The sequence below is a fragment of the Streptopelia decaocto genome (genome assembly GCF_964273445.1).
Source record: "Streptopelia decaocto genome assembly, chromosome: 1".
NCBI lineage: Eukaryota > Metazoa > Chordata > Aves > Columbiformes > Columbidae > Streptopelia > Streptopelia decaocto.
Genome location: NC_138663.1, coordinates 63,952,005 through 64,088,496, shown reverse-complemented (window position 1 = coordinate 64,088,496; position 136,492 = coordinate 63,952,005). Strand labels below are relative to the sequence as shown.

Here is a 136,492-nt window from a genome sequence, read left to right as displayed (position 1 = left end):
CGGGACGCACGGCGCCCCCTGCCGCCGCGGCGCGGGAGCTGCGCGGGGCGAGCTGGGGTGGGGGAGGCCCCAGTTACGGGAACCTGTCTGTGCGCCAGGTGTTGAGGGCCGGAGATGGTCCAAGCGTTGTCCTCGTTTCCCAAGCCTTGGCTCTCTGTTCCCCTCTAGCACGTCTCCCTCTCTGAGGGAGACTGTCCGGCCTCAGCAGAGCCGCCCTGCGGCTTCTTCTGTGGGGACTGTCAGTGTTGCTGGAGGATAAAGCACACAGAGTCCTTAGCACCGCGTCATCCTCGCGGTTGCCTTCAGAGGGCCGATTATTTATACAGTTCTAACATTACATTTGGCCTTCTGAAGGCAACCGTGAGACTGATGTGGCGCCCAGTGAAAATGAGTTTGATGCCCCTGCCTTGGCAGGTCTCCGTGTTTTCCTGTTTTCCAGTGCTCATCAGGGCGAACATGCTCCAGAGAGCTTATTAGCACTCTTTAGCTTGCCCCTGGGCCCGATGTTTATCTGCTACGGGTCCTTCCTTCCCCCTCGTGGAGTGGGGACTCCAGCAGCTGCCTCTGTGCACCCCTGTGTGGGGACCCGAGAGCACGCATGCAAACCGCTCCTCCAGTGCCCCTGTCAGGGAAGCTCAGTGTAGAAAGGAACTAGTACTTGTGGAACACTAAAAGATAGGCTGGATGCTCAGGAGATGGGATGTCTGCATTTTTTTTTCAGTGCCCCATTCAGGGATTTCAGGTTGTGAAAAGAAGCACACAGCGTGCAAATTCTGCAGTGCATCACCGTTAACAGCTTAAGGTTTTTAAGCTGTAAAATCTGGCAAGTAATTAAATATAATATACTTATTTTGTATGTTAATATTTGTTAATAAACTGCTTGAAATGTCTATGCCCCTCCTTGCTTTCCTGAAAAAATCTGCCCTGGCTTTCGTGTGCCAGTCACCTGTTTTGTCTTACACATGTTCAACATCAGATTGAGAAAAAAAAACCTGGCAAGCAATGATTTAATGAACTGTTCTTTGAGAGGAATGTAGTTGAAAGATATTGATCTGAGATGTTAAATATAAAAGATTGAAAAAAAAATCCTCACTGTGTTTACGATTTCACAAGCACTGAAGTTAGTCTATCAGTAACTAAAATTTTGTCTTGGCAAAAACAAGCTTATCATCTTTAGTTATACAGTGGGCCAGAAAGATAGAATTATTGTTATTGTTATTATTGCTATTGTTGTTGTTGTTGTTAATAATAATAATAATACTTTTTTTTTTTTTTGTCTAAAATCTCAGTGTTGTACCTTTCTGTCCTACTGGTGATTAAAGTTTATAGAACTGGAAAGCAGCTTCTGTATTACAGTAAATAAAGGTTGTCTTTGGGTTCTTCTTAATGAAGCCAAGATTTGATCATGACCTATTTTAAAATAAACATGAAGCTTTCCTGTATGATTTGCGGTTTTCATAGTTGTTCTTTAGAAGTTGCTGCTTCATTGATCACAAATTACAAGAGTAGAGAAGTTTTGTCTTTTGCTAAAACTCACCTACAAGCGGTTTCAGGATTTAATTTCCTAATTATGTCTATATGATTCCCAGAGTGAGATATATTGCCCTACGACAGTGAATAAGCATTTGAGGGACTTAGAGATTTACAGAGTAAATTTATTTCTCTCTTGTAGAACTCTTGCATTAACAAGTTTTTATGGCAGTTCTGGTTTAGCAATAATTTTTCAGGCAGTGGGAAAATCTAATGTTTTGTGACCATCTTTTTGAACTTGCGTAACAGGAATAGTAGGAATGCAAACCAGTTCTGTTATTGACTCTGCTAAACCAACAGAGATTTTAAATTAAGTTGTGTGGAATCCAAATTTTATTGGTTACTTTTATGATTATACAAAGTAAAATGTTGAATGTTGAGATATGAAACTTGATAAATCTGTGTTTTGTGCTTTGAATTTAGAGGTCAGATGAGTAAAAGGCATAATGTGGTTAACAGTATTGTTTGCTTTATGTAGATTATACTGTTTGCTGACATGAAAGCCCAGGTGGATTGTCCAGGACAAAATGACAGGCAAGAGTGAGCAGCTGAGTACTTACACTCTCACAAAGAAAGTTTAATCTCTTTACAGAGAGGCTGGCAATTGAAGAAAATATCTTATTTGAATATTTAACTTCTAGAAATGCTTTCTTTTATCTGTTTGAAAACTAAGAACACATTATCAAATGTTGCTGTTGATGTTTTAAGCAAATCTGAGCAGAATTTCCATTTACAGTTTCTTTAATTTCAGCTTAATTTCTACTTAAAAAACCCTAATCTTAGTTGTATTGACTACTGCTACCATTCAAAATAAGTTCTAAATATCACCTTCCAGGATTTCATACCAAAGGAAAGGTGTAACTGTAAAGAGGTAATAGTTCTTCAGCATGGGGATTTGGCTACATTAAAAGCATCTGTAAAGCAGTTAGATATACTTTGATGATTGTGAGCATAATAACTAAAATATTGTATTTAGGTGCTGTATTTGCTCTTTTAACTAAAAACACGGAGGCACGTGATGATAAGACAAATGCAATACAGGTAGCGCCTTTTTCTATGCAAACAGTGGAGCAAGCCCCTCTCCAGTCCTCTGAATACAACTTTCATCAGCTCATCCACGTGTCTGTGGGGAAGTTGGCTCACTGAAACATGCCACGTGATTCCAACTGTAAGTTGTAACTAACAAGAAGTATTACCTTGCCAGAAATAGCTGTAGCGATAAACTGAGGGGAGTTCATATGACCTGACTGTGAGTATTGGATTTAACCAGCTAAATTAGCGAGCTTATCTGCCTGGGCTCCTCCTGGAATATAGGCACAGTCCTCCTGTCACTGTACCAGCTTTGGCAGATGTCAGGCTCTTTCTTGAGCTGCTTTAACTCTCTAGCCCAGCAAAATACTCTGTAGTCAAATCAGCTCATGTCAGGTCCAGGATGGACCAGACTAGAGCACGGTAAAGAGCAGGAGTTTATGGCCAGGAGATGGTGGTCTCCTGGTTTTGATGATGGTGGGCTGAGCCTGGAGTATAAACTACATAGGGCAAACACATTGTACACAGGTGCAAATGTAAGGAATCCATAAAACTAAACAAATTTGCATTGTCAGAATATTGCCTCTTTTAATGAACAGTTAAATTGAAATCTGTAACTAATGCAAGTTCCATTTTTGTTCATGGATAATAAAAACACTTTAACTTGTGTCTCTGCTAACTAGCCATTTACTCTCATGCTGGTTTTGATAAAGAGGTGTAAGTGATTTTATTTGTGAATAATTAATGCAGTCTGAAGTTTCTACCACCACATTGACTCCTGTCTTTTTTATGTAATAATATATTGGAAATATGAAGAACTGATCTGTATTCTCTGTAATTTGAGCTTCATTTCTATCTTTATAAAACAATACATTGAGAGTTAATGTTCCCTTCCTCTGCAATGTCTGCTTTAGGGACTAAATATGTATACAAGGCAAACTGAAGACATATCCACTTATTTAAGATGTTCTACAATATTTGGGGATGAATATGAAAATAATACCAAAAAAAAAGGTGCCATTAGCTAGCTTTTCAAGCAGATTATCCAAGTAGTAGAAAATTGTAACAGTAACTGCATACAAGCAAGGTTAAAATACTGTTGTTTGTAAACAATGACAGCTTTACTAAATGCCCATGCTATGAGTTATTTTTACCTGCTCTCTTTTTATCAAGAACTTCTCTTGACCAAAATACCATGATTTTACTTCAACTTTTTTTCCAGTTAGGAGGAATACATCCAGTATTTACAAGCTACTTACTTAGTCTTGTGACTATTGATCTCCACTGAAGAGGGATCTCAGCCATACTCTGTTTTTAAGAGTTGAGAGTCCTAATGAAAAGGGTGGCTTTTTCCTTCCTGTACTGGGAAAGGCCATGCAGCCAAGTATTCTACAGCTTCATGTATAAACATCTTTGGGCTTGTTTCTTTGAATCTTTTATTCTTTGCAAAGAAACTGTAATATGGTTTGTTTTACGAAAAACAGGGTTTTTTTTGTTTGTTTGGTTTGGTTGGTTGGTTGGTTTTGCTGTTGTTGATGTTTGGGTTTTTTTGTTTTGTTTTGGTTTTTTTTTCCCAGTTATAATTAATGTAACTTGCTAGGTATACGTACATTCAGTGTTTCCAGGACTCAGCAGAATGCTGTATGAGAAAGGTGGCCAAAGTGGAATTTAAGACTTGAGGCACTTTGAATTTCACATGTATGAAAGAAAACAGTAACACCAGAGTGTTTGTGTCTGACTGATGCTCAGATAGAAGATGATTTCTATCTTTCTTCTTTCGTTGTTTTTCTTTTTTTTCCCCACAAATGCTGCTCATCAGCTTCCCTGATGCAGGTGCTTAGTAGATTTCTATTAACAACCATAGTTTTACCTCCTGCTTTTGCTCATGTTTTCCTGGATTTCTGGATTTCAGCAGTGTGTGCAGCTGAATGTCAGTGAATCTGCTGAGGATTCATAAACCTGATCTTACTATCTCAGTATAGTATGTACTATTGTATCAGTAGTATGGACAATGCTAGATGTCCAGGGTCAGATGCATAATTTTTTGATCTAGGGATGTTAGCAAATGTATAAACCATCTTTCTAGAGAGCAATATACATCAGAGGATAGTATGAAACATATTTGGTTGTGCACCCACAGACCATGAGCTGTAGTGAGCACCTGCCTTACCCTGTGAAGCCATCACTGCGTGTATCTGTGACCCCATCACAGGCAACAGGAACAGTTTTGAGGAAGCAACATCTTCCTTGAACTCTGGCAATGGAGGATAACAGCGGGCTGAAGAGCTGAAGTCTTAAGTCTGAAGAGCTGCTTGCTGGGCTGCACTGGGGTGTAGGAGTCCTGCATCCAGTTAGGCATCACCCCTTTCTCCAACTCCCCCTCCTCCAAATTCCTCCTGGATTTTTTGACCTCAGCTGAAACAGGCAACAGGTATGACAGATGCCTTTGAAGACAGCACAGTCACATGTGAAGCGGAAGGAAAGATTTGACGAGCTACAAAAGGACTGACTACGAGGTAGGAGGGACTGTGAAAGTATCTCCTTGCACAGGAACAGGTGCTTCCTGCTGAGCTGGATTCCTTACTGTATTGATTTTTAGATCAAAGATTGGAGCAGTGGACAAGTTTATTCTGTTGCTATCTGGAGATCATGGTAGTGGGAATTCACCTCTGATCACCAGCTGTGAGAAATCCTTTAGGCAGAAGCAACCGTTCATTGGAGCAACTGTAACAATTATGATACAGTGTTGGTAATCCTGGAGAAGAGAAGGCTGAGAGGGGATCTCATCAATGTTTATAAATATCTCAAGGGCGGGTGTCAAGAGGATGAGACCAGACTTCTTTCAGTGGTGCCCAATGATAGAATGCGGGGCAATGGGCACAGCCTGAAATGTAGGAGGTTCCATCTGAATATGAGGAGAAACTTCTTTACTTTGAGGGTGCCAGAGCCCTGGAACAGGCTGCCTAGAGAGGCTGTAGAGTCTCCTACTCTGGAGACATTCAAAACGTGCCTGGACACATTCCTGTGTGATCTGCTCTGGGTGAACCTGCTTTAGCAGGTGGGTTGGACTAGATGATCTCCAGAGGTCCCTTCCAACCCCAGTCATTCTGTGATTCTGTAATGCGACATTTTATTTTATGTCATATATATACACACCGACCATACTTGGGTAACCTCTGAGTATGACAAAGTACAGGATGTTTCAAAAGATGGACCCAATTTCAAAGCAGTATATTTCAGGATGGCAATATGTTACAACTACACAAAATTTACAAACAGCATAATGAAGCATCTAGCGTTTGAAACTCCATGCCCTGCCCTTTCAAGTGGTAAGAGTTTAATTCATGGGTGGTTTGTGGTTGCAGAGATATACTGCTTTGAAACTGGGTCTATCTTTTGAAACACCCTGTATTCCTCAACCAGCAAAACTTGATTATCAATGCACAGGTCAGTCTTAACAATGACACTAAATTGGAATGTTGCTTTTTAATTGTTAGGGTAGTATCAGTGCTTTCACTTCATCCATTTTACTTCTAGTGTCTGGAGAAACAAGAGTAAGAAAAAATAACAAAGTATATACAGCATTGGTATCCAGCATAAGCCAGATCCTGAGGAGTTCTGGTATGACACAACATCCTTAATTTTATTTAAGGACTTAAGAAACCCTTTGGATTTTTTTTTTTTTTTTAAATCTCAATACTAATATTGAGACAAGTCCTCTTTGTTTACTTATGAAAAAGCCAATTAAGTCAGTAGATTAATAGTGAGCTTAGTAACATGAGCAGCAACAGTCTGGGCTTTTATTGATTTGTTCTCCTCTTGTCCTCTGCTCTTGCCAGGGCATCCACAGTTGGCTACTGCTGCAGACAAGATACTGGGCTAAACTGAGATGGCCATTCTTAAGAACTACATGTATTTTATATGAGGTTACTCACCTTGAGTAATTTGAATGCCTAGGGGCCTGAATGCAGTGGGTTGTAGAACACAGTCAGAACCAGATCCACAGGGAGCCTTGGCCAATATAATGTTCAGTCAAATCAGTCAATCAGTCCTTTGTTATTCATCACAAAAGGTGGAACAACTGCAATGGAACATACTTCAAGTTATCTATATGTTTTCAACCTTTTCTTCCTTTTCCCCATTTTTAGATCACCATTTGGAGTGGTGGGAGATATGAAGGCGAATACCCTAAAGCAGAGAACAAATGGAAGTTTCTCTCAGCTTAGATTAATATTTTAATCACTGAGTCACTGGATAAAAACAGGGTATATGCTATGAATACCATATGGTTTTTGAAGGAAGGCTACCTTTTTTTGACAGCTGATCTGCTAAGTATGCTCTGGGCTTCCTTTCTGGACTAAAATCACTCTGGCATGGAAGATGGAGGGAAGTTTGCTTTGTGAAGGTCAGGAATGAGCTAGGTTCATCACTACTTGAAACAATAAACGTTTGCAGTACCAGAAAAAAGACTTTCAGTGATTGGGGAACTTCGGAATGAAAACTGGGATGCTGACAGCTTAGGTGGTTTCAGGGCTAGTTAACTGCTGGAAAAGCGTTTTGGAGACAGAGATTTGGGACCCGGATCTCTGAAGAGGGAACTAGAAGTGAGTTATAATTTCCTGTAAATTTAAGGTTCAGGAATTTCCAGGAGATCCAAAGCATCTTGTAGGAACTTGGTCTGAAATGTCTAACTTTTCAGGCACTACACTTGCAGGAGATGTAGTACTCATACTAATGTGCAAGTCCTAGGAGTCTGATGAAAGATTCACTGATGCTGGGCACAGTACAGACATGGACAGAGCTGGTGTTTAAACATCTAAAGGGCTGGGGTCCAAGTTGTTCCTTCAGCAAGCACTTTTGGTATAAATGTTTCTCTCAACATTAAGACTGTTCTTCACAACACCATCAAAATCGCATTGGGAAAAAACCCTTCATCTGTATCTTTTGCCATTTTATATTTGTAATAACCTTTTCAAAAATGATAAATACAGACTTAAACATCGGTGTCATACTTGCAGTATTTTAAATTTTTATTTATGCTCTGCTCTAAGTCTGGAAGAAAGTGTTTATTCTTCAGGTATTATCTGGCCTTCAGTCAGCTTTATCCCATTCCTTCTGAGACTGATGATTGTACTGCAGCTGGCACTGCTAGTGAAAAGTCAGTAATCTGTGGGCTTTCCCCTCAGTCAAGTATTTTTGAAGTCTACAAGGTGTCCCTTGGAGTTTAATGCTCTGTATTCACATAATAGAAGATTGACAGAAGGGAATGTGGTTTAAGTAGCCTAGCATAAAGGGCAAAATCTGTTAAGGTGAAGAATTGTAACTAGGAAAATATTTGTACAGATAAAATAACCTTGTTTTGATAATTATAAAAACCTCCCTGACTCATCAAATACTATGACCTCTGTAAGTTTCAGTATCACTGGAGATCTGCACCTGCAGCAACAGAACTTATTTTGGTGACTGAGAATAAAAAACGTACCACAGGGAATATCACACTTCTCAAAATAGTTAAGCCTTATTCTGATATGTAGTTACTGTTCTCCAGAGCTGGAGAAGTCTTAGCGTGAAATGGCTGGAAACAGCGAGTGCAAAAGCGTTGGCATCTGCCATGAGCTCCCTGTGGTTCCACAGCAGCTTCTACCTTGGGGTGCATGATTGGATTTAAGGGGTCAACTCCGGCAGAGCACAGGTTTCGATTGAAAATCAAGGAAACTATTCACATCTTTGAAGCTAAGCACATGCTGCCACGCCGTGCTGGGCTGAGGCGTTAGTAAAGGGAAGGAGAAAACAGCTAAGACAAGACGGTCAAATACTCTGATGGTGGAAGGGGACACATCTCTGTTAAGTGAAGAGAAGCCTGTCGACACCTGTGGAGAACTGGGCCCAGCAAACCTGTAGCGTAAAGAGCGTCACTTCTGCACCCACCCTGTGGATGGTGTTCCCTGACAGCGGAAGTGCTGTCGATTAGGAGGCGTCAGACCTTCAGCTGGTTCAGGTCACCAGGGCTCAGTTGCACCTGGGAAGCACAGAGCAGCTGAGGAGCTGTCACTGTTTGCATTGTGTCACTGTGATGCGTGGGTGCCACTTCCTGCTGGGTCCTGCGAGCTCTACCAGCTTCTTAGTGCTCAAGTGCACGGTAGAAGTTTTCGGAGCAGAGCCTGTGTCCACAAAGTTGACTGTCCAGTTATCCTTGGGAAATGCCATTTCTGTGCATTGTCTCTCATGTTTTGCTCGAGAGCCGAGGCGGGAAGCTACAAAAAGCTTCGAAGAGAAGGTATTAAACTAAAATAAAGCGCTTTTTTCTCCCTTTCCATGCCTGAAAGCAGGGGAGGACCCGAAGTGGCAGAGCTGCAGGGCTGGGGCTGGTTTTGCTGTGCGAGAGCTCGCCCTGGTGGCCCGCAGAGAGCTTGTCCTGTCAAGGGATCACCCCTGCCAGGTCTTCATGCGCAAACACCATCGGCTGGGTGGCATTTGTTGTCTCTACTACTTTTAAGAAATAATTTATCATCGTATTCTCCTTTTTGCATTGGCTTTGTGTGTTCATTCCCATAAACAGACATTAAGACTAGAAAAAGCCATTTTTCAAATGTATTTTTTCAAATAGCCTTTGCACATAAATGCATATGCATGTTTTTAAAATAAGCATTTCTCTAACTTTTTATTAGGGATTTTTTTTTTTTCCCCCCAGTTATACAGCTTGTCACCCCCGTGCAAATGTGTCATGAATTGTTTATTCTTGTGCCCAGCAAAGGTTAATAGACAACTTTTCAGCAACATTGGTTTGTGTCAGGAGAAACAGTCCTTATTCCTCTATTCAGGGACATAATAGGTAAACTGCAGTAATGTGTGAACTCTAGACTTGTTGACTGTACAGAAACAAGTTCCAGGATCTCAGTGAACAGCTGGAAGTATAATTTATTTGTTACCTCTGGCTCTTGCTTGTTATATGTTAGGTCAAACCTAACATACCTGGAAAACAGATAGCAAAAGAACATTAACTAGAAAAACATATTGGAGCTTTCTCAGGGCAACACAAAATATTATCTTTTGTAATTAATTTTGTGAAATCCAGGTTTACATAAATGTAAAATCTGTGTACTGATTGTATGTCTAAATATAGTTTAAAAAAAGGGAAGATACTTATATTTGGGATATTAAATGTATTTTAAAGATGCGACTAGAGTTTTTTTCCTTACTAGACTTCAAATGATGATAGTCCATAAGGACTAGGTGGATCTGAGTCTACCTAGGAAGTCACCTTAGTCAAGCCAGGTATACCTGCAGCACTGGTTGTATGAGGAATAAGGTTCAAAGCCTGAGCTTAAATGCAGCTCAGGAGCCAAAGGGTGGGAAGTGTGTGGGTGGGGACACAGATAAGACTCAGCACAGCTGGTCCAGATTATACAGCTGTGCTGTATCAGAGCATAGCTTGAGTACTGGTAGCTGAAGTCTTGAGGGTAGATGGACAGACTATGATTGCAATGAGGATTTTGTAGAGAAGAAAGGCTGCAGGCTGATTAGGGTTGTTAGAACATCTTTGTGTACCTGGGGTTTTGACTCTGAAATTGTGTTTCCTGCTTTGAGTTAGGGGGTAGTGAGACACCCTGGCTTTTATGTGTTTTAGCTACGTAGACAAGTGTCAAATATCTTTCTTCTTACTGCTATTACGGTGTGAATTCAGGAAACTCCAACAGCCCCTTGTACTTGCATCACTGTAATAGTGCCAGATGACATGAGCAGCTTGGTAAGTGAGCTCTAGAGTAATATAATAAAAAATAAATGAAGTATTAATCAAGACAAAGCTCTTTTTCTCTAGGGTGGGGTACTTTTCTAAGCTGCACTTGGTTTCTTGGTTCTGGAGTGCATTAGGCACAAAACTCATTTTCAGGTCTTTTCTATGATGTTAGACCATCCTTTCTGCTTTTGGGCCAAATGATTTAATTATTGCATGTAAAGTGGAACAGCTTTACACAAGGATGAGTGAGAATATCTATTATTTGAATACTCAAGATTACACATGCCCAGCTACATTTCTGATGTGCTTTTAGCTTGGCATTTCTCAATCATTATATGTGCTAAGTCATTTGGCTTTCTGTTCCATCTCTTGATGTACGAGTGTTTCATCCATAGCTGCCTCGTTATCTTTAGGAGCTTTTCTTCAGCCTTTGGGAAAAAGTGTGTGTTTCATTTAATGGCAAGAGTATTGAAAATTGTTTCCTTGGCAGCATATGAATCCTTCTGCAGTTCTAATCTGGAATATTTTTTGAATATTTTGTGTGAAGTTGGATGGGGTATTTAATAGGAGAAATGGTGCATCTCCCAAGATAAATGGTGTTGGTAGGAGGAGTGTATCCTCTCTTATAGGATGTAGCTATAGGATACAATGCTGCTTAGGCTATAGCTGTGTATTCAATAAAAATTGGAAAAAAGGTCTACTGAGGTACCAAGGTGTGTGTTGGTTTGTTTGTTTGTCATTTTGTTTGTTTTTGTAAGCTATCATTTATTTATTTGTATCTGAAAGGCAGCAAGTCAGCATGAGGCTGTAACTCTCAATACCTCTGAAAGCAAAGCTGTGTTTAGAGTGGATGGAACCATTATGATATGGAAAAACTATGCAGTTTTACTTTGAGTCACAGGTGATTCTCAGCAATCTGATTCTGATGGATGCTACTATAAAGCCATTGTATGTTATTCATCCAGAGCTATGACATGGATTTGGAGGGCTGAATATAAAGAATTAGTTTTGAGAATTTTATATACCGATTTTTTTCCCCCTATTCATTTTGCTTTCATCCAACAGGTAAGAGTTGTGAAAATACCTGTAATAAAACACATTATGCAATGAAAGCATTCCGTAATAAAATCTAGGGTAGGAAAAATAGACTTTGGATCTGACAAGATGCTGTGTAAGACAAAATGCTGTGATCCCTGAGTTAGGCTCATTAAAGCTACAGGGGAGAAGTGGTGGAGAGAATCTCCTGCTTTCTCCCAGACGACAGGAACAGTCAAAAGAGAACACGCTGAAATCTGTTGTAATAGTTTTGTACCAAATGATTCAGAAGTTCTCCAGCTACAAGACCTAGGCACTTTTAAAGAAGTAAATGCTTCTTGCTGCGAGTTTTTATTAATAGCAATGCTAAATATACCATGGTTTTAAAGAAGTAACGAAATGCAGTGATGTGCTGAAATTATCAATCTTATGAAACTAATGAACTCTTTAAAAGGACTGGCAGTAGATTTTTAGAAATAAATGTGTCTGTCTATGGCTTTAGTTTTGTTTTTTTTGTTTTTTTTTTTTCTGAGTGTTAATAGGCTGTAATAGGTTTTAGTGTACATCTTGGAGTAGAGTTTCAAAGGGACACTTTATCTGAACTTAGATCTATCAATAGGCATCCAGACTTCCAAAAGATATTGGTTCTTAACAGGACATGAGAGGCAAATCTTAAGCCAGACTTCAAATTCAGTCTGCATCCAGCAATTCCTTATTATTGTTGTTATTAATTGAGACCTGCTAAGCACTTAACAGTTCTGGAAACATTGCCTATATTAGTTAATTCTTGGCTCATTCCCACTGAAATAGAGGCAAAACTCCTGTTTATTTCAGATGTGCATGATCAAGCCTTTAAGGTCTTAGTTTGAAATTTTGTCACTCAAAGATGTATGTTACACTGCAATGACAGAGATTTGTCACAGTTTAACGTGCTATTCTCTAAGTGTTCTCACGTTGATGCCGAATTTTGCTGAACTCGGAAATGCACAAGAAGTTTTGTATATTTTCCAATTGCTGTAAGGTTGACGTAGAGAATACATGAAGATACCTTTACTTATTTGCCCAAATTGGATTTCTATGAGAAATTCCTGAATTGTACCTACTAGAAACTAAATGTAGACTAGAAAGTGAGGTCCTTCAGATGAGGTGAATTATAATTGATTTAAAGAGTGATGGTGTTTCCTGGCAGGCTCATTAAAAAAATGTTTGTAAGTCTTTAATTCATACAAGGTGTAAAGCGTGAGCTTGCCAGATGGCACAGTGATACACTGGATGGCTGTAATGCTGTATTTCTTCTGTGTACAGTTCTTATCAGTAAGAAGTTCTCAGAATAAACAGGCTGATTGGCTTCATGGTGTTCTTGCTTTATGCTGCTTGCAGCATATAACTCACCTTGCAGTGTTTGGTCAGCAGATGTATTTGGACATCGTATTCTTTGCCAGGTGCACATTCTCCCTGGCTATGGAATGACCTGCCTGTGATTGCCATGACTGATGGTATTTCTACTGTGCTTCTGTGAGACTCTTGCTGTTAACACAGCAATCGTGCATTAAGTTCTACAAAATACAGTTCAGTTCTTTAGGATATTGAGATCTCTTGGCTGGGGACCTGCTACTTAATATATTAGAAAACAGAGGACAAAGGCAAACACATATTTAATTTCATATTAGAAAATGCAGAAACTAAAACAAAACAAAAAAATAATAAACTATTTACTCTCACTGAAATGAAACAGCCTGAGCATTTCTTCCAACAGTACTGATTATAGGGTTCAGAAATTACTTGGATTGCAGATTGAAGCTGTACCAATTTTATCTGAGAGATCACTGTAATTGCAGCAATAAAGTGCCTGCAAATTCATGTTGCTTAGTAACATTATGGACAAAGTCATGAGGAAGGAGTCATACTTTTTAACATGCATACTTTCACTGACTACTCTGTTTGAATATCATTCGCTACTTGCAGATCACTATTTTAGCTTTATGCCCTGGCATCATGCAGGTCTTGCATCCTGTGTTCCCTGAACTACTTTCTGCCTGTGAAGAATTAAGTAACTTCTTGCAAGAAGTAGTTAAAACTCCAAGGAGATTGTTAAGAAAAGGTCATCCATAAATCTTTGCAGGTTTCAGACATGGTGTAGTTATACTACACTTGTAATTAACTTTAGCATAACTGCAGTGCAATGTAACATAATGGATTTTGTGGAGAGGATGCACAGGCTTGTCCCAGATAATAATCATGTTTAAGGAACATCAAGAATATGATGCATCTGTCTTCACCTTCACCTCATTTAATATTTGTGCTCATGTATTCTTACGATTCCAGGTGGTAACATTATCAGAGGTATCTGTTTATCAAGAAAAAATACAATAGAAATTAATTTAAAAGCTTAATTCCATGTACATAGTCTCAAATTGAGGCTCAAAAGAGGGAAAAAATGGCTTTCAAGCAGTGAATACTAGCACCCTGTCTTAGTGCTATAAAATGTTGTGAGGAGGGAATCCTGGAAAAGACTACAGGAGACAGAATCTCCAGAAAGAAAAGCAAGTAGTTTGCTGAAGGGAGGTGATTCTGAGTTTTGGGAGGAAGATGAAATATTCATATATACCTGATTGCTCTCTGGAAAATATAGGGTAAATGAAAGATTTATGTGCTACATTTCAGAAAAAATATGATTAACTGATTGGCTAACAGGAACTAATCTCATGTAGATGTGGAGGGTCAGATCTGTTTGATTAAATTCTTTGAAGATCTTCACGGGATGTGGAACAGACGTGGCTGCTCCTCTGTTGTCTTCAGTGAGCGTGCATCATACTTACAGTTAAAATATCTATGGAGCTGAACATGTATCCTAAGACTTGAATATTTTAATAGTGGGGTCATAATTGTAATACAACCTGTGTTTTCCTCCCCTAAAATCGGTAGAGGCATATTGTTCATATGTAGTAACAGAAGAATTTATGCCAAAATACATGGGGTTTTAAATTAGTTTAATTAAAATGGTGACTTCTGTATTAGACCATATTTTAAAACTAATACATGCTAGCACAACTGTCGTTATTTGCACAGCTGTCATTATTTGTTAATTATTTGATTTTGAGCAAAAGTAGTAGACCATGTTTAAAAAACTCCCTTACAGTCCTGTAACTAGCCCAAACTTAAAGCAATTATATATATATATATACATATATATATATATGCAGCCATACTATCAAGTATGAAGCACTGTGTTGTGTTTTTGTTTGTTTGTTTTTAAAGGGCACTTTTCCCTAACTCTGTGGAAAGTTACTTGTTTCAGACACAGCTAAATTGGAATAAAGTTAAGGCAAAAGTTTTCTATGCAGAACATATTACTAACAGTTAATTTGATTTGGATAGAACAAAATCTAGTTATTGTAATCAAATGAGGTGTGTGATATAAGGATCAGAGAAGAGCCAGCAGCATGTTGAGTGCTTTCTCATTTGCATTTGTGCTAAGGCTATGAAAAGGTTATGCAAGTGTAATTTAGCAGTGTGGACACTTGATATGAGTTCATGTTTTGCTTTAGGACACAAAAGATATCCTCTTGATGTGGGGTAAATTGCAATAAAGCATTTTTAAACCAGTGTAATAGTTTTATACAGCTTTAATTACAGCATCTGAAAACTGAAGATAAACCAGTGCCATTTTTCCAAGTAAATGAGGCCTGAGATCACCTGTATGTTTCTTTAACCGGGTGTCAGTTGAAATGTGTAAAGCACAATTGGCACTTGCTTTGAAGCCCATTTATTCTAATCCAATGGTATAAGACATCATTGGTTTTCCTTGCAGAATTTTTCCTCTTTGCTTTTTGTGATTTCTATTTTGTTTATGCTCATGATATTAAAACATACTTTCCTTTCTGACTAGTTAGCGTTACAGTGTGACTGTAGTCATGCTTTTCAGGCAAATGGTTGTGTAGCTGGGTGATAACTTGCAGATTTTCCAAAGCAAGAGCAATGGGTGCTGGAGGAGACTGCCAGAAATTGGAACAACAGAAAATAGTTACTGACCTGTGTTGTAGTTTTCCAAAGCCTCTAGAAGCAAGAAGAGAATACTTCTATATATACTGCTGCGATATGTATGTACTGTATCTATTTCTCTTACAGCACATATATCTTCAAACCAGACATAGACCTATCAGCGTGCTGTTGTTGAACTCAGATTTACTGAGAAGGAGTATATATTAACCCAGAGATGGATACAGGTCAGGAGTATTTATTTCTGCTATAAACCTGACAGTTAGATGATGATGTGGGTGTCTGGGCCTAACATAGGCCTGTGCTTGGTGAACAGGCTCCTTTACCAGCATAAAGCACAAATTGTGTTAGTTGGAGCTTCATTAGGAGAGAATGATTCACCATTTGGTCTGGTTGCAGGACTGAAGCTTCCAGCCTAATTTGTGGTACAACATGTTAAAAGGTGCTTAGGTCTGTTTGTTCTACTTTCTTCCTTTCATTCTTGAAAGGGCAATGGAGGTGGAAACATTGACCAGTCTCTTCTGATGTGCGTCTCCAAAGTTTTGATTCATAAGACCAGACAAAGTAATAGGACTGCATGGTAGGAGACAAATCTGATAGGTCTGGCATTAGAGAGTAAATTTTACTATTTATTTTCTCTGAATAAAGTATCTGTTTTAAAGAAAACTTCTATAAAGAGAGGTTGCATTCTTATGTGTTATATGCTCAGTTTGCAGCAATACTGTATACCCTTACATTGTCTGTTGGCTTTGAGATGTCGATATTGTTTAAAAGAAGGTAAAACCACCTCTTTTTAAAGGCTTTTTTGGAATTACAGATCCTGCCTCTTGCTACAGGAAATGTCACACAGTCTTAAGACTGTTTTCAGTTGGTTTTGACTTTGGAAAAGTTTCAGTATGTGGACTTGAAGGCTGTTACAACAGGCTTTTTCTTTGTTTTGAAATTTCAAGCAGAGATTATTTAGGGAGAAATATAAATTCTTAATTAGACTGTTCTGGTTTAGAACAGAGACTTGAAATGGGAGGTTGTGTCCCATATGCTACAAACGTTCCTCTGAAAATTGCTTGACTGAAAATTGTGGGATTTGGCTAAGCTTCCCTGAGGGTGCCACTGTGCAAAGCCACATCGAGCCCAGTGGCCTGTGGTATGACATTCATACAGAGCTTGTATTTGTATCATGTTTCAATGTAACTTTATTTGATCAGTTAAGTTTATTCAGGCAAACAAACTGTCCATCAAAAATAATATATATATATATATATATATATTTTTTTTTTTTTTTAGAGCCAAAATTTCCTCTTGCTTGCGTTCAGGAAAAAAATTTTAGTAATTCAGTTCATGTGGTGTGTGGGGTTTCTTTATTACTTTTTTTTCTTGAAACATTTTGAGGGTAAAGGCTATTTCCTCTTTTGCTTCTGTGCAATTTACACTTTGCATAGCAAGATTAATCTTTTAGTTGGAGGTCAAGGACATCTGGCAGAGTTTTCAATCATCTCGAGAACGGTAAAAAGTCAGGGCTATATATAAAGTGCTGAGCAATAAGTGGCATAATTATATGATCACCTTACCTAAATTTGACTGTAAAGGAAACAATGTTTTATGAAATATGAAGCACTTGAAACCTTATTGAAGTTTCACTAGTCTCTTTAAAGATTGACAACTGTTCACCATTTTCTACAAGATCTTCAGATTTATTGTCAGTTTTATCTTTGGGTGAGTGAAACAACCCAGTTTCCCAGGTATGGGGGGGAATCCTGCCAGCTGATGGCTTATAGCCTCTTGTTTCTTGCATGCTCATAAACTCATTGCAAATAAGATTGTAGGATGTGTGTTTACCCAGCTCTGGTTAGGTACAGTGAGGGAAAACCAAACCAAAACAACAAAAACAAACAACAAACCAGCAGTCCTGCTTGGTGTCATGCCATGATGTGACGTTATGCCAGTAATCAAGTCAGTCATGAAGAGGCAGGTGGCCTTTCCAGTATTTCTGCCAGGACCAGAAGCAGTTTGGTGCGACAGCATCAGGTTCTGTATAGGCTAATTTACTCTTCCCAGAGGCAGATATTTTGAATTATTAGCTAGGAGCAGAATAAATTAGTCCATGGGAACTTTGGTCTGCTGCCCAGAGTTTTCAGATGACTTGGAAGCAATCCATGCACTGGAGACCAGGGCAACCAAATTTTTGCTAGATATATGTGGGCCATGCTTCTTGTGGAATGTCATTTGACCAGAGCTTGCTCCCTGGCATTATTATGTGACAGACAGAAAGATATCCCTCCAGCAACTCCTGCTAGAGAGGGAAAAAAATGCCCACATAAAATTGTGACCTGGTGCAAGTGCTGAATTGATTTCCCCACCCCTGCCCCGCTTCTGCCATGTTGGGGATCAATTGTCAGGCACATACTGAAAGTGGAGATGTAATGGCTGAAATAATGTACCAGAATTCACATGGCAAGGTGCCTGGATGGTAAAATTGTGCCACTTGGGTTACCAGGAACTCTCATAACTTGTTTAGATTAAACATTTTCTTTTGGGAGGAGGGGTGGCTGACAAACGCTCACCTGGCAGAACTCAGGAGTCAGAATCTTTTCTACCAAGCTTCACTATGGAAATATAACATTTAAAGTATTCAGCTTTGGTTTATGTTGGAGTTTGAGCAACAGTACAGAGACAAATGTTTCTGATTTCAATTGCTTTCTTTTTCTACTCTCTTTTTAACCATATATTAATATGCATAGTTAGTGTGTGCTTATATTCTTGCTTTTCCGCATTCGATGTGGCAAATTAATTTAAAATTGTGTTAGTATTACTGCAAGAGAAGTGAAGGAAGCAAATAAGTAGCCTCAAATAAAAGATTTTTCTCCAAATAGTTTAAGATGCTTTTCCCAAATAGTTGCACATAAGCACGATTCCACTCACTTTTAAACACCAAAACCAAAATGAAAAACACATAAGAGTTTAATGTATGCAAGAATTTTCCATATGGAAATGTTTGTTGGTGGCAGAGGTACTGGCTGGCTAAAGGGACCATAATGGTCTATGGTTTCAAAGAGGCCTCAGATCAATAATGGCTGAAAACTGTTATCAGCATCTGATGGGTCTGTGGTCTTTAAAGCAAAATAATTTTTACAATCACATTTAGGAAAATTTATGTAAGCAGAAAATATATTAAATATGAAGAAAATAACATTCCTCAGAATCTTTTAAGGCAGTAAGAAAGACTTCTGACTCTTTGACAAGAAACTATTTGTGTTGGTTTTGCCCATCTGCTGTCAGTCCAAGGCCATTTGCCTCTGCAGTAAACAACTGTCTGATACAATCAGTCAAATGGTTTTATTGCTTACCAAGCTGTTCTCTTTGGAACACTGTACTGCAGAAGCTGCAGTAAGACATTGTCAGCTTTCCTAGCATTGCATTTTAATTTCATTCAGTGGGACTTTAATGAATTGTACTATCTGTTACCCCAATCTCGAGCTTTACTTGAAGGCTGTACTAGCTGATTTGATATCCACCCTGCAGTCACTGAAGTGCAGGAGCGTCTTTATCAGCCAAGTGGTTTCTGAGGTGTTGAGTGCTCTCGGTAATCACAGATGTGAGGAGGAGCTGACAGGGCTGAGCAGGCTGCAGGGAGATTTGTGTGTTTTCCCTGTGTGAACAAGGAATTCACATGAAGAAATTAGAGTGGTGTAATTAGACGTCTAATTTGTCATGCATACTATATGTGAAAAACTTAACAGTTTCTCAAAAAAACACCAGTTTCTCAAAACTTAACAGTTTCTCAAAGATGTTTTATGTACACACATATGGAGATCACAGGGCACCTATGTCCTGAACCTTCAACAGTATCAATAGAGCTGGAGTCCGTGAATGGAGGGTAGTATGTAGCCTTTCTCTGCATGACTCCTGGTCACAAAATTGAGCCAGAAGTAAAACATTTAGTTTGTAAGCATTCTGTTTATCTTGAAAGGAATTGTTTATGTTACCCTCACTCAGGCCCTAGTTAATCCCACAGGCCCTGAAGAGTAGTAGGATGCCAGATATAAATCACGGTACATGGTATGTACTTGACACAACTGCTTGCCTTCTTGGTTTTAGGTCCATGCTATCTCTTGCTCCACCCATGCAATAAGAGAGCGCTCTGAGCTGCTTCTTTGAAGAATAATTCTTCTGTGAAGCTCTTTATGTTTGGTGTGAGTTTTCTTTTTTATTTTATTTTTTTCCTCTTTAAATTGCGAGCCATACTAAACAACTTTCAGTTTCAGTTTGTATGAAATAAGTGTCATAGGTATGGTCAATATGACAATAACATGAGGAAAAGTCTGGTCTCTTTTGTGCATTTTGTGAAGTATTGGATACATCTTTTTTCAGTTAACTTGCAGCTAGGAGATCACTTGGGCTGATCTGATTAAGAAAGGACATTTAAAGTTACATTAGCTTGTAGGATTATATTTCATTTTAAGCACAATTTTAGAAAAAAATGTTGTAGGTTGGCTTTCTCTATTTCTATATATCCCATTGTTTACATAAAAACTGATATCACTTTTGGAAGAAGGAATGTATCTTCACCTATAGTATCTTCTATGGACCCCAGATAAAGACAAATGAATTTCCATGTGTGCTTCTTCATGCCAGTTTACATTACCATGAATTTTCCAGTATTTGAGTCACTACTCAGAGACCAGCAGACATGGCAAAGGACAGAGTTATCTGAAGTTGAGTTGTTTAATAACTTATTTTTTAAACACCACTACCTCGTGTTCTAGTTCTGTCTCTGGTCTCATTGTTAAAACTTAGGGATTACTTTGATTTGTGTAAACAATCCATTTGCCTAACAGGTCTCCATACAGAAGCAAACACCCCATGAAAGTTGCTTTAGTGAACAGAATTACATAAAGGAAGCAAATTATCTTTTTATGTGTATCACATACATCAAGCATATGTTAGCGTTACAAAAGCAAGTCTGAAATGCAGGGAAATGATATTTGAAAGCACTGGGATCAGACACTCAAGCACACATCGCTTTACAGGTCAGTCCTGGCTGTTTGGGGAGCTAACCACAGACTGTCTGCAGCAAAAATGGGAGTTTCAACCCACAACAGTGGTTTTCACATTCAAGGCCCTGTCTTGCACGTGCTTGCAGAAGAAATAGAGGTACTATCATTCTAGTTTGATAGTATAAGAAAAATGAATGTGAAAGTTCAAAGCCTTCAGGTTTTAAGGGGTGAGTGATAGTGCTACAGAGCACTGGATTGTCTTTTTCCAGGCTGCTATTAGAGATAACTCTTCTAACTTTAATGCTGGTGTCACAGAAAGGGAACATCAGTCCCTGGCTCCGCAGTATTCTCTTACTGCTTGAGCCAGAACTGCAACTGCTTCACTGACTGCTAGAAACTGCTGTTACTGCTCCTTCTTGTATTATTCAGAGCAGTTCTTACAACTGTCTCTTGAGAATGCCTCACCTACCAATGAAGTTATTGTTCACAATATTTATATTCTGGGACTTGGAGAGCAGGCTGGACTGTGTTCAGGAGAACAAGTGTGCCTTTTTCTATGAATTTTGATTGAATTGCATGTGGGGTTAATTAGCCCATAGGCTGGAGTGAAAAAACTGTCCAGTTCTAATGCATTTTTGCTTTGAAGGTAATTGGGAATTATAGTGACAAGAAAACCTACAATACCCAAGAAATATGCCATGAATTGAGAATGACTTTCACTGAATCTCCTAATTTCATAGATGACTTGGTTTTTTTTTGTTTTGTTTTGTTTTTTTTTTTTAAGTTGTGCATGGAAAGTTGGATGCTGAAGCTAAATGGGAGTTTTCTTTTTCTCTACCCCAGGATGTTATAGGAAGAGACTTCTGTAAAAACCTTCTCTGAACAGAAAGATCAGAGAAAGCAAGTACCAGATTAGAAATTATCTATGAAGTTGTCTTTTCTCTTGCCTTATCTGTTTTCTAAATATTTGCCATCTTGTTCTCCCCTTGTTCCCAGGATTTATCATGATGGATTTGTAGTAACATGTACCAGAAGCAAAAACTACAGTAATGAAATGACTATGTAATGTAAATGATAATTAAGAACACTGATGAAAGCTGTATCTGGTCTCCACAAGTAACCAAGTCTGGGAAGTCCATAGGGTATCAGACTTTTGGCAATCACAATGGTAATGTAAATCAAGAACTCAGCCTTGTTGGGAAGGATAGAGCAGGCAGCTACCCACTGACAGACACTTAGAAATCCAAGGTTGATTGTTTTTTCTTTCATTTTGTTGTGGTTTTGCCTGTAAAAATAAGGCAGGTGTCATTATTTGTAAAACAGAGAAACATTGCCCAGAGAAACATTGTCTGAAATCCTCACATTTGTATTGGGTTGCTGCTTTAGATATGTATGGGGAGGAATGGCTGTGTAGCTTCTAGACATAAGTGACAATGGGTTTTGTGGATGTCCTTGGTAGACAAACAAGCTATGTTTGGTTACTATATAGGGAGAAAAAAAAAATTGCCTTTTATTGTAAAGAAAGTTTCTGAGCACATTGGGAATTCTGCATATGGAAGCTGTAACCTTCTTGCTGTGGAAGTGGTTTGGTCTTTTTGTTCCTCATCCATGCTTCCCATGGCTCTAGTTCTCCGACTGCCAGAGTCTACAGGTATCACCGGCAAATGTTTCTCTAGGTAATGAGGGCCTCAAAACACCCTAGGACTTCTGGGGATTTCATGGTATTCATTGTATTACACATTATATACCCAGTTTGTTTTGAGCTTGTTTTGTTTAGGGATGTAAGCAGGTGTATATAGCACTTCACAGAATGTTAGGGACTGGAAGGGACCTCAAAAGATCATCTAGTCCAATCCCCCTGCTGGAGCAGGAACACCTAGATGAGGTTATGCAGGAATGTGTCCAGGCAGGTTTTGAATGTCTCCAGAGAAGGAGACTCCACAACCTCCCTGGGCAGCCTGTTCCAGTGCTCTGTTACCCTCACTGAGAAGGAGTTTCTTCTCAAATTTAAGTGGAACCTCCTGTGTTCCAGTTCATATCCATTGCCCCTTGTCCTACCATTGGTTGTCACCTAGAAGAGCCTGGCTCCATCCTCGTGATGCTCACCCTTTACATATTTATATTAATAGCATACATACATATTAATGAGGTCACCCCTCAGTCTCCTCCAAGCTAAAGAGACCCAGCTCCCTCAGCCTTTCCTCCCTTTCCAAATGAACACCTCACTTTTGGCGAGTGTTTGTTGTGGAAGAATCTCAGGCAGTTCCCAGTACAGCAGGAGACCTGAGGTATGGTGAAGACGTGAACCTGGAGGATGTTCCTCAGGCAGCTCCACTTGACCTTGAACCGAGGGATAAACCTTCAGCAGTTGCTGATAAAATGCTGCCGGCGGTTACGGACGGGGGGGACGCTCGCTCTCCCTGGTCGGGACCCTGTGTTAGCTCCGCCCGGGGACATGCCTACCGGGCTCAGCCCTTCAGAAAGCCAAAGCCTCTGCGCTGTGGAGACGAGCCGAGAGAGCGACGGGGCGTACTGGCGGCCAGCGCTCCGCACCAACTGGCGGCGCCGGGCCAGCCGCTCCGCCCGCAGGCGGGACGCCGTTACCTGCCACCGGCGGCCCGAGTGCCGCCCCCCGCCTCGGCGCGGCCCCGGGGCGGAGCTCGAGGAAGTGACTTCAGCCGGCAGCGGAGCGGCGCGGCTGAGCGGCGGAGCAGAGCATGGCAGCGGCGGCGCGGTCCCTGCTGGCGGCGGGGCGGGCGGCCGGGCGGCGGTGCCGGGCCCTACCCGCCGCCGGGGCCGCTCCCTACTGCACTGTGGCCCCGCAGCAGCGGCGGCAGCCGCCGCCCGACATGAAGAGCTACCTGTGGTCGCGCTACAAGGAGGCCAAGAGAGTCACCAAGGGTGAGCGGTGCCCCGGGGCCCGCAGGCGGCAGCGGCACCGGCACGGCTCCGCCGCCGTGCCCGCCCTGCTCCCGCCGCAGGTCGCGGTGCGCCGGGCTGACAGCGGAGGAGCGCCCGTTGGCGGCTGGCAGAGGAGGGAGCGGTTGGCGAAGCGAGCGGGAGCCGCTGCGGCAGCCAGAGGGGTTGGGGGTGGGAGAGACGCGGGTGGAGGGGCCGTGCGGGTCCCTCCGCGCCTCCACCCGGGAGGTTTCCCCGCGTGGGTCCGTCCCGCAGCGCCCGGTGTGTGCTCCTGGAGTCAGCGCGGCTGTGGTGTCAAAGCGCCCTCCCGTCTGGTGGGCTCCAGTGCTAAACTGGGAGCGCGAGTAAGACCCTGGGTAGGTCCTGAGAGCCGGACACCCGGTGGACACGAAGGGGCGGGTGCCCCTTTTCCTTCCCCTGCTCTAGAGAGGGGGTGAGCGCTTGAGGTCACTACCCACCCGACCCACCGGGGAGGTGCCTCTGGGAAGAAGCCGGTCCCACCACCCAGCTTGGGACCAGGCAGCGGCTGGTGTTGGAGATCTGTGGAGAAAAGCAGATGTAAAAAGAGAATCAGGAAGCTGGATATCTGTTTGAAGAGCTTTCTGCAATAGGCTCCTTTTCCAAAAACTTAAAATACTGAGGAGTTTTAGATAACTTCATTTTGCATAAGGCTCCATAAAAATCCTGTGAAGCTTTGAAGCCAGGGTGAAGCACTAAGGATATGTGCATAACTCTGGGAAACCCTGTTCTTCAGCAAGGCAAAAAGATTAGGGCCAAATGCTTGAAGCTTGCTTACTTCTGCCCTTGGTCTGATGGGAAGAGTACTACCAAGGTGCTTGAATATGTGATCTTTTTAGAGGGCCGAAAGAGGCAGCCTGTGTTCCGCAACATCAAGTGGGAAAGCTTGTCCTGTAGTGGTAATGGATAATGCTTTAGTCTTGCATGTTTTGCCCTTTAAAGAAAAAAAAAACCAACCATGGTCTTATCCTGCACTGAAAAGTCTGGAGTGCAAACTGGCGCTTCACTGTGCTGGTTGCAAACATAGCATTTGCAAACATCGAATAGTGGCGGTATTTCATAAGTGAAATAGGAAGCTGTGTTAGAAGTCTCGGAAGAATGCTGTGGACTTTGGAGGGTGGGTAAGGGATAGGAAGAAGAAAGTAAATGCATTTTATCTTGAATCTTTTTTCTTTTCCTGTTTTTGGAATTAACTTTTTTCTTATTCTAAACCACACCCAAATAATACATGAGAGCTGAGGTTAGAGTAGGGTAACGTTGAGAGAAAATAAGTCAGTTAGTGGGTGTGGGTTGGCAAAAGATGAGGCAAGTGCTTTTAGAATAATTCAGAATATTTTATTACAGCCTAAGTCACCCAATGGCTTCAAGTGTGTGCATTTCACTTGGTTACAGTGTTGAGATGACAAAGCAGTCCTGATTTTCGACCTAAGGTTTTATAGCACTTAGGATGCTGTCTGCCAGCCAGAATGTCTAATGGCTATGAAATGTTTATACTGTCTGTTTTCAGGCAGGCGCTAGTCAAGCTTTTTAAAAATCTGAAATATCTTTATCTCTGTATCTATAAATAGTTATATAAATATCTTTATTTTTAAAACAAATGGTGACTCACCAGGCTGCACAATTGATGTTTGAAAAAATATTTTAAATATAATACAAAAATGGGTGTTGTAACATGATTTTGGGAGTTCACTCACAACTATGGTTACCACTTCAGTTAATGAAAGGATTCATGTCCTTTTTCATAGAATAAAAGTATTTACCCTCCTATAAACAGTGACTGGAGACAGGAGGAGCTAATGTTTTGGTTGTGGGTTACTTTGCTAAATCCCCTGAAATGAAGGATATAGCTTTTGATGTCAGCTTAAGTGTGGGGAACTCCTAGGATCTTTTTCTGGTGAAAGAGATGCTGGACTTCATTTGAAGCTTGTAATTAAACTCGGTGAAACTGCTCCTCTGGGTATCTGCATCTGATAAAGTTGAATGTCTCCAGATTACCATCTGTTATTTGGCATCTCTGTAAGTTTCTTATTGTATCTGCCTGTCAACTGTGCAGCAACTGCTTTTACAAAAGAAATGTTATTTCCCTTTCTATGAGTTGGTAATATTTTTCAAAATGGAACACTATCTTGCTAACAGATCTGGAGTCCCCAATGCCTACCTTCCTTGTTGAGGTGGTTTCCTCCCGTGGCGGAGCACACAGTGTATCTGCCCTCAGAGCTGAATATGTTGAGATAAGCTTGACCAATTCCTTCTCGACTTATATGTAGAAACTAACCAAACAAAGCACATTCTCTTTAAACTCACCTTTCCAAGCACAAATTTAAGATGAAAGCTGCACCTTTTTTCCACTAGTAAGGAAGGCTGGGTTATAAAGACAGGTATATGGGAAGAAAAGGACGGAAAACATGCTAATGTTTTATGCTTCCAGGAGGGTAGCATTTAGCCTCCCAATGTTGCTCTTCCATGTTTTCTAAACAACAAATACAAACATCCTTTATACTGATGATGTTGTTAGTCCTAAAATTGCTTAATGTTAATATGTTATGGCTCAGTGTAAGTGGTCTTAACTTCTCAGTATACTTTTCAAACAAATATCAAGAGACATATTCTCTTAAAAATGGAGGTGATTTACACACACTAGGTACATGCGTGTAGAGAATAAGCAGGATATTTTTGGTTCCCTGATTTGTTAGAAGGTTAATAGGCATAGTGATGTGTACGCAACTGTTGTTTGGAAAGTATGACAATCACATAAAGTTAACTTATTTAAGTTGAAATTGAGTAATGTCATAACCATGAAATGGTGAAGAAAAAGAAATTAAAGCCATGTCAAATTCAAACAATGTAAGTTCTGCTTCTGGAGCAGAAGCTGGACCAAATAATGGGAGAAGACAAAGTGATGATAGTAATAATAATAATAATAATATCCCCCCCAACTCCAAACTTCATTTTCAAAAGCAATAACAAAATGTGTTAACAGAGTTAGCAAAAAATAATATAGAATCTGGGGTTCTCTGAGCAAGATGCCACAATGCATCTTCTCTCTTACTCAAACTGTACAGAGAAAAGTGTGCTTTGATTTAAAACTGCGAGTCACCAAGACAAGTTAGGAACAACATTTTCAATAGCAGAATTTTAAGGATAGCTTCCATCGTGGTTTATCTATATTTAGAAATTGCTAATAGATTTTTATGTATTTATTTAAGTAACACTACAAGACTGGTATAACTTTCTTTTGTTTTCTCCCCTATTCCCAGAGTTGGTTCCTTCAATTATGAGTAACATGCTGAATCCGGATGCTATTTTTTCAAACAATGAAATGAGCCTGTCAGACATTGAAATCTATGGTTTTGATTACGACTACACGCTGGTCTTTTATTCTAAACATCTGCACACGCTGATCTTCAATGCTGCTCGAGATCTTCTTATTAATGAGCATCGGGTAAGTAAAATTAATGGAATAACAATAATAAATAATTCCTAACCGAGAAAGGGTATGGCTCATCTTTTCACGCCTCAGTCCTAGCTTGGCTCCCTGGTAGCACATTTTGTACAACAGCTGCATATGAACAACAGAAGTCCTGGTTTATTCTCAGCTGCAGTTTTGAGCAGAGCACAATCCGACAATTGTTAAACCAAATAAAACACTATTCCTTATTTGGTGGCGGTGGTGGTGGCTTGTTTTGGTCCCCCCCCTCCGCAACCTGATTGTCAATTATTGGAGTCACCTTAATAGATGATAAGCTTAAAAGTTACCATTGCTCTGTCGAATGCGTTGCTGTGAGTGCAGTGCTTCATTGCCATATGAAGTATTTTTAACCTGAGTCCTCAGGAGGTCTCTGACCGCGCTGTGTGCTTGTGAGGATCTCTGTGTGCCCCTGGTGTTTCGGCTGAGTTGGCTAAAGGGGCGGTGTGCGCAGCTGTAATCGAAGGCTGGATGCAACAGAAACCCAAGTCAGTGCTCAGCTCAGCAGAGCCCTGTTGCCTCACCGAGCAGCCTGTTTGTGTCAGTGACCAGGGACATCTGAGCAGCTTGGGGCTGGTTGCTGTGTAGTTTGGGGATGGGTGAAGTGAGTGTGTGTCAGGGAGCAGGGGACGCACGAGTGGCTTGGGAAACCGAAGGTGTTGCAGGGAGAAAGGGTGAAGAAAATGCAGACTGAAAGAGTCAAAGTTAATGAACTGTAGGACTTACAGGAAAATAAAAGGCAAAAAGTCCACAGAGTAACTTGATTAATAAAACTCCTTGCGTATTTTATACAACCTAAGTCTGAATTGGTTGTGTGACTCTACTTTCATGTTTGAATCTAAAGGTTAGGAGTTATATATAAACATCTATAAATATCCCTGGAGGAACAAACAAAACTTCATGGGCGCTACAAGCGTACACAACTTGATCTCCCTGAGATTTTGGCATGTCTTGGTAGCAATTTCTGTAGGATGTGTAAATACACTTTATTAAGGCTATGCGGTTCTTGCAAAAACCGATGTTACTGTAGGAGTCAGGATTAATTCTTGTAGAAAAAATTCAAATGCTGGTCTGTCTTTAATATTTGAATTAATTCAGGTAGTAATAACTTTCCAGTTTGTCTTGATTAAAAGCTCTCGAGTTCTATAAATGAAGCTGTAATTACTTTTTGACACAGCTTATTGAAATATATTATCTCCTGTTGGAATTTATTGAGGGACAAGAGCTTTTATTAGTGCTATCTCTATAGCTACTTATGCTGTTAATGTTTTTCTTGCCTTTAACATTAGAAAAAAAGTTCTAGATATTATTGCCCATTATGACTGTCACAGTCAACCTAAAAGATGGCCAATTTTGGTCATGACAGTGTAAGGTAATTCATCAGAAATTGCAAAATGTGGTGTAGGAAGCGAGGAATTTTGAAGTGTGTCCAAGAGAATAAACATCAATTTAATGCTAATCTTGGAGGTGACAGTAGGTCTAGAATGTAAACTCTTGCTTTTAGGTTTATTTCTTTCCTAATACATGGCTCTCGTACCACGTTATCTGGACTACTCTTTCAGTCCACCTGTATGTATCCCTACCAAGAGTGGGGTAAGCAAACTGTGCAATTTTTATCTTATTTTTCTTTTTTTTAGCTTGTAAGGAAGCTTTGATTTGTGTGCCAAGGTAGGGTTAATCTTTTTATTGTACGTACTGGCATGCAATCAAAAAGACAACCTTCTAGTAGAATAAATTAAAGTAGGAAGGTCAAGTATGCGGAGATTTGAAAAAGAAATAAATTTCCTGGTTCAGGCTTGATATGGGTGCTTTGGGGCATGTGCAGTACATTGTAGGTTTTAATTGATCACATTCTGTATCCTCCCCTGATGTTTTCCTGTGTCTCCTTTTCTCCTTTTTGTTCTTTGGCCAAATCTATACATCTTCCCAACCTGTCTGTAGGCTTTTGATGCCATTCTTCATTCAGATCAGAAGCCTCCCCCATGTTTTCTGGAAGTGGTAGTAGGGATGTTAGTTCAGAAGTTAGGAGAAAGGACTGTTTTATTTAACTGTAGATGCCTGTGCTCAATACAAGCACAATCTATAGCAGTTGCAGAGCAAGTCGTCTTCAGCATAGATAAAAACTCTGTGGAGAAATTGTGACTTATTTATTTTTTGTAAAAGTAGCTAAAGCCTCTGTTGAAGCTGTATATTTTTTTTTAATTTTTTTTTCCCCAAAGGCTTGTAAATTAGCCATATATGTATGGACACTGTTGTAGAGAAGCTGGAGAATGTGCCTGGGATGCATTTGTCAGGTTTTAAGACCGCTGTAGTCTGTAGGAGGGAAATGTAGGATTGCCTTTCAGTTGTTTAATCAAAGACGTGATAGTTTTCTCAAGCCTTGTCAGGAATGACTGAAGCATTTTACCTTTTAAAAACAAATGAACAAACCTCTTAGCCCAAGGCACACAGCTTACATATTTTTTCATGGCTAACCTATGTTTGAAGCAGGATTAAATTACAGTTGACTGAATATGGGCCTGTACTGAAAAATGTTGGAAAACCCTGATAGGTGGTGTGAGCTACCTATGCTATCTATAAAGAAGCCGAGGAAAGAATGACACAGACATTCAATTCCTGTGCATCTCTAATCAACGAGGTGTTACAGATGCTGTTTACATGTCAAACATGACAATCTGGGATCAGGAGTATGTGCTGCACAGAGGGAGTAAAAAGAGATGGCTGTGCTTTTTTCATTTCTTGAAAATAGCAAAAAAATTTGAATTGTGCTTCTGTTAATATTGATGATGTTGTATTGCTTTTTGCTTCAATAAAAGTGAGCAGTAAGGCTCAGGTATTTCTGTAAATCAGTCCATGTTCTTGGGTTTCTAGCTGGAAGCTTGAGTTGGAAACTGTATTCATGTAGTTTGTTTCATGGAGAAACTTCACAATGCAAGGTAACTCAGGTATTAAATTTTAGGAAGGTAATAAAATTTAGTTTGTTTTCAATGGTGCATATATTAAAATAACTTTTTGAGTAAGATCAAAGGTGATCACTACAGAGTACCTGGCTGTCCAACTTAGATTTAAAACATTGACCTTGGATTTAGGAAAAATATTTGACTTGTCTTGCACTGTACCTGTGTTCCAGTAAATCTCACCAACCTATCAAAAAGCCTCCTAATGACTGGTAAAAATGAGAAGCATAGAAAACATAGGCTTTTAAAATTATGCAGAAACATTTTTATTTGTTTTTGTTATGGATTTAAAATAAAATCATTGCTGTCTTTTCTTAGTACCCTGCAGAAATAAGAAAATATGATTATGATCCCAATTTTGCAATCAGAGGACTTCATTATGATGTGCACCGGGTATGTATAAATAACTTTGTAATGCGTTATGTAGTGCTGAGAACATTGGCGAAAGAGAATGAATAGGGCTTTTAGGTCTTCTGACTTTTCACTGTTTTGATGTGGAAGGGTGTTGTCACATATTTTTCTCTTTTGTAGCAATCTTTTTTTTTTTTTTTTTTTTATTTGTAATAGCTCCTAAGTATACAATTGTTTGGGTGTTTTGTTCTCATGGTGGATGGGGAGAGGAAGACAGAATAAACCTAAGCAGGAATCTGCTAGTAGGAAAAGATCTTTTTTCATGAGTTAGCTCAGATCACTGGATAATATTTCCATGATGATTTGGCAAACCCTCGGTAAAAGCCATTGATAAAAGTATTTTGGAAGCTATGAAGGAAGTTGAATTGAAGGTACTCAGGCATTCTTGAGACAGAAACGTCATAGACAAAATTTCTTCGATTTTTATACTTTCACATCGAATAGTCAACATGATGAAAACAGCTATTTCTTTTTCCCCTTGCAGGCATTATTAATGAAGATCGACGCTTTTCATTATATTCAGCTGGGAACAGTTTACAGGTGGGTAAAATTATTTCCTATTTATAATACAAACGTGTACTCTCTGAGTTGCATTTATTAGCCTACATCTTGGGTTCATATCAGGAACAGTGCCCTGAAAAGCACAGATGTGAATGAACGTTGTAGTCTAACTGGAAAGGAGTTTCTTTGCACCTCTGTGTGTACCACGTTTACTGGCTGATACAGTCCAGCTGATTGCCCGGTTCAGAGCTGGGGGAGCTGGCAGGCTGGTTGGTCACATAGTGCTGACTCACATTGTTTCCGGCTGTTAAATTGTGCTGAAAGACATCTAAAAATACGCTGATGACTTCTCCGCTGTTGCTTTCTATGTAAGTAATTGTCGGAGTGCCTGTTAGCATGACTTTGGTGAGGTTGTAGAGACACTTGAGAGGTCTTGCTGTGTTTGCACAGGGCTTTTAAGTTTGGATGCATCAGCCACATCATACTTGCAGAATGGAGCACAGCTGCGTTCTGTCCACACCGCCTGGCGCTTTTTGAGTTTACTGTTTCGATGTAGAATTAGCCATCTCGGTGCTGTGCTTCATTACATGATATACACATACGGTATGTGATCTTTGACAGCAGAATTTCTAGTATGGCTCGGTTTGCTGTAATGGAGCAGGACACTTTTGACTGACATGAACACCACACTTGGTAACCAGATGTTAAATTAAAGAACAAGCCTGAGCACCTTTCTTAACTGCATTGGACAAAAAGTTTTCTTTTGGGGCCAAAAGATAACGCAACCTTGATGTGATTTACTATGGGGGACTGGTAGTATGAAATGATTATAATGTGCTCATTACTTCTTTTTGTTTGCCCGTCAGGCCGATGGGTAGATGATTCAGCCATAGCTGTTGATTTGTTCATTTATTACTTAGTGTGAGATGCCCTCTGGGAGAGAGGAGAGAAAGTCACACTGATCCAGCATTAGGCTCAGACTGTCAACATAGTAGCTGCCTAAAGCTGCCAAAACAATGTGTTTTGTATGTATCTTCAGAGTCTGAGTGAAACTTTATACCATTTATTTGTGTTTTACACATGTGGATGTAAAATAATTATTGTATGTTTCAACTGACAAAACCTGATCCTGTGGTTTCAAAGGAATCATTGATGCAGGTCTAGGAGGGAACTGGAGAACTCTTTATGAAGGTTGCTAGTTTTAAGGTTAATTTAAAAATGCTGTCACATTTTCACATTGTTCACTGTGAAAAGTGCTAGTTTGCTAGACTAGAGACTGAGTGAAGTAATAAAAAGTACATTTACCTGTAGACCTATGTAGTAGAAGTGTTAAGATTGGTATGAATGAGGTATGAAAGGAATTGTGTGAGAGCACTGGAAGAAATGTTGATAGAAGGGACAAAAGGCTGGTATGTGCTGGTCGTGCCTGGATCAGTTGGTCCCCAAGATATCAGCACATCTACATGCTGTTTCTCCAGACACCTGTATGGGGGTGGAGGTTGCAGAAAAGGACCTAAAGGATTTGAGAGAAGATGTCAGGAAGAACAGTGGCATGACAACTGTATAGTGACTTAGATGAGAGCGCAAATGGGCGGTGATTTCCTCAGCAGTGTTGTGTTATGATTTGGAGTGGGACAAAATAAAGAGGCAGAAGATCACAGCTGCTGTCAACTCCTAATACAAAAGGCACATTCAAATCTAGCACATGATGACTGGTCAAGAAAACTAGAGAGGCATTGAGATTTGTTGAAGAGCTGTTGTCCCTTGTTCTTTGCGTCACCCAAAGTGATAATGGACAGACTGTTAGGCCACACATCATGGTACTTGTGAGCATGTGTAAGGGAGAGAGTGAAAGGTACCATTTCACTCAATACTTTCTCTTAATTTTGTTTAAAATAAGATTACCTTTCTCTTATGTAGCAACACTGAGCTTTGCTGTCAGTTGCTGCATATCTATAGTTCTTAGTTTTAACCTTCTATGTGTTCTATACGTGTGTAGGTCAATTATACCACTGAAAGCAGCAGGATTTCCCCAAGTGTACAGCCTCATTTTCAGGGACGTGTAAGCAATCCTGGTATCCCTCTAACTTTGCATGTCTCCAAGAGCAGCAGTGGGAGCCATACTGTAGGTGAAGTGTGATGCTTTTAGTACTGACTGTGCTGTCAGTGGAATAAAGTAAACTTTGTAGTTGCACAGCTGGGCTGTGAACTGTGTTAAGACTGGGTTTTCTGGTAAAACCAATCTACGGCTTTGCCTACACAGGTGTGTCTGTTCTGTGGATTTCATGTGTGTCTATTGTCCTCTATTGATTTGTGCATAGGTAGCTCCTGATCCACAAGTGTTTTCTTTAACAGTATTCAAGTACCACTTGGCATAGCTATCTGCAGACTGGAAGAGTAGTCAGTGCTTCTCAATTTTGATCATATTACTTGGTATATACTTAACAGCTTGGTTGTTTTTCTTGTGTTTTGTGCTGTGGGGTGGGTGACACTGAACTCTGTTACAAAACCAAATTATTATCTCCCTTGTAAGTGCACAATACTGATATCAATGCTGGAGTCCTACCAGCAGTAGCACACAGCTATGCACGAGTCAATGTACCATTGAGAAATGCAATAAAAGAGCGAGTTAACTTGGGACTCTGCTACCATAGCAGCCCTGGGGAAGTTTGTGTATTGTGCCCTTCTACTGCAGAGCTGGTGTGGATGCTAAACACTGAAAGTTCTACACTCACTAGTTAATTTATATTTAATGCCTCGCAACACTTTGGATAAGGCCAAGAAAGGGAGGCTCTGAAGTCAACTATTTGTCTTACAAGGTTGCAAAAGAACATGAGTGGACTTGGAAAAAAGGGACTAGATGATCTGTTTTTCATTTGTGTTCTTTAATCTTAAGCAAAACCTCAGTGCTTCTGTGTCCTCTGGTGAGGATGTTTCCATGCCTGCAGTGTATTGGATACCTTGGTGCAGCATGCTTGATGCTGTAAACACTCAAAACCAAAACAAACCAAAGCCTTTAATATTTTAAGAGTTGATAAAGAAACTTCGGGGAGAGATGTCTCCTTCTTCCCTTTTGTTTAATGACTTGTCAACAATCCTTCAAATAATCTTAGATTTTGGGAAACAGTTGTTGATACTATTTAAAATAAATTCTTATTTAGTTAAAGTTGAGTGTGTTTTTCTTTCCCTTGAATCTTCAAGGTCACACTGCAGAATAATCTAGTTTAAACACTATCACATCATCAGTGCTGTATGAAACAAAGGCAGAATGAAGAACTACTTTGTGTTAAGGAAACTAGAAACTCTACTTCTTACAAACCCTTGAGGCATAGTTTCAATGGAGACTAATTAGCTCTTTTCCCGTAAGAAGGTAAAAAGGACTTAAAATTGGAATGTGTTCTGTGTGTGTCAACCTGTTAAAATGTTACTTGTTCTGTAAGGAAAGATGCTTTTTAAACGAACAGATGAAAGTGTTCCTATGGTATTGTTAGTATTTTAATAAGCTACAGATCTAAGTGTTAGTCTGTGAGACTTTCATTTGGTAATTACTTGAAAATTTTAATCTGATTTCTGAACTAAAGCTTATGTTGTTTTCCAGAGGCCTCAGTGTTGTCCCAGATGAAGAAGTCATTGCAATGTATGATGGTTCTCATGTCCCTTTAGAACAAATGAGTGACTTTTATGGAAAGGTAAAACCACAAACTACTGTGTAGGAGGGGTGTTGGGTTTGCAATGTTTGCATTTTATTCTTTCTAGGCGTTATATTTTCTTGATACATGACTGACTTGCAGTGCTAGATATGAAGTTTGCCTTCTAAAGTGATAAAAATCTTTTCTCTCACTCGCTGTAGTTTCTTCTTTCAGTGTTCCCTTGCCCAGTCATACAGATAGAGGAGCAGAACATACAAAAATCAAGTGACTTGCTCAGTGTTGCACAGCAAATCTGATAAAGGCTGAGAAGTGAACCATATCTGGTGCTTTACCCCAGCTGTGTACTTCTTCCCGGTGGTCTAATGGCTTAGCAGATGTACCAGCAAGTTAATGTATGGAGGCTTTTCTTGCATACGAGCTGGCAGAGTGCTGGCAAGAGGATTTGACAAAAGACTAATGATAAAAGATAAAGCTTTTAAGTTTAGAATTTGACTTTGTGGGGGAAATCGATCTTCTGGCTGGTAGGTTCCTTCTTCTTTCCCAAATGTGGAACAGTGCTGTCTTTTTAGTACAAACCAAGTTTATTTTACCTTTTTTACTTATGGGTGTTAATTCTGTGTTGACATGAAAGGCCCTGTGGAACATTTTGTTGTTCTCAAACTTGTTCTTATTTTAAGGAACTGAACTTAGAATTCCCAAATCTAGTCTCTGCAGTGGTTCTGGATATCGGCCTGGCATTCCCTGTGGGATGCCCTGGTCTCTGCAGGTCTATGCTTGCCTTAATCTTGGAAAGGACAGTGACAGGACAAGAGGCCATGGGCACAATCAGAAACACAGGAGGTTTCCTCTGAACATCAGGAAACACTTTCCTTACTGTGAGGGAGAGTAAGCACTAGCACAGCTTGATTGCCTAAGGAGATTGTGCAGTCTCCATCCTTGGAGATGTTCAGAAGCCATCTGGACATGGTCCTGGGCAGCCGGCTCGAGGTGACCCTGCTTGAGCAGGAGGGTTGGACAAGATGACCTCTGGAGGTCCCTTCCAACCTCAATCATTCTGTGTTTCTGTGATCTTGACCAGTGTTCTGGCTTGAGCAAAGATGTCTGGTTGCTTTACCCCTCTTTTTCATGAGAAGTATTTGGTTTGTATTTGATCTTGTATAATGAGATTCTCTGTTTATGTGGAACTTAACTGAAGTTACAGCTTTTGCAGAGTAGAAATCTTTTCTGCTGTTTCTGTATGAGTTGTTGTAGATTTTTACAACTTTTTATCATCTCTTTTCAAGGAGGTAAATTGTTTTGTAGTTATAATCAGCATGCCACTTATTAAAAACAAACAAACAAACAAACAAACAAACCAAAACTAAACCAAAACCTCTACCCCCTATCACAATACCCACTACTTCTTATTTATAGAAGTGCAGGCTTCCAGTGAAGGCCTCTAGGTCCTCCTCTTGACTTTTAGCTGAGCACTGTGTTTATTAATTAAAATACTGCTCTTAAGAGTAACGACTCAATATTAATTCATAAAATAAAGCAAATACCTTTGTTGGAGTTATTTTATTGAAAGTTTGTTAGTTCAAAAAGAATCTAATGCAATGTGAACAGTGATGGCAAAAGCTGATTATTGGCAGCGAAGCTGAAGTGTTTATGCTGAATGAATGAAAGTATTCTAATCTGAGAAATGCCTGACCCTTTTTTCCCGTCTTTTTTCTTCCCGCCCCTATAGAGCTCACAAGGAAATACAATGAAGCAATTCATGGATATATTTTCCTTGCCAGAAATGACACTCCTTTCTTGTGTGAATGAATATTTTCTGAAAAACAACATTGACTATGAGCCTGTTCATCTGTACAAAGATGTCAAGGTACTAGCTTTGAAGATTTAGGTAAATGTCCATATCTGCGCATCTTGTCTGTGGGCACTTCAGGAAGCTTCAACCTGTTGTATCAGCTCCAGTCAAATACCTCAACTTAAGGTTTTGTATAGACTAATTATTACTATACAACCATAAAACTGTAAGTAAAATGAAGGTAGACCTTGGAAAAGAAACACAGAGTAATGTGAAAATTGTTTTAAATCTGATGTTCTAGGGCTGCTACTCTTTTGTAGGTTTGAGGGCTGGATAACAGGGAAGTGAAGCAGCTCCTGTACATTGATAAAGCTTACATTCTTATTTTGATTGTTATCAGAGGTATTATTTTCTCACTAGCAGGAATTGTAAGAGGCTATAGGGAATTCCAATTTGGAGCTTTCGGTTGTACTGCCTCTGTGTCTTCACTAGTATATGACCATTTGCTGTCTCTTGCTTTTGGCATATCTATTTTGCCTGTTATCCCCTCTTCCGTCTCCAAAAAATCTAGTAATAATGGCTAGAGTAATTTGACCCTCTTGATTCCTCATGGTGTATCCTGCAGAGGAGATAATTATGTCATTGTTATTTAAGAACAGAAGAGGTCATGCTTAAGATGATGGTATTTCTCTGCGCAAGCTTTCCATCTAAAGCATCCATCCTGGCCTCTTGTTGACAAGTATTTAAACTCGTGTAGTTGTTCAGCATGTTAAGCACCTAAATGTTGACTTTCTCATTTTCCCAAGTAGATCAGACAGGTTTTAAGAAACTTTTGACCTACAGAGTAATTTTCCCTTCTGCCTGTGGTTACATAGAGTCAGAAGGCTCGTTTTTGTGATTTCTTTTGAAGCGTTTGTAGAAACTTATGTACTGCTCAACCTTACCAACATTTTGGAAGCCCTGTAGTGCCATTTTTTGCCCTGTAGTGCCATTGAGGCTGTTTAGGACATACCCCATGTAAGTACCAAAATGGCAGTACCACTATCCTAAACAAAGCGATCTGGTGCAGAGCTGGCTCAGGAGAGCTGTCAAATGCCTTCAGAACTCCTTAAGGGTACTTTTCTTAAGCATTTAGCTTCTTTCATCTGTTCATAAATTTCAGGGGATTTGGGGGTGATCATAATCTAAAGTCTATGTGACGTCAAACTTTTTTTTTATGAGAGGAGAGGAATGTGTTCTGCTCCACAGGTCATTGGAAATCTGTGATGACTTTGCTGCTACATATGGCTTTCACCCCACATCACCCTTCTGAGCAGCCTTTCACAATTGTTTTGTCAAACAGCCCCTATGCTATACAGTTTTGTGCTTCCCAAATACATGAATTTTCTTGGAGGACAAGCTTACCCTTTGTCTAGTGGAGACATACATAATGAATGTCACATGGCATTTCTGTAAAGTTCAAAGTGTAATTTGGAGAAAGGAATTGTTCTAAAAACAAATTACTACTGCTATGTGGTGAGCATGCGTTTTATACTTAAAACATTTTTAAGTTCTTTAGTTCTCTGTTGCTTTCCTGACAGGATTCTATCAGGGATGTCCACATCAAAGGAATAATGTACAGAGCAATCGAAGCAGATATTGGTAAGTACTAATGAGATAACCTGTCAAAGATTTTTTTCATTGCTAGTATAATGATCTTTCTGGCTTTTGTATTTAAGATTAGAAATTCTAAATTTTAAAGCTTGAAGGAGTTATTTCAATTTGTCTAAGGTTCCTTTCTTAAGTATAACCACATGTTCTGAACCTTAGGTTGAATACAGAGAAAATTCTTGTGAAAGCTTTTTCAGTTAATATTGTATATTCCCCAATCCTCACAGAAAAATACATCTGCTATGCCGAACAAACTCGTGCTGTGTTAGCAAAGCTGGCTGATCATGGCAAGAAGATGTTTCTCATCACAAACAGTCCCAGCAGCTTTGTGTAAGTGAACAATTGTTTGCTGTTCAACTACACATTTTTAAAGGATGGAGAGGATGAGGTTGTTGAGTGTAATTCATTATATTGCACAGATTACTTCACTTCTGTTACACTTCACTGTTAATATTCCTCTGCCCTTTTTAGGGACAAGGGGATGAAGTTCATAGTCGGCAAGGACTGGAGGGATCTCTTTGATGTGGTCATTGTACAGGCTGAGAAACCAAACTTTTTCAATGATAAGCGAAGGTGGGTATTTAGTCAGTAAAGAATGATTTAAGCAGCTTATTCCATATAAGGCTATAGAGCATGTTATGAAATGTTTTAAGTTGGATGCAATGTAAAATGAAAGAATATTTGGTGAAATCCTGTTTAAGATCATTGCAGAATGTGGCAACACCCATTACGAAGTCCAAATATTTACCATTTCTTACCTAAGAAAGTTCCAGTAGCTATTATAGGTCTACTGGACTGAATTAGGGTCACAGAAGCTATTTTTAACATCTGAACTTGTAAGCTGGTGAAGTGTATTTCTTAATAAACCTGAGAAATTTTGGTGCCTTTCAGGATCAGCCCCTTATCTGGAAATGTCTTTCATTGCTTCTGTTTTTCTCTTTAGTCACACATGATATTTAAAGGGCAGACTGGCTGACAGGCTGGACTATTTGGACTAGTTGTTCAATTAGGTAAACACATTTGTAATGCGTATGCACTACTCTTACACTTGAAAAAGACCTATTCCTTTATGTGTCCTTTGGATTTGAAAGTGAGATAGAGGGAAGTGGGATTTTTTTTCTCTTTTTTTCCATTTAATTTAAAAAAGAGCTTTGCTGTTTGTCTTGCCTCCAGTCCTCTACCTCCTTCTTCAGTTGTTCGGTTTTACAAAATCATGGAATCATTTAGATTGGAAAAGACCTTTAAGATCATTGAGTTGAACCGTTAACGTAACACTGCCAAGTTCGCTGCTAAATGTCTCTCTAAGAACCTCCTCTACGTGTCTTTTGAACACCCCTGGGCATGGTGACTCAAACATTCCCTGGGCAGCCTGTTCCAGTGAGGTATTGGGCAAGTGTTTTCACACATCTTCACTTCTTTTGTGTTCTCTTCTTCTTAATGGCAGACAATTCACACTGTTACTTCTCTTCTGCCTGGGATCCCTGCCTGAGTTCTCAACAGTTATTATCAAATTATATTATAAACATCATAGATGTACTGGATATATACATTGCATTTCACTGGCTAAAGCTGAAGTTTTGGTGCTTTGCTTTTTCTGTCTGCTACAAAATGTTCAGATGCTAGAGATCATGTTTTCCTTTTGAAAGAGAAATATTTTTAATATTAAAATCTTAATTTGCTCCTAAAAAGTGACAGAATCTCTACAGCAATGTAACAATTATGTATAATTCTATTCTAGACCGTTTAGAAAGGTGAATGAAAGGGGAGTGTTGCTTTGGGACAAAATTCACAAGCTGCAGAAAGGTCAGATTTACAAACAGGTATGCTTTCAATAAAGTCTTTCAGTTCAAATTTAATTCCTATTTGCTAGAATCTCAAGCTTCTTTAGATATCATAAAGGCTTCTGAAAAGTAGGTATGTTTTTAAGAGAGTTATTTTAATGACTGAGGTGGTACAAATTGAATGTTTATATTGTAGGTCTGCAGTTCACTTGGCTCTTGAAGTGATAGCGTTACTGAAATTGCCTGTAAAATTTGGGATTCATAATATATAAGCTGAGGACAAGGTTCTAGGTCTGAAAATATTTTTAGGGGTGTACTAGATTTCTTTTTTATGCCTGTGAAGGTGCAAGTTGTGTGCCACTACAATGTACATGTCATTGTTTCTGCAGGGTAATTTGTATGAATTTCTGAAGCTTACTGGCTGGAGGGGCTCTAAGGTTCTCTACTTTGGTGATCACATTTACAGTGACTTGGCAGTAAGTAGTTTACTTTCACAAAATAGGATAAAAGATAAGGCTCTCCTCTCTTCCTCCCCAATTATTCAATATAACGCACTTTCTTTTGAGATTTTTAAATAAAACAAGATTTCTGGAGGAGTTTGAATAGCTGGGGATCCTAATAGGACCCTTCTGTCAGCTAGATGTATGAGTAAATATTAATACCACAAACCCAACATACAGTTTCTTCCAGATACTTCTGACAGCAGCAAAGGTCTCATCTACAAGAGGGTTTTCCTACCTTTTGTTTTAAACCTAAGGAATTACTGCTTATTTGCAAGTGCTTATGCAAGTGCTTATGTGTTCTTTCTGTCTCTTTAAAAACGTAGGATTTGAAGCTTACTCTGAAACTAAAATCCATTGCCTGTTGGCACAGTTAAGTCCCACGGTTTTATATTTCTGCTTGTACATAAGAAGCAATTAAATTAGTGCCCCTTTGGGATAAACAATGGTCAAATTCTTCAGTTCTTTTAAGTAGTTCTTTTTAAGACTAATACTTGTATTTAGTAATTCTTCTTGATAAATAGGATTTGACCCTGAAGCATGGCTGGCGCACTGGTGCAATTATTCCAGAGTTACGATCAGAGATTAAAATAATGAACACAGAGAAGTACATTCGAACCATGACCTGGCTGCAAACCTTGACGGGATTACTGGAACACATGCAGGTTTGTTCTATGTGTGTGTGTAATCGGCTCTGTATAGCAGAAGGGATCCAGCCAAGTTTCTAAATGCTGGCTACTGACGTTGCAAGTGCATCCTGTCTCATTGCAGTTCATTATTTTGACTGCAGATAAATGCAATTATTTGTGTGGCTAGTTAATAAGAGTTGTCTTAATCTTGTCCCCTTCCTCCACTGATCAGCCTGGATGGCTTCCTGCCATATATATTGATCTCCAAAGAATTGCCCTTGTCCTGTTAGCTGATACGGGTTTATTAATGGAAAGGCTCATTTATGAGGGCATCCTTAGTTACCTGTCATCCATACTTTACATTCCAGGTTCACCGTGATCCTGATTCACAAATGATTTTAGAAGAATGGAAGAAGGAAAGAAAGGAATTGAGGTAAGACACTGGTGATGAAGAATTTGCAATATGCCTTATGGTAGCCGAGTGTTCTATGTGATGCCTTCCACAGATTTCTTCAGAATTTCTCTCCATTATATTCCCTGGTAGTTACAGACCTCCTAAAATTATCTGTATAAAGCAATATTCTACCTGTTTCTAGTGCAGCTCTTCTCCCTTTTGACGTTTTGTGCATATGAACCCTTTCTGTTTCCCTTCTTTGGAACAGATACTGGTTTCTGCATGAAAAGGTAACATCCAGTTATCAAATACTTTTCCTTCTCATCTTGTTCTCCTGTCCCTCTATGTTCAGCTGTCACCATTGCTATTGATCACACGGCCTTATTTCTGCATGATTTAAAAATGTGTTTCTGTATCAAGACTTAGGTCACTTTTTTTTTTAGATGATTTATTCAGATTACGTACAATACATTTTAGAATATGTGGAAACTGGGCTGTGCACTAGGCTGGATTTAGAAGTGGACTCATCGCAGATAATAGGGCTAAAACTCCTAAAAATCTACTGTCAGTAAGGAGCAGTCTATAACTGGAGGGTGTGTGAAGTGTGAAGTTGGCAAGGCCAGCAGCTGTATCTCCAGCAGCCTTCCCCAGAAATGTGGAAATGAATGAAGGGGGAATGATACTTGGCAGTGACTAAAAACATAAGTTGATTCCAAGATGCATTTAAGCTTTCTGGTACATTAAGGCAATTTTTTTTTTATTTAAAGTTTTTTATTTTTTGGGACAAGTGTGTATCATTAGGATTTAGATGAAGGTAAAAGTCTTTCGCAGTCTCTAGAGAGGAAAACTTGAGATCTCATGTTTCTGAAGTCAGAAGCAACTTGCCACTGGCTTTAATGGGAGAAGTGCAAAGCTCTTCTGTTTACTACTGTGATTGCTAGATCTGGGCTACATGTGTGCAAGAGGTGCAAAGATTTCTTGTGTGGTGCATTTAAGTGTTTTGAAGTACAATGGGAAGAGAGTAATGAATAAGACAGATTATAGGAACTGCTTGCTTCAGGTTCTGGATGCTGGCAGGTAAAAGGATATGCGCGGGTACATTTACTTCATTCTCTTTGTTTTCTTTTATTTGGGGGACAGGGAGATGAACAGGAATTTCTTCAACGCACAGTTTGGAAGCTTATTCAGAACTGATGAGAATCCAACCTACTTCCTAAGACGTCTCTCTAGATTTGCGGATATCTACATGGCATCCTTGAGTTGTCTCTTGAACTATGAGCCTGATTACACATTTTATCCAAGAAGGACTCCTTTGCAGCACGAACTTCCTGGTTGGTCAGACCAGCTGTGCACTGGTACATTCAGAATACCTTTCCTACAAGAGACAGTTCAGATCAAATAAACACTTGGTGGCTTCTCTAAAATGGTCAAATATATCTATATATATTTTTTTTTTTTTTTTGAATGTACATGCATTTTATTTAAGTCATTTAAATCTGTTATCTTGATTTAGATGTAATTCTTACTTGTTCTCATAAGTGTTGTACCTATTTTCTACTCTCCAGCTTGGAGATGTGAAAGCTCCTCTCACGCACAGAAGAGATGATGGACTGCCAAAACAGGAGTGGGCTGGGAGGGAGGGCAGATTTGAGGGGAAAGACTGGTGGTGTTCTGGGGTGGTTGGTTTTGTTTGTTTATTCATTGGACATTTCAATCTGCAGCCTCGTGCTTTACAAAGAAATGACTGTACTCTCTGTTCTGACCGTGCCCAGAATTCCAGCTGGAGCCTCTAATGGATCTTGGCACCGAAAAGCTTAAACCCAGTATTAGTAATTCAGTGATAGGCAGCAGCCAGGTTACGGTGAGAGTGAGAGGGATGGTGTGATGCATTTGAACTCTCCTTGCTGCCGGAGCCTTACCTGTACCTGACCTGCCCACCGAGGGGCTGGTGTGGCTCTGCTGCACTGCAGTGGTTCCAGCACCTGTGGGCTCAGACCGAGGGGATTTTTCTTCCTTCTGTGCCGTTTCTGTGTTCGTAACATCTGTGCTTTGCTGCAGGTGGACCTGAGCCTAAAACTGAAAGTGACAGTAACCTGGGCTGCTTCGGATTTCCTTTTTTTTTTTTTTTGACTTTTAGGCACCTTTCTTTATAAATTCCAAAACACTTTAACTATCGAGACTCTGATATTAAAGCCATTTCAAAAGGTCTTGCATTTTGCATTTCAAAGTGGAGCCAGATCTCTTTCAGGCTTTAGATTGATCCTAAATGCTGCTTTTTAAAATTTTAAGTGTCTTACAGTGGCATGCAGCGTGGTTTTGCTGTCCCCTGGGAACACAGCCTTTGGTAATGGACTTTTACAGTCAAAAGTAAACACGCACAATAAGCAAATGAGTTGAAAGAAAACTTAAGAAATGAGAAAATGAAAACCAGAGTCTTCTGATGACTTTTTTTTTTTTAGCTCAAGCCCTCAAAGCTGAATTGGGGGTGTTGGACAGTTTGCATCAAGCAAAATAATTTTGATGGTGCAGATTTGAAGTTTTATTGAGTAAGTGAAATTGGAGGTAATGCATGAACACAAACTCTGGGTAGGATATATGTTCCAAAGATCTGAGCAGAAAAAAGTTGTTTGGTTTTTTTTTTTTTTGCACAAGGAAAATATCTGTTAATGTGTTTTCTCGAACAGGCACTTTATAGAACTGCTATATAGTTGTTTTTAAATAAGGATGCTTTCCTTTCTCTGCATCCAAAGGAAACCTTTTTTTAACTGGTGCTTCCCACCGCAGCCATTTTAGAAGGCATAATATGATTAATGCTTTTCAAATTTTAGTTATTAAAGGCTCTGTTTTTAAAAGCATATAATTAACAAAATATATAGCATTTGGTATTCTTCACTTTGTTTTGGGATACCAGTTGCTTCCTACTTGTTTGTCAGGTAAACAAACTTTTGGTGACCAAAAGTTTTCTCTCTCTTTTTTTTCTTAACCTGTCTATATTATATGCAAGTACCTATATGGAATTTCATATGCAGAATATTTCATATTTTTAAGAGAATGTTTGCAAAGTAAAGAATGTATTTTAATCTAGCCTGCACAATTTCTTAAGCAGTTTTCCTGTATGCTTGAAATGAGTCTGAAGTCCTCAGAGGGGGGTATAGATTTTATGTTTATGGTTTTCTTATGCTCCTGTTTCAAACGACGTGCAGCACTCCTGAGGTGTGTGCGTGTATTTAAATGGATGCATATACTTGAAACCAGTTCATCTGACAGTCCTGCTGTTTTGCTGGAAGAAAAAGATGAAGTTTTGCAGAAGTTAATTTGGCTTTATCAGGAGACTTAGTGGTGGGGCTGTGCGAGAAATGCTTAGCATAACTTGATAATGAAACGTGGGGATGGAAATAACCCCGAGTTGCCTTCAGTTCTTTATCCTAATGCTCAGTGAGACCCGGGCTTGGTGTTACACATGTGTAGCACCTCTTATGCTCCAGAGATTTCAATACACTGTTTAAGACAATAAACCCAAACCACTGTACATTCTTCATCTTACCAGCAAATAATAGAATTGTGTTATTCAGTTTTGCATTATTGAATTTGATAATGTTTTGTTGGTTATACCTCTGTGATGTTTCTTCTTTTAAAGCTGGTTAGGAGTCAGTTTGTTTGCTCAGTTTTCCTGTGTTAATTGGGTTGGATGTTATCCCCATGATCTACATTTCGTTTCAAGATGATTTCCTCCTCTCCTCTTTCTCTTAACTTACAAATCCAACTTCTGTATAAAGCTATGTTACAACAGCCAGCGGAAGTAAAATCTTGTTTATATTGCATGGCTTATTGAAATAAACAACATTGCATGAAAAAAAATCATTACGGGAGGATTATGTTCCTTTAAAACAACCCAGCTATATATATTTTAGTGAGCATTTTAAAGTGTATTATTTATTTTTCAGTGGTAGAATGTTGTTTGTTAACTTTTAAAAACATCTTGCATTTTTGTAATTATTTCAGAGAACTTGTGCTGTACACCTCAGTGCTCTCTGCAGTACTTATTTTAAATTGCTTTGTTACTAACTTCAAAGAGATTTATGAGCATGTTGAAAGGGCAGTGTCTCTTTATATTCATTTTGGGAGTATAGTTCATTTGAACACCAGAAAAGAAACGTTCTTTCTGTTCTATCAAAGACTCTGAAGAGTCTGTCAGTAAAAGAAGACTTTAATGAACTGTGGAAACGTTTTTTTGTGATAAAAATATTTAAAGATGATTACAAAAATAAATGCTTGGAATTTATATTTTGGTCCCTACAACACTTAGTATTTTGGGTTACTGGGGAAAAGGACAGAATGTGAGTTGTATTAACTGCAAAACTCTGTGGGGAAAACTCCCCTAAATATGTGTGTTTAGGCACGTTTGTGTTCTAACTTTTAAAATATAAGTAAAAGCAAGCCAAACCTTGACAACATCACAGGGAAATGTTACTGCTGCAAATGAGAAAATCTTCCTTTTATTGCTGTTTTTGTGGTTTCTATAGTGTTCTCACAGTTTGTTATGGTGTTAATGTTTTGAGGGGGGTGGGAAATGAAAGCAATCGAACTCAAGTTTGATTTGCTTCTAATAGTATGGTGTTATTTCTGTGCATCAGTTGAAAGGCAATGCTGATGTGCTTGGTAAAAGTAACAGATGTGAACAGGTGTGTAGCTTCTTCTCTCAGACCTTAAAAATGGAATGTGGACATGACGTGGCAAGGGTATGTTCATTATCCACTTTTCACAAAAACGGCTCAAGAAAAATTTGGTTACTATTTAGATACCCTCATATATCACCTATATGTCTTGTTAAACCTGCTACAATTACTATTTCCATTTGTACAATGAGGTGAGATGTAAACAAACCACGGTCAAGTTGGAGGAAAGACAGAAAAGCTAAAGGAGCTGAGCAGGGTGGACAGGCTGGATGCGTTTCCTGCTGCTGGAATTCTTACAAGAAAGTATACTAGCAAAAATTCCTTTAAGTTTAAAAAATACCAGTTTACCACGCGTTCTGTTTCACACTTGCCAGTTCTAGATGTAACTGAGCAAAAATGAAAGTGTAGAGCTGGAGTAGTAGCAAATTGGGAATATTTGCCAAGTTGGCTGTGTGTTTGAATCCATTTCAAAGTCTCTGCAGAAGAATAAAAGCAGTTAAATAGCAGGCTAGTGAAAGTCATACTTTTCAGAGAGAAGTGTTCTTTTGCTTCTATGTAGGTTACTTGAGGCTCAGTTTTGCATTTGGCACTCTCAATTGATATTGCTCATATACAGCCACTGCTTCTGAGGTGGGTGACTCTGTGGACTGTACAGACTGCATCTTAAACAAAGCTCTTTTAAAATTTGTAACAAGATTTTATTCCCTGAAACATGTAGGTGCTGTTTATTTTCACAATAAGTGTAAATAGAAATGTGCTTTATAATTGATTGATGCCAAATTCAGTCTTTAATTCTGATCATGAGGACCACTTATGACAAGCTGCTGGTCATCTGAATCCTATAAAATAGGAAAAAAAAAAAAAAGAATTGAATGTTGTGTTAGGAAATGAAAGTCACTTTTTGGGAAATTTGTCCATACAGAAGGCAGAGTTTGCACTTGACATTTTTGTACCTAACAAGTCTTTTTATTGGATGCAAAAAGATTTATTTGATTTTAGACCCTGCATGTCCATGAGGGTCTTGCTGAATTAGACCAGTGAGGCTAATCATATGTGCTGGCTTTACTCGATCTTTCCTTCCTGTGTTTCCCAGCCCCCTTCCCATTCCATTTCAGATTCTTTGCAGAGTGCTGGCACGGCACTTGGCTGCATTCACAGCAAAGAGAAGACAAAATTGGGTGGCCTTTTAAGTTTCTATAGACACGTCACTGGTATCTATCAGCATTTGAAGTCCAATTTAATTCAGCTCTCTTTGAAGGTAGTCTTGAGACAACAGCTGTAGGCCACAGACACTGTTTCTAGCAGTGGTAAGACAGGAAAGCCAGGAACTTGAATATTGTTTCACCAGATTGATTTTTCTTTTTTTCCCAACTAGACATTTTCTTTTCATAAAGCTGTTCCCTCTTACCATGATTTTAACTGGGTCTTAATTTCAAACAAAAATGAACACTTACTGAGAAAAGATCATAAGTAGGTTCTGGTGGAGTCAGTGCAGAAGAACTTTCATAAGAGGGGTTGGTGATATTCGAAGGCTGTGACTTGTCCAGTGGTGTTACATCAGTGTCGTCCTTTGACTACACAAAATCACACAAACATGCTTAAAATTAATCTCCTACTGGTGCATTAAGCGAGGAGGCACTTAAGCTTCTCTACCAACTGATGCAGTGTTGTGACTGAACTGGCTTTATCGTCTACATCAGTGTCTCTGGGTATGAATGGTGTTCTGGGTTGTTGCATTATCTCAGGTCACTTAACACTGGTACCTTTTTTTCTCTCTGTTATTATTTTTAAGCCTCAGCAAAGATGAAGAGAGGAATCATGGCCTTGGCCTTGTGCCTGGGCTAAGAGGTACCTGGTTGCTCCTGAGGGCTCTCTTTGTAACTTGTAAAAATACAAGTGTTTGCCCTGGCTCATGGCTCCTGTTTTTTGATTCTAGAAGATGTACCACATTAGGCAAGGTCTAGAATAGGAAGGGATTTCTGGTTACTTCTAGGTAGACTTGCTTTTTGATCGATTCTTTTGTATTTTGTAACACTTTTTTGGTGATCCCTCATCTGTGAGTAGTTTGGGGGTTGCTGGCTGGTTTCACATTCTCATGGTACTATGTAGGGCTAGAAGAGTGAGTTAACAGAAAGCAAGCATGGCAGTGCAATCAGTATAAGAAATATACATGTTTCAATACTGACAATCATTTCAATTTGCTTGACTTTTGAACCCGGCCTTTTTCCTATCAAACATTTCAACCTCCAGAACAGCAAAACTATTAGCAGCGAGGGGGAAGAGAACAGCAGGTGCCCTTTCACTGGTTGTAATGACCTGCTTCCCTAAGGGTAGGTGGTCTGGTGAGGCAAAGATTTCTGAATGGGTGCTGAGCAGTTAAATAAGCTTTTGGCCAGTCCTCGGTGTTGGAAGCCTCTGTGAGAGCAGGACTCTGTTGGGCACCTTAGAGGGAGAGGTCTGGGGGAGCAAGTGTAAGCTCATGCCCAAGACAAAGTGTGTGAGCCCTCCCCACTTTCTTCATGTCTTAGTCTGAGTGGTTCCAGTGGGAAGTGATCGGGAATGTTTCTAGCTTAATAAAATGCAAAGAGAATTTGGAGGTGGGTCTGGGGTAGTGCTGCCTCCCTGCTTTGCCTTCCTGTCTGTCATCTTACCTTGAAGTGCTGGAAGCCCATGTTTCTCTTCCTGAACCTGAGGTAAAAATATCCGATAAAAGCCACAATTCCAGCAACCAGGCAGATGCCAAAGAATATTCCTGTCCCGGTACTGGCATGGAGGGGAGCCTGGAAGCAAGAGAGAATGTGAGCGAGTTACAGATGGGCACTGGTCACTTTCCAGCACCTGAGCACACACAGTGTCCCTTTGAGATGTGCCCTAGTCCTGAACTGCTTTTGTGCTTGTGTTTCCTGATACACGTTCCCTGAAGACAGTTAAATATGGCCTTTTGATAGTAATTACCAGCTAGATTTTTTGGGGGGTACTGGACATCAGCTCTAGTACAGCTTCACGTCATTCACAGTTTTGAAGTTACAGAGCATGCGTAAGCAATCTTTTCTAGTCAGAGTAGCTACAGAGGCTATGATGAGGCTGAAAGCTCACTGGCTTGAGGAGGAGAAATGGGTACCAAATTCCCTTAAGCAGCTTTGGAAACCTGTGCTACAGTCCTAGAGAGTTCTGTTTGAGTTCAAGCCTATTCACAGAATCATACAGAATCACTGCTTTTTGTGCTCTGGGGAGGTGTTGGTTATTGCCAGCTATGGGCAGCCATGTACTCCATCCTCTGAGCCCCTCTTACCAGGCCTAAAACCAAACTGCATCTGAGATGAGGCTCCTCTCCTTGCTGGTCAGAGGGACTGCCAGCCTGTGTGGACGGTGCGCAAGGCTGGGATCTGCCAATGGCCCAACACCTGCCTTCTGTAGGTAATTTTGCCCCAAAACATGCAATGCTCTTAACCTGAAATCATTATTCAGTCAAGCAGGCAAAGTGCCAATCCAAGTAACTGTATATTTTATAAATATTTTAATAGATATGGAGGTGAAGGAATAAAATTCACACGTGATCTGGATTTAATCTAAATGTGAGAAATGCCACTACACTTTGCCTTCTGCAGCTCTGTAGCCTGCTAGACTGATAACCACGAATGTGGCCAGCAGTTTAGGGGGCACAATAAGTTTGAAGGATCCCAAAGCACGTAGGCACTCAGGCTGCAATCTCCACAAAGCAGGGTGGTCTTGCTGGCAATCGAGCAGGTGAGGACGGATCTGGAATTGGGTAAAATATTCGTATGCTGTAAAGGTTGCTTTTCCATGTGATGTCTTAGCTCTGTGGTCTCCTAACTAGAAACCTAATGATTAAACTTAAACTGGCAAAACCAATCACATTGTTGTCTTAACAGATATGCTCACTTCACTTACTTTTTTTAGAAAACAAAGGCATTTACATGGTGCAGCTGGACAGCTAAACATTAGAAGACATTTGGTTGCCCTCTAGGATGTGAAAGGTATTATAAAGACTGTAATATCATGCTGCTGTAGACTGACAGAAACTGCCTATTATTTTGAATCATTTTCAAGCAGTAATTTATGCTTGTACCCAAGCGTGTCATTTCCTACTTGTGAGGATTGTAGGCTGCAATGGATTTTTGTGAACTGTGATTGTGCAGGCATATTACTGAGCTTCTAGGAACATGAGGGAGGATTTGTGAAGGAGAAATGGTTGCTCAGAACAAAATGAAGGTGAGAAATAGGATATCAATAGGATTAACTTTGTGGATCGAGGAGGCAGCTGGTTAGCCACTTCCCGAATGGATGGGCTGTAAATGTGAGGCCCCTTCAGTGCAGGGAGAAAAGGATCGGAGTTACCCTGACAGAAGAGTTCTTCAGATTAGATAAGTGGTGGGTCTTGCAAGGTCATCTTGAGCCTGTGTTGGGCTGTCACAGGGTAAGTACCCTGCGTGGAACAGAGCTGCAGAGCGCTAACACTGCACATCTGAACACTTTGTTACGGAAAACATTTTGTACTGGAAAGAGAGGTGTTCCCTGTGCACCTCCCCCAGGGGCAGCAGGGATCACTTTTGTGAAACTTCCCAGTTGCATTGCAGGTGAACAAAATGTTTTTCCTCCCTTTCATACAAAGCACTAACTTTGCTGGTGGGAAATAAACAGAACAATGTTCCTGCCTCCCTGCTGCTGGGCCCTGTCCCATTTTTGTTCTAGCGTGAAGCAGTGCAACTGCTTCCATGGAACGGATGGCACCCTTTTCTAACTGTGCTATTTTGCCATGCACTGTTTGCTTTCATCTTTCTAATGGGATAGATGATTGGATAACTAGGACTATTGCCTGGATTTGTGCAGACAAAATATCTGTCTCCAAGACACCTTGATTTGGATAGGAATGAATGCAAAGCCAAGATTAAAAATTTTCCTTAGAAGTTTAAAATACCTTTCTGAAAGAACTGGAATTGAGTTTTATTAAACCTCCATTATAAAAATGAGCTCCATTATAAAATAGAGCTTTTATTTTATTTATAGAAAATAAATGTGGAAAGAACTTGTTCAGACAGAAACATGTTGAACAATCTTCACTGGTACCTTGTTCTCAACTTCTAATTTTCTTTCAAACTAACCTTTTAAATAGGAACTGCATATATGGGAGGGAAACTGGGAATATATGAATGTGAACAATGGTTGATCTAAGCCACCGCCACCTCTCACCACCCAAAAAAAAAAATCACTTGGTACTTACAGGTGCTGGTGGAGCCTTTAAAGGCTCTGAAATGACATGGATTATGCCGTTGGAAGCAATTATATCCCACTCAACAATAGCACTTCTGTCCACATATCTGATCTCACTCTGCCAGGAGAAAGAGCAATCAGAGCTGAGCTTTGACCCTTCTCGCTTCGGGACTGAAACCTCAAGATTATTTCCCTGCCTCGGTTACTGACACACAGAGAAAAATGTTTACACTGCTGCCTCCCTGGCCATCAGCCTGGGATGTCTGTGGCTGGTCATGGCAATCCTGTGCATGAAGTAGCCATCATCATTACCTGCATATTGTCCTCAGGAATTTCTTTGTCTTGTTGGTTTTTTTTTTTTTTTTTTAATAAAGGTGGTTGTGATGTTTGTGCCCAGGAGTGCTGTTACTCCTGAGTGCCAGGCAGCCTGCAGCCTGCCTCCCTTACAGCTGCTTCCCCTGCTGAGGATGCCGCTTGCTCCGAGCTTACTGGTTTGAGAGAGCTGGGTCAGCACTGATGGGGAGTCATTGACCCCAGTTTATTTGGTGGCCTAGCATCTGTGAGCAGGAAGGTGGCCCCACATGGCAACATATCAGGACCGGAGAGGGACAGGATCAGTTGTTGCCACCTCAACACTTTTGTAAATTCTGCTGAAAATGGGAGTCCTTGACTGCTTTGGGCTCATCCTGAGTCTCTCCAGCCTGTGTCTGTGTTTTGGGAAGGAGGGTTCATAGATGTCTGCGCTATTGCAAACTGCTTTGAATTTCATCTTAGCAAAATGGCTTCTCCTTGGTGAGCAGAGCTGGGAACTGCTCTTGCCCTGGCACAAAGTGGTACGCTGCTGCTGCGAGAGCACATGGTGACTTTCTGTGCCCAGGGAGGAAGAGGCTCAGCTCTAGTGGCACCGCAGAGTGGTGTAGGAGTCACACCATGTCCTCCTCCCTCTCCTTCAACCCTGCACTGCCCTGCCAGGGTCCCGGGGAAAGCTCCTGGGCTCTGCCCCTGTGTGCTGGGACAGGTGGGTGCTCGGTCACCTGGAACATGTACAGAAAGCAGCCGCTACCTCTCCTTCCCACCGTGGCACACCACAGAGCATCACTGTGGCCAAGGGAACCAGGGGCCTGATCTGGTCCTCCGGGGAGTAAGAAAAGCTACAGATTTCCAACCAGCTTCTGAAGTACAGGAGTAAGATATGTGTTAATGGGCTCTGAGCCTCCCCTTGGCAGCTTTTGAAGAAAGGAGGATAATTTTTTTTAAGGCGAATCTGTTGTAATTCAAATAGCAGATGAAAGTGAGCCAAAAGAGCTCCTGCATGCTAATGAGTGATACAGGAAAGCCTTGTGCTGCTGCACGCAATCTCTCATGAAGGTATACTTTATTAATGTGATTACTGAGTTTGCAGTATAGAGCGGTTTTGAAAATACAAATCACATGCGTGATAATTCTCATGCTTGGTCTCAAGGGGCTGCTGTCACTGATGTTATTTGAAATGCTTGGGCAGCAAGTATTTTCTTAAGATAAAATGAGTAGTTGAGTGTGTTTTCAAAAGATGCAATCCCCTAAAATGTCAGAGGATACTTTCCATTTCAAAAGGGATATAAAGTTTTGCATTTAAAAGAACTCCACCAAAAGAGCAATTCAAAATGTCAACTCATGTTGTTTCCACTTTTGCTCTGAGCCAAAGCTGTGCTGGGGTCTCCTCTCTCCCAGAAAGTTACCTTTGAAGTTAACTTTGCAAATGCCAACACCTTTCTCTGATGATAAGCTGCTGCTCTCATCTCTGCTCTTATCACACTGCCATCTCTCATAATCCCACCAGGCTAAGAGAAGGATTGAACCAAGACCCTATCCCCATCCTGCCGTTCCTGCAGGCCATCTGAACAGCCTGGCCACTTGCAAACTTGTAGATTTGCAGTTTGCCAGCTGCTATCCTGCAGTCTGTGGGCAGGAAAGAGCCTTCTGAAGGCAGCTTCTCATTGCTGCCCACTATAACCTTACTGAATTGCTTTCTGGATCAGTGTGTCACCTGATTACAGGGTATAGCATAAGGAAGGGAAAAAGCACAAAGATGGGAGATTTATTTAAAAGGTACCTGTTCAGTGGTGGGGGCTTGATGTTCCTGGCCCCTGGTATTTGTAATGAGGAGTTTTTCCCCAAGGCGAGTTAGAAGGGTGGTGCCGTTGGTCAAGTCCTCATAAAACATTATACTGGCATTAGATAAATGATACTCAATGTCTCGCCCGGAAAGTGTCTGCAAACAATAGCAAAATACAAGGAACATTAACTGATCTCATTAATCCTCTAGATTTACCAGCAGGCTAAGTGCCTCTGACCTTTTTCCCCTCTTTGCTGTTAATGCTGCAGCAAGTGCAACGTCGGGTAGAGCTGTTGGGAAATCTGGATGCGAACAGTGGGATCGTCTGTCCCTGCTGGCCTCTGATGGCTGCCTGCAGCAGGCAGTGCCTTGATTCTGGCAAGACAAAGGATTTTACTCTTTTGTATGAAGACCTGTAATGATGAGCCTCAGAGAGATTCCCAACAGCTTGAAGATGCAAGACAGGGCAGAAACCCATGTGAATTGTTTGAGACAATGTTCGACTGAAGAAAGGAAAGTAAAAAGGGATAAGCATGGAAATGAAGCTAGGAACAGATGCCTTTAATGTATTTGTAGGAAATATCAAAGCTGTGCATTGCTTTCTTCAAATAACTGTGTTCAATGTTAATAAGCCAGAACAGACTTCATCTTAGGCAGACTCCTGTAACTAAAATCCCTGATGGAAAAGTCTCTGTATTGACTTGAATGCTCGATGGCCTTGCACTCTTAACTGTGGAAGAAAAATGGAAAGGATGAACTCATCTCTTTCAGAAGCGCAGTTTAAAGTATGTGGGGTTACACAGAAATGTCATACTGAGATTATTGTTTTTTAAGCTTACATTTCACAGGGATACAGCTATAATGGCTGTTTAAAAATGTTATTGAAATGAGGAAGGAAAAGAGGAAAAGCGCTGACCTCATTTTCCCTTAACCCGCTATCATTTGGAGCAAAGAGAGTGGCGTGCACTGACAGGTCCGTGAGGTACCGCAGGAACTCTCTCCCCTTCCTAGAGTTGTTGGAGTAAGCCATGATGTCCTAGGCAGAAACAAAATCCAGCTTTACTAAAGACCAATTGTGCGCTCCTGTGCGGGGAGCTGAAAAGATGAGACCATGTAAATAACGACATAGAAGCTTTCTGTTACTAGCTATGAAGCAGCTCTAGAGTGATATTACAAAAAAAAGTTTGTATTCAAAACGAAGTTTTAGCTGCTGATTTGATGAGCATGTCTTAAAGTGACTTGCAGGAGTTGGGCCCTTGGTGTCTATGGGGCATAGACACATAATGCTTTTCTGAGGAGCAGCAAGAAAAGGACCCTTTTTATGTTTGGCCTTTCCCCAGTAGGAATTCAATAAAATTACAAAGCACAGTTACTTGTGATGCTTAGAAAGCCAGAGGCAGTTGTGCAGAGAATCCTCTTTAAGCTAAAGCTGCAGTAACATTTAATTACCAAGTGAGTTTTAGAAACCCAAAACCTCATTGAAACAAGTAATTAAAAAAATCCCAAAACCCAAGTTCTGATTTTGATAGTGCAGATTTAGACTGCTCCACCTTGCTTTTGCTGGTGTGGTGTTGTTACCTGCTAGGAAAGCAAACACCAAGGTACAAGCTGCTGGCAGACCCTGTCTCTCTCCCCTCACCCCACCGAGCAGCGTTTTGGCTGTGGGCCCTACCGACAAGAAGTTGGTCAGCGTTGGGAAGGACGTCAGCACTTGCAGCAAGTTCCCGCTGCAGGAGAAGCCATCCCCCACATAGCCAGGCTTGCAGGTGCAGTTCACCTCTGGAAGGTACAAACACAGATAGCAGCGTGGGCAAACAGTCTTTGCTAGAAGATTTTAGGCTGCCCTGTGCCTGAAAAACAACTTTCAAGCAACAGATTTTATTTTTTTTTTAAGTTAAAAAGAAGCAGAATCTCTTGCAATGTTATCTGGTGACCTGCTGCTGACCAAAGGAACTGAAAACCGGGTTCCGTCTCTGCGCAGAGGGATGCAACAAAGGACCCTCTTACCTTTCTCTCTGTAGCAGAAGACATCCCAGGTTTCACTCAGGTTGACTCTTTTCCCATAGTCCACAATGCCGACGTGCCCAGCGCCACAATTTGGGGAGGAGAAGGCAGTTGGGTAGCCCACTCTTTCGCCATCCAGCCAGCCAGCAGCGCACAGGTGGTACCTCGCCTGCAGCCGGCACAGCCATAAGGGAAAACACACTGGGGGGAGAGCTGGGTGATGGGGCTGGGGTGCTGGGGACGAAAGGGATTGTCCCCCCCTGGACACCCAGGCAGCACCCCATCCACTATCTGTCTTTCTGAGGGGGCTCTGTCTGTCCATCTGTCTGACACCCTGCAATGAGCTGAGCTCTGGGCCAAGGGACTGCAGAGATGGGGCCTCTCTGAGACTGAGTGCCTCCCCATACAGGCCAAGGGAGCCTTTCCTGGGAAAACCTGCCCCAAGCCCAAAGCTGGGCAGGATCAGAGGTGGGTGTGAAAGCCACAGGGGGGACATGCAATCCCTTTGTGTACCAGACCACCTTTTGTAAGTGTGGGAAAGGCTCACAAACCAGCTTAACACAGAAAATAACTCCCCAGAAGTTCTGGAGCCAGCCCCACTGCTGACTTTGCTGCTTCGAGAGAAATATTTAGACTATAGGGTGCAGGGGATGTGCAGCTCAGGCTGTAACCTGAATGTCCTCAGGAAGCAGAAGGAGGTTTACTTGCTGGCTGTGGTCCAGCCTCACATTTTGCTAAAGGTGTCTCTAAACGGTGACTGTCTGTCTTCCTTTCGCAGATGGGAAGGACACAGAAAGGCAGAGGCAGTCTTGCCCACCCTTCTAAAACAAGTTTTATGAGCCCAAGGTGTGATGCTTATCCCACTGATGTCAGCCATGTGTTGTCTATAACACACTCAAGGAAAAGAAAATGGAATTGGCTCTGCTAAGTTTACAGTGTTTGGGGAAAGGATTCCTGGAGCCTTATATTAAAAAAAATAATCTAAGCATAATTCTGAAGGGTATATTTCTTTAAGGAGTGCTATTAATTAAACCCCCCATGAAAACACTGTAAATTTGACTTCACCATCCCACCCCAGTATAACTGAAAACAAAAAACTTGGCAACTGGTCACAGTGCTGTATGAGCAGGTGTGAAACCAATAAACAGTCTGGAAACTGCTCCCAGCCAAATGTACCTTAGGGCATGGGGGAAGGAAAGGAGGGAAAATGAAGCTTATCAGCATGGAGCCATCCCCTTGTTCCTCCCTGTCCATTTGTGCTGTGGCTAGGTCCGCTCTGAGGATCTCCTCCAGCAGTGATGCTACCTCACCTTCTGTGCGTACAGCAGCTGGTTATACGTCGCGACGGTGGCTGACTCATTGGCACAGGCCTCCTTTGCCTTCTCATAAGTCATTTTGTACTGCCCTTGTGGGGACCGTAAGTGGAAAACCCCAACTGTGGTATCTGCAAAAAGAGAGAAGGACCAGCTCTTTCTGAGGGGGTTTCCATGTCTGGCCACAGAGTCAACTGTGCTGCACAAATACCTGTGGATTTTGTGAAATGCAATTAGGACAGATGGTTCCCTTAGGGGTAACGTTCCTACCTGGATGCCCTCACCTATTCCTTCAGAAATCCAGTATTGCAAAGTATTTAAGCAACATGTTCTAACTTTCATCATCTCATTGTTTCAAGGGGACACAAGGATCCTGGTCACTGGCTTCAGTGCAGTAGCACAGGAACAGCCATGTCCCAGTCCCGTGGCGTTCACGGTGTGCCCTCCTCACCTTGGAAGTGGAGATCGGCGCAGTCAGCGTCAGGGTGGCACTGCCCGTTGTCCTGCAAGCAGCGGTTGAGAGGAAGCTGCATCACTGAGCAGTTCAGCCCATCACCGATGTAGTTATTTTTACATTCGCACTTGCGTTTGTCCTGGCGAAAAAAGGCGAAAACAAGTACTTAGCTGACTGCTGGAAAAATTTTACTTGATATAGACAGGAATGGACAAACAGGAAAGTTGCTACCAACAACTGTGATTCAACTGACCACAAACTCTGAGGCTGATGTTTATTCTTCTAAGCAAAACGTTTACACAGGCTTGGGTTCTTCGCTGAATCAATACTAAAACATAATTCCATTCACAAAACTAATAACATGCATTGGAGAATTATATGACACATAATTAACAAATATGAATGGCAAGCCTATCAAAATGATATTTAAATGATAGGGCATGGAAGCATGAAAGGAATTTAGTATCCCACTGATAATAATACATTAAGAACTATAAAACAAGCAGTAGTTGGCGACATCCAGGAATTGCGATGGCTGGCAGCTGGAATGGATTTGCAGCAAGGCTCTTCTAGATAGCTTCTGGAAGATATATCAGACAAGCCACCAATATGCGATGGACAGTGACACTGACAGCACCAGGACAAGTGCTGGATCAAGTCACTGCACATGTTTTCCTCAACAACTTTGACCGTGTGGGCCAAGGAATTTGTACAATGTGGCTGCAGAGCTTTTAAAGCTGGGTCCAGCCAACCAACAAATGACACTGTTCTCCCAACTGTCCCTAGGTTTAGCTACCAAAATACATTCAGTTTCAATCCAACAAATTCCTATTGCAAATAGGGATATCCAGTTAGGGAGAGCTGAGAAGGGGACAGAAAAATTACACATGCAAGATACCCCATCTGTTGTAGTACCCCTTTCCCCGCAGGAAAGATTTCAAACTGTTCCTCAGCCCTCAGCTGACAGGATACCAAACTGATGGGGAAAGCAAGCTGGAGCTATGTAAAGGTTGTTTTGGAAAACAGGGACTGTGAGAGGTAGAGAGTGGGATCCAGCCAGAGGAAGGATTTCTGCGGCACCAGGCAGAAATTCCTCAGAATTCCCTGCTGGTGATGGAAATCATTCAACTTACAGGTCCTATGACAGTGCAAATGGCATGCTCGTGGCAGCCTCCATTGAAGCCGTCGGCGCAAGGATTTATTGGAAGGCACATAAAGCCATCGCCTTTGTATCCTTTCTGGCAACTGCAGAAGACTTTCACTCCCAGCTGTGTGCAGTCTGCTGCCTTGTGGCACCCGCCATTGCTTTGTTTGCAGAGGTCTGCAGCTGCATGGGAGAAAACAGGTGAGTAAAGGATGTTCTTCACAAAGATAGACCATCTCCAGATTTTTAAGGTACACTAAAAATACTAGAACACTTTGTTTGGGGAAAAAAAATCCTGATGAGTTTTCTGAGGCATTCCTGAACTTGTGCAAAGGCTATCCTTTAGGGCTCTGAAGCTCTTGACAGGGTGTCCTTGATTTAAGAGACACAGCATCAGCCTGCAGACTTCTGGCCAAGGTGACTTTGGAGGACACAAGACACCTGGCTGAGTAAGAATGACTATTTCTGCAGTGATGTTACTGGGGAACTGCCTTACCTGAGGTCATCAAAGAAAATCCTGTAAGGGAAACCCTGTTGAAAACTCTTTTGTCTCTAAAACCTGACTGAAGCACACTTCTTGTTCATAGTTCTGCTCAGTAAAGCCTGTTGAAGCCAACCACCTGCTTCGGAAAACACTGATCTGTATATATTCTACATTTGTTTCACTTGCTGCAGTGTGGCAGTTTTTATGTTTGGTAGCCAACATCTCATACTAGATAGCAACCGCATGCAAGCGTATGTGCAAGAGGGGACAACATGCTTTCTTGTAGCAGGCCGTGCCAGAGGGAGCTCACCTGTGCAGGTGATCCCATCCCCGTTGTAGAAGGGCTTGCACTGACAGGTGTTGTTCTCTGTGCAGACGGCGTTGGGGGAGCAGCTTGGGGAGCATACTGGCTGCAGAGCTGTGGGGAAGGCAGAACGGCTGGGGTGAAGATGGTATTTATCTTACGATGCCTTTGTTTCATGCAGATAGAAAAGCCCTCATACTAGTCTTGGTAACTGGAAAACCCGTAAGAATTGATTTTTGACTACTTAGCTCTAGGGTGATATCTTTCCTCACGGAGCCCGAAGTCCCTCCAGAGGGGAGATAAACACTTATATTCCCGGTTCACAAAGGAGACAGGGAGGTGAAGGGAGAAGTTTAAAGTTCAGAGCAGAGTCCCTTAGCCTCCAGTGAGGGCTTCTGGCATTATTAACCCTTTCTTTCTCTTCTCTATGCAAACCCTCTATTGATTGTAAGTGCCATCAGCCCATGGCTCCACCCAATGGAGCCTGCTGGGAGGAGGCAGAGACCTAGCTTGGTTTCACACAGCCGGCCAGTCCATCCCGTTTCACAGAAACATCGTCCTGTTCCTGAATATCCTTCATCACACTGCCCGTTGGTCTTGCATTCACAGGCTGCAAAAAGAATGGAGAGGGATCACTTACAGAGCTGCCTTTGGGAAAAGGGAAAATCTTTCCCTAGAGAAACATTACCTAGACTGTCAGTTTAGATACAGTATTATTTAGCAATTATTTAGATAAATTTAACCTCATGGTTTTTCACCACAAGGCTAGTCAAGCAGTGGGCCACACTGCTCAGAGTGGATGGGCAGTTTCGACCCTTGGAGGCTTGCAAGCCCAACAGGAGACATCCTGAATGTCTTGGTTTGATCTCAAAGCTGACCCTGCTTTGAGCAGGGGGTTGGAGTACAGACCTCCTGAGGTCCCGTCCAACCTGAATTATCCTGTGAACCTATGGTTTAATAACTGGCATTCATTCACTGTTCCTCTGAAAATGAAAATGTATATTGATCTGCATTGTGGTATAGTGGTAAACTTCACAAAGAACTGTGGTGGGAAGAAGTTAATGGTTGAGCTGAAGATCCAGCCCCATCCTGTTCTAATGTGTGGCAGCTCTAGTTGTGGGGAAGCTTTTTAGCCAGAGAGAAGTGAGGTGCATGGAGAGAGAATGTGCTTGGTTGCTGCTTGGGGAAAAAGTCTGAGTAAGGAAGCCAAATATGAGATTAGTGACCTTTGCTGTAAAATGTGGGCAGATTAGTTTTTTTTTTTTTAATTTGGTATTTTTATGACTAAAAGCTTCTGAATTCCTTTTGTTCCTTTTATACATGGGATGTTACTGCTTCTGCCCTGCAAACTGAAGCATGATGGAGTGATTTGATCTATAGGTGATTTTTTTTTTCCCACTCTTTGGACCCTGCAATAACTTACATGCAGAGTCCTTCTTACAGAATTATTGGTGGCTCTCTGTTGTATAATGTAATGAAATAGCATCCTGTCTTGTTTTTCCCCTCTTCCTGAAATATTGCTGTTTAAAGAGGAAAATTATGCAGGACTTGGGAAACTAATTCTGTGAAGACCTGGTCATACTGAAAAGCAGTTTCATTGTCTGGTTATCTATTTTTTGGCTGACATAAATATATATTAAAGAGGCTATAAAACATTCTTTCTGTTAGCACAATCTGGTCAGACTACCAGCTCACACAGTTTATGCCGTGTTGTGCTATAAACTGATAAATTGCAGGTAAGCATACTCTTGAGCATTGGTATCCAGAGCTAGTGTCTTGCCTCCACCCCAAAGATACCTAGCTTATAAACCCCTCTGTATGTGCCTCATGAGCACTACAGGTGGACACAGTTAGGATGGAAGGGTTAATGTTGTAGCCTCCCATCTGAAGGCTTTATGTTGGGAAAGTATTTTAAGTTTCAAGGGTGATATTGATCCTGGTTCCACCTAGTTTACATTTAAAGCCACAATGAAATGGATTATGTGAGAAGTTTCTTGGCTGCTGACCCTCTTCACAAACTATCTTCATCTTGGTGTCCTTTTTTTTAATTTTCTGCAAAAGTAGTGTGTGGCCTTGGTCTCCTGCCATCCTTTAGGAATCACATTGCTAAAGTGCTGTCTTTCCCTTGATGGGGATGAGGTAGGAGGCTGTGCTGTAGTTGAAAACACTTGTTGATGGAAGTTCTGTCTCCGTCCTCTGTTACCTGTGTGCCATATGAGAACAGGAGGAGCCTTGCAGAGAAAGCTAAGGAAGCATCTGCTCCCTTGCCTTCTCCTCTTCCCTTTTGAGACCTTGTGCTACCCCTCTGTGTGAGGAGGTGTTTGGAGAAAAATGTTGGTATTGAAAAGGGGAAGCCTTTCTTGGTTTACTTAACCTATCACTGACAAAATAGTTTAGGCGTGATGTGGGCAACAGCAAGGAAAGGAAACTTCAACTTACGCCTGCAGCTGGAGCCATATCTGCCTGGCAAGCAGAGCTCGCACGAAGTCCCATTGAAGCCGCTGTTGCAGCGGCACTCCCCTGTCCCGCTGTACCCATCGTCACAGGAGCCGTGGTTGTTGCATGGGGTCTCTGGGCCCCCAGGGCAAGCTGAAAGGTTTAAGAAAAAAAAGAAAAAGTGGCTGTTTAGCTCCAGTGTGTGTTTATTCATTGTCACTGTTATTTATTGTTTTGTAAAAGTCCTTGAACTGGGAAAGGCTTGTAAATGCATCTTTGTTGGGGCGTGTAAAAGTACCTGTGACACTTGCAAGCTTCATGCTCCAAATTCCTTGAAGCACTTCTACAACTCCTGTCAGAAAGGTGTTGTGGACTCTCCCAGCCCTGGGTCTGGGTGCTGTTGCCTGGGTGCTTGCTCATTCAGATCCATCAGTGAATGGCACTGCCCTCCCCTGCCCAAATCCAGCCTTGCTTGTGCACATCCATGTGGTCTCTGTGCTGCTGGGGTGAGCACAAAAGGCAGCTGGGCTGGACAAAATTTCTTGGGATCCTCATGTGTCTCTGAAATCCAGCCAGTGTGCTGGCAGGGCTATGTGTCCCTGGACCTGTCTGCCGGCAGAGATCCTAACCCAGATCCTGACCCCCTGTGCCCTTGTGAGAGCGTTGGTACTGTTCCCCATGGGGCTGGCAGGTGAAGGAGCACACCTTTCCTTAGTGCCTGCTAACAAGCAGCTGCAGACAAAGCTTCCCAAACTGCCTCACACCTGTTCAAAGCTACAATATCTGAGCTTACTCCACTGATGTGTGCACTTGCACATGGCTGAGGAATTGTATACTGTGTCTCTGGTGTGTCCTGGTATCACTGTCATGAACCTGATGTCCTTTTTTGTGTTGAAAGCACTTTCAGCTGGTGACCAATTAAGACTCGCTGGGCTTGGTTATAGCAGGGCAGTCTTTACTTTCTGTAGCAGAGGTGTCAAACTCATTTTCACCAGGGGCCACATCAGCCTTGAGGCTGCCTTCAAAGGACCAAATGTAATTTTAGGACTGTATAAATGTAGGATTCATTACATTAATACAATCCTAAAATTACATTCAACCCTTTGAAGGCAACTGCCAGGCTGATGTGGCTCCCAGTGAAAATGAATTTGACACCCCTGCTCTATAGCATTCATTTAGTTTGCCACTAGCATGGTGTTTCAAACTTGCTGTAAACGTGAAAAAGAGATTATTTGGAGTGGAAAAGCAGTAATACTTTCTGCGTACTTTAGCTATTGCAACAGAGTTTCCCCATCTTGCAGCTGGTCTCTCCTCACGCCCCCTATCCCAGCTCTTGCAGTTCAGCCAGCTGGGTGCTGCACAGCTGTGTTTGGGGAGGCCACAGACCAGCAGAGGTGTGTGTCCTACCTTGGCAGTCTGGTCCAAAGTAGCCCTTGCAGCACTTGGCCATGTGGATGACCATGGAGCAGTTCCTTTGGCAACCGTCCCTCCGTAGCCCATAGTACCTGTACGTGCACAACTGGATTTCTTCCTGGGCATCACATGTGCCAGTGCAGAGAGGGGGAAAAACACAGTAAGATGAGTGCAATGTGGTGGTTTGGTTTATTTCCTCTTTAAATAGCAGTTTCTGATGCACATTGCATCAAAATGCAATGTGTGAAGTGTGATGCACCTGCCTTCTCTTTGATTCCCCACTTGCTGAGCACCATTGATGAGGATGGAGGGGCTGCTCCAAAGTCAACCAAAGCACTTGCTACAGTTGATACTGTGTGAGACTGACAAACGTCCCCCACCACAAGTGTCTGGGTGTTTGCCCAGTGACAGCTTTGTCCCTGATGCTTTATGGCATCACTGGACAGCGTGGTTTCACTGCTGAGGGTTCTCTTTTTATTTTTTCAAAGCAACTTATTCTAGTTTCCTTGCGTGAAGCACATAGAAGAGCAGGTTAATACTGCTTAAATGCAAAATTTTAACACATTACCTTTGGTTTTGTCCCTGGAGGGCATTTAGAATTACTGAAACAGCTAACACAATGTCCCTGTTGTAAAAAATAGAAAAGAAAAAAATGTATTAAAATAATGGCAACAGAAGGCTGTTTGACACGGACAAAAAGTCTTTTATGAGAACAGCAAATATGAGTAGAGTCTAGGCTTATTACACTTGAAACAGATTATTAAAAACTCTGGAAAAAGAAGAGGAGAATGACAACAAAATAGTTGCATTAATTTAGTGCCATGAAATGCAACAAAATAGTTTTGATACCAGAATATAAGTTCTGAAGAAGAAACTTTGCTCTGGATTTAAACAAACAGGGAAGAGATGGTGAATATTTTTCAAATAAATACTGATGTGCTCTGCATCAGGTCTGGATGTCTAATTGGGAGTAGAGGTAAATGGTTACTTCTTGGGAAGCACTGATCAGATTTGAGGAAATTATATCTATTTAATTTAATTTAATAACAACATGAAACAAAAGGTAGCCTGACCAGATGGGTTACACACAAGTGTTGGTTTTATCATCATCATCAAAATATAAATTTCAATTAGTTTTTTTAAGACTGGCCCTTTTATTTATTTTTTTTTTTTTTCGGTTGGTTGGTCTGTTTGTTTGTTTTTTACTTCTAGGTAACTTTTTCATACATTCAAATAAAATGATTTTGAAACCATTTTGAAATGGGTTCCAAACCTCCTGTTTGTGGGACCCATCAAAGTTCATGGAGGAAATGTCCTCCTCACTAACAATGCTTGTTCAGGTGTGTTAAAGGATATTTCTGGGAAAGCAAGAAATGTGAGAGACCCAGAGCCTGGCTAACAGACTACGCAGCTCCCAATCTTGTGCCCTTAGCAGCCTGTGCAGCTGTGACAGCAACGCCGTTTCTTTGTACTTGGGCACCTTGTAAAAGCAGTCTGTATGACCAAGTTCATAGTGTGAATTTGTATTAATTTAAAAGGATGATAGGGAGATCTGTCCATGCTCAAATTTATGCTTGCATTTTTAAGGTACTGTTCTTACTGAAAACAGGGAAGAGCTCACTAAACAGGTCTTAACCGAAACCACTTGGCCTGTGTGTTACTTAGTGTGGATGTAGGATTTCTGTTGTGTATCTTTCAGGCTTCGTACTGCACTTCTTAACCCAAGCTCTAACCAGCGCAGCAGATGAAGCCATCCTGAAGTGGTGGGACTTAATCTCAGCAGTGTCAAAGCTGCCGCGAGTATTGCCCTGGTCTCTGCGAGGACAGGGTTTGGCCCTTGACTGTGTCTTTGCTAGGATGGGAGGCCAAAAAAGAGAACTGACCATGAAATCCACAGTGAAGAAGCTGTCACAGCGTCCCCCCAGGCTGGGGTCCGTCAGCAGGCAGTTGATGCCGTAGGCGATGCCCGCGTCAAACTCCAGCTGCCGCTGCACGATCTTGCACTGTCTGTCGTTCAGGAAAAGGGCGCCCTGAGAGATGGGATAGGGAGAGGGGAGCGTAACAAGTCATGAGCCAGTCTTCCCTGGAGCCTGGCTGAATCCAGGGCTCCAATGGGAGCTGGTGATCATCCTCCCTTGTAGGAATGTTCTTGGTGTGTTGAACTATCCTGTAGGTAACACTGACAGCTGCAGGGGCTTGAAACCAATTTGGGGACTTCTCTTCCTGTAGCTGAATGCTATAACCTCTCAGACGGGCAGACCTTTTTCCTTTCCTGAAAGGGACAGATTAAACAAGCCAGATGTTCACAGGTTTACCTATGCATGTTTAGGCTTAGTCACGTTTTCGGAGGCAGATGCTTGCCAGGTATGTCTGATACATTTGCAAAGAAAAATGTGCCATTCTGGCGTAACAGGATGCATGCATGCCTCCAATCTTAGCTCGTAAGTCCTTACAAATCAGAGTGTGCATGCAGATGCTATGTTCATGGGGCTTTTGCCAAAGCCAGGTTCACCTTAGTGATTTTCTGTTGTGTATTTCATTGTAGTAAAATCTGCTGGTATTTCAGTTTTGAGGTAATTGAGAGCTGTTTTGAACAAACAGTATCATACAACAGAGAAAATGACAGCTCCAAGGAGTCCTGCAAATCATGTAGTTTGCTGAATCTGATGGGTTGGCTGCCCTGGTTTTGTAATGGTTGGTATGGACTGGTGAAGACCAATCAAATTTTGGTGCCTCTGACCCTCTCTGGGGACTACACACAAGCACAGTGGGTCCTGCAGGAGGGGGAAGGAGTAAGTGTGCTGGCGGTGCGAACACTTACAATCTCCCCGTTATCTCCGCAGCTAACGCTGAGGTTGGAGCCCTGCAGGGTCTTCAGCGAGGCAGAGCTGGGGAGCTGGTAGGCCAACACCTGGGAAGGAAACAGGGGAGATGCATGTGTCTGGGGTTGCATGTCCTGGCATTGGCAGTACTCCTAAAAATAAAGGGCTTACCGCAGCATCACGGACAATGTGGAATTTGAGGTACTGCACCAGTTTGTCAGTGTTGGACTTTTTGAAGAGGAAGTCCTGCTGCTCCTGTGGCAGCCCACGGATAGCTGCGTCTGTGGGCCAGAAGAGTGTGACGGGTTTGTGAATAGGATCGTAGATCAGGCCAAGCAGGTTGTTTTTCTGCAACATGCCAAAAATTGGGATGGAAGGTTAATGCTCCGTCTAAAATGACATTGAACCTATGGGGTGGATCTCTGGTATAACTGGGCGCAGTGGCCTGTGGGCTGCCTGGTCACCAACCTGCCAACACCATGACTTTAAAAAACAGATGGCTGAGTGGAGCTGCCCAAGTTGAGTTACATGACTGACTTCTGAGAAGCGCTTCATCACTCAGGGCTGCCCACTGAAAATGGGGCTGACGGCTCAACTTTAGGCTCAAAAATTCATACCTGGGTCAAACCTTGGTCACATAATTTGGTACATATGGGAGGACAGAGCTGAGTGAGGAGGGAAAATGTGGCTGTGGGTATAATTGACATTCTCACACCTCTGTGGGAGAGGGATCACATGGTGAGCAGGGTTGTCTTGTACTGTGTTGTGAGCCCTTTGGCTCCATTGAACACCATTCTGCCAGTGATGCCATGTGCCATGTCTGTGCTTTTGTCTTTAAAAGAAGTGTTTAAAACCTTTGTCTAATGGCTCCTGTCTCTTGTGTCCTTACCTCTAGCAAACTGCTGAACAGTATGTATCCATGTTTGGCTGCAACCATTTTCAGGCTTTCCTACAAAGAAAGGAATTTCAGTAATTTATCTCATAAATACATTATATGGGTATTTAAAAAGCAGATATTAGCTTGCTTTCCCCATAAGTCACTTCTTATTATGAAATCAAAGCCACTGTAAAATCCCTGTGGAAAAATCCTTTTATACTGTTCTTTCTACAACTGTAATTCCTGAATTAATTTTAAATATAACATTTAATTTATTCAGCAGTGTCAAACAATGTTTGTATAAGGTCTTTTTAGTGGAAAAGCCTGTGGGTTGAGAATGGCAATGAACTGCACATACCTTCTTAGGGGGGAAATCCTGCATATGTGGTGGGACCAGAATTTGGTTTATGACATGGATCACGCCATTTGTGCCAACAGCATCATGGAGTATAATTTCAGCTTTGTCATTCAAAACTACCGAGTTCTGGAAAGGCAACAAAAACACTTTTTCTGTGGAACCTCATGGGAGGCTGATGCCAAATTTATTTGACATGGTGAGCCCAGACCATTCTTTCTTTGTAACAAACAGTAGCTTCAGTTTTAATAAATTGCCCTTTTCTTTTTCAAACTCTCATCGTGGTCATAAACCCAGAGTCTGAGGACAAAACAACTTGCATCAAAGCAAGGGTTGTACAACTCCACTCTTCACATAGCAGATAAGTACATAATGCTTCTCCTGAATGGCAATCTTCTTTTAATGCTATTTATTTATTTTCGTGCATCAGATGAGGAAAGGGAACCATTCAGGTTTTTTAAAAAAGCTGAATGAGCACAGACTTTTGTTATTGTCCCCTGTCTCTTCAAACTCTGTTACCTGAGAGTAGCTGATGTGTATTGGGTCCCCATGGAGAGAGGTGATGTTGGTGATTGTTGTCAGGTCATTGTACAACAGACTGGCACAACCCACCATATGGTACCGCAGGATTTGAGGCATCACTCCTTTGGAAGTCCAGTACTTGACCTGCAGCAGAAAGTGGAGGATTTATGAAGTGGTTGAGCAAGGCAACTGAATCCAAAAACTCATGGTCAACTTGCCAAAAACTTCTGGCCTTTTTACTTACTCGTGGGTCGCTGTTTAGTATGTCTGTGCGAGGTACAAACAGAGTGAAAGGGCCAGGGCCTGCAATATCTCTGACAGATGAGGCCTGCCAAGTATAAGAGGACAAAGCAGTAATGAGTCGTTAATGTGCATAGTGCCTCCAGCCCCCTTGCTGCCATGTGTTGGGTTCCTTTCCCTGCAATGCAAGGGTGAGAGAAACTCTCTTGTACTGTGTGGACTTTCCTTCCCAGACCTGTCTGTCACCTCTGCCCATAGATATAAAATGGAAGATTTTTCTCTCTGCTCTTTCAGCTTCTAGCCAAGTCTCCATTTCCTCTACAACAATGAACAGTAGAAGAAGAGAGAAAGGTTGCAACAAACACGAAGAGTAGGGAGGGTGGAAAGGGCTATTCCCTCCTGGGTGAGGATGAATAAACCCTTTCCTCCTGAGAAAAGCAAGACTGGATAACAGGCATGTGTTTGTACATGCATTTAGCTGATACGTGGTTGCTCATAACTGGGAATAGATTAATTATTGCTAGAGGTACAAGAGAATGTGGGGTATTGCACGTGCTTTGCAATGACCATTGACAAACCAAAATAAGAAGAGACATCTGCTAAAGTGAGAGGAGGCCATCTGCCTATCACGGGAGCTAGTCTTTGGACTAGCAGTCCAGTATACAGATTTGTGCTGCCCTGAGGCTCAGGGTAAACAGAGAATTACTACTGCCGATCTCCAAAAAGCAGTAAGAATTGGCGGTGCACACTGGCCATCCAGCAACACGCACAGCACCCTATGATGTTTCAGAGAGGCAACTGAAAACTGCATTGCAGTTTGGAAATGCAGCAGGGGTAGTACAAGAGGGATATTCACTCAAATCAGACATGAGAGATGTCCTTGCAGATCTCAGACTGTGAAGGGGTGAAGGCTTCAGTTTCAGGTCTAGTCTGAAGGCTCTACATTTCCCTGGGATCTTGGTCTTGATCATTAATGCTCTAGAGATTTTAATGGCAGTTAGTTTAAATTAGAGCATCTCCAATATTAGTGACTGGCAGCTCTGTGGAGAGGTATCTGGGGGTTCTGGTGGACGGCAAGTTGAACATGAGCCAACAGTGCCCTGGCAGCCAAGAGGGCCACTCGTGTCCTGGGTGCATCCAGCACAGCATTGCCAGCCAGGCAGGGAGGTGATTGTCCCACTCTGCTCTGCACTGGTGTGGCCTCACCTGGAGCACTGGGTGCAATTCTGGGCAACACAGGATAAAAAAGATATAAAGCTACTGGAGAGTGTCCAGAAGAGAGCTATGAAGTTGGTGAAGGGTTTGGAGAGGAAGCCATATGAGGAGCGGCTAAAGTCACTGGGTTTGTTCAGCCTGGAGAAGAGGAGACTGAGGGGAGACCTCATGGTGGCTACAGATTCCTCGCAAGGGGAGGAGGAGGGGCAGGTGCTGATCTCTTCTCTTTAGTGACCAATGACAGAACCCAAGGGAATGTCAGGAAGATGTGCCAGGGGAGGTTTAGGTTGCACATTAGGAAAAGGTTCTTAACCCAGAGAGTGGTGGAGCACTGGAACAGGCTCCCCAGGGTGGTGTCATGGCTCCAAGCCTGACAGTGTTCAAGAAGAGACTGGACAAGCCCTCAGACACATGGTGTGAACTGTGGGGTTGTCCTGTGCAGGGACAGGAGTTGGACTCTATGATCCTTGTGTATCCCTTCCAACTCAGGATGTTCTATGATTCTGTGACCAGTGATCCAAATCCAGTATCCATTAAGTTGAAGGATGTTAGTACATGCCAGATTCTTGCCTGCTTCTCCCCCTTACACCCCTGAGGGGGAAAAACATCCACAAAACAACCCACTCACCCTTTTCTTACCTCTAAGAGGTAGTAAAACCTAGATGTGTTAGAGTTCCTGGGAAGTTCCTGCAATCAAGAACAAGGCTTTGTAACAGTGCTGCAAATGGGAGGTGACAACCATAGAGTGCAAACAAACACATCACTCAATCACTCAGACAAGAAAGAGAACTTCTTGTTTGGAATAAATGCTCTCTGTATTGCTCCTGTTCTGTTCTCACCTTGCTCTAAATAAAAATACTAGTATTAACTCCCTAGTACTGCAGTCATAACAATTGTCCATCAGTTGTTGATTGTGATGTGTGTTTGGTTTGGTGGGTTTGTTGTTGTTGTTGTTGTTTTGGTTTTTTTTTTTTTTTGGCAGGTAAAGTTATCTTGCAACATCCTGTTACTGCTTTCTTGGATTGGGACAATTTCAAATTCTAGGGCAGGTTTACCATTTTGTCCAAGAAAAAAATTGGCATGTTTCAAGAGAGAATGATTGTATTAAATAACTATCCAAAGAAAAACAAGGGACAGCAAACATGCAGCACTTTACCTGGAAGATACTGCCACGGCACTTAAATCCATCACCAATGTAGTTAGGTTTGCAGGTGCAGGTCCTTTCTGTCAGCTCGGTGTCATTACAGATGGCAAATTCACTGCAGCCTCCATTATTCTTGTAAGATCAAAATTTAAAAAAATTAATTCCTTCATTGCCAGATGTGCAAAATAATTCTAGTTCACCACTTTTTTTTTTCTTTTGACATATATAGCTTAGAAAGACTTAATCCTACCAGTTTTTTGAAACCAGATCTTACTGTAACTTTTGATGGTATATACTTTTTTGCAAACAATAAAGAGCATTTTAGGTTCAGAAGAAATATCTCTCTGTTTACACAGAAGATGCAGCTTTGATTCCCTCCTTATATCTTCAGTTCATTGTGCTGTAAGGTTCCAAAAGATTTCCATGCAAGTTTCACTCTGGACCTTAGGGATAAGCCTTGTCTGCTCTGCCAAAGCAGCATTGGCTTACACTGACAGTAACTATTTCCAGCTGTAGTTTGCTTTCATGTTGCCAGGAACCTGCATTTCTTGAGGAAAATTATCACAAGACTGTCTATTGTTCTTTGTCTGTCCGATGGCTCAGGCCTGCCACATGTGCTCTCCTCCAAAACATCTCCTGTCTACCCCCAGGTAGACCTACCACCCGTGCAACCTTAGGCTTGGAGCAGCAGATGCACCTCACTTGGCCACCTGCCTCCAAGAAGCTCCTTGTGCTAAGGAGAGATGTTCCTCATCCGGGAGCAGTGTTCTGGGGTTCAGAGCTCTGCCCTGTCACAACTAGGTGTTCCCCAGTTAGCACCTCAGTTTTCAAGTATGTTTCTATCCTGGACTTCAGAGTAAATCAGGAAAAACTGAGAAGTCATCTTGCTTTCTTTCTTTGTGCCTGTTTCATGGAGTCCTTTCTGCTGCTGATCATCTTAGGGATCCTTTCCTATGGGCCACAAGTGACACCAGAAGCTCCTTTGGGACTTGGGCCCTGCAGTGAGCCCTAACTATAAATAATGGGTTTGGGTGCACTTGCTATATTTTTGGCTAGCTTTAGGTGGACTGTTGGCAATCTTGGGTTTATTATAGCTTGCCATGAAGCTTTGCTGTACAGAGTTTTGGTTGTAGTGAAGCCAAATTAGTCTCTGGTCTGACAGTGATGCTTCTCAAGACTTTTTTTTTCAAATGTATAATTAGCCTGGTGTAATTAAACAAGTAGAAACAAAGTTGCTGGAACAAGGCATAGAAAAAATCAAAAGCATACAAAATCATAAGAAGCAGTGGCTCATAACTTCAAGCTGCCCTTCCTCCAGCTTTTGTTTTTACACTTGCTCTTTCATCTCTGCAACCTTTCAAGGTTAGATAAAGTCTGCTGACTGGCCAGGCTGGGAGGGTGAGAGTTATTGTCACTGTACTTGGAGCACAAAGGATTAATGTGCACAGGAGAGTGTCCCTGCTGCAGCTTGCCAAGAAGCAGAGCAATGAGGCTGGCGCAGAAAACCACGTTCCTTGCAAATACATGGTTTGCAGTGTGTGAGCCAGCTCGTGCAGAACAAATGTGGCTGATTCTCAGCCCTCAGTGATAGGTGAGGGATAGAATGCGGAGTGCCATGGGAAGCCCTGCATTGCATCATTGCATGTTGTAGATGGCAAGAAGGGAAGTGGTTGGTGCGGATAATGTTTTTCTTTTTGTTTGTTTGTTTGTTTTTCTCTTTTAACCACCCCATCCAGAGTGGTTTCCATTCTCCCATCCACCATCTCACCACCTCTGTTTCGCCATTCACTAAGCTGCCTCTGTTGCAGCTTGCAGTGTCTCTATCCTGTATCTTGCATCCTCAGGGATGCATTTGGGATGCAGCATGCACATGTGGGCTACAGGGCTCTGCTTTTTGACTTGCCCCATGGAAGCTCTGCCTCAGTTGAGCCTCCAGGCTGAGACCTCCATGGAAAACAGCTGCTTCAGGGCCCCCAGGCCCTTTAGCACCTCTTTGCCCCATCACAGATTTCATTGGTAATGATGTGGCAATGTGAGGGCTTGATACACTATTACATGAACTGTAGCAATGACAATAAACTTGTTGAGAAGCTACGACTTACATTTTACTACTATAGACTGTTTCTCTAGATCTGATGTGTTTTTTTAAGACTCAGTGATGAGTCTGGGCCCTCATTTGTGTTATGTCCCAGCTGTGGTCCAAGAAAAGCCCTTATTGCATACTTAGTTTATAAAATAGCAGCAGTACTAACGCATATTCTGAACCAAGCAATTTTAAAAATTAGCCAAGTTAATGTAAGTGGATTCTGGTGTATCTGACTTAAGTTTTGAATACATGCAAAACCTAAAAGTGTAATGATTATAAAAAGACCTTAATTACTCTCTTTAATGGATACTTACTTGTGAACACAGGCTGATATATGTGCATCTTTTACCATCTCCAGAGTATCCCTTCAAGCAATTACATACTGCCTAGAAAGCAAAACCAGAAAACACGCATACATGGAAAGGTATTTGATTTTTTTTTTTCAGCATACTTATATTTCATTTACTTTTTTGACTGATTACTTCATGGTGATATGGTGTGCAATTTATTAAACTGACAGTACATCATCTCTCCTGCAGCACCTTCTTAGCCAGCATGAGCAACCATAGACTGAGACTGGGGAATAACAATTTTCAAGGGGCTCTATCCACCCTTTCCCTGCCTCTCCATCTCTCATCTCTCATCTCTCCTCTGCTGTCCTCGTAATTCACAATGACCCCTTTGACACCTGTGCACAGTCATCTTGCTGTCAAAACAGTCTAAACCCCTAATTTGTTTCCCTCATTTTATTTGTATAGATTAGTATTGCCTGCTCTTCTCTTCCCTTCCCCTGACTTTTTTTAAAATGGTGAAAAATATCTTCAAAACAAACTTGGAATTGTGTCCTGATGTTACTACCAACTTCCCATGCAACAGTATTGCTTTTGGCACATCACAATTACTCTGTTTTGTGCTTGCATTTCTCACAACGATGAAAAATTGACATGGCTGCAAAGAACTCTTTCCAATTCACTGCTTAATGGTTCTCAATTTAGAATTCACATTTAATATGCAGGAGATCAAAAATTCAAGGAGACTTCTCCAGCAGAAGTAAAACTGGTAGGCAGTGTAATAGCAGTGTCTTACGTATCTGGATGACTGAAAGCCCTACAGAAAGCAGATGCATTTCTGTCCTGTAAGTTTGACTCTGCTGCAATGGGATTTTGCAGTGGAGGTTATTATTGCTCTGATATTAATTATATTCTTGTGAGCAAGGAAGTATAAATAATCATGTTGCAGCTACCATGTATGGAAGAAAATAGATACCACCTGTCTTGTCTAGAGGGATGGGGAAGGAGATAAATGCCTCTGTGCTCCCATCAGAAATCTACTGACTTGCAAATGGCGGTCAAGGCAAAGAGTTAATTGCTCGGTACAGGCAAAAAAGGGCTTAAGGGGCTGTTGCCTCTCCTGTCCCTGGAACAACTGGAAGGCAGGAGGTGCCATGGGACTCCTGGTTGCTGTTTCCTGCATTGCTCCTGAAGAAATACTGTTGTGCAGTCCTTGCTGGACGATTACATTCCTGCCAATAGCCAATATGAAGCTATAGGGGGATGATAAGAAGTGATGCAACCAGGGTGTTCGACTTCTTCTGCAAATGTTATGAAAATAGAAACACTAATCTGTGTCACTTGATTGCCCAGGCCAATTTGTTTCTCCTTTCCCCTTTTGTCCTCTTACACTACTTTTTCTTTGTGGAGTATGTGGTACTTCTGCATGGAAGACTCAGAACAGCAGAGAAGTTGAGTGGATGCTGGTATGCTGTAACCCCTGCATGAGAACAATGATTCAACCCATTTTGTTTCCTTGTGAATACACTTGAGCTATGCTGGGACAAGGGCTAGTCTGAAATGGATTTTTTTCCATGGACAGTTTCTGTAACAATAAAAGAAACATCAGGCAGTACTTTCAAACTGACAGGTTATTCACATCAAAACCTCCCAAAGGAGAAAACCAACTGCTTCAAACAACAAAGCACTGCTTTCCTCTGCAGTTTTGGATTTCTTTACTGAGTTTATTTTTTTCATGTTAGTCCACACTTTCTCTCAAATACCTTTTTGAGGGAGACATAGGCTTTTCAGAATTTTTGTTATGAAATCCACTTTTCAATTGAGAAATAAACTTTACATGGGGAAATCTTTCTTTACCCAACTGTAAACAGTTGGCCAATCTTATTTTTCTGCACTGACAAAGTACTCACTTGATTGGGTCCAGTCTGCGTGCATTCTGCATTTCTATCACATCCACCATTGTTTTCCAGACAAGGGTTGATTTCTTTATAAAACAGAAAAGGTATAGTAAAAAAAGAGTGATTTCTGAAAACCCAGGAAGGGAGAGTTTTAAGTAAAGCATACTAGAAATGAAGATTTGTGACAACTGTGAATCAACGAAACTCATTCCCTTTAACTACTTAATAACTTGGTCTAGGTCTTGCATTTGTCTTGGTGAAGGCTAAAGCCCTGCTGTCAGCATTTCTAAGACCACACCTGGGAAGTTATGGTACAACAGTGTCTGAAAGTCATTAAGTTTGCAACAGTCAGAGGAGTGTGAGTGAATCAGGCTGCTGAAGAAGGGGCTATTCTTGTTGAGGGGCAGATCTTTTTAATAAGCTTTGATGTCACACAACACTGCTGTAGTTGTGTGGTTGGCCAAGTAGGATCAACCATATGGCATGTAGAGATGCTTTTGGCATCAGGGTCTATAGGATCAGGAAACTGCAGTTCTGGGTTGCAGTAGGAGGAGGATCTGCCATTTACAGAAAAACTCACTCCTGTAGTTTTCCTTCTTGTGACACATGAGATATTGCAAATGCTTACCAATGCAGACTATTCCATCTCCAGTGTACCCCGCATTGCAGATGCATGCTCTATTGCCAGGTGTTGTTCTTCTGCACTCTGCTTTGGCAGAACAGCCACCATTGCTGGTCTTGCAAGCATCAATAGCTGAACAGTGACAACAACCCAGGTTAAACCAGTGTGCTTAAATGGCTTTTCAAGTTAAGATGTATCTATGTTTTAAAAGGATTTGCTAACATTTTCTGAACACAGGATCTTTCTGATTTAAGAGGCCACAGATTTTCATTAGTGCCAGACATTTAACACATCTTATTGATTACAAGAGGGAAACCTGAGAAGATATTTCTAGTCTGGAAGATAAGAGTTCATCCAGGACTGACTTTCACTAACTTTCCATCTTCCATTTCTGCCCATTCCAGCCATGCACCAGAAAGTGGACCTTCACATTCTTCTCTAGATTAAATGGCCATTTGAAGCTTTCCCTTAGCTTGTTTTTTTTTCTGCACAAAGGTCAAATGCCTTCTTTTGCAGGAGGACTAGAGTGTAATGCCACCCAGCCCTCCTGTGACAAAAAGTCCTGGTTGTTACTCAAGATGGATCCTCATGCTGTTTCTCCAACCCTGGATGAGTCAGAAGCTGGCAAATTGAGCTTGCTTGGGTTACTCCAAGAGGAAGGAAGAAACCTTTTCTGATCCTCAGTGTGAATCAATTCAACCCAAACATTTCTTTAATTTATTCCTCAAATGACCCCAAACTGCTATTTCAGCAGCTGTAACAGTCAGACTAGGCAGATGACTTGTCCTGTAACTGGTTTTGCCTAGGAATACTGTATAGAGGAATAAGGGTGAGCACAGAGCCACTATGTGTGACCTGTGTCACCCAGCTCTTCCTGCACATGAGGAATTTCCCACCAGCAGATTAAAATGGATTTATTTGATTTGTGCCAGAAGAGAAAATGAAAGCAGAGAGACTGCTAAAATCTTGGATTAGGACCCTGCCAGCCATTGTAAGTAGACAAATATACTTCTGTTCCCAAGAGAATTAATAATTTAATCAGTTAAAGATTAAGTAAAACAACTGTAAATTTAATTACGGTCACTGTAGCCGGAAGCGGTCTATTTTGTAAGTCTGGATATCCCAGGCTCTTGGAGGGACATTGCGGATAAACTGCTATTGCCCCTTTCAGAGGCAGTCTCAGATCTCTCTGGTCTAAATAAGTTGATTTTACCACCCCAGAAATTTGTGAAACTTGAGAAGGCTGAGGAAATGGTAGGGCTATACAGCTTCCCTGAGTTGGCCTCTCTTCGCTGAGCTTTGTGGGGAAAAGGAGTAAAAGTCATAATCCAGGTTTCACTGCTCTGCGAACAATGGAGCCTGGGTTGTGCACGGCACGTTCCCTTTTCTCTGGTCTCCCTTAGCACAATGCCCCACAACCTGGAGATTTTGAGCCCTTTGTTTGTTGTGAATCTGCACCTGTTGAGCTCTTATTCCTTTGGAGGGAACTGGCAGTAATTCGTGTTTTTTAACTGGTGTATAGGGAAGTGCTCATCTCTGACCAGTTCTACCGTGACCACAGACTACTTCAAGCATGTTTTGTTTTGGTGTTTTCTTTTCTTCTTCTTCTTTTATTTTTTTCAAAAGGGAAGAAAAAAGTCCACTTGCCTGTGCAGAATGTCCCATTCCCCTCGAATCCAGCTGCACACTTGCAATAGGCAGTGCCATTTGATAGGAGAAGGCAGCTAAAGAATTAAAAGGAGGGAAATGACATTAAAATAAAGAAAAAGAAAGAAAAAAGTAGGTTTTGTGTACAGCCCTTGTTTCTATGCATTGTTCCAAAAGTAATGCTGCATAGAAATAGCAAGGCATTTAACCATATGGTATGATGTAGTTACAAACATAAAGATGAATGTAGTTAGTTGCATTTTGGATGATTTACAAACATATTTTGGATGTATTATTTTAAGTATTGCAAGCCTTGGCTGCCAAATGTCTTATTTTCTCATGCTGAACTCCAGAAGTTTTATGCCTATTCACCCAAAAACTTCATCAGGTTTTGTTTGTGTGCACACAACTTATTGAGGGATGCGGCAGAACTGACATGCAAGGGTAGGAGCCAGGCATCCAAGTCCCCTGGGTTTGTTTGTTTGTTTGTTTGTTTGTTTGTTTTTTCCAAGTTTGCTGTTCTATATACAAATGTGGGTTTACTGTTCCATGAGCTCTATATAATGCAGGGATTGCTCCCTGCTGTGACCCAGGACATCATCAGGATGCAGCCAGCACAATTGCTTCCTTCACACCCACTTCTGCTGTGCCTGTCCCTGTACCTACAGGGGTATGGCAGTAGATGGATGAAGCTCAACAGAACAACTGTCTGCTTTCCCTGGCAGAAACACAGTCTTGATGCCAGTATGTGGGGGATCCCACTGAGCAAATCCGAGAGTGGAATTTTGCCAGAAAAACCCACAAACCCTGGTAAAATATCCCTGTTGTGAAGTGCAGTTCACAAATGTGCAGGGGGAGAGAAGGAACTACATCTGGGAAAAAAGGGGTTTGACCCTCTGGTTTCTCTGTTCCTATAGAGGAGCTGTGGCTGAAAATGATGTGACTTCCCAGCCATGTTTCCTTGTTCTTTAAGTGCCTCAGCTTATGGAAATCTTGATGTTAGGTGAATGATGGGGTGTGGGTGAGCTTCAGTAAATGGCTCAATGGGGTGACTTGCTCCTTTTAAAACTGGTTAGTGTCTCAGTATTGGTGCTAGACTGCTGAGAGCTTTTTTTTTTTTTAATATTTTGTTATTAAGAGGAAAGCTGTTTCTTGTCCAATGCAACTCTCTTTGAAGTCCCTAGTACCAATGGCATTTCTCAGTTATGTATGTCATGGTGGATGGGGGGAAATAAGAGGGACAGATAAAGCCAGCATAAGAAACCCACGTTTGTGATCAGACTTGCCCTGCTCTTTTGTTCTCTTTAGTGCTGCAGGCTCCTTGTCTTTGTATGCTGCATGGTAGGATGTCTCACAGGTGGTTTTTTTTTTCCTCCCCATAAAATCTCATTTGTTTCCCCTTTTAACATGCACATTTGCACTTTTTGGCCTAATTACTGAGTATATAACATTAACATCACCTCCTATCTCTATAGTGGAAAACATGAGTGTTATCTATGCTGCTGAGAAATCTTCATAAAGAGCAAGACAGACTGCTTTCTGCCTTGCAAGAGATCCCCTTTTTCTCCCCTCTCCTCCAAATAAGTGGATTCCATACATACTTAGCACTGGTATGGCATGAAGAGTTACATGCGTCATCTGTGATTTCTACAAGAGGAAAAAAAAAGAAGCAGGGTTTAGAATGTTTTAGGTCAACATCCTTATAATTGCCCAGTCTTTTGCTCCCACAATGCAGAGCTGGAGTCTGTTACGAGTTCTGCACCAGACAACTACTGTCTCGGTTTGTATAGAGACTCCATCTGTATAGATAAGTGGCTACCACTTAAATTCAGTTGTGGGGAAAAGACATGTTAACATATCACCAAAAGAACATTTCGCCTGCTGTCATTTATCTGTTATCACTCTGAATTTTGTGTGTTATTAGCTTAACTGTGTCAGTGTAGGTTTTCTAAAGGAACTGAAAGTTGTTCAGATATAGCAGCTATAGCAACCTTTTAGCTCTAAAGTTCTTTTCATTATCTCTTTTTTCCCCAAGCAAATTTAAACCAGATATTTAATGCTATTATTAATGTTCTTATATTAATATGTTTTATTTTATACTGTCAGAGTTCTGAAATAGTTAAATACATTTTAATTATGTCTAACTAAAACATAATTTTATTCAATATAGGATGTGTATTAAACCAGCACAAACAGATTTATCTGCTAATTAATTTTTTATTGCATTATCAAGCATGTAATTTGCCATCGAGTATTGTATAGCTAAATTAACTTATTGAAGCACTTGAGGGGCTTTTGATCTGAGGAACAAAATACGCTAGTTAACTGCTTTGCAAAATATATAGCCTTAACAAATGTGATATTCTTTTGGGAAAGATACAGGGTGACACAGGTAGAGAATTAGTTAAGTTGGGCATTTAAATCTCAAAGGCAGTATCTCAGCCGGATCTCTGTTAATATAGTAATTAATTGGCATGGCACAGGAGTGTCACCCATATTTCACTGCATGTGGAAGCTGCTGGGTAGTGCACTGGCATTTCCTGAAATGCTCACTTCTCACTCCAGAAAAAAAAGGAGGGGACACTCACCGGTCTCACATGTCACCCCTCTCCAGCCAACATCACATTCACAGGAACCGTCGCCATCAATCCCGCTGCTGCATTTCCCATGGACACAAGTGCAGGCTGTGGGGAGAGATGGGAGGAAACCCCTGGGCAGGGTAGCAGTGTCCACAGCAAAGCGAGGGGAAGGGCTGGCAGGAGGGATAGACCATAATCTTGCTGATGGAACATTCTGCTCTAGACTATTTCGAGAAACGCTTTGGCTTGTGCCTATTGGCTTCTAGCGAAAGAATAAATCTAAATTAAAAAGATATTTATCTTGTCTCTATTCCTAAATGCAGGGACTGAAACTGCATCTTAATGGGAAAGCATTGGTGAAAAAGCAGTACTGAAGAGGATTATTCTCACTGGATGCTGTTCTAAGCCTGTAGCATGCCAGAGTAGGAAGCACTGTCTCCAAACAAGGGAGTAGAGAGAATCATAGAATCATTTTGGTTGGAAGAGACCCTCAAGATCATCAAGTCCAACCTTAACCTAACACTGCCAATAAACCATGTCCCTAAGAACCTCATCTATGCATCTTTTAAACACCTCCAGGAATGGTGACTCAACCACTTCCCTGGGCAGCCTGGGAAAGAAAAAGAGTTAATGAGATTTTTAAGACTGGCTTATTACCTTGAAAGTGATACACCATTCCAGGATCTAGAATGGCCATGGTTAGAAGATCTAAGGGTCTAAGGGGAAGATTTCGACATCTGACAAGACTAACATAGGTGTCTGTGTGTTGAGGGAATGCTCAGTACCTTGATCACAGTTCCGGCCGTATTTGCCTTCCAAGCAGCTTTCACAGGCTGTACCAACAAACCCCTCTCCGCACAAGCAGGTGCCTGTGCCGTTGATGCCGTCCAGGCAGACGCCGTTCCCGAAGCAGGCATTCCCCGCTCTCCCTGGACAGGGCTGGCACTGCTGACCGAAGAAACCTGCACAGCACTCCCTCGTCTGGAAACCCAGAAATGCCGTGCTGAGGGTCAGGGTCAGGGTGGAAAGTATGGCAGTAAGGAGATGGCTGCTGGGTATGATCTGTTGGGACTGCTGCTGAGTGGAGGTGAATAGGAGGTCTGGATTCTTAGCAGTGCTTCAGCTCTGCCAGTCTCTGACCATGCTCCTTACTGTGCCAGTGCTCACGCTGCCAGCCCAAATCCTTGGTAGGAGCCACAGGCCCTCCACTGCCCCAGGGAAAGAGGGATGGGGTTGCCTGGGACAAGCATGGGGTTACCTTTCCCAAACCCGTTCTTCCTCTGCACCACCTTGGCTCACAGTCCTTCCTATGCTGCAGCTGTCAGCAGCCTTTAACCTTCCAATTATAGAATCATTTTGGTTGGAAGAGACCCTCAAGATCATCGAGTTCAAACGTTAACCTAGCACTGGCACTAAACCATGTCCCTAAGAAAATCATCTACATTTCTTTTAAACACCTCCAGGGATGGTGACTCAACCATTTCACTGGGCAGCCTGTTCCAATGCTTGACAATCCTTTCCATTAAAAAATTTTTCCTAAAATCCAATCTAAACCTCCCCTGGCACAACTTGAGGCCATTTCGTCTCATCCTATTGCTTGTTACTTGGGAGAAGAGACCAACACCCAACTCGCTGCAACCTCCTTTTAGGTAGAGAGTGATAAGGTCTCCCCTGAGCCTCCTTGTCTCTGCTGCATGCAGAATAAAGGCCAATAAATATTAATATATTCTCAGGGACTGCCTTGACATGCTGTGTGTGTTTAGCGGGATTACAAAGGGTGTGAAGTTCAGGGATGGGGGTTCCAGGCTTCTACTGCAACAGAAATGGTGTACTCACAATGATGGTTTTAGCACACTTTGGCTGGCACCCGATCTGGATGGTGTACATTCTCATATTGTTTTCTGAGAGGACACAGTATTTCTTCATCCCTGCCTGAACAAAAATTGGAGAAACAGCTGCACCTCTGAGTAATATTGATCAGCTACTTTCAAATGTTTTAAAAAACGGACATTAACTTTATGCATGCTGTACATTGACTCACACATTCACAATAAAAATGAAGGAAATCCTTTTACAAATAAAAATGCATTAGGTAAATTATTTCCTTTCTAGCAAACATAATGATCAATTTAACCCAGTGCCCTGTGGCATTTTATAGATGTATCTAATACTGCCTTTGCTTAGAATTGAGCAGAATTATTTTCCTGTGGTCTGACAAACATTTTTTTGGACATATTTCATATTCTTCCTAATTCTTCTTGGAAAACTGAGTGCCCAAGTTCTGCAAAAACAGCCGTTGAAACTTTATCATCCAAGTCTGAACACAGTTGGGAAAGACTGTTTGCTGAAGAAGACTTGCTGGTCTCATTGTACGCTTGTTAGGAGACTGAGATAATCATCCATCCAGCTGTTCATTGCAAGGCAAATGTTAATGTTTTTGAGTTTTACACGAGTACTTCGGCTTGGTTTTGCAGGCAATTACTTTAATGGGGTGGATGGGACTTGATCTGCTTTGGAATCCTATTACTGGCATAATTTTTTTTTTTTTTTTTCTAAAGAAGAAGAAATTATGCTTATATAATCCAAACAGAGAGGCTTTTCCAGATAAATTTAGATGCTAAGAAACTCTAGGTCATATTGTGGTTGACAGGGACCTGCTAAATATCTGTAGTTCTTATTCGTTGGCCCTGGGCATCCAAATTCTCTATAGTCTCCAAGTCTCCTTGCGATCGTAACTCACAGAGTATTGCTGGAGACAGGTTGAGTTTGACCTTATGTACAACTCTGATCTGAAGGGCTCAAAGCTGCTTCTGTAATTCCTCCCGTAGCAAGCATACTGCAGACAATGTTTAACTTCCTCAGTTCTGCATGGTAGAGGTAACCTTTGCAGTTTGAAGAGACTTCAGTTGTTCCAAAGCATATTAGAAACTGGTCTTTAAAGATAATTTTATCTTCAAGCTACCCTTGACTCTGCTGCCTTGCTCTCAGGGTGGATCAAGTCTATTGACTGCAAGCAATATATGTATCAGGCTGAAGTAATTCCAACTTTTGCTGAAACTGAAGCAACTATATTAAAACCAGGATTGAATGCATCTCCATGTGGTTTTGATTAAAAAAAATAGAGTATTAATGATAAAATACTTACTATTTCTATTGTTCCTGGGGGACAACTTGATGGCTGTGAACAAATTCTGCACTTTTCCTTAAGCAACACAAATGGGAGGTAGTTAACAGATTGTAGAGCTGAAGACAGGTTGTTTAATAGAAAATGCATAATTTCCGTCTGTATTTCTAAACCTAGCCCTCAGTGCAGTTAGGGTAACTCTCTTGGTAAACGTGGTGAGGGTAGTTACACTGCTCAGTGAGGAAGAACATCCCTACTAGCAGTTCTGTAGGGACAGCCCATGGGAAGCCTTCTCCCAAGGGGTAGGAGAAGGAAAGCTCTTTGGGCTATTTCTCTTTGCTCTTCTAAAACGATGATTCCCCATCTGAATTTCTGAAAATTAAAGCTCAGGAATTGCTTGTTCCAGTGCTACTCTGATTATATTTTATCCAGGATGTCAGTACACTGATTGCAGGATCAAAGCTGTCTTAATAGATGCTAAAACTCTGGTAGGAATATCCATTGTGGAAAATGCGAGCATTCCTTACTGGGAAATATACTGTCACGTTTCCTGTACATTTGAGCTGTGTTTGGCTATAGATCTCCCTGATGGGTCTTTAAGCACCTATACGAACAGAACCACTTACAGTGATTATGGTATCATTGATGTCACATCTGTTCTTCTGGACTTCCAGGACCTTTCCCAATCCATGAATAATTCCTTTGTCTGTTGCAACATTTGTATAGCTTATAGGAGCATCATTTACAAATAGCTGCAAAAGAAATGCAATCAGCTAGAAAGCAGCAGAGCTGTTTGGTAGCTATCTGGTAACTAGAGTAGTAGCAGGTGAAAGAGGGTTCAATGTACAAGTCTCACTTCAGGAAAACCAATGAGCATAATTAACTTTAAGCACTTCCTCACATTCCAGTTGCTACATTTTAGAGCTTCACTGGGCTGAAGGACATTAGATGACTTCAAAAATGTTGAAGTTTCTTAGCAATAAGATTTGGCAGATCATCTTTTTCCACTGTGGGGTGTAAAGGTAAAGGATTTGAAGAAGGAGCATAAAGAAAGACAAGAGCTAGGTTTGCTGTATGTAGGGGATAAGGGGCTTTAGGGAAGCCCTCTCAGCAGCTGCTCCTTCAAGGATGGCTTTCATCATCTCACTGCTACCCCACACTCCCATTGTGCCCTCACCAGCATCAGCCCCATGAGAAGATGCTTTTCCAAGGCTTTGCCTTGGGCAGAGCAAACAGCAGGGCTGAAACTGCTTTGGTGAGAACTGTTCTGTCCTCCTTTGCCTGCGCCCAGAAGGAGCTCTGAGACAGAGGATAATCAAGTTTCCTTCATGGCTGTGCCACAGAATTGAGTGTGCTGCTTAATTTTGCTATGCCTGATTTTTTCAATGAGTGGTGTTGAAAGGCAATTCGTATTTGTTGCCCAGTGCTCCGAGCTCTTAGGACTAAAAGTAGAGTAAATTCACAGAAAATAGAATTAATGTATTATAATTGAAGACAGGTTTCTAATAGCTCTTGCTAAATGTGAACAGCACAACTGAAATCCAATTAAAGATCCCTTCAAGGGTGACTTTGAATCAAGCAGGTCTGTGAGAGAGTATTGCATTTGACCAACAACTTTTGTGCTATTGTGTCCCAGAAGCTAATGGGGGTACACAGCCCCTTTTGACTGCATGTTAATTTAAAGGTGAAGCTGGGTACGTAAAAAGCAGGAAACCTGTTTCTCCAAGCAAATGCAGACAGCAGTACCTGGTCATTGTGGAGGAAGAACCCAACCTGGTAGGAGAACCCTAGCATGGTCTCCCTGTGCATGCCATTGTGCAGATTGTTCTTCAGGAGCTTCTCATCCAGCACAATGTGATAGCGGATTTGGTTTTCATCCTGCAAACACATGAGTAAATTCAGAGTTGTGTAACAAATCATGAAAACCTATTAGGGATAGATTTTCCCAAAGGGTATAAGCCAATCATAGGTTGCCTGAATTTAAGGAGAAGCTTTTCCAGCCAGCAGGTTATTTCTTATTTCCTACTGGGAAGAGTCTGCATTCCTGTTAGAGTGAAACTTTTATTGACCATGGGGGATGAAAGGCTATTGAACTAGCGGGACCAAGGTTTTCTTGAGCCTGGTAGTGTCTCTTTCTGTGTACAGGTCTGGCTGACAAATTCAGGGAAAAGTCACTCATATGACTTTTTAGGACTCTCAACTTTATGAGTTCATTTGACATCAAAAGTTGCATATTCATGAGTGTTTTTATAACCTTCTCCATACCCATTCTTTCTTCCTTTGCGAATCCCTAAGTCACCTATAGATTATGATTTACACTAATTTATAGCATGTTTTTATTTTTTTTTTTTTTTAACTTTACGTTCATCTTCAGTATTAGAGCCACACCTGTTAATTGGAAGGTTTTCTGTGCCTCATTGCTAGGGTGTCTTCATTTTTCAGTGATGTGGTGAAATTTTTCTCTGTACATCAAAATCTTTTGAGGGCTTCCCAAGGCTTCTGCAACTTGTTCCAAAGAGGGAACTCCCAGAGCTCTCCCTGACTTGGAGGAGGAAGCAGAAGTAGGATGTGTTTGTAAAGAGATTTGTAGACGTGAGAGAAGCTGGGGCATTTGGAGGGTTTGGGACCTGCCTAGCCAACAGATATAGTGCTGCTGCATCTTCTGTATCTTGGCAATAAAAGGTGCTTGTGTGAAACCTGGTTGCACGCTGTCCCCTTTGTTCTGAATGTTCATACTGCTCCTCACTCTTCTGCTCCTTCAAAAGTGTGTGAAAACATGAAGCAACCCCAGGTTCTATGATCTGTGATGTTACCTGGCTTTGTTCAGAGTGAAATAGTGGTCTTTACTTCTCTTACGGTAGGACGTGTTATTTTTTTGTTTCCACGGATTTGACAAAGAAATATTTGCAGGCAAGAAAGTGGGGATTAAGATAGAGCTAATCTCCACCAGTGTCAAACCCTATTTAATTCTCCTGGCTTAGATGCTTTGGAAGAAAAGTTAACTCTCATCCATCTTCACTTCTGTCTTTAATCACCAACAGAGTGAGAAAAAGACCTTGCTTCATCAAGGCCAAGATTTGGGGTCTCTTCCCTGTGCCAAGCTCTTTCCTCTGTGGCAGAGTTCTCCAAAGGTGTTTCATGAAGAGATTAAGATTTAGGCAGGGTTAACCTTGCAGTTGTTTTCCAATTTTCTTTGTCAGATTTCCACGCCAGGCAAGGTTGGGAGGATGGAAGAAAGACAGAAGAAATATTGGTAAGTAGTACAAATGAAAAGGATTTCTGTGTGCGTGACCCAAATCCAATGGGACTGATGTTCCTTGTGTATCTCCAAGTCTGTTACAAATGCTTCTTACAGTTATGCAGAAATGATGATATCACGTCACGAAACAACTAAAACAGGTTCAAAAGTAATTTGAGCAGATGAAGCTAGATCATGTGTGAATTCTTCCGGTGAGGCTGCAAGTGGGCCTTTTGCTGTGGGTCTGCTGGCTGGTGGTAAATGTTTTGGCATGAGTCATTTGAACCCTGTGCACATCAGCTTCTTGGCTGTAAATGTAGACCACGAAAGAAGGGACAGAGTGCAACAGGGTAAATATTTACGGAAGGTGAAGGGAAGTATTAATGTCATTGAGCAAGTCATGGGCAAAGCTTCCTCTGCAAGGTGTGGTTCTTGGTATGTGCATGCAATAAAGTTGTTTCAAACTGCAGCAAATGACAAGAAAGGCTCTGGGATGATGCAGCAAACTCATAGTTTATCTTGAGAGGAGACTGACAGGATTGAGAGGTTGTTTGGCCTTATAAATATGTCAGCACATAAACATCAGAAAGAGAAAGTTGTTGCAGCTAAAGCATATTACTGGCGTAAGAATAAAGGGGTATAAACTGACCAGAGGTGAGCTGTCAAAATAATATAAGCTAGCTCTGGGCACAAAAACTGAGGTCAGCAGAGGAGGTGGGATGGACATGTCTGCACTGGTGGGAGGAGCTGGTGGCCAGGTCAGGCATGAACCTAATGGGGAGCTCCTGGGAGTGGGGAGCAGCAGCAATGGGGTTCGCCCGAGGAAATTTTTCTTGGCAGAAAAATTCCAGAACTTTTTCTGAGCCCTGGGACTGGCCAATGGTGCTTGTAAACTAGGATTAGAAATGGTCTGTAGAAAGTTGCTGGGCAATAGTGTTGCTGCAGCAGTAGGGCAAGCATCTGGATAGTTTTAAGAAAGAATGAGAATATTTTGTGGAATTATTAATGATGGGATTGCCAGTGATGACAGGGGACTGGACTTGTTCACCTAGGTCTACTGATGAATGCCTTGGATATTATCAGCATGGTTTTACTCTAGAGAAGGACAAAACCCAGAACAAACAGCTGGGCTCTCCCAGCAAGGCAGGAAAATATAGATGGATCCATCCCTCTTCACCTCGTCTGGTGTTAAAAACAAAACTAACCTTACTGGGTTTCTGGAAAATAAATCCCTCTTCCTATTTGTGTCCTCTCAATCCACCCACTTGAAATTGAGATGAGATACAGAGCTGTTAAGAAAAGTCTTCTGAGTAATACGTACCAGCGTAGCAGGCTTTTTATCCCTTAGGTAATCTTCTATGGCATCGTTATTTGGGGCGAAGACTGTGTATGTGTTTGCAGCTTCTATTTCATTTGCCAGGCTGTATTGCTGTTGTGAAACGCATGAAAACAAATCAGAATGACCACGGATAGTGCCGTACGACTCCAAATGCAAAGAAAGCCGACAATGGCTTCTATTCTTAAAAGGATGTGAAAGCTTACAATAATGTAGCCCCTGAAAATGGAGTAATCGGGCATTTGCTCCAGGCGTGCCAGCAGCCTTGGCATGACGGTGCTGCGGAGGGGGGTTAGAACCTGAAAAGGGAGCAGATATCCCACGTCAGTGCATGTGCATGTGCTGTGGTTGCAGCTGCAAGGATCAGATGCAGGACAAAATGCTGCTCTGTGCAAATATTTTTTTCCAAGAGCTGTTAATTATTTTCCACTGCTTGTGATGCAGAGAAACAAATCCTCCCTATGCAGCCATATACCTTATCAATAACGTGTATGACTCCGTTTGTGGATGCGATGTCACCAGCCACGATGTGAGCACCCTCGAGGGTGAGGTTCTGAAAGAGGGAGAGGAGAGAGTGTTTGATTTTGCATTGCAGTGGTGGTATTTTCCCAGTGGTTCATGCTGTGGATTTCCAGACCTTCCCAAATGTTTGCCTGGGGATCCATCACAGCTCCCCTCACACTGGTTGGCACTGGGGGCTGGGTTACGCTCATGGAACCATGTGCAGGAGAGGTGACTTTGGGACTCTGTGCTATTCCCCACTCATGGACTGGCAAAGCCATGGGGTCGCTTGCACGGGGGTGGTTCTCAGGGGTAGGTGAGCTCACCCCCATCCAACGGCAAGGTGAGCTCCTGTGCCAATTTGCACACTCCTGTGTCTGCATAGGTTTGAAGGATCCCCATTCATAATTTTTTTTCCTCAGGGCATGGAGGTTTGGGGAACTTTTCTCTCCCTTAATAGGGAAGAAGTGGTTAAATGTTCCATATGTATTTCCAGAAAATACTCCTCGGAACAGGGAGTGCTAAATAAAAAGGCTGAGGGGGAAGGGCTGTCAGTTGTAGTTATTTACCGTTAAGAATACCTTTGCGTGGTTTGGAACTATCAAGTTGCACATGCGGACACGTGCACAGTATCACTACTTCCTCCTACCTCCTCAGTTCCCTAAAATAAGTTATTTGGTTTCCTTGATGCTCTTTGTCTTAAATTAGTTCACACCAGCTGCTCCAGACAGGGATTGCGCTTCCGCTTGGCCATGAGACTGTTCAGTGTTTGCAGCAGCTACCAGGACATTAGGAATAAATAATACTGTGGACAAATTTCAGCTAGGTAAAGTGGTGGAGAAAACCAAGTTAATGTTTCTCCCAGAGGACCCCATATTATTGATCTATTTCTTTAATTTTGTGACACAGTCTTTTTTTAAAAATACAGATATAATGTTTGTGTGGTTTTGTAATACAGGAAAGTCAGTGGCAGTGATGGTCAGGGTTTGATGTATGATACCACAGTCCTTTGCAGGTCATCTTACCCCATTTTCTTTAGACAAGTGTAGGAAGTTGCTCGGTAGAGATGTTGGCAGCATGTCAGAGGATGATAAATTCTGGAAATCAGCAAAGCTGTAAGCTCCCGTCAATACATGATACCTAAAGGAAATTAACTGGATTTGAAGGTTTTCTATTTTCTATTTTTTTTCCCCAGATAAATATTCTTAATGCGTCTAAAACTGTGGTTTAAAGTAGGAATTGTTTGTACAATACCTGGTTCAGCTGTGTCCTGGGATTAGTTTGGCCTTTAAATGTTTCTCGCATAATACAAGTAAAGTCTTTGTTTTCAGTGGAATTGCTACAGAGATTTATACCACTGTAGTTAGAAGGGCAAGCCTATGTTCCTCCCTTAAAAATCTAAGAGCTGTCTTGCTTTAAAGGCTTCAAACCAAAGCCTTGTTTGGAATGGAAAGCAATTCCCTTAAAAAGCCTCCAAACCCAAAACCTTTAACGTACTTCAGTAGAGTTGGGATGTTAGTCTTTGACATCCAAAAGGCTTTCTCATCTTCATCCATGTTTTCAATTGCTTGAAGAGAAGGCACGAGGACAGTTAGGTTTGAGGTGGTGGACAACACTGAGTTTATCTCGGCCTCCTGCATGAAAGTAAAGAGCGCTAAAATAATTCATCCTGAGGACAATCTATAAATAGCAGCTGGTGACTTTTTAACAAGGTGAAGTATGTGACGTACTTTTTGACCGGCCTGGAGAGGAAAAACTATTATACTGAGCAATGACTTGAACAAAAGTACTTAAAGCTGTTCAAAAATTGTAAATGAGTGTCAATTTTTTACAGAATAGATTGCCATCATTTAAAGGGCAGAACCCCTGTTTAGGTCAGAATTGTTTTTTATTACAAAACATGTAAGTTGCCTCCCACAGAAGTTAGTCTGTCTCATGGATTCTATTTTACACACTTGAATGTTAAAAAAACCCATGGTGATAAATACTCCTGGTTACTGATAACTTCAAGTAACCTGGTCTTCCAGAGCACTCCATACTATTTAACAGACAGAAGGATTATGAATCATGACATAAGAAAGCCACATGACAAAATGTTCCCATTTGGAATAGCACTATTTAACCTGGCTGGGATTTTTCAAGATGCCCCAGGGATATCGGTGCCCACTAGCACTGCAGTGGGGCTTGCTGCTGACAGCTCTAATTTTAGATGGGGGATGTGGGTGCTGTAGTATGCATGGACTAATTAACCTTCCATATGTTTATCTGCCTTAAGGATGGAGAGAGCCTCCACTGGAGAGTTTTTTTTCAGTTGTGTGATTTTTTTTTTGGGGGGGGGGCGGGGTGGTGGTGCAGAGTGGGCTAGAAAAAGGAGAGCTAAAGATTTGAATGTGGTTCTCCAGACTTTTCACAGGCTCCGCAACTTGTTACTTTTGATACTGCAAACCTTGAGGGAACAATACGAGCTTGCGTTGTACCTATTTGAAGCTGGTATGCTGCCTGGAAGCTGGCTTGTTTTGGATAGTCCTTTGATACCCATACTGGGTTTTAAAGCAAGAAGGGAATTAACTCCCTTAAATAGCTGGGAATCTTGTCTCTGTTAAGATCATCTTTCTTTCTAGCCATCATCACTGTCACCTTCCAAATATTTAAATATAGAAATAGCAACAGACTTCCTTTTCTCATCCTTCCTGACCAGCAAGAAAAATATTTGGTTATGAAAAGTGGTAAACATCACATTCCTGCTCAAGTATGAAGTTAAAAACCCCACAGATGGATAGACCTCCCTATTTTGCCCATGTTTGTAGCAACCAGTATTTAAGGGATACCATTTCTCTGAAGTGTAGCAGAAATTTCCACATCCCTGTTTCAACAGATAATACAGAATCTACTCTCTGATTTCCCCTACCCCCCAACTTCATTATCTGAAGTGCACATTTGCAGGTGAACAGCCTTTCCTATTGTGCTTATTGCTTTAACTTCATTAGTTGGTCTTTACGGTGTCCTGCCCTGCAGCCTGAGCCCAGGGCCAGGCAGAGAACTGATTTAAATTAGCCATGCTGTCCTCTCTTTTAGGCAGTTTCCTGAGATCCCTGTTGCACCTGTGTTATTTAATTAACCCCGAGCCATATAACTTTGAAAAGCGTGAAAGCAGCTCATACGCTGTGACTTCTGCTTCTGATGCTATTCATTAATATACACCTGTTCCTTTCTGTTTGCTATGTACTTGCTACACACTTATTATATTTAGGTTTTAAGCTCTTTGTGGGGGAAACTGGTTTTGATCTTTGTTCATGCAGTGTCAGCCACAGTGAGGTAGCACCTCAAATGTTACTGCTGCCCTAGTAATAGTTGATAGCACGTGAAAATAAGAAGTGGACAGTGACAATTGACCTATAACTTTTTCTTCTTTTTTTTAACCTAAGTTGGTGTTTCTTCCCTTATGTGAAGGTGAACAATCTAATATCTTCCTTAGTTTCCTGCACCTCAGTCAAGCCTGCACAGACTGAGGTTTTTTCCCTCCTTGCTTGCTGCAGCAGCAGCATTGACCAGCTGTACGGCTGTGTCTTCCTGGCACAGGGCTCATTGAAAATGGGAATGGTAAGGCATTGCCTTCCGTCTCCACTGACTTGTAGTTTTATTGCATGCGGGAAGTTGGAAGGAATGACTTGGGCACATATTCAGGCTCTGTTTGCACCCTGCTGCTGGTCATCTGGACTGCAATGTAGTTATGTACAGAGCAAGTCCTGGCTTATGTAGCCCCCTGCCTCAGAGAATGGGCTTGTAACTTGCTCTTCTGCCTGTGGAGCTTCCTCACTTGCCTGAATTTGGGATCAGAATTTGGTTTTCAGGGAGAGATAGGGAACCAGATAACCAGCCCTGCCATCACTGGTGGGAGAGGGAGACTAATGCTTCTCCAGAGCTTGGGCCTCTGCTGTGTGATAGGAATATTGCTGTGAAGTTCCAGTTTCTAAAGGCTAAAAGGGCCATGCATTTCTGCAAACTTCAACAAACCTAAAAAATCAGCCATGAAGTGTACTTACATTAACCCATTGGTTAAATGCAGCTGCTTCTGACAGAGTTGATAACTCCTGATTAGAAAAGGAAAAAAGAGAGAGCAATAATTATGTAATCTGTAATTAGCTTTATCAAAGTACTCTTGCTGTAGCCTGTGCTGTAACTCAGTGTGTCTGACCTGTCTGATGCGACATGGAGGAGCATGAGGTTTTCAGTATGTGTGAAAAGGGAGGATGTTTGTGTTTTTCTAGTACTGATACATTCTGGGAATAGTGAATTACCAACTCTTTTGAAAATCAGGCCATCTACTGCTTAGGTGTATAAGGTGTGCCTGACCTTGGTGGGTAACTTGTCCTGACCTCAGGCTAAGTGTTACTTTTCTGGGAATGTAAACCTAAACATTTTCTTAACTCCATGCAAAATTAATTGAAAGAAGATGTGTGTCCTGGTTTTGTTAAAAACAAGTTTCTCTTTCAGTGAATTTTGCCTGTCAGCTAAAGCCTTCATATTAACTGCATTTTCCTGGAGAACCAGACACGTTTTGGTAAACCTAGCAATGGAATGCAAACATATTGATAAGCATGGATGGACATCTCGCGAGAGGGGCGACGAGAAACAAGTGACCAAGAAACTGACCAACTGTGTATAACATTCCATTCACGTGAATACTTCATATAAAAGTGGGAGACCACGAGGATCTCTTCCCTTTTCCCTTTTTTCCTTATGGCCGACCTTAGGAGAGGATCTGGCTGGTCGTCCCTGAGAACTGAGGCCTAGTGAGAGACTGAATCCAGCTCCGCTTGGTTGCAGAGTCTAATCCAGGACTTTGGTGGCCGGCTCTGCAGTTGCTGAGACTTTCAAGACTGGTTTTGTATATTTTGTATTATTTTCTCTATTCTTATTAGTAGCATTAGTAAAATATCTTTAATTTTTCCAACTCTCTTCTCTCTGTCCTTCTTTCCCTCCCGATCGCCTGTCCTGAGTGGGAAGGGGGGAGAGGGAGGGGCAAAACGGGGGAAGTGGGGGGGAGAGGAGGTTAACAATACATCTGCCAGGGTTTGATTGTCACCCCGCAATCTTAACCCTCGACAATGTGTTATTTTGGTTGGTATTTATACAGCATCTTATATATCATCCTGCACATGGAGATCATTTATTCTGCCACAGTACTTCAAACAGAGATAGATATTATATGAGCAGGGATGGCAGATAGTGCTAAGAGGCATGCTAAGATTATTGCCAATGTCTGAGACTGCTGACATTTTCATTTTTTCCTGTGCTGTTAAATGCATATTTATTTCACCAATTTACTTGTTTTGGTTTTGTTTGCCTGCTGGTCAGCATGATCTGTTTTAACATGATAAATGGAGTGTTTCCATTGAGACAGACCTCAAGGCAGAACTTCAGAAGAGCTGGGTGCTCATTGCTCCCACTTGGGAGGTGAGTGCTTCTGCACTTTAGACCTCTGGGGCTGGCGTTGTTCAATTTGTCTTAAAGAAGTATGCTTGTATCCCTTAGGCCTCTTTTCCAGCTATATTTTTAAACACAACAGATAATTTCTGTATCAGGCAAGAGTCTCCAGCAGAAACACTGACTTCAGATAGCACTGGTGGGCATAATATTTTTCTGACTGTTTATAATGGCTTTGCTATCTCTCTGGTTAATATCCAGCGAAAGAGCTGTGCAGTAAGTCCTGTGCTCAGAGATGATGACAATCTTACTTACATCTGCAGCATTTCCATAACATATTTTACCATCTCCTTCATAGCCCTTTGGGCACACGCACTCCCAGCCACGAGAAGATTCAAACTGACAAGTTGCCTTTGAACAAGAAAGAGAGAAAATTTGTCAAATACTGAGGAGACTGCTCAAGAGCAAGGATGGCCTGTAAACACGTTTCCTGATACAAAATCATATACAGACATAGCCTTCACAAAGGATCTTTGTACCATATTCCATGAACCTCCTCTCTCTCTTATAGGACAACCTCCATCAGCAGCCCCTAAGTTACCTGCCCAACGTGCACTAGGTCTAGGAATCTAAACCCTTCCTTCACCTTTTCTTACTTGATCCCTACATAAACTGGGCACTGTCCCTCAACCGACTATGGCAGATTTGTCCTCTGCTTCCCTGTGGTCTTTGCTTGAGCTTTGTCACTGGGTCCCACCTGAGGCTAGTGTGGTGCTCACAGGCACTACCGAGTACAGCAGAGCCTGCAGGTCTGCTGAACACCTGCAGCTATTGATAAAGCTGATAGATGCCTGTGTAGAGATGTGTGACTTGAGTAAATGTCTCAACAGATTATTGCATCCAAACTGTAATTACTGGTAGAGAAGCAGCATTTATTTACTCCAGGCTTGAGACAGCCCTTCTGTACAGGCAGAGTTGGGAGCAGCCCTTGCAGCCTGTCCTCAGTGCATGTACCGTATTGATGTGGTTCACATAGAATTTTTGGTGCTTGTAGCACTCCTTGGAAAGCTTTGTTCCAACTCAAGCAGAAATTGCAGGCTTGAAATGGCAAGGAAATACCATGGTGTGTGCAGAAGCCAAGGTGTGATGTGTATCTGAACACTTTGTTTAGGGAATGATTAATTACTCACCAGATGATGGCATTTTCCATTTTGTTCCAGGCATGAGTTTATGGGTGTGCATTCAATTCCATTCCCTCGAAATCCGTCCTTACACTTGCAGTCATTCTGTCATTTCAGTAAAACACAACAATTTATTAAAATGATTAACATAGTGTACGTATTCTGGACATGGTGAATTAGTATCTCTGTGTTTCTGCGTGGCCCCATTGACTTCAGTGGAATGACACTGACTAATATCTCCAGAAGACCTTTGTACCTGACATCTAGTAATGTGCTTACTAAAATGTATTTGCTGCCAGAACATCACCATGCAGGAAGCAGAGAGCACTGGGATAGGAACTGAAAGGAAACTGCTTTGGGTAGAGAGCGCCATGTGGAAATAGCCTTGACGCTGGGAAGGAGAAGATAATTTGGGGAGGAAACAGGATAGGAAGCACTGGCCAGAGCAAACTGGGTGAAGAGTAGCACCAAAGGTAGCAGTGAAAGTGAGAAGGCTTACCTGACCCGGCCCAATGTATATGCAGGTGGCATTTTGGTGGCACCCTGCAGCGGTGGGCAGCAGGCAGTTGTTTATGGCAGAGCAGTCCCTTCCATCGCCTGTCCATCCTGCCTGGCAAGCACATGTGTGCTCTCCTGGGCCCATCTGAATGCACTCAGCCTGGGGGGATGCAGAGGCATCTGGTTTTAGGTGTAAGGCTTGTCTAAGCAATAGCAATGCCACTATCGGGGAAAGAGCTTGAAACTGCAGTGAAAATTATGACTCTTCCTACTGCAAATGTTTCTGTCCAAACCTTCCTTGCTGCCTGCTTTTCTGTGGTGTCAGGCTCTGTGCGAAAAACATGTACTTACATTGACATTGCAGCCACCTGGGTTTAAAGCAGCACAAGGATCAACTTTGTTGCAGGTCATGCCATCTCCCTGGTAGCCAGGTTTGCAAACACAGCTATAGAGACAAGAGGAGGAGGGAGGCATTGAACATTATAGCACAGCTGTAAAGTGAAGCGGTGGTTTTCCACTGTGATATGCTACATACAGGCAACTTAAAATTGCTGACCTTGCATTCGTGATGCAAACAGCTTAAGTGCATATATACGTGATTTTTTTTTCTTGTCTTCCCCAAATATTGCCAGAGTTAATTAAGTCAAATGAGGGATCCATTCTCTGTGTATGAGATGGGGAGTCAAATTAGTTCTGTACTGATGTGATCTTTGCAAAGGTGAGCTAATAGTTCTAAATCAATTATGGGCTTGGGTTACTCTTTCTTTCAGTGACAGAGAAGATAGCTCTCTCCCTGAAATGCACGCTAGACTATGAGCCCCCCATTTCCCTGGGTCCTGCCCCTCAACATTAACCCATATTGGAGGGAATTTCTTAAGCACTGAAGCTACACAGCATCCCACATTCTGTTTCTGTGATGACTCATAACGAATACACTGAGGCAAAGGTGCTGCCATGTGAAGGTTAGCGTGAGGCAAGTGCAAGGCAGCTGTAGCAGTAACAGAGTTTTGTGACCAGTCATGTCAGGACTGGAGAGTCTGTGCTGAAGTCTGTGGTGGTGTGGTATGTGAAACTTACCTGAGCTGACTGGGACGAGCTATCTACCCCCAAAATGCCTGGGAGTTTCATTGTTTTTCAGCAAGGCTCAAGCTCCTAGTTCAGTAAGGGAAGGTTAGAAATAGGAGGTTCCTAAATCCTTCGTAGATTTTAGTCAGAAGGTAGACTTCTGATCAAAGATCAGATCCGTATGCGACTGTCTCATCGGTGTTAAACATCAGGTGCAGGATACGGTGTTGAGAACTCTTAATTACGATCTTGCAACGCAAGGTCAATGCGGTGCATGTTTATGCTTATTTGCTACATAGCAGCATTTCAGTGGCTGATGCTTCTGTACTGCTACAAGGCACTGTTTTAATCAAGCAAATGGAAAAGAGCTGCAGCATAGTTAATGTTAATAAGATGCAAGTTACCTCACTGCACCATCGCTAAGCTGGCAGTCTGCATGTGCATGGCAGAGCTGTAGAGAGGGCTCACAGGGAACAATCTGCTTATCACAGAATTTTCCTGTGTATCCACTTCTGCATGATCCAGGAACACAGATCCCATCACTGTCTATTCGGTTATCACATTTCCCATAAATGCAGAGGCACTCTACAAGAGATAAATTACAATGTACAATTCTATAGTGGTAAAAGACGTCTATCCTTACATAGTGTTTCTTATGAATTGGGTCTTTTTTTCTAGCATCTAAAATTTTTATTTTTAAAGTCTCACTTTGTTGGGGGACATATTGTTTATTTATCATATCCTTACCTTTTCAGGTGTGTTTTATGCGTAACTATTTAAAATCTATTATGTCTTTACAGTGCACGTACCCATCAAAGAATTTCAAAGTACTTCAGAGAATCAGGAGGAAAATGCTTTGTCCTAGGCTATTAAGGGTAAAGTTATTTCACTGCACAAGTTTTGGCATGCTTTTAGTGATATATGAAGCCTTTTAATACTGAGTCCACAATCCTAAAAATTGCACAGTGCTGGGCTAGTACACAGAGCAGTAGCACAGACCTACTAGCACATTTCTGGGGCTGGGCTGGTTAGTGCTGCTGGGAGGCACAGCAATGTGCCCAAAGGACATAGTAGATAGGCCTTCTGCAATCCCAAGTAATGCCAGTGGTGACTAGTTAAGCCAGTGTGTACTGCTTTGGCAAGACTAGAGCTTAGGCAATGCCACCTTTTCTTATGGAATTTGTCCATGTACATCTGAACCTTCAAGTGAGCTGTGGCTTCGTGAATGACAGGCTGTTTCATAGCAAAAAGAGACTAAAAGTGATTTTTGTAGTTGGAGAATATATCTATATTTATGCTGCATATTCTGTAGACTGTGAAATGTAGTATGGTTTGACATAGAAGAATTAAATCTGTCAGTATACAGAAGATGACTGCTAGAATCATAAGCTATTCAATAGATCAGAAATTATTCAGTAAGGATGGTTATTAAGTGGCCCTAAACAAAATCTGTTCATAGATCTAGTTGTCCTTAGATTACATGTGTTTGTCATTGCAGGCAGAATCTCTTCTCTTGTGGGCAATACCAGGTGGGAATGGAATAGCAAAGACTTTCTTTTCAGTTACTCAAGTGAGGGAAACAGAAAGGAAAAGAACAATAAATTAGTATAAGGTGAGCTATAACATCTTGCAAAAAGCCCAAGTAGGTCAGTAAGAAGTTTTTCACTGACTCTGGGCTTATGATGTGTCCATTTGAAAGTACCCTAGAGACATCTTGCTCATCCAACACATAGACTATTTAACAAGAGCCATTAACTCCTACCTTAATGTTACTAGGGTCCAAAAGAAATAGCCCATGCTCTTATGCTGAGCAAGTACAGCTGTACTTACTTTTGTCACACTCAGGTCCGTATTTGCCAGGGTCTGAGCAGAACTGACAGCGTGAGCCTTGAAATGCCTCAGTACAAATGCAGGTCCCATTGCCATCCAGGCCATCCATGCACTGTGATATGGAAGAGAGATGATTTCTATGTATAAATTCAAATAAATCTTTAGCCTTCCCCCAGAAAAGGGACCATGTGCCCATCCATAGTATGACTGTGATAGACAGCCATAAAATCTCAGCTTTGATGAAAAAGGTGTTTCAAAGCAAAAGCTTTCCTTGTGCTTGTACTTTGTTGCTGTGGGTTCTACGTTCCTTTGCAATTTTAAAGTGAGAATAGTGAGCTGGGTCATTATTCTGTGCTGTGTGAAGTACAAATATCAGAGTGGGTCACCCAGCCTTGCCTGTGTGCTCTCTGTTGGAACCATAGAAACCTGCAATTTGGACATCTCGGAGGAGACTGGTTCATTTTCCCTCCTCTGTATAACTGAACCTAAATTCAAGGCCATCACGCAGCATGAGTGGAGGGTGCAGATTGTGTGGAGCCTAACATTTCTGTCTTGCATAAGTGCTTCAGGGACATTTGGGACACGGTCTGTCCTTCCCCCCATGGGGTGCTGCTGAATGCTCTGCTTACCTGCCCGTTTCCTGAGCAGGGTTTAGAGAAACCTCCTGGACACGGACTGCAGTCAGGGCCAAAGAAGCCTTTGCAACACTTTGGTTCCTATGAAATAAAGCAAATATCCTCTTTTCCAGTGCCTTAGTGTGGAGGCAGAAGACAACTTTCAATTGTGCTTTGGTCCTTTGGCAAGGGCCTGTAGCGGTAGCTGGCTCTTGAAAGGCTTGTGTTTAACCAGAGCCACCTCTGCAACAGCCTTGTTAAAACCAGGAGGGATGTGGCAGCCCAAGAAGGGGATGCACAAACCTCTGGATCTTTCCCTTATTATTATCAGGCTCGTCAGTGTTAAAAATCTCCATCCTGTCACTAGTTATGAACATGCCCGTGTATATCTGATCTTATTATGTACACTTTTTCAGCGGGAGTGCAGTGCAATTCAGGGGCAGGCAGCCTCCTTTGCATCTGAGATCAAGAACTAGAAGATTTGTTTTAACCCAGTGAGGCACTGTGAAAGCTAGACATACTGCTTTAATGTTCCTCCTTCCCCTCTGCAACAGTGTGGGATTTAGCCACTACACAGCCCTAAATGTTTTTCTTGGCTGCATCTTTTGTTTTATTTGGGAACTGGCTGCTTGATCCATTTATTTATCAAGAGCACAGAAAGTGTATTAGGAAAAAATCTCATTTACATGTGTGTTTCAAGGGAAATAGGAATTAGCAAAAGGCTCTCAAAGCTTATGAGTTTGTGGACTTCTCTGCTTGTTACTTAATGGTGACCATGAGGTGCAGAAGCCTCCTTAGGAGCCACAGGAGTCAGAGAAGTCTAAGTATTTCTCACGGGCTAATGACTTCTGTGAGGACTAGGCTTGCCAAGCAGAGCAAGTGGAGTGCAGTTCTTGGGAGCATTTCCCATTCATTGTTACACAATATTGTGTAAAACCTAAAGTCCTGGGACAAGGGAGGGCCAACCTGTCCTGTTCTTTGCAGGTGATGTTCTATGGGGCAATAATAACATTTGGGTTTGGAGTCTTATGTGAAAACTCCCAGGTTACAGAGTATGAGATGGTTGTTGTCAACAATGCATGGCAGCTAAAATACCTCGCTAGAGGTGCTGGTGTGAGCATTGCACCATGGAGAGGAGTTATTTTGGGTAGTAGAATGGATATTGGAAAAAATTTACCTAGTATTTTGCACCGAGATTTACAGTAGCTCCTCTCAACCCCCTGTAGAAAGGTATGGAAGCTACCTGGACATCTCCAAATGTCTCTTAGCTTCAAAAGGGAAGTTTACAATGCAAAAGAAAACACTTTGGAAAACTTTTATGTATGTTTTACTTTAAGGAACCACAACTCTGTACCTTTATTGTTATATTGCAGGATCTAGTACAGCCAGTTTTTTGAAAGGTTGAGCCTTCAATAATGCATCTCCGTTTTGAGAAAGGCTGGAATGTGCACAAAATGCAAGCATTAGTATTTCTAAGCAATGTATAGTTCTGTGATACTGTCTTAATATTGCAACATAATTTGACTGGAGAACAGAAAGCACCTTGCTATAGTGTTGCATTTAAAAATTATTAAATTATGTATTTTTTCATAATATGAACTTTCTTTTCATTATTAATGAATAATGACAGATAGCTTATTACTGAATATAGCATATAGGACTAACTACAAGTGTAATTTTATAACATGGGGAATAAAATTCCTGTGGTAGCTAGATTTGAGTTCTATATGGGGAAAAACATGCAGCCAGATTTGCATCTCTTAGATGTAAAGCAGATGGAAGATTTTCAGTCTTTTCTGAAGCTGCTTCTGCAGACAGCTGCTTCTGGGAGGATGCTTAATCACAAGGAAATTTTTTGACAGATGTGAGGTCTATTTTAAATGTATCCCTCCATTTTTTGATAACTAACTCTTGAAGCATAATCATAGTAATTGTCATTCCTCACCTCTTTCTTCTGCCAAAGCCTATCTAAAATGGATCTTAATTTACTGGAGAAAAGAGTCAGAGCTTCTATGAAGTCTACAAGGGATCTTGCAACAGAAAACAAAATAATGTTGAAATTACCTGATGCTTCAATTATTGCTGAAAAGAAACCAAAGTACCATCTATATTTGTATTTTTTCACACTCTCCTGTATTAATATCTGGTTCTTTTGCTCATTATATTAGGAGAGCAGTAATCAACATATGAGGACCTCTTCCCTCTATGCATTTTGTACAACTGCATAATCTGTCAGGAAGTGTCACTTACGATGGGCTTTGAATCCTGTGGGCAGGGAGCCAATGCGTGTGGTAAACAACTTGTACAGACACCCTAGATGGAAACAATAAAGATAGTAATTTGAAAGGCATTATACCAGCTGCTGAGATGCACACTTATGGATGATATACCCTGTACATTTTAAGGATATCTGTTCTATGACTTTTAACTATTACAGCATGGATCTAGAATCAAAGAGCAGCACCAGGGCTATATCTCCTGGCTCTGATGTTTGCTGAGTGGTTGTTCATTTCCAACTTCCCCTTCTTATCTTTATTTGTCCTTGCCCCACTCCCTTCTTTTAAAGAACTGGAAGCTTCCTAAAGAGAGGACAAACATGGGGACTAATGCACTGGCATCCTTTGCTCAACCTCGTATAATATATTAACTAAAATTGTCTCGGAGTCTAGACCTGTCTGCACATTTAACTTCTATGAGAATTTTTTATTTCTTCCTAGGAAGACCACAAATTAGTTGAGTCTGTTCTATAGACAATGTGAAGAGAAATTTGTCTTGTGTATAGTCGGTGAAGAGAAAAATATTCTTTGCTTCCGTGTTGCAGATTCTGTACTCACTATGATCCAGCAGCATATCACTGTTTTTATGTCTTTACCTTTTGGTTGCTTTTCCCCACTGACTAATTTATCACCATGTGGTGGTGACAGAGACTGGCAATTACAGCACTGAGGAGATATAAACTCGAGTGGCGGTTTTAAAGGTGTGTTCTTGACAGGCTCAGCATGCCATAACTTCAGAGAGGTTGAGCCTTTCATTGTGTGGATATGGAGTCTGTCAGAGCTCGTGACTGCTAATGTCTTCCATTTCAACCAAGTTAGAATAAATCCTAGAGCTGGCACCTGATGCTTTACTTCATTGTGTTTCATGATCAGTGGACAAGTGACCATGAACCTGATTTATGGTATTTTCTCCCCAGATTTATCACTGGACCTGCAAGGAAAGAATCAGGTACTGGTTTGGATTTATGATTTACAGCACTTAAAGGAGTAAAGGACCAGACTTACAAAAGCATTTAGGCATCAAAGAGTTGAGGTACTGATGTCACTACTGTTTTTCAAAGGCCTGTGGGTCAGATGTATTTTGGCAGATACATTTAGGCATTATAAAAGATGTTTGATAAACTGTGTAGCCATGGCTGAAGTTGACTTAAGCTCTTAGCTTTCTTTGCATTTCTGAAAATCCCTGTGGGGGCCTCTTTGATCCTTTAGAACTTAACAATCTGGCTGATTGTTGTGGAAAGTGTTTCCCACTGTTGGCACTTCTCTCTCTGCTGCTCAGCACCACTTGGTGTCACCTGTTTGCTCCCTTTCTCCATGTGGGGTGACCTCAGCCATTCACGTGTACCTGCTCCTTCATTTTCCTGAGTCCTGCCTCTCCCCTCTGCCAGAGGGGGACAGGGAAATGTGCCTGCATTTCCATGCAAGGTCCAATCTGCCAATTTCAGCTGTAGGTTAAGATAATGTCTTTGCAGTGAAGTGTCTGAAGCCAAGGCTCCTGTGGGAGTGGTGACCTCTGGGAGGAGATGGAGCAAGACACTGAGTCCTGAGGTTATTACCAGCATCCAGGTATGGTTACATGGATATGTGTGTGTTAGCATAATGTTTTCCTCTTTAGGGATGTATAGTTCCCATAGGCATGTACAACTGTCCGTTCCAACAAGGTCTGTTACTTTTCACAGGTACCACAACCAGTATTTACAAGGTGGCATTGCTCTTGTTTTCTGACAGTGAAGAACATGCACAATGGTAGCTAAGAACAGCAAAGCCACAGCTCCCTCTGCTATTCTCCTTGGTAGCAGTCCTCTGCCTAAAGCCTTGGATATTTAATTACACTTTAAACTATGCATGAAGTTTTAAATCTGACAAAAGTTCCTGACTTCAGTTTGGGGAGTAATTTTTGTGACAGATGCTATTTTTTTTTGTCTTTAAATAATTTTTCATAGTGTTACTTTAGGATTGATCGATGTCCGACATAGATTGTAGGTAGGTTCCTAGTAGGGAATTCAAATTACTGGCGTGTAATTTGAATTTATAAGGTGTTGAAAGTTTTTTGTATCGGAGATTGCAGCTCAGTGCTCTGTCTGGTTTATGATTATATTGCACATACAGCACTTTGTAGTTACTGCCAGAGGTAAACAGTTCTTTACTGCCAGCTCTTGTGTTTTCTTCTTTAAATTTTGATGTTGTCCAGCTCTGTTGAGAAACTCTTTCAAGTCTGTGCTTCTGGACTGCTTTAAGTTAAGATAGTAAATGTTTTGCATTACTGTACCAGAACCGTTACTGGCCCAGCTATGTGCTTGAACATAGTCCAGTAATAGCTCACTGGAGCCACGCTTGCTGCAAACTAAAAGCTCGTTGTGATACTTGGTCTTCTTACCAGAAATAGCATCTGGATGTTACAGAGTGTAAAGGCCTGTACTCTGTTACCAAACGGAACAACATATGTCAAAATCCATCCTGTGAAATATGGAATCGTTTTATAATTCCTTATTTGAAGAAAACTGGAAGAAAGCGGGGCTAGGGGAAATTGTGGCTTCTGAAAATAATGTATTTCTAATATCTTAATGTAAAATTAATTATTATGTTAATAGTTTAACTTGATGGCTCATTTCCCTGCATATTTAGTAGAAATTAAAATACTCATCCAAAATATTTTTCCTGGGAACCTGACACTACTTGCCATGTACTTGTCTGCACAGATGGGGTTCAGAAACTGGAGGAAAAAGTTTGACCAGAGAGGCAACATATTTTAAAGGGCTACTGTAAGAACTAGATGAGTTAAAGAGGTATAGGATGTGCTCATACGAGTTCCCTACTTACAGATTATTTATATTTGTTCAGTACTGCTAGCCAGGTCGCTGTATGCCGTTGATACATTAATTTCCAGAAGTACCCCCCTTTTTATGGGCAATATCAGACAAAGCAGTAAAGAGGAAGCTGGAGTGCATTATGTGGAGCAGCAAAGAGCTATTGGTTTGTCGTGATTCTCTTACCGTTGCAACTTGACTTCTTGTCTCATCACACCGATGTGGTAGAATTGGAACAATTGTGGGTGGGATAAGGACTCCTGCAAGAGTATAAATGCGACCATTTTTTGCAACAATGTCTGTTTCTTCCATTTCTTCTCCACTCACCAAGACTTGTCCCTATGAAACAATAAACTATTATTAATAATACATTTTTCATAGCTTCTCAATTTCTGATAATTTCAAGAAATTCTAGTCACATTTTTAAATTTGCCATCTATTTTTTATTACACTTGTTTTATACAAGAAGTGTGCATATGTTGCACATTTTTTTGAGTATTGGTCTACAACAGAGGTATCTAAAGTTTTCCTCTTAATCTGCACTGTTAGCCAGTGGAACTAGTGACTAAAAGACTGATCAAAATGAGAAGACTACTGATGACTTCAGGCACTGATTTCAGTGGGCATAAGCATGCTTTGGAGCTCTTTCTGACAAAGTGGGGAAAAAGAGAGAGAGAATCTGAGCTCTAACAAAATTCACAGGAGAGGAAAAAAAAGTAGTAGTATTCTTTCTGCATTTAATCATGCAACTGCTCTGTCTTTATGAGAATGCTCCAGAATGTTCATATTTCGCTAAAATATGCTAAGAATGGAAGGTAGTTGATGTAACAGATAAGTTTAGTTTTGCAAAAGTACTGACAAATTACCAGCTTTAAAAATGTGTTCACTAGGTTCATAAGGATCAGAAACTACAATATTAAAGATAAAAGAAGAATATCTGTGTGTGCACTAAAAGTGTTTTAAATAATCAAAATGTGTAACATAATTATTTAAAACATTTTGAATACATATATATATATATATATATTTTTTTTTTTTTTTTTTAAACTAGGCAGAGCATCAATGAGAATCATTCCTGGACTGCAGCTAATCATACGTAAGAGGAAACTGCAGGCTGTCCTTATATACCACTCATTTGTTCTGTGTCCTTTGGAGTACTAATTTCTGACAATAGGTGGGAATAGCAAGTTGAAAATTTCTACCTCATTATAGCAAGAAATTCCTCTGTTAATGTTCCCCCTCCTCCTTTTTTTTATTCCCCCTGCATGCAAACCATTGCAGAGATTAGAGAGAGATGTTCACAGGTGAAAGCTGATTGTAACTTACGGTGCTGGTCTTGTTAAAGTAAATGAACTGGTTCGCCATGCTTCTGATGTGATCTATTGAGACGAGGCTGGCAACCTCTAGCTGAAATAAATATAAATTGATTTAGAGGAACGTAACATCATTATTCTTTTCAAATCCAGATGGATTTCACAAGAGACACCATCTTTCTCTTTAGCGTGAGCGAATGACTTTATCATCTTTTCTCTAGGTACATGAGCAGCCTTGTATTTACTAACCTGCTTATGTAATGAAGTTAGCGTGATTAAATTTTGACTGAGCTTACTGGCTGCTGCATGCAAAGAGCTTGCTGCCCAAAAGGGTACTAATTTTTCTCCGAATTATAGCAAGCAGTCTAAGTAAAGTTATCAGCTGTCCCTAAAAACAGCCCTGTTTGCATCCTTATACCGCTGTGGAAATGATGCTGCTGATATCCCATGAAGGGACATGAGGATCTCATGCTTCTCCTCCCTGTGATCGTGCTCTGTGCTGGGAGTGACCCCTGCCTTGGACACTGTGAGTGGGTCCTTTCTTTAAGGATATGAGCATATCCTTCCTGCCCTGAAGCAGGGGCTGGGGAGGGGATGAACTTCAACCTCCTCTAGCCTCAGTTGGTGGGGGTGTTGCTGGGTTCTGCTCTTTGTTTCCAGCAGAAAAAAGGAGGGAAAAACTGGAGGCTTACTTAGAGGATGACAAAACCACCTCTTTCTGATAAACACAAGACTTATTTTAGCAGAATAAGCTCAGAGGGATCTTGATTTTGATAGCTGCAAGTACTTGCCCTGCTACTCCTTCCTGCATCCCTGCCAAGATAACAGTACCCTCTGGTAATGGTTCTTGCTCCACAGAGCAGGCTAAGGTAGCAGGTCCGAGGTTCAGAATGACTGTATATATATATATGCACATATATATATATATGCATGCATATATATGTGTATATATATATGTATGTATATTTTTTTTCCACTTGACCTAAGTCCCCATCACCAAAAAGTGTATTTTTAAATGGAAATAGTTACTTGCATGTAACACGGTAGTGTTATATTTACCATGATTCCAAACACTATAACATGCCTCCAGCAGGGTTTTATTTTGATTAGTGACACTGTGGTGAAAGGTTTGTGTTCTCTGTCAGTGACCTTCATGTGACCACCCTTAGTTAAAGCAGAGACATAGCTGTCCCTTGCAGCCTTGCTGTGCAGCACTGAGTGAAGATTGTTCTTGAAAAGCTTCTGATTTCAGAGCAGCAAAGGGTTTGAAAATGCTCTTACACTTCAGGTCAGTAAAGCAGCTGCACTCACCTCAGTATTGGAGACAATATGGTATCGGACCAGCTCCAGCAGCTTCCACGAACCCTGCCAAAGAAGAGGCCTTTTTAGCCCCAAATGAGTCACAAACCTACCTGACCTGTGAGAGGAGAGGGGAATGAGAACGGCATCACCAGCTGGTACACCAGAAAACTCTGGCCCAGTGGTGATGCTCAGCTCATGGCATGTGTCCTGTCACTCCATGCTCTCACTCATGTATCAACTTTTATTTCAGCATGAGCCTTTCACAACTTCTGTGTGTGTTGGGAGAGACAGGAGGTGTGCAGGGGACAGAATGCCAGTATCTATCTCCTGGGACCCCACCAGCAGTGTCTCCCACGTAACAGGACCCTTGTGGCATCTGCTCCCTTTGACTGTTCCCACCAAGCGTGACACCTTCCAGGAGAGGGTTGGAGGCTTTGCTATATGGCTGTCCAGGCATGAGTAGGGGAGTAGGTCTGGTGTCAGGGCTTGTCATTACTTTATACAATGGGAGATCCCCGAATCCTCTCTAGGTCTCATCTTGAGCTTTAATTTTTTGAGATAGTTTAAACCTTGAGCGTATCTTGGATGAATACTGGACAATGTATGTATGTATCTGCTGTATAGATACACATATATTTACCATCTAAGAAGGATTTGTGTTGTGGAAAGACTATACCTCTGCAGAAAGCAGGTAATCCAGAGCCTCAGCTTTCATATTTCTCAAAGCCTCATTACTTGGAACAAAGACTGTGTAAGGCCTATTGTCCTGCTGTAAATCCATTCCCAGGCCAGTTTTCTGTTTTGTTAAAAAAAAAAAGAAGTGTAATTATGTATTAATAATGAAGAACATCTGAAAATAGTTTTTCTGGATCTTTACCGCTATTAAAGATGTAAATTGGCTGTATCTTCCATTATCTTCAAGTACTGACATTATGGTTTCCTGAAATAAGATGAAAGTAAGATTTATTTTAGTTGGGAACATAGAATGAATAATAATTCTTGTTAGACACTTTTAAAATTACTGCATGAGTCTCAGTTATTACAGATCTTAATACATTTGGATATCCTTAATTGTTTGTGTGGCTGTAGTGTCTGGAAATGGCTGAGATGGTAGCACTCTTATCCTGGTGCCATTACTGGCTTATAGTTAGTTTGTCATTGTCCTGAGATTCTGTGTAGTCAGAGAACACACAAACAGTGTAGGTGTGGGGGAAGTGTTCTCTGTATTCCCAATGAGAAGGGGCAGAGAGATAAAATATTTGCAAAAATGCCATATAAGAAGTGAAATCTCAAGGAAGTATGCAAAGCAGGGGACCAAAAACCCCAAAGCACCCCAAAATATCAGGTTTTAGAATATTAGCCTATTGGAAGGGGCATTGCTGGTTTCAAAGCAAGTCTTGCCTGTTATCTGTTCAGACTTCTCCCCTTTTAGTATGTTGTTCTGGAATTCAGTGAAATGCACTTATCTTGATTGCCAGTTTCCCAAGGAGCAACTTAAATGCAGTGAGTACAACTAAATCCTCCATAGAGCTGCTTGGCAGAAGAGCAAGTGTCTGTTGGCCATGTAAACTGCGTCACTGAATGTTGCTTCTCTGAGTTGATGCACAGTGGCTCAGTAGAGTTTGTCTAGCTGCTGTCAGTCATCCTCTTTTGCATTCAATTAATGTGAAAATATTTTAAAGCAAAATCAGATATTGTGTACATATAGAGCTTAGGGCTTACCTCTTTGCTGCTTTCAAATGTTGGTGCCACATTGTCCATGGCTTTGTCAATAATGTGCAAAATCCCATTGGAAGCGATAATATTTCCTTGTAAAAGTTTTCCTTTCCTCCTTCCTCCTTGGATTCTGATTCTTAATTGATTATCCTGAAAGAATCCAGGCAATGGATAGTGAGCTCTTTATTATGGAATTACAACAGAGTGAGTGTGCATATTGAATAAAGTCTAACACCCACATCCATTGCCAACACCTGGGCCATTTAAATCTGAGGAGGCTAAAGGTTGCTTCCCATGCCTGTCAAGGAAATGGAAAAAAATTCCTTTGAGTTTGGATCAGGACCATGTTATTTTTCTCCAGGGCAGCAAAGTTCAAAAGAGAAGCAGGGACAGACCCTGTGGGGAAAGCAGTGTACCTAAAAGGGCTCTGGTGAGTGCCAGCAATAAAAGCCTCTCAGGAAATGATTTAAAATGTGATTGTAGTGAAAGGGTCAAGTCCCGTAATCTTGAGGGACTACAAGCCATTTCCTTATATTATATGTATATTTAAAACAACAAAATATTGCTGATTCTGCACTGTACTGAAGCCTGCAGGAAACTAACACTCCTCAGACAGCTGTGATATTTTCCTGTTACAAATGGAGCACCTATTCATTAAAGAAATAAAATAGATCTCTTTTTTCAGATACCACTGATCTACTAAAAAATACGAGAAGGACTTGATTTCAGCCTTCACATAGGCTTAAGTCATCAACAGACATTTAATGAACCAAGAGCAATATTTCTAGATTATAAGATCCAATATATCAGCTGTAGAGAACAATTATTTTAAACTGTGGGATCAGACTATCATGATGTTTTCTGACATCAAATAAGCTGGGCTAGTGACGAACTTTACTCCATATTTTTCATGATAATTTGCCACGTGCGTTTCATTTATGTTGAAGACTTCTACGTGCTGCATCATTCAGAGGATGCCCAGGCTGATGCTCAGTGGGAGGTGGGATCTGCAGTGCAACTGAGGCTTCCTCTCTGTGAGGAGCAGGCACAGGTTTTGCACATAAACTCTGGGCTTTTCCCTTCCTGTGCCCCCTCTCACTTCACCTAGGCTTTCTTAATGTTACCCCAGCTGTGCTGGTGGTGCCTGCAGATCTAAGATGGCTTAATTTTAGCAAACATTTTTAGAGTGGTCTGTGTTAGACTGCTGTGCCACTCAGCAGTGATGCATCTCTAAAGGTTATTTTTATTTTCACTGATTTTAGTGGGAACTTTGCTGATGAGGTTTCAAGTTTCACTTGAACTCCTTGTAGTTCACAGACACAGCTGTGTTTTTTCTGTAATCCAGCAGCTACCTGCAACCTGACATCTTGTTGCAGAAAGGCCTTTCATACTCCTTGTTTTGTGAACAGAGAGTAATATTCTTGCTGAGGGAGGCTAGAGAGCCACTTACCTTTTCTCCCTTTGATATCTCTCCTGACTTGCCCGTCAAAGTATATATCACATTAGTATTATTCAAGGTACTGGTATTCAACTGACCAGCAATTACATGGAGTTTCACAAAGTACTGTGCTTTCTGTTTATTATTCAGAAGATCATTTATCTAGAAGAGCAGAAAACCAGAGATTTATTTCAATATAGGCTTCGCCTAAAAATAATCTCATGGTGAATGCTTTTTTTCCTCTAGCTGTTACATTGCGAAAAGATACGTTTTCTCCTGAAGTGAGGTGATAGTGTCTGAATCAAATGGAGGCCTGTCTTGGTATCAGTTCACATCAGATTACACCCTCATGTCTCTGCGTGAGCAGTAAGTGCCTCCAGAGTTGTCCTGACTTCAGGGAAGGTACTAGATGCTGACCACATGCATATCAACCTTTTTTTGTTATTGTTGTTTTTTAACTTTAAAAAAGTTTTTTTAATCACCCTTACATAAAAGGTGACCTGTAGGCCTCCCTGCTGAAAAATCAGATCTTTCTGCACACCCTGTCTCAACTAAGTGGAAAAAACCTTGTAAAACTATCCCGAACTTACTTGAAACATGCCTGCATTCTACCCTGACTTGTGAAATTGCTTTGTTTTTCTTTCAAGTAGAAAAAAGACAATCTCTGGACCCTAGATTTAAGTGTATCCAGAAGTGTACTAGAGTGAAAAGTTCTTCTGAACCTGTTGCATCAAAACTCTTTTAACACAGATGAGATTTCTGAAGAAGCTAAATCCCCCTCAATTTGAAACATTCTGTTGTTTACTTACATTTGTACCTTTGAGCCCCTTGTTTGTTGGTACAAGCACGGTAAATGGTCCCAGAGTACTCAACGGCCACTCATAGACATTTTCTTATAAGGAGAGAGGGGAAAAAAAAAAAAGTACAGTTTAAACATGTATTGAAAAGCTCATTTGAGGAAGGGACTAAGTAAACTGTGTAATCTGGGAAGATTAAGAAAGAACACTATCTGTGCTTACTAAATGTTAATTTGAGATTCTAAGATCCAAGTCATTGGAAGATGAGAGGCAGATGGGATGTGAAATCCAGGTGCTGCTGCATATTTGACACAGGATTAGGCAAAACATTCAGAATGCTTCTGGCACCCCATATTCTGTGGCATGTAGACCAGTGTGATGGACATGAAAAGTGTTTCTTTGGCGATGTGTGTTTACAGGAATACGACCTCGTGATGTAAATCAATTCAGCCTTCCTGGGGTGAGGGATATGCTGCTGGTAACCTGCTGGTACTGCAAATATCAGCAAACACAGTGCTGGTAATAAAAGCTGATGCACTGAAAGCTAATTAAAGTTAATTTGCTACCCAGATGGTATTTCTGTTTCCAAGACAGCAGTATGAGACCACTGATTCTGTAGCTGAAGGAATTAAATATTTCTAATTTTCAGCTCTTTTTCCAGAGGTTTAAAATCAGAACTAAAACCATCTTTACAGTTGCTATAGGTATGTCATACCAGAGAATACGCCTCAAAATGAATATACTGTTTTACAAAACAATGGGGACTATTTTGCTGTATATTCTTAGTTTTTGAAAGACATTAATGTGGAGTGAACATATTTTAAAATAACCTGTGCAGTTAACAGGTCTTTGTAGCTTCTGGCTAGTAAATCAAATGGCACATTTATGTCCAAAACTTCATCAATGAACATAAAATCTGAATTATTGTTAACAAGTGCTGGCACCAAGCATGTCAGGCACTTTTCAGAGACATAAAGAGAAACAGAGAAACTGCAACTGAGCTCTCAGTGATGAGATAATGGATTTTGGTCTTCAGTGCTGAATGTGAAGGTCACTCACTGCCAGGCTTTGTTCTTGGCCAGCTATGGGATATACTTATTCCATTCTGGTCAGGAATTCAGGAGCTTTATTTTAATTGCTGCACCCAATGGAAAGGACTGAGCAATTATTTTAAATAGGAGGAAATTTTCCTTATTTACAAAGTTACTTGAAGATCCAACTTGATTCTAGCAGTGTTTGTTCATTGCTCACATTTGTGGCATTGCAAGAGAAGATGATGAAGATGGTTATGCTCTTCTCTTCATAAGTTAGCTGCAGTAACTGTGAAAGGCTGCAAACTGTGAGCCCTGATAGGGGCTCCACCTCACCTCTGTGGACTATTAGAAACTGGGAAACCCACCAACTGTGGCTGAGGTGCTCTGGTGTGATGTCCTGAGGGTGAAGGAGACCATGGATGGGATCAGTCTCTTCCTCTTGCCTGTTTTCCAATGAAAGAAATTCCACTGCTGATGGCTGGGCACTGGGCAGGAAGGACCCAGCTGGGAATCCTCATGTTTTTTGTGGGCTTCTATGCATCATTCTAGACCAAATCTCAGTTATCCAAATCAATGGGGGCAGGGAGGGAGAGGAGGTGGGATGATCCCACTTGTCCCACTATGGGGCAAAACCCAGTGGTGATACCAAATGATGTGTGAGGGATTGTGGGAATGTGCTTAGCACTTCTGCTAGGAAAATCTTGCAGATGGCATGGCACAGGGAGCAAAGGCAGCTGCTTTAGGTGATCAGATGGAGTTTGTGTTGAGCAGTGTGCGATCCAGGGGCACCTTCCTGAGGCAGGCAGCATTGGGGCAAAGCAGAGCTAGATGGCCTGAAGTTGTGCCAGGGGAGGTTTAGATTGGATATCAGGAAAAAATTATTCACAGAAAAGGTTGTCAAGAATTGGAACAGGTTGCTCAGGGAAGTGGTAGCGTCACTATCCCTGGAGGTATTTAAAAGGCATTTAGATGAGGTTCTTGGGGACATGATTTAGTGGTAGAGTTAGGTTAGGTTATGGTTGGACTTGATGATCCTGAGGGTCTCTTCCAACCAAAATGATTCTATAATTCTAAGATCAACTTGCTCACATGTGGTCACTTACCCATGAGCGATAAGGCAGATGTCAGCTTGCCTTGCCACTGTCCTCCCACCTCAGCATTCAGGTCCTGGAGGCGTTCCATGATGTTTCCGTAGCACACAAACCCATTCCCCACGGAGCCCCCCTGACACGTACACCTGTGAAGGGATCCTCATTTTAGCTGTGCGCTAGTGCACTGTGGTGTCACCGAAGCTCTTGCTAAACCTGCTCCTGGTGTTATCTATTGCTTCTCTGAAGGCATTTTCAGGAAGAACCAATGCAATTTAGTTTAATCTTTGCTTCTGTATGCTGTAAAGTATGTCAGTGGGTAGGGCAGCCTGGTAGCTGCTTGCCTGATGTGTTGTCCTTCTGTCAGCTGTGCCAGAAGGCAGTGGTGTCTGTCTTGCAGGGCCTTTTTGAATGGGGGCTGCGCGACGCCCCTGGCTGCGGTGCAACCTCTGGTCCCCATGTGTTATGGTTGCTGGAGACCAGAAAACCACTGAGACTGCCTGCCTGTGGGCAAGGGGAGGTATGGTACAAATGTTTGGGGTGTCACCCTCACGATGGGGAGGCAGGTGTACCAAGCCCCCACTCACTGTGTGGGACTCAGCAGGGTTAATGGTAGTTATTTGTGACAGGGGTGATGGCAGCTCATTAATCCTTGAGATAACTGTATGTGACTGTTAGAAAAAGACAGGAAGGGGTGTCAGTCCTTTCAACAAAACCAAGTGGTCGGTTGTTATCCTGCCCTTTCAAGTAATGCAAACATTTTGGGAAATGATACTTGTACTTTTAACTTTATCTTTTTTTCTGAAACTGCCAAAGCATGAAATTTCATGCTTTTTCAGATGTATGCTTTATGTTGCTGCTGTTTCTGCACTGGAAATGGCATCCCATCTGTAACATCCTGGCTGTCCCCTGGGGACTCCAGCCTGTGAGAAGTGTCACTGATCTATGGTTGATCCAGTCCTACGTACGTCCAAAGCAGGCTCAGATTGTGGTGCCCGTGAGAGTGACAGGCAATGCCTTGAGGTGGGCTGCATTTGAAGTAGCATGTTGCAGTCAAGGTGAAATCTAGAGGAAATTTATAGAAGAACAACCCCAAGTGTCACTCTGACATTTTCTGCCCTTTGAGGGAGGAAACACCTGATGAAAATGGAATCTTATAGCCATAAAAGGGATCAGCGTCACAAGAGAGTTGGGGAAGAAATTGTTGGTTGTCAACATGACTGACATGAGCTTGCTGATAGGTGCTGGTGGGTACAAATGGTTGTGAGTTTTAAAGAGCAACTAGGACTTGCATGTGCCTTGACCTTGTGTCAGCCTGACTGCTCAGCAGGAGAGCTGGTTAGTACTTTCTCAAAAATCTGACTCTTGAAGCCTGCCTCAACGTGAGGGGCCATTGATGCCTGCCGGTTTTGCCAATCTTAGCTCTTTCCGGTGCACTCTTCAGAAAATCAGCTCCTGCTTGGCTGCTCCTGGGAAACTGGCTGGTGGTGTCAGCTCAGTCATTTACTTATCTTCAGTGCTAAAATTAGAGCAGGTGCTTGTCAACATGTAATGCGCACAGAAAGAAACCCTAACTATATTTAGGAGGCTAAACAACTATACGGTATGTGTTGCCAAATATTGGCTTTTAATAGTCCCTTTCCCAATTAAGTCTCCAGCAGGTTTTGTATTTGTTTAAGTCCTATCTACAATGATTAATCTCTCTGGATATTTTTCTGAAGAGAATGAACATTATTCTAGCAACTAAAAGATGTTATTTATATACCTGATGACCTAATCTTTTGCGTGTGCTGGTTGTTACAATCACACATCTGCCACCCACATCCCACAGTAGTACCAATCTGATGCCAAATCATCTCCTATTTCCCGTGTATGGTCTTACTGTAGCTGTTTCTCTGGTGATAGCAATATTTGAAAATCCCCACAGTGCCTGCAGTCTGGGTGGCAGTATATAGACTCAGAGGGGTGCTTGGATTTCGGCCAAGAGGCTCAAGCTTTGACTCCTTCTGGTCCTGAGTAAAAAATGCAGTCTAAAAACATCTTAAATTCTGATGGGGAGCCCTCTTCTTTTAAAGGGGATCTCTTGGGCAGAAGATATGTCTTTGGAGCCTGCATGAATGGTTTAAGGCTGGAGGACAGGAGCAGCTTCTCCTTGGGAGATGATCTCTTTCTTCTGATAGGGGTAGGCGGCTAAATATTGATGTATGGGTGTACATAGCCCCCTTCGCTTCTGAGCTGAGAATTAAAAAAACAGGCTTCAAAGGAGCAGAGAAATAGTTGTAGAAAAATGAAACTACCCTTGAAATATTGCACAAACCAGATACAGGTTTCAAAATAAACCTCTCTTTTTCAGCAAATGGTCCTAAAGAATCAGGTGGTTAAACATAGTAATTTTCTTGGCTATAATTTCCAGGGGTACAGTGAACTGCAGAAATACCTATGTAGTTTGAAATGTAGTTTTTGAGGACAGCATTGCTTATAAATGAGTAGGTATCCAGTAACATGGTTTGGATTTGTCTGCCAAAGGAAAGCATTTAGCAATTGCAGATTAGCACCTGTTATATGGGACCAAACCCTTCAACCTGTCTGTACCCTCACCCCTTCTCTCAGCTTTGCTCTGTGTGGCTGGCTGGTAAGACTGATGAGATTGGTTTTGTCTTAACTTTGTCTAGCGGATCTGTTTTGCAACTCATCCTGCACATGGCTTTATAGGTTTTGCTTTGAACGCGCAACCTGCAGGGGCTGGGTGCCTCTAGAGAGGAACAGCTTTATAACAAACCCCACTGGACTATTTAAACTTAGTAGTTTATTTGTTTCATGATGTGCTGCATGGTCAGTATAGGCAGGACCAAAAAAGATAAGAGCTGTTACTATTTCAGCTTACCCAGGAGGGGAAAGAGATTCGTATCTCTCTAGTAAAGGAGAGCTCAGCTTTCTGTCTCCATTTTAGCTGAAGCTTGTATCATAGAGTTTTCATTTATGAAGCTACTATTTTCTACATTGAAGACATAGTCAGAGTGAAAATAAGAGTGAGATTAAAAAAGAAAATAATTGAGTTTAGCTGAGGTAAACCTAGTTCTGTTCGGAAACCAGAGAGGTTATGGCCCAATATGCAGTACAATTCTCCACCAATTGAAGCTTCATAGCTTCTGGGCAAGATTAAACATAATTACTGCACTGAAGCAAGGCCACAGAAAGTGTAAGCAATCACTGAGGAAAGAGGTATATGGGAACAGAATAGAGAGACAATCTTGATTTTCCAGGAGGTTGCTGTGATCACAAGCTGTTTGTCTTTTCTACATCTTTGTATAAGAGATTTTTTCCTGTACAAATCATTGGATTCTGGAGGAAGTAGAAGTGACTCTGTATGGGGGAAGCTAACAGCACAACTGTGTCTTTCATAAAACCAAAAGTAAAAGAAAGGAAGCAATGCAGGTTTGTGACCTCTGTTACAGCTTTGTGGTTTAGAAGAAGTAAAAAAAAAAACGACCACCAGAACAAGCCCTCCAAAATACATTTGAAATCTGGGATGCAGCCAAAATATAGTCTGTCATTTATCAGAAATAATTTACTGTGCCTGCACTGACCAATCGATGTTTTTGTTTGCAAAGTTCCTCCTTCATAAATGGTTTTTCCTTAGTGGGAAACTATACGCTATCATTTGAATTTTTTTGCCAAATAGATAGTTTTATTTTGGTCTGAATCTCGGCCTTTTGTTCTGTATTTGTTTTTGCCATTAGAACTCATGATGTGCAAAGTATTTGGATTGCTTGTTTCACCCCTGCAGTCATAAATTTTTAATTTTCCCATTCTAAAATTCTCGAAATTTCCTCAGGTGTTTAAAATTGCAATAGTGAAACAGTGACAAATTAGGAAGGAAAGGTCTGGATTTAGGTAATGTGGAATTTCATTTTAATTTTCAGCTCATGTTGTGCAGTATAGTAGTTTACTATGCTAAGTATAGTAGAAGTATAGAGTAAGCGTAGTCTAAACAGTATAGTTCACTCTGGAAATGAACTAGGGGATATTCTAAACATGTTTGAAATGCACAGTAGCTTATACAAAAGAGATGTTGATCTTACAGTGTAAGAGAAAGCCTCATGATGAAGCAAGAACTGGCAATAAGAGTACTTTCCCAAGTGATCACTTTCTGTCTGTATAAATAATTTGTTCCCAAATTACAACTGATGGCCTTGTCTTTCACATTCAAACTCTCAGCTCCTGAAAACTAACATTTCAGGGACACCTCTTTAAACCCAGTACTAGCCACCATTGGACTATAGAAACATGTAATCCAGATTGTTCGGTTTAAGACAGCTTTAAGTTTACTGTTAAAACTGTCTTTCCTCCTAACACCTGTGTATCAAATTTCTGTACAAGAAAACAAACTCTGCCAGAGGTTTTGCAGTTTCCCACGTGCTTGTCTTAAGGCTTTGAGGAGTCTGCCGAAGTTGGTGTTGTTTTCACAGCATGGGGGTCAGATTCCCTAGTACTAGTATAGTAAAAAGAGCCAGGGCTCCAGTGCTGTCCCAGGATAATTAATGCTGATTAATTTTTAGCATGCTGCCTGGCATGTTTCTGGCCCACACCAAGTAGCATTTTCCCAGGCAGTGCCCAAGCACAGCTGAAGAGACAGCGTGTGCCAGGGACCGCTGCCAAAAAACAGTTACTCTCTTTTGGAAGAAGAGACTTGAGCTGTGAGCCAGACCATGCTGCTTGCTCTCAGGAACAGAAAAGAGGTCCCGGTCCTTTTTATTTACTAGTGTGGAAATGACCTCTGAGTGCTATAAAAATAAAACTTAGTAGGTATTAGCAATTGGACTAGATGAAATCAAACACTATGCTAATTGGTTGACCCTAACCCCATTAAATCTTGTAATTTGTCTTTGATAAAGAAACCATTAATGATAACTTCAAGAGGTGCTCATCCACTGGATTTGTTTTAGTAGCCTGTTTACTAGGGGGAGGAGGGAGAAACTGGATGAAAGCTTTAATAAGCAAAAAGACTCACGTAATCTGTCCTGGCGCGATCATCGAGCATTTAGCCTTTTTATGGCAGGTGTTGTTTGTTTTGCAGATGTCGGTCATGCTGCATCCTTTCCCAGGTACAAAGTTTGTGTAATGCTCCTTGCATTCACAGTGAGACTAAATCAGAAGGATGGGAGAGGAGGGAGAAAAATTAGACATGCACAAATTGTGGATTTCAGTATACTTTCTGGAACTAGAGTCTAGAGATGATGCAAGCATAAAACTTATCTCTATTTATACAACTCCCTTCTAGGTTTTATCCACCCCAAAAAACTACTGACTCTCAGATACATTTGCTTCAGATAAAGCCCTTTAGATTCATTTCTGTGACCAGAAAACATTTGAAATTAGTGTGGGCAACTCAGATATTTTACCTCTGTTCCCACAGTGCTCTGCCTCCCAAAATGAGTGCTGACACATATTATTAACAAGCGAAGCATATCAGCACTTATATGAACATGAACTGCACGACGACCCTGGATGACTGACTCATTTTGGGCTCTTCAGGGTGTCCAGGCAAAACAGGCATCCTCTTCTGAAGTCTCGTTTTCTCATTGGCAAGAATTTTACACAGAGAAGCCTGAGTCAGTGCCCAACAACATGAATAATATGCAGTCTATATGGTCCCTTTCATTGGTAGCCTTCAAAGACCCAGATTACTTCTTTCCTAAATAAATTCACTGTAGGCATTCGTCTGTGGTACCTGTGTAAGGAGCCTACTGGTCCTACAAGCCCCCTGCAGTCAGAGAAGGAAAATTTAACTGGGAGATGCTTCATTTCAGTGCCTTCATTTTGGGGAAAGCGCCACATAGATGCACAGAGGGAGAGGTAAAGGGGCCCACTCCTGGTCACCAGCAGGGCTTATGCCAAAGCAAGGGGTACAACTTGGCCTCCCTGAGGTCTGTTCCTGTAACCTCATGGTTTCGTTTTATTCCTTCATAGGCAGCTGACATAGGAAATGTCTGGGGCACTTGTTCAACACTAACCTTTCCTGGGCCATCATATATGCAAATGGTAGACTGGGCAGGGCAGTTCCCATATGTTGCTTGGCACGGGTCTATGGGTAAGCAGACTTGACCATCCCCTCTGTAACCTTCTTGGCAGGTACATTTGTGTTGATTTGGTCCGAGGTAAATGCAGTCAGCATTAGGATCACAAACCTCTTTGGAGCATGGGTTGATAGCTTGTGAAAAAAGAAATAAATGAATTATTGCCCCACAGTTCTGAAGCTGAAGATGAGGAATTGCCAGACCATCTCCATGCCAAACAGAGCCCGGGTAGACTAAATTTCTCATAACAGCCAAGTCCGAAGTATTGTGGCAGCATGAAGACAGAAGGGAGGAATGTGTTTATACTAACATAGCAACCAACTGTTTGTTTCTGAATAGAAATGATCTCTTAACTTGGCAAATTGAGTTCTAAACAGATTAAAACATGTAATGTCCTAATTAAAATATCACAACTATTTTCCTGTTCTCTGGTGGATTTTAACTAGAGAAGGTCAGGCAGGTGATATGAGGTCTGGACAAGATTTAAGCATGTGTTAGATCAGTTGGAAAATATTTCTCAGTACAATAGGCCTTCATTGTTCTCTTTCCGGTAATTAAACACTATAATGTCATCTGTTCACATATATGGAAAACTGGTCAGCAAGTGCTTTGTTTGAGTCTTCCACACTGCTGTAGTTTCAGGACTGGACTGGAAGCTCACTAGTCATTTCCATGAGCCCTTTTTGTCAAGGCAATGACATTGTTTGTCCTTGTTCATAGTCCAGCAGTGCTTGTAGAATGCCTTCTCACACCTTTGTGTCCCGTTTAAGGCTGTGGTCAAGCACACATTGTAGCTGGAAGGTAGCAGGCCCTGGACTCACCTAAAAGGTGGTGCTGCTCACTGCCTTCCCCTCTCCTCCTCCATTTTCCCCGCCTTATCTGGGACTGAGAGAGTTAGCAATGCTCAGCTTCACACTTTCAAGCCTTTTCTTGTGCTCTGATGAGAAATCGCACATGTACACATGTATTCACATGCTCAAATCGACCATAACCTGCCACCTCCAAGCGGAGTCTGGTGCAGCCACTGCTGTCCTCACATATTTAGCTGTGCTGGAGCTGCTTGTCCTCTGCTTCCCGCACCATCAAATGTAAAAGGCTCTGGTTTAAGCCACAGATGACGCCAGTATCTAAAGACACTGGGACAAAGGAGCAACATCCACACAGACTGCATCAATACAAAACCTAAGAGAGGTAGCAATACTAGCATCCTTCTCTGCTGGTTGCTGCAGTTTCTTTGTCTCTTGCTTGCTTGTGCTGTCTACTAAAAGATCAACACATTCCCTCAAGAGAGACTTCCTGATGTCTTGCTCTTGGATGGTGTTCAAGCCTATTCAGAGAGGATGACACCATAGTTGGGACCAAGATATACATGTTCCAAGATATACATGTTCCCAGGCAGGATAAGAAATATTGTAGTTGTGGCCCAATCCAAGCCAACATTTACTAAATAGTGCTTCCAGTATCAGATACAACCATTCTTTTCATTGCAATTGGTCTTGAAGGAAGAGCTGGTGCTGTAAGACATACTGTAAGAAAGCCTGGACTCTTGTAATAGAGTTAATTTGAACATTCATGACAAGTTGAGGAGTCCCTAAAGACAACTTTAAGGTAGACCTTTACCTCTAGCTGAGATATAATTAACTTTGTTTCATGAAAAATAGGAAAGCTAAAATGAGCTTTACTTGTCTGTAGAGTTTATGTTTAGTGATGAAGCTGAGCCACCACATGATGAGTATTCAAGAAATATAAGCCCTTGGTTGCTGTTGTTGATTTTTATGGAAGTGAACTACGAGGTAGAACTTTAGCAAGTAGAGGGGTGTGAAGAGAATGGATTTGTAAGCACTGATGACCTAGTATCTACGCTATGTATTTCACAGGGATTTTGTTAGCTTTAGTCTAGTTGCATGGACTGAAGCTTGTTAGCAATTGAACTGATGTGCTTCTGAAGCACATTTTAGGGCTTAGTTTCATCTTGGAGGAACCTAGTTTGTACACGAGGCTGCTTTGGGATGTGAACCAAAGAACAATTAGATGGTGGGATTTGTTTCAAAAGCATACTCAGTATCTGTACTATAATACCAAAGATGTTGTATACAAAGAACTCGGTGGACGTGGACATTACTCACGTTCACATTGTGTACCATCCCCGTGGTAGTTGGGCAGACATGTGCATTGCAGTTGTCTTCCATCCTGTCCTGAGGCAGTGCATCTGGAGTTTGCAGGGCACCCCAAGGCCTCACATTCAGCTATCGCTGAGGACCAAAAGGTGAGAGGTTAAGTTGTGTTTGTTTGCTGTGACCGGAGGCATTGCATTTTGCAGTATACTAGTTCAAAGTACACCTGATCTAGAGACCATTGATCCCATCGCTGTCATCAATTTTCTGGTGATTAAAGCGGTGATGATGCTTATGGGAGCTTACACACAGGGTTTGAGGTTCAGTGCATGTTTGGCTGCCCTGAAGTAACTAAGCTAAGGCTAATTTTACATTTATCCTCACCAGTTCTAACTGTATCAGAGCTGTTGAATATACCTTACATACAAAGCAATCTACTTACGCTGATCACAGCTGAGCCCTTTGTATCCAGACAAGCAAGTGCAACTTCCATCCCCTGTAATTCCACTGTTGCATACTCCATGAATGCAGTTGCAAACTATATGGAGAGATGGATTGATTTTACTGAGTAATAATGGTTTCTGGAAAGACATAGTTGGTGGTTACCCCTAGCAGATAGTGTCCCAGCCAACATCTTTGGCCAAACCAAGCTTTGACCTGAGTTCCTGAATTTATAAGCTTCCATTAATGAGACAATCAATACTCAACACTTGCATACATCAGTAAAGAACATACCGATTTTTGCAGGTTGTTAATAGCCTGGGGCCTGAAAATCTTCAGGACACACACTATGAACACCAAACTTACTAGCTGCTAATACCATAAAACTTGTGAAATTTGACATACAATCTTGAGCCAAAATTGAATTTTTGTAACTGTTACAAATTGCTCATTTTTCCTTTAATTCTGTTTGCCTCTCAAACACCTCCAGAAGAGATGAGTTTAGTGACTTTTTTTTTTTTCTCCTAAACAGAATTTATTTAGTTAAAAGGAAAATTAATCACTGTGTAGGTCAGGCTTTTTTCTGGTCCTCTTCCTATATTCTGTCATTTCTGGTTATAAACCTTGTGGCAATATGAACACAAGTTGTTGTATTCAGAGTCCAGGAAACTATGAGACACTTTGTAAGTGGCTTTGGAAGCCTTAAGTATACTTAAAAAGCTTTATGGTTATAACTGTGTCAATTATGGTAACGACGTTTTTAAAAAAGGCCATTCAGAGTTACACTTGGAAAATCTTCTAAGATGTACAGACTTGTATCGGTGACTTCATGTTTAAGCTGCAGTGATGTAGTGTGTCCTCTTCCCTTTAGAAACATATCCTGTGTTCATGCAAATCACCTACACTAATTAGTTAGTGACATTCTGCCTATGTTACTAGTCCTAATATAAAACCCAGGAACATCTGAGGTAGTGCTGAAAAGCAGTTAGTCACAAATGCACAGTATTTATAGGTGCTTGGAAAACCTGGAGAAGCTCAAATATCTGAAAACTGAAGTGTAAAATATTGCTTAAATTAATATGCTGTTGAGTCCTCTGGTAGCTGCTCGGAAAATAATTACATTTACAATATTGAATTCATTCAAGTACCCTATTTTCATGAAAATGTTGGCTCAGTTAAATTTCTGTGTATCAACACTGGCATCCAGTGGACAACTGGTGGAAAAAAAGGGCCCTTGCGTCAGCAGTGGTGTAGAGTGAGCATGGAAAGGCCAATACAGATCGTTTGAAGTGAGACCATTCGTGACTCTTTTCATAAGTAACTGCTTGTAGATCTTGAGGGAACAAAAAGATTTTTAGTTACAGATAAACAACTATTACCACTTAAGAAAGAGACGTTTCTTAATATATTTTTTTTTAGGCAGCTTTCTGATGTTTTTGGTTAATGCTCAGCAGGGCTCAGGAAAGTAAATAAAATACTAGAAAACACTAAGAAACAGGCAAAACTGGAAAATATATGAATGTGTACACTTGCGATCCATATACATTTTAAATACTGCACATAGCTCTGTTTCCTCCCTCAATGTCCTGTTTCCCCTAATAGAAGTATGGCCAACCAGTGGAAGGATCTACCAGCCAAAAATGAAAACTAAACCAATTTTTTTTCCCCCACACTTTTGATCAAATTATGGAGCTCCTTGGCACAGAATATTGTGGAGAGCAAAAGCAGAACTGTACTCAGAGGCAAGGCAGATGATTTATGCAAGATGGATCTCCAACAGGGGATGCTAAACTATGACTTTTGGCCTGATTTGGAATGGCCTTTTTTGGGTCCAGTATACTGATTTAAATACCACATGAGTATTTTGTGCCTTAATGCAGAAGCTCCAGTTTGTACATGGGTTTAAAAAGCATATAAAAAAGCTGTAAGCCACTACAAATTAAGCGTTTGTATGTTCCCGCCCAATATGTTAAGTACCATAACAACCTCCTGTATTTAGGGAAAATAAATGCTAATGCATGATTTAGGTTGAAAAGTGGATAACATGGTAAGTGGCTATCAGAGAGGCATACCTGCAGGAGCACGCAGATGATTCTAATCCTTAATTTATTTGACTGTTGGCTATAACAAAGATATTTAAGATAAGATCAAGATATTTTTGTTGTGCTACACTGAGAGTGTTGTCTGTACAGTCCTGAGCTGAATCCAGCCCCACTGTGAATGAGGAAATGTGTCGATGCCTATCTATTATACTTTCCCCGTTGTGTTCCCTGAAGCAGACAGCAGCTCCTGATGGGAAACCTTTAGACCCTCTACCCATTTCGCTGGGATTTGGTAGTGTCTGAAGACAGCTTTCACTCACACTGCTGTCACCACTCCAGTTAAGAAACCTCAAACTCACCTGATGTGCAGTGAGGGCCAAATAAATTATCTTCAGCACATTTTTCACAGGCCGTCCCACCAAAACCTTTCTGTAAATTACAGGATCGAAATAAAAACATGAGTTTCTCACCTATATCTATATAGATAGATCTATGCTTAGCAGCCTGAAAACAGCATCTTTAGCTTCCAAAAGAAAACAACATAGAAGGTTCAGTCAGCAAATCAGAAATAACTACTGTGATCTAGAATGATTATTTTTCCTCTCCCTGTCTTTTTTTTTTTTTTAATTTTAAATGCAAATTTTTAGCCCGTAAGACTTCAGCTCAAATCAGATGTTTTGAATGTCAAGTTAAAAAGTGATCAAGCCTAATGCCCAAATCATTCTTACAGTTAGTTAAGTTGTATTTTCTGACTACTTCTCTCTCTGTGTCTTTTTTACATGTCCCCAGATGTCCTTTTGATGTAATGGAAAGATTAACCAGTAGAGGGGGAAGTAGAAAAGATTTGTTGGAGTTATTAAGCACTGCACATTGCATTCTCAGCACAGGAATATTGTACTGAGAGTATTAGACCCAAGTATAAGTCCTTTACAATTAGGGGAAAAAGGTCATAAGTAATAACATGCTCTTAAAAAAATGAGGAACTCAAACCACCTGTTTCAGGGAGATGAGATAGAAGAGTTCCTTAATAATATCACCCAAACATGTTTGAGTCTGTAGAAATAATACTGTGAAGATTAGTGCAAACCAAACCAAAAATGAACACCAAGAAGATAACCTCTGCTATTTCTAAAATATTTTCTTTAATGTATTTATACAGCATAACAGGTATTATTTCTCAGCAGAGCTTACACGCTATTGTTGTATTTTTTTCATTTAAAAGAAGAGACATACCTGACAGGTGCACGTTCCATCCCCGTTTATACCCTGGGAGCAGCGTCCTCTCCTGTTGCACGGTGATGCAGCTCCTCCTGGGCAGGCTAGAAATGACAATGTTAAAGCCATCAGTCGGCTTGCTCTGACCCTTCTGTTGCCCTTGGACATTAGGGGTGACAAGCCTGGAGGCTGCAGGGTTTTGGGCCACATAAGAACCTCCAGTCACTGCTGCTATTTTGCAGCTGCTCAAGTCTTCTCATGAAAATCTTGGTTTCAGTAGAGACCAGCACCTTCTCTAGTACTAGAACTTAAGCTAGTGACTGTAATCGATAGATTGTACAAAAAATAGTTTTCTCATTCTAAAGTACCATATTGATTTTGTCCCTGCTGATCCACCTCTTTCTGCAGACACTCTAAACTGTTATATTTTTTTATATGAGTTTGCCTGACTGCTTCTTCTATTTGTTAACACAACTCCGACTGAGAATTTGCTATCAGAATTATATTTGATGTTAAATTAGAGTTTGAATAAGCCTTTTTATTTTCCCCACAAATTGCATTTACTTTTTTTGTGGAAAGTTTTTCATTTTACCTGCTACCTTCCATAAGACAGTGATATTTGATTCCAATGATCTAGGAAATTGAAGTTTGGGTATCTCATAACCCACTTCTGCCCAATGGGCTGTGGACACTAGTAAAACGTGTGTGCCATTGATATGCTATGCTCTTCAGATCCTCTGGTGCTCAAACATGATTACAGGCAGTGGTAATGCAGGTGAGACAGAGTCTGATCAAAACCCCCAGACATCAGGAGAGGCTAAGAAACAATAACTGCATTTCCAAATCAAAATAATTTAATTTTTGACTGAAATTTTTCAATATTCCAATTTTTAGTAGAAGGAAATGCATGTTTTTAGTCAGATTATTCTGTACTTTTTTCCCCCTATAAGAGATACACTTTTATAGTTGTGATGCCTCTCTGTGGAAATGATTTACTAAGTCCCTTCTCATTAGGAATCATAATCCTGATGCAGGTGGTATTTAAATATTGCAAATTTGAACTGTCCTCATAGGTTTTCTGCTGTACCTTAGTGGTAGATTTATTGCTTATAAAGAGTCTCAGTTTGTTGTGTGTCAGCTAAGGTGGGTAGCACGGGATTTATGCTCCCACTGAGTAATTTAATCCTGGTTTAGAGTGTTTAGGTGATATGGAAGTTTTCATGAAAATTAATTTGATTTTGTAGAGTGATGAGCAAATAAATGGATGTATATATGTATACATCTAATTTTAGTGAGGGCTTGGGATTTATATCAATTCATCAGTATTCCTTAATTATGAGTTTCTGAGGTCTGTTGGATCTAAGTGAGCTTTTTATGAGAAAAAACAAGAAATTTAGAGATGAACATTTTAGTGCAGTTTATTTAATACATACTGAAATAAAAAAGATTTATTAAGAGTTGAGATAGAATAAGTGGAAGTGAGGTAAAGTAATAGATGCATATACTTTAAACTGGTTTTAAGCAAATCTTGTTTTCTGGGTACTGCGTGATAACTAAATGTCATCTTTAGGACTCACACTGGTGCAAACTGTTTAATATTTGGTCTGAATAGAAACAAATTTAACTGCACTGTGATTTTACTTAATATGCAAAGATAGAAAATACTCAGAGTTTATGGTATAATTTCTAAGAAAGGATGCTTTAAAATTGTTGACAAAATGCTTTTTTTTTTTTTTGCAGTTGATATTCATTACCCTTTCCCTTGTCTTCACTGCCTCTTGTCTTTTGTTTTGATACCACCACCAAGGGACAGTTTATCAGAAGTTTAGCAAAATTGCCACATTGCTGTGGAAGTTTGGTCAGGCAGATAAAGCACTTCCCCTGGCTCGCGGGGCTGCGAGCCAAATCTTTATACCTAGGCAAAAAGAGTTGAAATCTATCTGCTTTTTTTTTGGCTCATAGAGTTTAATTCAGCACTTCCTACATGTTTTCAAATAGTGACTCTTGGATTACTTCTCTTCACCTGACACCTTGCAGGCTGAAGCAGGGGGCAGAGCTTGTAAAGCTGTATTTTGGACCACATAATTTGATGGAATTATGCTTATTATCTTTCCTCTTGTCTTTTTTTCTTTTTGTTCAGTTTTTACTTTTTCCTTTATTCTTACAGCGCCTTCTACTCAGTTGTTCATACCATGCACCTTTCGGTTTGTACCCAGGCTTTTCTTTAGAGCCATCCAAATATTTGCCCAGAGTGGAAGGCTGAGCTGGGTTAGGGAGTAGCTCCCACTGATGCCCATCAGTTACACATCTGAGGCATCTGAGCTCCACCAGCTTTGACATCTGTGGCTGGATGATACTGGCAGTGTTAAAAGGCTGTGCTCTTTTCCCTTGGACCTTTTCCATAGAGTACTTTTCCCTTTTTCCTTGATGTCTTTTACAGAGGGATGCCGTGCAGCTCATTGTCTCAGGGTGCTTCATGGGGAGGGAAGGGGACAAAACATCTTCCACTCCCATTGTGTATTTCAGCATGCACTATCTTTTAAGGAAGTTGGAGTGCTATTTAAGACCTAATTTTGTCATTACTATCAGATGCTTAGTGTTGAGTAACCCCTACTCAGGGTTTTTTTTGGCCTCAGGAAGGACCCGCTTTCCTCCAAACACTTCAAGGCACATCGTATGTTCTTAGAGAGATTGAGATAATGCAAAGAGCTATTTTCTTCCTCCAAATTACAGCAGAAACAATGCTGAGACCTTGATTCCTTTGCATTTTGGGGCCAGGAAGTTTGTCCAAAGAAAGAGATGGCTTCTTCACCTCTGCAGCCTCCTGCCTGCAGCAGTGCAGGCAGGGCCTTGGCTTAAGGGCAGCGAGCTCTGTCCCCCTCTATCATAGAATCACAGAATGTCCTGAGTTGGAAGGGACCCACAAGGATCATTGAGTCTAACTGCTGTCCCTGCATTGGACAACTCCAAAATTCACACCATGTGTCTGAGGGCTTGTCCAGTCTCTTCTTGAACACTGTCAGGCTTGGGGCCATGACACCTCCCTTGGGCGCCTGTTCCAGTGCTCCACCACCCTCTGGGTGAAGAATCTTTTCCTAGTATCCAACACAAACACCAATGCCTCTTCTGTGGCTTCCCAGAATACCCTGAAGCATGGGATGACAGTCACATGTAATGTTGCCTTCCTCCTACTAGGCACTGATGCTGCATTTGCTGGAAAAGTGGTAAATCACCACACAAATGGTCATCTTCAGAAGAAGGCAGGACCACACACTATGTACTCAGCTATTCATCTGTCTTTTCTATAGAACTGTGAGTTGGAGTTTGGCTATTTTGCTTTTGCAGATAAATGATTGGTATCTACATCATAGTTCAGGTCATGTTAAAATTATTTTTTTTAAAATCAGTTTTGTGCAGAAAAGTATTTCACAGACATTGAACCAGACCTTGACCCCATTAGCTAAAGGAGGAAATGCTCTGTCTGGGTGGGAAAAGTTCCTCTGCAGATCTTGATGCCGACCTCAGCAGCCTGGTTTGATGCATTTGTGTGAGGATGCTGAAAGGTCTTTACTGGGGAAGGGGCAGCAGGAGAGGCACTCCTCATTGCCCCTGCTTCACTAAAGGCCTTTAGCTTTCACTGGCAGTTCAAATAACTTGGAGGGAAAAACTCTTTCAATTTGGGCTGAAAGAAAAGACCCTCCTTGCATCAAAAAGTAAAGAATTAAAGAGATTTGGAAATTATTTCAGGCTCAGGTGAGGGTATTTCTGACCTAAAATGAAACACTGAAACTTGTGGTTTGAAAACTTTAACTTTAAAATCCATTGTGGGGATCCTCCCAAGTGAAAAGTCATTTTGCAGACATTCACTAAAATGATTTGTTTTGAAAATCTCAAACCCAAGGTGGTTCCCCGAGTTTTTGGAGTTTTTCTATTATTCTTTCTTTTTAAATGAAACTTTGAACATGCTTTTTTTTCTCCAAAACCTCTGTGTTTTGCCTGAAAACTGCTGTTTATTTCCACTCCTATAATAAGCTCCGATGAGCAAACTTCTTATGGAAATAGTTCTGGGAACAAGAAAAATCACTGCTTTACTTTGACTCAAACTCTGTCAAAACCAACAAACAAACAAGACTGAGCTTACCCATGCAGTCTGGGCCCCAGTGCCCCTGGCAGCACTCAGGTTGTTCAAATTCCTTCATGCAATGATGCCGACATCCAGGAAAAGAAAGTGTGTGTGTTTTAATTTCTAGGTAATACCTGAGGAAAAGAAGTTGGGGCTGCTTTAGAGTACTTAAAAGTCTCCTATGGGGAAAAATGAAATTCTTAACCTTTTCTCCTTTTGATGTCAGATAAAAGCAGTTTAAGCTTAGTTGTACTGATCTGTTTTTTCTTCATTAAAACATACATTGCACATTTATGTCTACAAAGATCCTTGGGACTGTTTCTTTTGCATAGTATATATATTTTTTTCATTTATGCAACTTAAACACAGCAATTTTCTCTAATTTTTTATTTGAAATAGCTTTTTAAGAAATAGTTAATATCAAAGATCTTTTAAATGCTAAGTGAGCTTAAAATAGTTATTTACATTTTCCCTAAAATACTGCTTTTCTTTTTTTAATCTGAAAGAAAGGCTTCAAATTTTTCCTGCCCTTCCCCCACCCCTATCTGTTTCATATATAATAAATTATATGAATGATATATAAATATCAAGTATGCAGAATAAAAAAGGAAGTGATTTTCTGATATTGCTCAAAAGAAAATCTTTTAGGCCATTGATAGCAATGTTTATTTTCCTCATATCCCTCATATTGTTTGCTCATTAACTTTAGGCTTAAATCCTCTGAGTGAAGCTTGAGTTCTGGAGTTAGTGAAGCCACGTTTCTTAAGAAAATTGAATTCTAATAGAATATTTGTAGTAAGAATGAACATTTTGTATTTAATGGAGACCAATATTCATGGTAAAAAGCACAAACAGAAGGGGTACCTGCAGTCTGGTATGCCAGTCCCATTAGTAATTTTGGTGTAACCAGCCGGGCACCGAGTTTCGAGATTTAAAGAGCAAGGTACACATTCAGTTTTCATTCGAAGGAGCAGCTTTTGATCACACTGCTTCTTCATCTGTAATAGTAAAAGATGAATTAAAAAGAAGGAAAAAATTCTCTGCATTGGTTTAATTCCACCCTCAGCGTGATTGCTGAAAAGTGACAAAATTAACCTGTCTTTATTCTCACTCACAGACACAAGCTCTGTCAGTTCAGCAGGAGCTCCCAGCTCTAGAGGTAAACAAAGTAATAGACCACATATTAAGGCTTTGCAGTAGTCTTGTTTGCACAAAATATGTCTAACCACTGCAGGATAAATGCTTCTAAGTGTCACAGCTTTTCTGGGAATACTGTATCAACAAATGCTAAGTGCAGACAGGCTATCAAGACAGCATCAACCTTTAGTTCTGAAGTTGTTTCACAAACCCAAGGCAAGAATCAAGAACAAGAAGTGCTGGCAAGTGCCTTCTCCATTCAATGGCAAAATTAAATGTAAGGTGTGAAGGAAGTTGCTCGTGGCTCCATGCACACAGAGCACAGCTCAAGTCTTTGGTCGTATCAAAAGGCAAGTTTCATATTATCAGCACCACTGTATCGAACTAAAGGACTACACCTGATATTTTTAAATTGACACAAAAGAATGATGTCTAGTTTTGCATTGAAATCTGGCAGAAGTTAAGGGCCTGACCCCACTAGAGCACACTGAGAAGTGCAGGCTCCCTTTTTTTTTCTCTCTCTTTCTTTTTTTACCTAGGGAAAGCCACAGAATGAACCAGCCTGGCTTGGGAAACCTGGCCATAGTCCTCCAGATCAACTGCCAAGGGCTTGTATCCCTTGTTGTGGAGGTCCCAGTTTCAAGAATGCAAATCTGACAAATGCCTTGAGAAGGTGGCAAAAGGGAGAAAAGGTTTAGGGTGTTGTTACAGCAGTGATATTGTATTTTTTGGTTGTAAAATCATAGATTTGAAAATGACTGTATACCAAAAATAGTGCCTATTTCCTACTACTTAAACAGTTGAGGTATTTTAAAGCAAAAAGTCTTTGCTGAACTCTATCTAATGTTAACTTTGTCTTCTTTCTGAGTGTTTGTAGAAGTAAGTTCATAATTCACAAAGGGTGAGAAAAGATCTGATGTCAAATATGGTCTTTAAAAACCAACATATAGTAATGAATGAAATCATCATTCTTGGAGAGGAAGTACTCTAAATTGCTCCATTTTCTATTCCAAGATAATGATTTATCCACTGTGCTCTAAGTATGGACCCATTTAGGTGGTCTTAACCCACTCAAGCAATATCGAGCATGACATGCTTCCTGTCTGACACAATAGAATTGAAGTGAACTCTCTGAATGGGATTTTAATTAAGCAGCCAACTAGTCAATTAAGGCAACTTCTGAATCATTGCCAATGTGAGGACATGCTTAAGGTTTATCTCAAAAAACTGTACCTCTCAACTGTGTGTGCGTGTGTGCATGTATGTAGGGGCCAGTTCTAGCAGCATCATCTGTTTGAAAATATTTCAATATGTTAATACTTGTCTATTCCAAGCCATCACTTCAAAGGATGGGGCCTGTTGCAGTGCTGTCATGTGTTGCTCAATGGATATCTTCCAGTATTTCTGTCCAGGGATTCCCAAGCAACACATGTGCACGTGCAATCCTGTGCTGTCCAGGTAGTACTGGACCTTCTGGGGCACATGTGGGGTGTTGCAGCCTCATTGCAGAAGCTCACATTTGGCCTGGGTGGATACACTAGCACCTTGGGCAGGATTTCTATGTGTGCTACCGTCTGGTAGTCCTGCATGAAGCCCACATCCCAGAGGTTTCTCCCCTTGTTAGTTATTCTTTCTTCACTATTTGTGACAATAGCATATTTATTTCAGTAGTGAAGATTGTGAGGCTGTATCATAGACACTGATAAGAAGATTAACTTGCATGAGCTCTGAGGGACTCAGCTTAATATTCATCACCCAGTTATAAGTACATTTCAACACCTATTTAGTTGTCAAATTTTGGTCTTTATAAATGTACTGTTGAAATCTGATTGAGTAACATTCAAGTCTTTGGGTAGTGAAACCTCTTACTGTTGCGCAGATGCATTTCAGGTGTGTTTGAAATAAAAATGAGACCATGTTCCAGATGAGGGTATAATGTGGATACAGCTCAATCAGACACTTGGCAAAGCAGTGGCGAGCAGTGGCCTGCTGGGAGCAGCCTCCCTGCCCTCTCAGCAAAGCATGATGCTGGCGGGCACTCGTCTGACCTGGCTCTTTGAGCTTTATTACCAAGGCGGCTACCAAAAACTCAAACCAGAGCATCTCTGCACCTTGCTTCTCACCCCAAACCACCTTATGAGGCACCAACACAAGGGAAGTTTTGAACACTTCAGGCTTTTCAAAACCCTGGTGCTCAGCACCAGTGCAGCCACCTTAACAACCCATCCTTAATGGGAGATGGCTCATGCAGCAGAGCAAGAACCAGCACAGCACAAATATGCAGTCTGGGCACATCTCATTCCTCTGAGAATTTCCACCAAGTCAAATCAGTACTGTTAATGTTAAAGAATCATAAACTCAGAATGTTGGCTGATTTTGCTGAGTCTTTAACCAAGTATGCTACTGAAGCCTGCTCCTTGCAGGTGCTTGGGCTAAGCCATTAAGACTCTGGATAAACTGCTGCGCTTATAGGATACTAACATTCAGAAGTGAAAAAGCTGTTGGTAGGAGCAGCTGAAATTATCTCACTGCAGCACTTGCCATCAAAATGACACCCCACAAAATTTCATTTTTGGAACAAGAAAATTTCAAAGACATTTTGAAAATATAAAATCTAAATAAAAATAGGTTATACACTTTCCTTACTATCAGCTATAAAAAAATGCTTGTTTTAGACTGGTAGGATGATTTCCACTTTCATTTCCTCATTTCCCCTTTTTGCTGTTAGGAAAATGAAAGGAAAGTGCTTTGTTAGTGGTTGTTTTTTTTTAGAGATAGAACAGTTTTACACATTTCCCAGTGTACTCTTTGTACTCTTCAAAGTATATTTTTTTCCTTTTAAAACAAACAAACAAAGTAACCTCTCTGAGTGGCTTTGTCCACCCCTCCCAATTTCTTCCTGTCCTTTTGTTTCCTATTTTGCAAGTATTTTTTCTCCAGAACACAGTAATTTAAAGCCTCCCATTGTGAGACAGTTTAAACAAGTGAATGTCTCACTGTTGAACTCTTGGTTCAGATTTGTAACCCAACATTTTCTGCCTCTCTACGAGGGTGGTGAAAACAGATTTTGTGATATTCCACAGATCCATAGGATTTGTACACTTCCCCAAAGTCTACAAATCTCCAACTTATAACTTCAGACGATTGCTTCCAATAGCTCAATTCCCTAGATTTTTTCCCACCTATCTGAAATAGCTTTTCCTCCTTGTGGTTAGTAGAGTGGATAATTTTCACTGTGGAAATTTTTTTGCTTCCAGCTTCTGACTTGTCAGAAATGCTAAATGTTTTCTTTTGTTGCTTTTGATGAATGTGTCAGCTACAGTCTATTGCCAGGTTTGCCATTTTTAGACACTTTCTCAGTGTACTCATGGCATATCCTTTGAGCCAAATTCTCCTGTGGAATAAACAGAAGCATTTCTGTTGTTTCAGAGGACAGAATTGCAGAGCTCTGAGTTTATAATCCGGTGTCATGTACACCAGTGACTGTTAAAGTGGGGTTTTCTTCTATAAGGTACTTCTCTAAGATAACTAATCTCTTTATAACAGTAAAACAACCCCCAGTCCTATAGTTTAATACAGGCATATAATAATTACTTAAATAGAAAGCTGCTGCTTACCTCATCTGAGACTTGTGATGTCAAACACGGTTTCGCTGCAGCCAAAAATGCCAAAAATAATAAAACAACTGGATTGTTTTCCATTGTGAAGGATTTTATTTTTTTTTATTCCTTCAGAGCACTCCAGACATGAGAACTAAAATTCTGACGTAAAGAGATTGTTAGAGCTGCTATTTCTTTTGCATTCTTAGGCAAATAGTTTAACAGGACTCTTGTCTTCCTGAAGGAAAATGAGTGAAGGATACACCATGTGAAGCTTGCCTGCAGGCAGGATAAATTCCAAAATGCAGGGTCTTTGCTGAAAGTTTTCACTGCAAAGCTGAATAAACTGTTCCGAACTGAATGACAGGATATCCTGATGGGGCTCTGTGCATTTATCCCTCTCTGTTGACAGTGCAAAACCAAGGACACTGAACTGTTGTGACAGAAGATGTTTTCTGCTTTTAGGTGGGCATGGATAGGGGACTGGTGCTTGTTATCGTTACAGTTATTCAACTGATCTAAGGCAGAGCAAAGGGTCTCTGGAAGTTGGCTTGTCAGCCCGAATAACGTAAGGATGGATCCCATGAATGTGGTTCTGGGAGAAACATAATAGTACTGACTTTATATCAGGAGGCCAAAAGAACATCCTCTAGCTTTGGTTAGCCAATAAAAAGGGGATTTAAAAAAAAAATAATATATATATATATATATATATTTTACTAAATAATTTTGACTGATTTCCTGGAGCAAAGCAAAGGAACACTAACTTGGCTATGTTGCCTGCATATGATTGGGAGGGAGGCGTAGACAGACATCTTAAGTTGTCCAAATCAAAATTGTTTCTCTTTCTTCTTGGAGTTCTTCAGTTATTTTCTAGTGCTGCTCTTTGCTGCTGCTCTGGTCAGTTTTGTAAGGGCAACCTCTCCCATTTCTTAAATAGCTAAGAGTTTGTCTGCTTCCACAAAGCTTTGCTTTGTGCCCCTGACATGAATTTTCAATCTTTTTAAGGCAATCCATAAGCATGCCTTAATTCAAAGTTGCATTTTAAAACTATAGTATGTTTTTGACTGAAGAATCCACAGAAGTACAGTCTGGTAAAATATAGTGCTTAATCCCACATTCCTATTTGTAGTCATTGCTAGATGATGGCATTCACCTTTAGACCACAAATGTGATGCTTGATGAAGTTGTAACCTATTATCTTGAATTCTGCATTGTTTTCCTAAAGAACTTAGTGGTGATACATTTATAATACACAAATTCATTTACCGTTCTTCTGTGCTCTAACTGTAAACTGAAAAATTGCTGGTAGGAGATGGCAGGGCAAGATGTTTCCTGCAAGCTCATCAGATCCTGTTCCTTTCTGCTATACAATGAGGAAAGTTAATCATTTCTTGTTTATGCAGACAAGATAGCAGCCAGTGGTCGTGACGTACACACTGATGGTACATATGGCCCTGAGAGTTGCTGCTTCTCTTTTTGGAGGTCAAGGCCTTTCACGCTACTTCAGTTTCGCATACAGTGTATAACCTGGCCTGGTGGAAGGAATGGCTCAGGTTTTTCTCCAAAAGAGTAGAATCCTGGAGGGTCTCCTCTACCTTGTGATGATAGCCCATGGTTGCATCCTATTCTTCGTGGCACGTTTGCAAGTAAAACTTATCCTCCCTTTTCTGCAGCTGTGCCTTGTTGGAGCATGGGCAGCGAGGCTATCTGGACAGGGTCTGCGCAAAACACATCTGCCTGGACCCTGCGTGTGTGATGGCAGGAGCTCACAGATTCTGCAGCAGCCTGAGGTCAGCTGGGTTTCTTGCCTGTTGCCACTTCAGACAGCCCAGTGATGAAAAGAGCTGTAAATCAAGCACGTCCCTTTCCTGTCCTGTAGATCGAGATAAAATGCAACATGCATCAACTCTCTTGTTATCTGCTCTTACCTCCCGTATAGGCATTTGTGTAAAGTAAACCCTTTTTCCCTTTCCTTCCTGCCCCTTCGTGTCCGAGCGGGGCCTCCCCGCTAACCAGCACGATGACCGCTTGCCCTGCTCTGGAGGGCTCAGCCACCCTTTCCTTGTCTTGGTGATAGGGACTGTTCTCATCCCCAGGGGTTGAGTACACACTGTGCTATGCTCTAACTATACCTCCGTCTGGCCAGCTCCTGCCCAATGCTGAGCAGAAATACAGGCTAATATGTCACCTGGCATACCTGGCTCCCTGGGGATTTGGGGGATGGGAAGATGGCACCCCAACACTCCAAACAGCCTGTGCAGTATGGCACCACTGCTGATGGCAATGTACCTGCTACTGGCCAGGGAGATGGCTACTGCCAGCAACCTGATCTAGTTGAAGATGTCCCTGCTCATTGCAGGGGGATTGGACTAGATTACGTTTGAAGGTCTCATCCAACCCAAACTATTCTATGATTGTCTGACTCTATGATTCTGCAGGCTGGGACCCATGTCCTTGCTCCCCTTCCCCTGCTGGTGTCTGGGTCACAGAGTGCTGATTGATCTGCACACCTCTGGGGTCCCCAGTGGTGATTTCACCCAGCAGTGTTGTACCCTGCACATAGCCATGTTTGTGCCAATTTTCGTCTTGGTCCTCCTCCAGCTCCTGCCCTTGGGGTATTTGTATCCTGTCCTGGCTACCTAGCCCATGTATTTTTCCGAGGCTGTCCTCCTTCAGAGTTGTGGTGACAAACTATCACATTCTTGTTATCTTGCTGCTCATGCAGCTCAGCTGAGACCTTCATGCTCTTCTTACGTTTTCCTGGCTTTAGCAGGATATAAAATTTTAGCTTTGTGCTCTGCCTTTTTCTATGTCCAGCTGAAGTGATGGAGGCATCTTGGTTCTCTTTGGTTCCTACAAGAAGGTGAAAATTTTGGAAGTCTTAAATGACAAATATTGAAATACAAATATGTCTGTTGAATTGGTCCCCTTGGATTTTTTTTCATAGTATTGATACAAGTGAGGGAAGTGAGAACAAGGAATGTGGAAGTAGCAGTGACTGTGGGAACAGATGCACCTGAAAGCTGGGATCAGTTTGACATGGAGGAGCCCAGCCAAGCCTCTCTGGGGATATCCTGGTTACTCAGATGCTCCCTGTCTCAGCTGTTAGCCACCCTCAGACCTCTGAAAACTTTCAGGTTGCAAACAACCCTATGAAAACTATAAGTAAGAGTCATTGTGTGTGCTGTAATACCGCAAATACCATGAGCTGTGTCATACACTCAAGGGTGTTACAGCCTCCTCCTCCACTCTGCTATTGCATTCCTGGAGTGGATGCTCCTTTAAGCAGATGTGAACTAGCTGCCTTTTTGGTTTCTTCATCCACCTACTGCTTCTCTCCAAGTTTCTCCTGTTTCTCTGCTGAAAATGTCAACCAACGAGAGAAAATGTGATGATTTGTTTATGTAGGTGGTTTTGAAAACAATGGTTTGGCCTGCAACTTATTTCAGTGTAACAATGAGCTAGTTGTTTTTTCTCACAGCCAAGCATATGGTGCATGAGGTCAGTTAAAAAGTGAACAAAAACCTGTGGAGATACAGACATGATGGCTGCAGCACTCACCGTCCTCGACACAGTTTTGATAAACTTTTTTAAAAAATTTTGATTATTGGATACAGGACCTGCATTGTATATTGTTCCCCTAAACTTTCTGAATGCAAAGCGCTCTCAACCAGAGATGGCTGAACAGCATGTGATAAGCTCTCAGAGACTCATACAGAGCTCAGTCATTTCAGAAAAAATCATATGACAAAAGTACCATTTTAGAGGAAGAAATAAAAAAGAAATATGACCATTTTGAAGCAGAACAGCCATTGTGGCCTGGACATTCATGAGCTCTGCATAATAAAACTGGTACTTCTTTTCTGGCATGTCTCACACTACCTGCAGCTCAGCTCCTCTCCCAGGGAATCAGCTTCGTTTGTGAGGTCTTAGAGACTGTTGAGGGTGAGGGCAGTCTTGAGCTAAATTTAATGTTCTTACTCAGTAATTTGAAAGTAAGCAGCAGAAAATAAGTGCATTACTGTTTTTTTTACTGTATGTGGCTTGTGTTTTAGACCCGGTCACAGCAGGAAAAGTGTCCTGGGGGTGTTTGAATACAGTTTGAGGCTCCACATGTCTGAGGAAAGTCACTTTGCTCTTTGTTTGGAAACTGGCTAAAGCACCTTGCAGAGGGGTAGGAGAAGATAAAATGTGCTCAGAAGAAGAAAGCTTCCTAGGGGGAGGGAGCCTTTGCCTCTGCCAAGAGAAATGTCTGAATGCTAATTGTAGGTGGGAGAAAGGGGGGCACAAACCATCAAGTTGCCTAGGAGGAGG

At 41.3% G+C, this 136,492-nt stretch overlaps 2 protein-coding genes across 2 annotated transcripts; one reads left to right on the top strand and one right to left on the bottom strand.

Annotated features, from left to right (window-relative positions):
• Positions 1 to 22,871: 22,871 nt before the first annotated feature.
• Positions 22,872 to 45,236, top strand: NT5DC3 (5'-nucleotidase domain containing 3). Its single transcript, XM_082066662.1, has 14 exons — positions 22,872 to 23,226; positions 26,520 to 26,704; positions 30,004 to 30,078; positions 30,581 to 30,636; positions 34,196 to 34,286; positions 35,974 to 36,111; positions 37,617 to 37,677; positions 37,914 to 38,016; positions 38,158 to 38,259; positions 39,425 to 39,506; positions 39,857 to 39,943; positions 40,492 to 40,632; positions 40,965 to 41,029; positions 42,131 to 45,236. The coding sequence occupies exons 1-14, from the start codon at positions 23,043 to 23,045 to the stop codon at positions 42,390 to 42,392; spliced, it is 1,632 nt and encodes a 543-aa protein (XP_081922788.1). The 5' UTR covers positions 22,872 to 23,042; the 3' UTR covers positions 42,393 to 45,236.
• Positions 45,237 to 45,455: 219 nt separating this feature from the next.
• STAB2 (stabilin 2) lies at positions 45,456 to 132,472 on the bottom strand. The gene is made up of 69 exons (XM_082066674.1): positions 132,194 to 132,472; positions 128,304 to 128,437; positions 127,458 to 127,573; positions 123,335 to 123,420; positions 122,461 to 122,530; positions 120,061 to 120,156; positions 119,631 to 119,756; positions 117,442 to 117,638; positions 116,439 to 116,572; positions 111,443 to 111,576; positions 109,318 to 109,400; positions 108,521 to 108,670; positions 107,077 to 107,220; positions 106,232 to 106,294; positions 106,031 to 106,150; positions 105,364 to 105,417; positions 104,066 to 104,146; positions 102,926 to 103,078; positions 99,907 to 99,969; positions 99,011 to 99,094; positions 97,672 to 97,758; positions 97,043 to 97,154; positions 95,617 to 95,797; positions 94,499 to 94,592; positions 94,149 to 94,307; positions 93,659 to 93,754; positions 92,784 to 92,879; positions 91,085 to 91,132; positions 88,539 to 88,675; positions 88,067 to 88,181; positions 87,016 to 87,093; positions 86,747 to 86,839; positions 86,526 to 86,633; positions 83,713 to 83,844; positions 82,593 to 82,718; positions 81,988 to 82,044; positions 80,679 to 80,774; positions 79,628 to 79,823; positions 78,852 to 78,947; positions 77,865 to 77,910; positions 76,264 to 76,340; positions 74,623 to 74,748; positions 74,007 to 74,080; positions 72,121 to 72,192; positions 69,733 to 69,852; positions 69,216 to 69,263; positions 67,366 to 67,449; positions 67,119 to 67,265; positions 66,603 to 66,728; positions 66,257 to 66,316; positions 65,539 to 65,715; positions 65,367 to 65,456; positions 64,429 to 64,575; positions 63,114 to 63,170; positions 62,540 to 62,663; positions 61,136 to 61,285; positions 59,202 to 59,306; positions 58,703 to 58,810; positions 57,898 to 58,091; positions 56,762 to 56,903; positions 56,308 to 56,441; positions 55,001 to 55,166; positions 54,666 to 54,772; positions 53,910 to 54,029; positions 52,991 to 53,149; positions 50,909 to 51,016; positions 48,318 to 48,446; positions 47,121 to 47,240; positions 45,456 to 46,505 (listed from the first exon to the last, which is right to left on the bottom strand). Exons 1-69 carry the CDS (start codon positions 132,275 to 132,277, stop codon positions 46,455 to 46,457), a joined length of 7,647 nt encoding a protein of 2,548 aa, XP_081922800.1. The 5' UTR covers positions 132,278 to 132,472; the 3' UTR covers positions 45,456 to 46,454.
• Positions 132,473 to 136,492: the final 4,020 nt, after the last annotated feature.

Bases quoted from the DNA above. Each gene is read 5' to 3' on its own strand.
- NT5DC3 (XM_082066662.1), top strand. From the start codon at position 23,043: ATGGCAGCGGCGGCGCGGTCCCTGCTGGCGGCGGGGCGGGCGGCCGGG. The intron at 34,287-35,973 runs GTAAAACCACAA...CCGCCCCTATAG, and splicing joins TGAGTGACTTTTATGGAAAG to AGCTCACAAGGAAATACAAT. The intron at 39,507-39,856 runs GTATGCTTTCAA...TTGTTTCTGCAG, and splicing joins AAGGTCAGATTTACAAACAG to GGTAATTTGTATGAATTTCT.
- STAB2 (XM_082066674.1), bottom strand. From the start codon at position 132,277: ATGGAAAACAATCCAGTTGTTTTATTATTTTTGGCATTTTTGGCTGCA. The intron at 94,308-94,498 runs GTAAGTACATGT...GCATCCCCCCAG, and splicing joins CAGGTGGCTGCAATGTCAAT to GCTGAGTGCATTCAGATGGG. The intron at 53,150-53,909 runs GTCAGCGCTTTT...TATTGTTTGCAG, and splicing joins GCGGGTTAAGGGAAAATGAG to ACACTTTCCGGGCGAGACAT.